At 39.1% G+C, this 135,169-nt stretch overlaps 2 protein-coding genes across 3 annotated transcripts in view; one reads left to right on the forward strand and one right to left on the reverse strand.

The window, feature by feature from the left end:
* Positions 1-14,998: 14,998 nt before the first annotated feature.
* LIN28B (lin-28 homolog B) lies at positions 14,999-85,686 on the reverse strand. 2 transcript variants are annotated; one of them, XM_070953738.1, is made up of 4 exons: positions 85,677-85,686; positions 84,187-84,398; positions 38,119-38,303; positions 14,999-15,377 (listed from the first exon to the last, which is right to left on the reverse strand). In XM_070953738.1, the coding sequence occupies exons 1-4, from the start codon at positions 85,684-85,686 to the stop codon at positions 14,999-15,001; spliced, it is 786 nt and encodes a 261-aa protein (XP_070809839.1). The 2 variants fall into 2 exon arrangements, with proteins under 2 accessions (XP_070809839.1, XP_070809832.1); XM_070953731.1 differs by lacking the exon at positions 85,677-85,686 and adding an exon at positions 84,940-84,970.
* Positions 85,687-130,348: 44,662 nt separating this feature from the next.
* The window catches only part of HACE1 (HECT domain and ankyrin repeat containing E3 ubiquitin protein ligase 1), a 41,822-nt gene continuing 37,001 nt past the window's right edge, over positions 130,349-135,169 (forward strand). Inside the window, exons 1-4 of the mRNA XM_070953749.1 lie at positions 130,349-130,416; positions 132,211-132,315; positions 134,456-134,531; positions 134,883-135,014. Of these exons, the coding sequence (XP_070809850.1) occupies positions 134,469-134,531; positions 134,883-135,014 (195 nt within the window). The 5' untranslated portion in view covers positions 130,349-130,416; positions 132,211-132,315; positions 134,456-134,468. The remainder of the gene's footprint in view (positions 130,417-132,210; positions 132,316-134,455; positions 134,532-134,882; positions 135,015-135,169) is intronic.

Raw genomic sequence — 135,169 nt, forward strand, 5'->3', positions numbered from 1 at the left:
AATTCTGGGAGTTGAAGTCCACAGGTTGTAAAAGGACCACAGTTGCTCACCCCTGCCCTATACCTATATAAATCGAGGCAGATTCTCCCAGCTTTATACTCTTCATTCATGGAGTATGAAGTTTCTCTTTCGTAAGCGGGTGCTGTGTAGTTTTGCATAACACTTATAACCACGGGTAAGGTTTTTAGTTTTCTTAATCCACACAGAATGCCCGATCACATGGGCTGGAATCACACAACACTGAATCACAAGTCAACCACATTCCCTTTAGCATAAATAGCACTTTACTATTTACATTTGATGGAAAGCATTTCAGTAAAAAAGTGAATTAAATTAATAAGCATTTTTTTTAAAAAAATCTTTTTTAAAAAAATTGTTTTTCTATTAAATACAGTTCTTAGTGCTTAATAAACATCTGGTTGTCTGGGTATTTAATTTGCTTAATAATACAAATTTACGTTCTTAATCTCCACCCTTTTTTTCTAACCATTTTCCATGTTTGATAATATTCTACGTCTTCTTTCTGTTTAATTTTCAATGTCAAATCTATCCATTTCTGCACACTATCTCTTCATCTTGTGGTATATCTTCATTTTTCCAGTATTATATTTGCACAATACTGGGAGGAGGGGGGAAATCCTTTTTTGTTGTTCCATTTATAACTAGAGCTCTGGAAGATGCCCCTAAGAAGGCGGCACATAGAGTCCTAGGACTCACGTTGTGTCTCTCTGAAATAGGGTCCAGCAGACAGGATGACAGCATGACTTCACAGATGTATAAGAGGCTTGTGATCGTGTTGAATTGAATGTCATCCGGTTGTAGTAATTGACTGCACTTCAGTTTCTAATGCTCCTCCTTCATTTCCCCCTTAGAGATTAATCATATCCTCAGGCCACATCTTGATTTCCTGTTCAAAGCACTCTTGTGATATGAATTCCCCTCCATCCTCTGTAGTAAAAGCGGATGCTGAATGGACATTTCAGCTACCTATTGACTTAAGAGAAACTACGATTAATCCAGCCACCTAGGGCACAAAAGAGCTATGTCAGGGCTGGCTGTCCATCCAGCTTTCCCTTTCAATCCGTTCAACAAAAATGTACAAGAAATACATGCATTTGCTTGTTTCAGAGCTGCAGAGATGCCCACTGAATGACCCTTTGGAGCAGACAAAATGTTTCTGGGCCACAGCTTCTTCATTCTGTTTGTAGGATCATGAACAGTATGTGCATATTTATAATGCACATATATCCAGAAAAATATCTTCTACATCTAATTGCTATCCAGATGGGCTGTTTTATAGAGTTTCAATCATCATTCAGAATTAAGTATTCCTCTTACTACTTTATCCTCAACACAACCATGTAAGTATGTAGTCTAAGAAATATTGAGTTCATTTATATATATCACTAAATCAAGATTTTCTAACCACCTTATTGATGAAGAAAAAATCTGAGTCATAATAGCTACGTTCACACATCATACTCAAACCAAAACACAGTACAGTTTAGAATTATTGTTAATTAACAATATTGTTAATTATTGTTAATCAGACCACTGAGATCTGAAATTGCCAGAGATTTTCAAGAAAACATTGGACAACCATTTGGGATTTTATAAGGACTTTGACGGGGTTGGAGTGGAAGATCTCCAAGGTTGCTTCCCAGTCCTATAAGTCTATGAAATCAGGATAATTGCTACAATTAATCTTACCTGGAACTCCATAGTGCTTGTATGATTAATAAGATTACAATATTTCTGCCTGGTTCATACATGCCATTAAGGTAGGCATATTAAACTAGATAAAAAGTTCTAATGCGTAGATAAAAACATACTATATCTTCACTGCAGATAAGACTACCATGTGGTAGCAGGAGAGGTTGGAGTTTTCTTGATCTCTTTGTTGCTATCAAATGGGTACCCAGAGTTTTGCAGGTGTGATAGGCTTAGCTTATTCATTTCTCTCTCAACCCTCCTTAAGACCATACCTAATCAATTCTAGCCCCATCTACTTTTAGAAAATGTCCTTTTTTTCTAAAGCCCTTGACTTATAATACAGAAAGAGAACTGTAGAGTTGTACAGGTAATCCTAAATGTGAATAAAATAAAAGATAATCCTCATTTAACAGCCCCAACTCAGTTGTTAAGTGAAGCAATCACTAAGTGAAATTACAACTGTTTATTATCTTATTTTAGGCATTACAGGCCTGCACGATTGTTCACAAATATGTGAACATTTTTATTAATTTTTAAAGATGAAATGCTTTTCTGCTTTAATATCTCAGTAAAAAAATAATAATTAAGAGTAACTATATCTGTATTATCAATCTTCAATCTTGAAGTAGAATGCTGCTGCAAAACTTGATCCCTTGTCTTCTTTCTGTTAAAGCACACCAAAATATCCTTTTTTATTCTTGCAAATCTACTATTTATTCTATATATTTTAATATTTTTTTTGCCTCTGTATCCATCTCGTTCCAATCCCAAAAAATGGCTAAAACCTCAATAATCTTTCTTCTAATATCTTCACCGGAATTCTCTGAGATCACTCTAAATCTCAAACAAAATTCCTTCTCTCTCAATTCAATAAACTCAGATCATCTAGTTTTCTTTTCAACTGCCTGTAATTTCTGCCTTACTCTCCAAAATTTCCACTTCATCATGAATTTTATTTATATAACCAGACGTAACTTTCACAGAGTTTTTCATCTTCTTAACTTCTTCTTTCATCTACTCTTTCATCTTTATATTTTTCATTCATTGTTTTTTTCAAAAATTGTCAATTTAGTATCAAGGGATACATTCACTCCCTGGCCAGTTGCTCCAACATTTTCTGATGCAAATCTGGCATAATTCTTCCCTCTGCAGGTTGCTGTGGCGATCCTTCCCTCCATTTTTGCTGGTTGCCATTATAATCCAAAAATGCAAGTATTTCAAACAAGACAAAAAGAAAGATAACACCCCCCCACACACACACCTTTTGTCTTCCTCCGCCCTTAATACTTTGCCTTAAGTGGCACTCATAACTACAGTCAACATCACAGTATGGCTCATATTTCTGTCATCTTTTGTTGCATAAAATCCACCAATTGCCTAGCCCTAGCCCTAAAGCAAATGGGATTGAACTGGGGTTTGGGCGAATTTTTTAAGGTATTTAATAATTGTTACCTCCTGCCCACCTAACAGATGAAAAACATGCAAATCCAAGTAGATAAATAGGCACCACTTCAGTGGGAAGGTAACAGCATTCCATGTGCCTTTGACATATATAGCTATGCTGGTCACATGACCATGGAAATTGTCTTTGGACAATGCTGGCTCCCTCAGCTAAGAAATGGAGATGAGCATCCTGTCCTAGAGTCGGACATGATTGGGAAGCTTTTATCTTTGTTACTGGAAAAGACTGGCATCCAATTGAGTCCAAGGCAAGGGCTATCTATGACAATCCACAGACTAGGTTGCCAGTCAGTGTTTCAACCTAAAGTTACTTTTTCACACCTTAGTGAGATTCCGTCAGGGAGTGGAACTGAGCAGCGATAAATCAAGTCATTTACTCCGAGTCAGCTCATAAAACCATAAATCAGTCTGTAGCTCTTCATCAAATGAAAGGGGCTAGGCAAACACAGCAGCCTGCCAATGGGAGTTTGGACTCAGAAAAAAATGATTTTAAGTCCATCTCTGAAGTTAAGAAGTCACATTATGGGGATCATGTATCATTTATCATTTAAAATTGTTCTCACAAAGGAGAACAACTTTCTATACACTGCCATTTATACCCCCACGCACAGCCCCTTGAGCCCACCCCTTACGCTTGTTTCTGAGATGTCTACCTTCACTGTGAAATCTGAAAAACTGGATTCTTGAGGACTGATGCTAGACAAGTGCAGAGTAGCATCTTTTCCCCCTGGAAAATTGCATTCCAGCAATATCTGGAAGGGGCAGATTTGCCAGTGGAAGGACAGAAGCAGCTTAGATAAAAGACTACCTTCTGTGTGAACTCAACAGCAAGCTGGTTTTCTTAATGAGCAGCATATTGCATCAAGTGAAAACGATTTTAGTTGCAGTTGCTCAATCTTACGGAAAATACAGATAGTTCTATCCATGAGTGCTAGAAGTTAAATAAAACCTGGGCTGTTTTACTGAGCCTTTTGGTGGATTGCAATATTTTTGCATGTTTGCTTCTTTTATTTTACAATTTTACAGCAATGCTAATCTTCTAAAGGAATTATAACCCACTCTGATAGCTTTCCTTGACAGAAAAGCAGTACAAAAATATAGTAGAGAGAGGTATACTAATAAATACTGTTACTGCATCTAAGAGACCAATATTCTTAAAGAAAAACCAACTAGACCCAGAGTTACTTATTTTATTAACAAAATTAATGAACTAATGGAGATAAAGATATCTGTTTCTCTACTGCTTTAGGAAGTCTAAGTTACATCTTAGTATATTTAAATCGAGATTTCAAGTGAACATAAGAAAAATATTTTGATAATGTAAAAGAGCTAAAATTATTTTAGTGAGAAACTGGGTCTCAAGAATTGTGTTCTAGAGAAAAGTGCAGTGCACCATCCTTTAGATGTGGACTTCATCTTGGGCAGCTGGCAGATTAGGGCACACCATGAAACATCCACATAACATCACTGTTCATGGATTATATAGTACAGCATTGATGGCTAACCTTTTTTTTCTCGGGTGCCGAAAGCGCACACGTGTGTGCGACAGTGCACGCATGCGGGCCCACACCCATAATGCAATGCCTCCTGCGTGCCCTGCCCCCTGCGCATACACACACGTGCCCCGTGTTTTCCCACCCCTTGCGCATGTACGCGTGACCTCCCCACTCCCCCATGGTCCCCCCCTCTACACATGCATGTGTGTCCCCAGCCCATTTTTGGTCCCAGGAGGCTTCACGGAGTCCTGCTAGGCCCAAAATGGGGCTGTGGGGAACACCTCATCCCCCCCGCGCCCCCCGGTGCATGCGTTCATGACCACCCCGGTTCCCTGCACATGTGTGCATGACCCCCCACCCAATCACCCCCCGCACATGCAAGTGTGTCTCTGCAGACCAGGCAGTTGGTCGGTGGAGGCTGTTGTGGCTCCGTTGCCTGAGCCTGGGCTATCGACAGATGCAGACTCTGAGAGTGAGGGGGAGGAGTTGGCAAGGCCTCCCTCTCTAGGACCCTCCTCTCTGGCAATGCCTCCGGAGGATACCGAAGGCCAAACGATAGGCTCAGAGCCAAGCACGTCCCTGCAGCCACAGGTGGACAGCAACGAGGAAAATAAGTGCTGGCTGGACCCTCGCCAGAGGTGCAGGAAGAAGCTAATCTCTGGCGAGGCACTTTGCACCTTCGGACACAACACCTATTTGCTGTGGATTTAATTACAAACTGGACTATTCAAACTGTGTGTATTTTTGTCTGTGTTATCGGAGTAAAAGTTTTTGGCAGGCAGCCACGGAGTTGCTGCCAAGTTCCTTATCGCTGACGTTGAGTGTTTGAAGAGTTTATTTAATCCTTGGCTTGCTGGTTGGGTGTGTGCGTGTTACGGGGACAGAACAGAGGTATTCGTGCATACTCAGTGGAGCTGACCTAGGGCGACGGCTCCGCGTGCCACCTGTGGCACCTGTGCCATAGGTTCGCCATCACAGTACTAGAGGTTTTCGGATTTTCACCTCAGTTTATTACCTATACATGCTCAGAGCCTGGGTACTTTGGGTATTGCCTCTCTCCAATGGTTTCCACCAGGGGTGGATTCTAAATTTTTTTACTACCGGTTCTGTGGGCATGGCTTATTTTGTGGGTGTGGCTTGATGGTCATGTGACAATTCTTTAGGATTTAGCAGAGGTACTGATCTACCAGGCTTTTAACTGCTTGCAGAGCTGTATCGGTCTACTCATTTGATTTTGGAGGCACCGGTCTACCATTTGTTTTGGGGGGCACCGGTCTACCATTTGTTTTTGGAGGCACCGGTGTACCCATTTGTTTTTCGAGCGCACTGGTCTACCACCACACTGCCTTTTAACACTCATCAGCTGTAGGGCGGCCATTTGAAGCCCCGCAGCAAGAGTTTAAACATTTTTTTCCTTCTAGCCAATCAGCTGGAACTCGGGAGGCAATAAATAGATTGGGAGCGGGGCCAAATAAAAGGTAAGAATAATGCGGGGGGGGGGGGGCGGAGGGCCCAGCTCCTGAACAAAGAGAACCTGTTCAGTGACGTCATATCATCACCGCTACTGGTTCGGCCGAACCGGGCCAAACTGGGAGGAACCCACCACTGGTTTCCACCCATCCTGCAAAATTTGGCAGGGTAAACATACACCAGGTCTTTTGGAGATCTGAGGTGAACAATCTACATGAAGTTGGATAGTGTTGAACCTCTTGGCTCTTTGGAACTCTAAAAATCTTGTTTTTTCCCTTAGTTTATAATAAGAATGTTAATGGAGCCCAGTGTTTCCTTTCCCTTGTTGAGCAAGATGTTTTATCTGGCATAGTTTTTTATCTGGCATAGTATTTTTTATATTGTTCCTATATAAATCTCTTTTTATAATTAACTGCCCAGATTTAGAATATGAATAAGAATTAGAATAGAATAAAATAAAATAAAATAAAATTAGAATAAAATAAAATTAGAATAGAATAGAACAGAACAGAACAAGCTGGTAGGGACCTTGGAGGTCTTGTAGTCCAGCTCAAGTAGGAGAACCCAGGCTCAAGCAAAAGAACCTATACCATTTCAGATAAGTGATTGTCTAGTCTTTTCTTAAAACCCTCCAGTGATGGAGCATTCACGATTTCTGAAGGCAAGCTGTTCTACTGGTTAATTGTTAATACTGGTCACTATTACAAAGTTTTTTCTTAATTTCAGGTTGCTTCTCTCTGATTAGTTTCCAATCATTCTTTCTTGTCCTGCCCTCTGGTGCTTTGCAGAATAATTTCACCCCCACCCCCTTCTTTGTGACATCCCCTCAAATACTGAACTACTACTAGCATGTCACCCCTAATTTTTCTTTTCTTTAGACTAGCCAAATCCAAATCCTGCAGCTGTTCGTGTTTTAGGCTCCAGGCCTTTGATCATGTTAGTTGCTCTTCTCGGAACTTTTTCCAAAGTCTCAACATCTTTCTTGTAGTATGGTGACAAAAACTGGTTGCAGTATTCCAGGTGCGGTCTTCTTACTAGGGTTTTATAAAGCAGTACTAATACTTCACGTGATTTTGATTCTATGCCTGTGTTTATACAACCCAGGATTGTATTAACTTTTTTGGCTGCTGCTGCACACTGCAGGTTTATATTCAAGCGCTCATCCACTAGGACTCCAAGGTTGCTCTCTCAGTTACTGTTTTTGAGCCATGTCTTGCCTAATCTGTACTTGTACCTTTGATTTTTCCTGCCTAAATGTAAAACTTTGCTTTCCTCCACATTAAAATTCATTTTGTTGGATAGGGCCCATTGTTCAAGTTTGTCAAGGTCTTTTTAGATCCTGAGCTTGTCTTCTGGGGTGTTGGCTATTCCTGCCAGTTTAGTGTCATCTGCAAATTTGATGAGTTCCCCTTCTATTCCCTCATCTAAGTCACTTATGAAAATATTGAAGAGTATTGGGCCTAAGATGGAACCTTGTGGTATCCCATTGCTTACTTCTCTCCATGTGGATGTAGTACCATTAAGGACTACTCGTTGAGTATGTTTTGTCAGTCAGATACAAATCCAACTGGTGAGGATTTACTGGATTAATTTGGATGCCATAAAAACAATCCATCCACCTTGTAATTTGTTGTATTCTAACAACAGAAGTTTTATCTAAGCAGTATGCACATATATAAAGCAATAAGGTTCTCTAGCCAATTTTCCTTGGGTCCATTCTTGGTGGAATTGGGACTCTGATCTCATTGGATTTTTCGTTTTGCTTAACAATGTTATTTGTGCAATGTATGAGAAAAATGATTACAATAAAAGTTGAATAAAATAGGATGATGACTATTGTACATGTATTGAAAATATTAAAAGGGTGAGCATTGTATTCAATTTCAAACATGAAAAATTCATGCCAATGAATGATTTGTAAACGGGACAGAAATCATTTAGGGCTGTGCCCAATGTTTTCCCACCCAGCATATATTTAAACACCCAGAAACTGGTGGTAAATGCCAATGTTTTATTTTTCATCACATAATCCTTTTAAACCTCAGTCACAAATGGATGATTGATAGAAATAAACATTCAGCAATAGACATTAAATGAAGGTATAAAATACAGGATATATAGAAAGACAATCAGTGCTTTGTTCCAACAAGACAGAGACAGTAAACAGGTGGAAACATGATCTTTCCCAACCCCCTCATCACTGTCTTCTCTTTTAAAAGACCCCAAAATTCAAGTGACTTGTTTTTATTATATGTAAACAACATAATGAATTAAAAATGGACCATGAGGTAATCTATATTCTATGGAGGACAGGTTTAAAAACGTTAGATAAAAAGTCAATATTCAAGACACACAGATATTGTGTTCACTTTGGTCTCTGATTATTTAATTCATTCATTCACTAGAGTAATATACAAATTCAAGTCAATCTGTTAATACTTGTCAGCCATACTGTTAAGAAGTAGGAAACTGAAAGAGGTAGTCGCTATTGTAATGGTTTTTCTTAGTTTGTCACGGTAAGTTAGCAATAGTTTAGAGCAAATGTCCTAACTTCTTATATTCAATTTCATTCTCATTTTCTTGTGACGGACGTTGCATTGGATCTTCATGTGAGCAAGCTGTGTGCTTGGGAAAGAAGCTTGATGCTTCCTTCCCGAGATACAAATATTTAGTCAGGAACTATTGATGCTGAAAATGGAACTTAGATTAACACACCCTTAAAACTCCGAATTTGCTCAACCACAGTACAGGGGTGGCAGAGTCAGGGGTCTGATCCATCTGCATCAGAGGACTGAATTTATATTCACAACATTGCTTATTTTCAACTTCTTTGGCCTGATGTAGGGCATTGTGAAAAATTGTTGAAGCCTTTGTCAGCATCTTGTCGCCAACCAATCATGATGGCAGAATAACACTACTAGCCTATCTTTAAAAGGCCAATGATATAAAACAGAACAAGATACATTTAACAAGTCTTTAAAGGCGACCATAGACAAAGTCATAAAATCTCATTAAAGACATCTAGCAAAATTAAATCCTGCGCATCCGCACACATTTTCCCAATGACATTCATTTCCATCATAACTAAAGGGGAGGAAAAACACACATATATTCTTTTTGATAAACATTTCTCACAGATAAATTAATTTAAATTAGTTTAAGACTTAATGCGATCTTTCCCCTTTATATTTTTTCATACAAAAGTCACCAGATCTATAACACTTTTATGGGTCTCTATCCACAAAATTACACAAAGGAAGTAACTTTGGGGTAGTACTAAGACAAATTAAGATCTTTTTAACTGAGTAGCCTGTATTTAGCAAAAGAATCACATCCTTACAGAGCTAATTGTACAATCAAATAACACCTAAGTAATTGTCCTCTTATCTTTTCCCTCTGAGATTTTTTTTTAAAGTTGCTAGTCAAGTGTGCACAGCTCCTACTGTTTTCACTATATGAGACCAGTTCTGGAGCATAAGGGCCTCAATTCTAGGGCAAGGAGACAAAGAAAACATTTGTGCAAGTGAAGTCCCATTGCAATTCATATGACAGACTTGCTGTTTCAAGTTTTGGCTTAGTCACATTAGAAAGTTCAAAAAAGGTTTCATAAAGCTCAGTGCCAACAAGAGTTCAGGATGCTGTTGAAAGCAACAGTGATTCCTAAATGAGGCAATTTAAGATAAAGTATTTTAATTTTGCAGTAAAATTGTAAATCTTAAAAGCTTTAAAGGTATTGGCATCTATCATTCAAGCATGAATTGTGCTCATGTATTTTTATTTTATTTTTTTCTTATCCACTTAGTAACCTTTCACAGAGTTAAGTGTTGGTCTACTTGGCTATTATGTTATTTATACTGGGGGTTAAAAAGTGCAAACTGGATTTGCACACATACCGTTAGCATTTGTTTAGTGATGCTCAAAGTGGGCGGGGCAAAATACTTAGGATTTTGCATTTGTGCTTTGAGTGTGGGCAAGTTAAAGAGCAAAGCAAATGCTTTAAAGCTTGCAGGTCCTTAAACCAAAGCTTGGTAAAACTGACCTTGTGCAGTTACATCTGAGGGGAGAAAGTAGGGTTGCGCTCCCAGCATCTTGGGGGTTTTGGCCTTTGGCTGTAACCATCACCACGACTCCGAGGGCAAAGAGGTGGGAAGAGAGGTTTCTCCAGGCACTCCCCTTGGGCTATCTCATTGCCCATCTGTCTCTACCTTGCTGGGAGACCTCTGTGCACAGATCATGCTTCCCTATTCACATTGCATTCAGGGTGGCCAGGAATGGTTGCAGCTGGAGCATCAGGCCATTCTTGCAGTCAATGGAACTGCGACTGTGATTTATTAAATCAGTCTCCTTATTCGGACATCATACCAGACTGCAGTCTAATTGCTGTTCACCAGTTGGAAATGGATCTCGTTTTACAAGCTAACCTGGTTCGGATGTCAATGGGAAGCATGATTTAACAAATCACACTCGCCTTCCCTTGTGTATGGGTCTGCAGACAGGGGCGAGGAGGAGAATGAGGGAGACGTGCTGAAACCCAAAGCTTTTTCTGCTCTGAGATTGCCTGATTTGAGCCATGGGATTATTTAGGCCAGACAAAAACCCAGGGCTGGGCAGCCAATTCTTGCTGGAGTCTGCCCATTATCAAAGCAATGAAACCCAGGAGTGTATTATTTTGGAACAATATGGTTGTTCTATGTTCCTTACAAACTGGCAAACATACTGAAATGGGATAAATATAGTATCGCTCTCACTAGCAGTCTGCTAGGTTGTTACATAACTGCTTATTATTTACTTTCATCAGATAATTATAACTTATAAACAGAGCAAGGAAAAAAACTAACAATTCTCTTGCCATCCAGGAATAATGACATAATTAGTTAATTCCCACATGTTGGTTCTTTCTTAAGAGGGGGGTGGGGAAATCCTCCTGGTACATCAACAGCATCTCTCTCTCTGTCAACCAGGTAGAAAAAGTTAAAATTTCAAGAGAGGCTCTCATATCATTTCAAACAAGATGCATCGTTTTCAAAACTAAATATCATTGTAATATGTGTATGTTGCACAAGCAATTTTTTTCTTTTAAAGTAGAGGTATGTACCATAGAATCAAAAGCCACATTTAAGGCCAGAGCAACACGCAGATATTGCTTCTGTGGTCAGTAATGAGGTAGTTGTTTGCTGTAAACAGAAATAATTATATTCTTCCCTATATTAACAATGTGGCTTAGAAATTCAGGAACGGGGAGACATTGCCCTGCCCACAACCCTGAAGGTCAGCCATGCTTGTACTGTGTTCACTTCAGTACATGGGAAATATAATGCAAAAAGTTGATATCTGAGTCATAAGAAACTCATTAGTAAACAGAGGTAGTTATTATCATTAGCACATAATATGTATATAATAGCACGGTACGTAGCAGTATCAAAGCGTTTTTGTTTGTTCTGAACAAGCAAGCAATCTGTAAAAGAAAAATAATAATTACATACCATTTTCCCTGAGCAAGGTTCTTTGTCCTGAGAAGGATATTTTGCAATAGTGACCATCCTCCAATATACAAAAATAAAATGTAAACTTTTCATAATAAGATAGGTCTGCTAGGCTCTCTTAGCAATTCAGTCTGTGGCTGCTGGAATTATTAATTTCATTCAAAAAAAAAAAAAGTAATTCTGGAATTTTAAAGTAGCTAAACAGAGAATGGCCAGTTTTCAAATCCACCATTTCCATATTACTCTCTAAAAAAAGGTCAATAAACTTTGGTTTATATTTTCAAAGTGACCTTACCCTTGCCATTGTTGCTGTTTTATAACCCAGTTATTATACCTACTAAAAGATTAGGCAATGCCACTTCGATTTGTCTACATAACTTAAATAAGTTTACAATCCTTGCATAAGGCAAGGAAGTAGTTCTCTATACATACATCACATTCAGTATCGTCAAAACAAAAACAAAACAAAAACCAAAACACCAAAACACCCCATTTTGCACTGAAATTCACTGAAAACTTCAGTATGAACAACCAAGTTTCTTCTTTCCCTCCAGCACTGCCATGGATTCCAAGGAAATTTCCATCGTCAGAGTTGGGCCCACCTTTAGGCCACTGAGTCATTTTCCTGAAGGAAAGTGGGATAGTGGTGACAGCAGTATGATCAACAATATTTAGAGAGGATTTTTTTCTGCGGGTAATAATAATCCTCTCAGATTGTGCAGAACCTACCAAAAACGAGCCCTGGGATTCTCAATGACTTAACCTAGGTGTGCACAATCCATGGCCCACGGGCCACATGCATCCCTGGAGAACAAGTAATGCGGCCCCACAAAATTGTAAACTTTTAACATTATTATGTGATTTATATACATTAAGCTATATAAGCTATCTATTTTATATGGGACCAAAGACAATTCCTCTTCACTCAATGCAGCCCAGGCAAGCCAAAATGGTGGACATCCATGACTTAATTGAAGAAAAATCTGAAGATATGGTTCAAACTAAACTATATTTTGAAACCAGATCGTCTTTACTCATATTTGCTTTTACATTAATTTGCCAAATAAATGGGGTAAAGTATTTCTTCAAGATTAATTTTAAAAGAAAGAAGCAATGGTCCATAGGACTTAATTAACATCTGGCTCATGGGTCTTTTGAAGGTATCAACAGCAGCAGCTGCTCCAAAATTGGTGAAATGGGTAAGAAATTGATTTTAGCTCATTCCTGGGAGAGTGGAAAAATTGTGACACTTGGCAGGCCTGAAGATCCAATGAAAAAGATGGCAGGGTTAGAACCCTGACAACAGTTTGATCCTGATCAAATAATATTGTAATGGATGGCGCAGAACCCACCTTGGATAACAAGGAAGATTCAGTTTCAGGAACGTCAGAGAGGGCCAGCCGGAGTACAAGGTGGACTATCATAGACTCTAGATGGCGTCAGAACTGGTTGCAGTACCTGATCAACTGGAAGGGGTATGGCCCTAAGGACATATCCTGGGAAGATGCTGAGGCCATGCATACCCCCCTATCTGGTCTGCTAGTTTCTCCTCCGGGACCCATGGAAACTGGTCCATGGAGATCATAGGGAGGAAGGCCATGCTGGTGGGGGATAGTATAATGGATGCCTTAGAAGCTAGTTCAACAAGGAAGAGCTTCACGAACTTCAGATTGGGGCTCTGAGGAAAGTCTGGAAGATTTAAGGGACTATGAGTCAGGAAGGGATTGGCAAGAGCAGGAGGAGAGGCCAAAAAAGTTGGAGAAGTGACCGGACAAGCAGCTGAGAATTGGACTCATTGGGTTTTGCGCTGATTCCTGTATGAGGTGAATCCTGGGGAATACTATTCAGGGATGACAAAGCCTCAGTAAAGATTTCAAACCCTTGTAGTGTATGTACGTATGAGTGGGACAGGACAAATGTATTGCCAGTTAACTGGCTTTCTAATCTCTTTTTATAAAATCAATCCCCCAAACTCCAAGCACCTGGACAACTCCGTAGGCTTTTAAATAATTCAGCATGTACACAGACTGAAATTACTGTTATGTAATATAGCAATTAAATAAATTTAAGACTGCAATCCTATATACTAATTTTTCTTGAGCTCGAGGCCAGTGAGATCTTACACAGGATTGCACTGTAAATATCAAATATTGATCTTTGGGAAGTTAAAAGGCCAAGACCCATTTCTTAGAAAGACCTATAGAAATCTGTCCAGTGACATGAACACTGAATTGGAAGATGCTACTGCTGCCATCACCATCGCTTTCATAATCCTCAAGATTTGCACAAGATGAGCCCAATCAAGTTTTGCAAAAGGGGAGTCCAAATGGCATTTCAATATCACTTTAAACCATTATTTTAACATCTACATTCTCCCATAGAATCACCTAACCTGTATATAAGTCATATTGAGTTGATACAGTATTTCAGATAACACATTCATTGTCTAAGGGGAGGGCAGGGAAAAGGGGGGATGCTGCCTTTAATTCTTTAAAACTTTGTGGCAATTCTGAGGCATCTTTAAACCAAGGCATTACCCTTTCAAGCTAAGGATTAAAAACTTCCATCCTCCATCTTTTCCACAGAGGGGAATTACAATTTCCCTGAATTCTACAAGGATGTATTGATCTATTCAGTACCGTGGGCATGATGACTCTATACTCAGGAAAGTATGGTTACAATTCTTTCCCTCCCCTTCTTCCTCTTTTATAATTAAAAAAGGCAACATTAAAGAAGAAAATCCATTCAAAACTCAAACTATTACTTTCCCATGAATTCAAGAAACATAGTATTTAAGGTATACATTCAGGCAATGGGCTAGTCTGTACATCAAAATGTCAGATGGTTTATTGTGACAGGAATGGGTTTCTGTGCACAGTGGGTATATGTTCTGCTTCCCAGGTCTTCGATGGCCGTGAAGAAAAAAAAAAAAAAACTCACTTCCATTTCTTATTAATTGCTGTTTAGAATTAATGAATACTATAACTATTTTCCCCCCAAACAAGACATGGGTTAAGATAAACCACAGAGAACTCAAGCAGCTAAAGAAGCATAATCTTCCATAATTCTATAGGGCTGCTCTGGAAAAGTGGGGAAGAAGCAAAGAATATATGCCCAACAATAATTTAGGCTAAGTTTAAAAATCATATGAGATCCTGATGCCCAAACTGTTTAGAAACCCATTAGCCATTAAACCCATCTGAAATTTACTTGGAGTGACTGGTTTGCTTTGGTTTTTTGTTTTCAAAAGACCTCTGGTCCACAACAGTAGTTAAAAGTTGAGGTTTGTTGCAGGATAATACATGAGATTAATTCTCCTTGTGCTTGAATGAGGTAGACGTCCAAAGAGGTAATGAAAGGCGGTGACAAAGCTTTTTAAGTCTTTTTTCTTTTTTGAACTGACGGTCCCTTCCGGCTTTGCTCTTCAGGTGACGGAGAAAACTTACTTGAAGCAGCTTCTTGAGGTGACTTTCCTGAAGGCGGTAAGCTATCTGGCCTTCCTTCCAGAGAATAGGATGGAGAAGTGAAGCCATAGGCTCCTCCTCCTCCTCCTCCTTCCCTCAAGAAGGCTGATGTGGAGGGCTGGGTATCAGCTTCGTATCTTCCCAGGTAACTCGTGGGCTGCTGTGGAACAGTTTTAAGCGGACAGTTTGCCACCATGTGCATGATGCTCTGACAGTAATGGCACTTCTTTGGCTGTGGAGGTAGAATACATTCCTTAGCATGATGATCAAAGCCACCACAATTGTAGCATCTGCAAAACACAAACAGGGAGATATATCCTTAATTGAACAGGCTCACAAGAGAAATGTTTGATCCTCAGCTTTAAAAAAAAAACAGCAAGGGGACAGTGCCGAGGAGACCAAGATCACCAAACTTAAAAGTCCTTGGTGCTGTCTGAGGTTGCTTGTTTGTTTGCAGAAGTTTCATTACCCAATTAGGTAACTTCATCAGTGCAAATTTGGAATTCTTATATTACCTGATGCTTTTTTGACACTATTTTGGAAAGCTGCTTTCTAATATTTCAGGGTATTTCAAAGGATAGGACAACACTAACTACTTTGGAATAGGAACCATGAAGCATGACATTTTTTTTTGAAGTATAAATGAAAGGAAAAGAAGCAGTACAAGGGAACTTCTTTGTTGTTTCTAAATGACCATCAAAAGCAATTTGTAAAGACTTACTACCTAAGAAACTGACTGCATCAGCCTGGCAAACACCCATCAATGTAGGCTTAGTCTATACTCGTGATGGCGAACCTATGGCACATGTGCTGGAAGTGGCATGCGGAGCCATCTCTCCGGGCACGCGAGCCATTGCTCGTTGCTCTTCTGGGTTCTGGCGCGCTGGCCAGCTTGTGTTCACGCGCATGGGAGCGCTGGAAACTGGAAGAGCAAACCGCCCGGCGCACTGCTCTTCTGGTTTTCAGCACGCACATCGGCCACCTGCTCTTTTGGTTACTGGTGCGCATGCACGCACTGGAAACTGGAAGATCATCTTCCCGTGGTGCGCATGCGTACCAGGTTGCTGCTCTTCTGGTTTCCAGTACGTGCATGCATGCATGCCAACCAGCTGATCTTCGCGCGCGCATGCGTGCCAGAAACTGGAAGACCAAGTGGCCGGTGCATATGCACACACTGGAAACTGGGAAGAGCAGCTGCCTGGCACACGCATGCACACCGGGCAGCTGCTCTTCTGGTGTCCAGCATGCTCCCGTTTCGGCACTCAGTGCCGAAAAAGTTCACCACAACTGGTCTGTACATTCTTATCAACTACAACAGTGCTATTATTGGGAGATTTGCACATTTGCTTCAGCCTCCTTTAGTCCACAAGTAACAAGATAACAGTCTAATACTGACTGAAAAAAATGACAGAATCTTTCTTAAAACATGAACAATAGTCAATTTATGCTGGATTCTACTCAGAAAACTCAATAAAGTTGTGAGATGTAAAATATGCAAAAAAAAAAAAAAAAAGTCCTGGCTAGGGTGCACAATAGTACTGATATTGAGAAACATTGGAAAGTTTATTGGAGACTATTATGAATGGTACTGCTTCTCAAAAGAGACTCATGAAGGATAACCATGTATCAATTTGTTGTCATTGCTGATTTCTGTTTCACATAATTTTTTAAAAAATCTTAAGAATAAGAACAACCTGTAAGCAAAAGTCAAGAAACTCAACAGTCTGAAGTTGCCATCTCTTGGATTTTGAGATAACCTGAAGTTTATTTATTTAAATTTATTTGTATCCCACCTTTATTATTTTTACAAATAACTCTCAAGGCCACACCATATCCAACACCCCTTTCTCCTCCTACGGTATTTCTCCACAACAATTCTGTGAGGTGGGTTGGGCTGAGAGTGCCTGGCCCAATGTCACCTAGCAGCTGGCTTTCATGGCTAAAGCAGGACTTGAACTCACAGCCTCCTGCTTTCTATCATGGTGCCTTAACCAGTAGACCAAACTGGTTCTCATTCTCATGCTTTTCATTCCTTCCCTCTTTGCTGGAACCACCAATACATCATTGTATCTTGTGGCGGGGATACTGAGATCTCACAGAAAAGTTTTTTGCAAAGGAAAGGGAGGAACACTTTTAAGAACCTCCAGCGAAATTAATTTGATATCTCAAATGCTTTCCAGCATTTGAGATATATTAAAGCAAAGTAAATTTTTGCAAATTAGTCACAGGAACAGTATTACTGTGAGAACATTATAGAGCTCAAGACAAATATGTGTGGGTTGTGGGTGTTTTGAAAATATCTAAACCAAGATAAAGGGAATGATTTTCTTGTGATCAAGAGGATGGCAATGCGAAGGACAGGTTGCTGTGATTCATTGAGCAATTATCTGTGCATTTACAGATATGGATTTGCATCTGTACAGAATCCCTCATCAGAGCTTATTAGAGCTAAGAATGTTGACAGGAAGACCCCTGCTCCTCTCTCTGCATTTCCAGAAAGGGTAAACCACCAACCATATGGCTGCAGGCCAATGAAAACAGCCATACTGGGAGGAGAACGTAGGTGGGTGTCGGCACATCAAATCTGGATTGTGGGGAGCTTTTTCCTTTAACTTTGAACAGACACTAAGTGACCGATTGTAAGTCGGGGACATTGTGTACTATGTCTCAACTATAAGGAATTCTGTGCTAGGTAAAACCCATATATGCAATGCAGAAAGAAAAAATCATGCAGGAAAAAAAGAAGATAAAAGAAACGTACTTTCAATAAATAATTATTTTGTGTGATTTTATTTTTATCTGTTTCAGAATAACCCACTAGAGGGCAGCAACCATCTGATCATTCCCCTCTTCCTTGAAGTGCTTTAAACTGTTATTTCAAAAATTATTGTCAGAGGAAAACCAGGTCATTTTAACAACAGTTTTAAAGATGAAAAAAGGTATGATAAGATAAAAAAATATCAGCCTCTAAAGAAGAATTATTTGTAGCTCAGGGTTGAAATGAGGGTTGAAACAAGCAATCAGCACTCAGATGAGCATAGATTAACTCAAAGATTAACATCCACTCAACAATCAAAAAGTAAACAATTCCCCAATCAAGGAACCAAAAAAGCCAACGGTAGTAAACAACCCAACCTAAGACTCTCCAAGACCAAGACCACGCCCACCAACACTGACACTAGGAATATAAATTGAAAACAAACCACAGTCCTTAGCAACACTAATGACATTACCTAGTTTGGGTAATAAAATATTTGCAAGAAAACCAAGCTCAGATAGCACCAGCCTCATATGTTCCTGTAAGAGCTGTAAATAGGGACGCGGTGGCTAAGACGCTGAGCTTGTCAATCGAAAGGTCGGCAGTTCAGCGGTTCGAATCCCTAGTGCCGCATAACGGGGTGAGCTCCCGTTACTTGTCCCAGCTTCTGCCAACCTAGCAGTTCGAAAGCACGTAAAAAATGCAAGTCGAAAAATAGGGACCACCTTTGGTGGGAAGGTAACAGCGTTCCGTGTGCCTCTGGCCTGCCACCATGACCACAGAGAAGTCTTCGGACAGTACTGGCTCTTTGGCTTTGAAACAGAGATGAGCACTGCCCCTTAGAGTCGGGAACGACTAGCACATATGTGTGAGGGAAACCTTTATCTTTACCCTTACCTAAGAGCTGTAAGTCTTCAAACATTGCTAAGCAAATGCTTTTGAAACAATAGGAGCTTTCCAAAAAGCAGCTTTCCCACCTCCCATTCATTTCAAGGGACTTTGCAGATTAGGCTTGTATTTTATAATAAAACAACATTACACCAAAAGTTACAAAACTAATGGGGGGAGGGGAGAAGAAACTACGTTGCAATTTAGCCATGACTAGGTAAATTTTTGTATGAACAAGAAATAGAAACAAGAGATTAAAATAATCTAATTTTTCACCCAAATGTGGCCTGGTAATAGTCGATTCACTTTTTTAGATTGACTATTAGATGAAGTTTTAGTTTAGTTGCTCTGATTCCTTTCATACCGTGTTTCCCCGAAAATAAGACCCTGTCTTATATTTTTGAATCCTGAAATAAGCGCTTGGCCTTATTTTCGAGGAGATCTTATTATTTTGGGGCATGTGGAGCAACACAGGACTCCTCTTGCCATCTTACCTGATTTCCAGCTCTGTCTCCCTACCCTAAAACCAGAGGAAATGGAGGGGACCAGGTGCACATGCGCTCAAAAGCCCGATTGGGCTTATTATCCGGGGAAGTCTTATTTTTGTGGAAACAGGGTAGGTTTGTTGAAACCTGAAGTTCCTCCTCAATCTTTTCTGGGGTGTGATTTTTCACCAAGGAATGTTTTGGGTTAAATCATTCAGTTTAGTTTATTTCTTTTTCACTCCCATTTTGGCAGAAGGATGTGAATGGATGAAAACATGCTTCTATTGGAAGTTCCCTCTAAGCCAGTGGTTCTCAACCTGTGGGTCAGGACCCCTTTGGGGGTCGAATGACCCTTTCACAGGGGTCGCCTAAGACCATAGGAAAACACATATTTTCAATGGTTTTAGGAATAATTTTATTGTTGGGGGTCACTACAACATGAGGAACTGTATTAAAGGGTCGCAGCATTAGGAAGGTTGAGAGCCACTGCTAAGCCCAGCTGGGAATTCACAGAGAATTCACACATTTACTCCCTATAAATGTAAGTTATGATGATGGATTTAGAATACAATGACACCTACTTGCAAGGACCCTAAAAGCTTGTGTCTAGTGGGCACCTCCCATCTAAGGTATCATGAGCAACTCTCCAAAAAGGTTTTTTTGGGCGGGGGGTCCTTTTAGACTTCCCTACCCAGTGAGGTACACCAAGTGCCATTTTCATTATGACTGATGAGTGTTGGGCAGTATATAAGTATGTAATATAAAGTTAATTACAGAAATAGGAAATATTTCTATAACACAGAAGCACCTATGAGTTTAAATGAAACTTGATGATCAGGTCCGGATCAGCAATTTTTTGTGATCCTTTTCAAAGGAAGCCTGACTATCAGCTGATTGTGAGCTAATTGTGAACACAGGCTTACCGCTATTCCAAAACAGTGCTAATCTGGAACTGTGCAACTCCACAGTTGTATAAACCTTTGCCCAAAAGGAGACTATGACCATGTTCATGAAAACCTTTGTGTCAAACAGAGCAAAAATTGATAGCCAAACAGCCAAGCTTGATGCTTGGTTCCATCCCACTTAAGGAAAATGACTTTTGGGTATTTTCCTTATAGGGGAGTGGGAAGAATAAAGTCAGGATATCTATCAACCCTCTATAGGGTACCTTCTATATAAAGGTCAGCATCAGACCTTTATTACTTTGGCTTCTACATCTCTGTTCACCTAAAGACATCCCTTCCATTCACCTGATTAGGTTGATTAAAATAAGATGAAGTATATTCAGTTAAGACAGGGGTCTGCAACATTAAACACTCAACCCAACATTGGACCCCTTTTCCACAGGGGAAAAAAAACACCGGGAGCCACAAAACCTGGGTGGGCATGGCCAACTCCATGTCACTCACTCCCACCCAGTCACATGACCCCTAGCCACACCTACCCAGCCGGTCATTAGAGTACAGAAGCGGTTGTTAAAAAACACACCGGGAACCACAAAACCTTTCTTTCTTTCTTTCTTTCTTTCTTTCTTTCTTTCTTTCTTTCTTTCTTTCTTTCTTTCTTTCTTTCTCTCTCTCTCTCCATCTCTGTATCTCTGTATCTTTCTCTCTTCCCTTCTCTCCCCCCCCCCTGTATCTCTCTCTCCCCTGTCCCTCCTGAGCTTTTTAAAACCGTGGCTGGGCACTGTGGGCCCATCTCCCTTTCCGCCATCCTCCCCTCCTCCCAGATCCCATTCCCATCCCGCCAGCCGTAGTGTTAGTGAGGCCGACATTGGTCATGGCTGGGTCGGGCCAGTGTCTTGGGGCGGAGAGCAGGTTGTGCGTCTCTTCAAGCATCCAAGGCACACCCAGCACCAACAAGCTCCAGGATGAGTTAGGCGCCAGAGAATCAGCCTCAGCTGCTTCTCCACCCCCCGCCGTTGCCCTTACCTTCTCAGGCCAGGCAAGGAGTGACTGGGAGGTGAGGGCGAGGATTGGGGCCAGCCAGTGAAGGGAGCTGCAGCAGAAGGCCCAAAGAGCCACATGCGACTCAGGAGCCGTGGGTTGCCGAAACCCGAGTTGAGACAATATAAGTAAAAAATTCTGTTTTGTTGGGCTTCTTGATGGAAGAAAATAAAAACCAGCTTGTGGTAATACCTTCTTTAAAAATGAATTCTATTCAGGAGGAGGAAGAAATATACAAGGTTCAACAAAACAAAGACTTAGCAATGAATTTAAAGGAGGCGAGCTCATTTTTGTTAGGCCTACATACAGACTTAAGCACACGTATTGCTCCACACATTTTTCTTTAAATGTGTTGAAGTAGGCTAAAGGGCTTCATCAGCAGATCAGTCAGCAGCCATAGATAAATCCATTTAATAAGTCACTAGGGTAGGCACTATGTTACTCAATTTAATTTTTTACCTTCCCAATTAATCAAAAGCCAACTAGCCCGGGGGCCTCCTCATTTTGTACATATAGACGGGTATATATGAGTTATCCATCATCTATTTAGGTACTGCTTGGAAAGGAACATACTTTCTAAATTCATTTGAGAGTTTAATTCTCCTTTTCACTTTTACCTAAAGAATATTATGATTAAGATTTGGAACCTATAGTTTATTACCAAGAAGCAAGCTTGTAGTGAGTGCATTCCATTACACCAGAGGTCTTCAAACTTGGCAGTTTTAAGACTTGTGGACTTCAACTCCCAGCTATGCTGGCTGGAGAATTCTGGGAGTTGAAGTCCACAAGTCTTAAAGCTGCCAAGTTTGAAGACCTCTGCATTACACTATGCATGTCCTTATCTGTATACATTTAAACTTCATGGATTTAGAATCGTAATTTGGTTCCCCTGAATTTTGTTTATAAAAGTCTTATCGATCATGCACTTCTTATCCAATCACACTCATTTCAAAACACTTTGCCTCTCCGTGAACCTAAGGATCTTAAAAAGCAGAGAGATAATTATAGGCACACATCACCACAAATATATTACAAATAACAAAGCACCATTCATGAAAGTGAATTCAAATTGGAAAATTAAAGCGTTTAAAACAGCAGAGTTCTCAGTGTGTTTAGCTGAGTTAGTTTATTTTACAAACAAAACCCTAAGTATGACTTTTGATATACTTTACAAAATATGTTTCAGACATGGCAAAGTTATTTCTGCTCTTAAAAAATCCTTAATGCTGTAGCAGAGCACTAAAATAGGTATTTTATGATTGATAAACAGGTGAAGACCTTTTGTGTTATTGCCTTCCCCCCAAAAATAATATAGAATACTGTAGATGGTAAGATACAAAGTTCCACCAAATATTCAGTACAGATAGTCCTTGACTTATGATCACAATTGAGCCCCAAATTTCTATTGTTAAGTGAGACAGTTAAGTGAATTTTGCTCCATTTTACGACCTTTCTTGACACAGTTATTAAGTGAATCACTGCAGTTGTTACCATAATTTAGTAACAGTTGTTAAGTGAATCTGGCTTTCTCATTGACTTTGCTTGTCAGAAGGTCACAAAAGGTGGATCACATGTCCTGGGATGTTGCAGCAGTCATAAATGTGAAAAATGTTTATAAGTCACTTTTTCAGCATTGTCGCAATTTTAAACGGTCACTAAATGAACCGTTGTAAGTCGAGGACCACCTATATTAATCTTTGTACATGGCAAGCCCTATTTGCAGTTTTGTGTTTCCAGAAAATCTTTGCGAAATCGCCTTCCTCTGACAAATATGTAGAAAGCTTTGAATTAGTTGTCTGTCTTCTCAGATATGTTTTTCTCTTCTTTTTAAAAGCAAACAGTTCCCTAATAGTATGAACAGTAGGAAAATAAACCAATGAAAACTTCCTCAGTTTCTGTGACTGGCAAATGGATTGTAAAAGCTCTGTGGAAGGAGATTTTAGGATTTTAGTGCCATGTCTGGAACATAAATAATTCAAATGTTCCAAAAAAAATTTGGGGAGGAACAATTTTTTTTCAAAAATGCCATGGTGCTATTTATCTATGTGCTAAGTAAGTATAAAAATGTAAATATATGTTTGTAAATATATATACCGTGTTTCCCCAAAACTAAGACCCTGTCTTATATTTTTTTGAACCCTGAAATAAGTGCTTGGCCTTATTGCCGTGAGCTCAAAAGCCCAATTGGGCTTATTATCAAGGGATGTCTTATTTTGGGGGAAATGGTATATTTATATTTATATAAATAATATATATTTTACATTGAACAACAAGTTTCCAAAAAAAGACTTTAGTAATTCATGTTTCATGGTTACTGACAGTCAAATTAACATTACAGAGATTTTACTGTCTGACCACATCTAATCTGATATTCCCCCCTGCCTTTAAAACTATTATAGTTTTTCTGTCACTCGAGGCTGGCTATTAACTCACACTGGCTATTAATTCACACTGGTCCTTCTTAAATCCAGGCATCTCAGATACTATCTCAAAATATGTTACTGAAATGCCTTCCTCTATTGAAAATCAATGTTCCATCTTAAAAACAGTAGTTGAAAAAGGGAGATGGAATACAGAACACAAACTGATGGGCATGCAGATTTTACCTGGTTTTTCATCTTGCCCCCTTTTTATAAAGTCATTTTAAATGTTTATGGAATAAAGGAAAGCTTTAAAAAAGATGGAGATAAATATATTTTATTAATAGACACTTTTTTTTAAAAAAAAGAATTTATAGGTTCAAAAGCAAGAAGCTGGCAACACACTGCCCTTTTGTAGCTACGGGGGATTAAAATAATAGTTGTACTTTTTAACTTTTTAAAGCAAACTTTACCTGTTTTAAGAATTATAGTGGTAAAAGTCAAATAACTATCACATTCTCTCCCCACCCATTTCCTGTAGTAAATACAATTTTCAGCATTTTAAACCTGTGACCTTTTTGTAGACTCTGTGTTTTAGATCTCTTCATCTCTGTATTACATGATAGATAAATCATTTTCATGATTCAGTCAGTCCCTGATCTTGCATATATTTTTAACCCTTTAATCCATTAAGGATTAATCTAGGTGTACTTTACAAAACAGAATCTTTTAACTTTTTGTTTTTCCTCTCTGTGGGATTAAATTCATTTTATGTTCTAATATATTCCTCTATGTACTTTCATTATATTGATAGTTCTATTATATATGTGTGTGTGTTCCAAAACATAACAGAACTATTAATATGTGCCTTACAAGAAATCTATTCCCTTCGATCTAGTTTATATAGAATTATTCTAATCTGACATATAGTGACCAAATCTGTCAAAAAGTGCAGGCAAATAGTTGTGTACAGTCTTATTTGCATTAAGACTTAAAGACTGTTGACTGATTTTTCTTCTTTTTTCGTGTGTGTGTGTGTGTGTGTGTGTGTGTGTGTGTGTGTGTATTTGTAAAAGGGGAGGAAGGATTTTTCTTTTCTTTCAGCACTCAGCAAGTGTGGATCCTAAATGTTAAATTTAATTTACCATTTTTTCTTCCTTTTTTTGTACACTATTTTTTGTCAGGCAGGAATACTTAAACATACATGCACACACAGGTCCATAGGTCATAATGAATGAAGGAGCAAATGAGTGAATACACACACACACACACACACTACACAGACAAATATACTTCTTGCCCTATGGATAGATACTATGGCATTATAGACAAAAGGATAGCTTAAACAATGGATGACTGTCTCGTCATTCTCCTTCAAACAAAAAGATTCTCTCTTTAGATATTTCCACCGGACTTCATAGAAACTTCTATGTGATCAAAAGCATGTTTCAGCAGATACAAGGAAACAAATATTTGCAAATTTGAAAGCTATCAAATGCTTAGTAGAAAGTGCTATACAAAATGAAAAATAGTTCTACCAAATTAGTGCTTCTTTTTTTACTTACTGCTATCAAAAGTAAACAACTTTTCTGGAAAATGTGGAAGAACAAAACTTTTAATAATGTTGTGCATTTCTTCAGTCCACAAGAAGAGTTTTCTGCTAGAAATACATCTGTATACAGTTATTTATTTATTAAATCTTTATCCTGCCCTTATTAGGAGGGGAAAAATCTATACCAGTCCATGGGCATTATTATCTTTTCCCAATTATAATTAATAGAAGGGGAATTTTAATTTAAAAAGGAAGAAAACCAAGATGAAAAGGGACCAGAAGTAATAAGCCATACATCCTACTTGTGTATACTGTTAGTCCTCCACTACAGGAAGTCCTTGACTTACAATCATTTGTTTAGTGACCGAAGTTACAACAACACTGAAAAAAGTGAATTATGGTTTTCACACTTATGACCATTGCAGCTTCTCCACAGTTGCATGATCAAAATTTTGGGCACTTGGAAACAGAGATGTATTTACAACAGTTGCAGTATACTGAAGTCACGCAATCACCATTTGTGACCATTTGTGATCTTGTCAGCAAGCTTCCAACAAGCTTAACACTCCCTTAACAACTGCAGTGATTCGCTTAACAACTGTAGCAAAAAGATCATAAAATGGGACACAACTCAACAATTGTCCCTATCTGTACTTATTTTCCACATTTTAGAATCCATGTGCTACTGCGGTAGCTAGTAGCAGGAACTGACTCTGTAATTGCTACATTCCATTTAAACATTTCATTTCACATTGTCTCTCTCCCCTCCCCACTTTTCAAAAAATTCATGTTAATTTTTTTAAAAAACTATCCACATCTGTGACAGACTGCCTTCTGCGTGTTTCTTTCAACTGGTTTGATGGTAGGTTACCCAACTGTACAACAACATCTGTTTCAGCTGACCCAGCAAGCAGTTACTCTTCAAACAGTACAAAATATATTTTGGGGGGTTTTTTTTGGAAGAGAGAAAAACAGTCCAACCATCTATAGGAAATATGCACTGATATTTTACTTTCAAAATTATTCTTGGTGTTTTTGCAGTAACCACTGACCTTGACAACTGCCAGACAACATTTTTAAACAATAGGTCATAAAAACATGACATTGAAAACCAGATTTCTTTTTCTTACATTTTTCATAAATAAGTAAATAAATACATCCAGACTCAAGTTATTAGGTCTGCCATCTATTATGTCAAAGAGATCCGTGAGCAGAAATTTCCTTCCTGATAAAGCAAACAGAGTTATTCTGTAAGGCAAAAAGGAGATGAGAATCTTCCAGCAAAAGAAGCAATGATTTCCTAATCAGAATCTGCACAGTAACTTTTAAGCTTTCTGTCCTTGGCCCAGCATACTGCAAGGACATTGCAGTACTTACTAACCGAAAAAGCATTGTGGAAATTGCATTGTTTCAAAATTCTGATCCCTCCAGTGAAGGGTGCTGGATGTAACAGGAAATTGGTGGCATTTTTACATGGCTGAATTCCTTCCCTTTTATTAACATTGAGTTCTACTGCTGTTCATCATGGACCTCCCATTCTGCAATCTTCTTTTAAAAAAAAAAAATGTTATTCTCCTGCATGGACATACCATCTGCTTGCATTTTTAATACCCTGAATGATCTGAATAAGGCACAATCTTGTCTCCTTATTTATTACTAATAACTCTGTTTTCCATGAAATATTATCCTTGTTTTCAATTTTGCCTTCAGAGATTAAGCTTGACTCAAAAAAGCTGCCAATTTTCCCCTCCCAGAGTGACTGTGACTTTGTTAAAAGCTTTAATGACAAATGTTCATTTAGCATATATTTTCCTACCTTCTTTTCTGTTTATTGGTAGGCCAGGCTGGTAGTCTCTTATTTGGAATACCTGCCTATAGTTGATAGCTGTGAATTTGTTTCTGCTTTAGACCAAAGGTTACTGATGTCTGTCCACCTTTTTTAGGTTTTTTTTCCTATTAAAAAAAAGACTTGCAGAAAAAATAGAATAAGTAATCAAATTTGCAAGTCAATGACTAGGTTTTTATGAAAAATGCTATTAAACCTTATTGATCTGAATATGGCAACTTAAGTAAATAGTTGTAGATGTTTCTTAAGGACATCAGAACTTAGCGACTTATTTATTTATTTACTTACTTACTTAAAAGACTTCTGTGACCTGTTGTCTTGGGAAACACAATTTGGGTGGCTCACAACAGTTTTATAAAACTGAGCATCATTTTTTAAAAAGGCAATTAAACCTGCAGTATAATCAGTATAACATTTCCTGCAAGCAACACCACTATCTTATAATCTTTAAATTTCAATACAGCACATACCATACACATGTCCTGCCCTTATTATTTTTATAAATAACTCAAAATGATGAACATGCCTAATACTCCTCTTATCTTCCCCACAACAACGATCCTGAGACCTGGGTTGGGCTAAGAGAGACTGTCCCAAAGTCACTAGGACTAAAACTCATAATCTCCCAGGTTCTAGCCTGGTGCCATAACCATTAGACTAGACCAAACTCTGCCTTTGACAAGGTTGGGAAAGTGGAGGCCTGTCAGATCTCAAGAGGAAGGATGTTCCATAGGGCAGGGGCTTCCATGGAAAAGACATACTTCCTAGAGTCTGCTGATTTTTAAAGGACGGGACCTGGAGCATGCCAAAACTATTTAATCTGATGTAATGAACAGATACAGATACCTTCAGAGAGTGACAATCCTGCAGATTTTTGTTTTTAATATACAATCAAAAGCTTAATAATACTTTTTTTTGATGTCTGAGTTTTAACTTTCCTCCAAGTCTAAAACGTGAATGAAAGACAGATAATAAGAACAAAGATAGGGTGAAAAACTGGAATGCTTTCCTTGTTTAATACCAGTTTTTAAAAATCTGTTTCTTCCCATTTCCTATAATTAAACTTTTCTTTGCACAAGACTTCTTCATCCCTCTTTTTTCCCTTCAGCCCTGCCCTGACCCAAACTCCCAGTGTGGCCAGTGAGAACAGAGGGATATTGAATCTGTTTGCCAACGGTGGCCCATTAGCAATTGCCTTCATCCTCTTAATTCTAAACTGAAACAATTTAGAAACTATGGGTTGTGATAAATAGCCTTGTTTTTTTTTTGTTTTTTTTTTTTGAGAAACATGTATCTCCCCTCCCAAAAGAAGCCAAAAATTTACATTATAGTATTTCCAGGCTACTGTACATATTTTGTCTGTGACCAGACATTCGTGTTGTAGCCACATTCAACCACAACAACAAAGTTCTTATCAGGCTCTGCTGCCTTTAAGCATCTCCTACAAATCTATAAGTTGCCTTATCTACATCTCCCCATGCTCCCCATGCTCAGGTCTTCAATCTTGCTGAGAAAATTGTTTCCTGATCTTAATTATCTTTTCTTTTCATAAATGACTTTCACAACCAACAAAACCTAGACAGCAAGTAATAGCAATAAATAAATACGCACATACTAAAAACCAAATTGAAACCCTTATATGCAACTTCTATTGTCTTTTTCTCTCTATCATATTTTGAAAGTCATGAATTTAGAATGCTTAAAAGTTTAAAGAATCTTTGTATTTAAAATGTAGCAAATACTAAATGTTCTGGGAAATTTTGTTTCCCAGCCTTCCATACTGAAACCAATCAGCATCTCAAATGATTTTATTTTAACAAAAGACTTCAAAGACTTACAACAGGCTTTTTTATTTATTTGTCTATTGATCAATGAATTATACACACACAAGATTGAAGAATATTAAAATTGGTTTAGTTGTGAAGATATCGAAAGACAAAACTCTGTATTTAATAATTTGAGAAGTCAATCCAAAAATGTTGATCTAGCATCACACTTACGCTGTTATGTGCTCATTATTTTGTGAAATATATGAAAATGGTAGTAGATTAACATTTAAGCAGTTTGTATGAAAGGGGGGGGAACCCAAAGGAGCTCCTGTTTTCCATTTATTTATTTATATTTACTTTTCACATAGTTTTATATTACCAGTTCTGCAACTCTAAATGTGGTTATTTCAGTAGGCTTTTTTTTACAGTTGCAGAGATGTCAAGGTGGAAAAATATATTTGTATGTAGAATGAACAGTGCAAATACACGATCTAGCATGCCATATATCACAGTATTTCCCTCCATATGCTTGTTTTATGCTTGCATGCAGCAGAAATACATTTTAGTTTCACTGATATTTATTATAGAAATAAAGTGGGGCATACCCAAAATGTTATTCTAATTTAACCTAATTCCATGCTAGCAGTCAACTAGAAATACTTTTTAAAAGCACATTTTGCATTTAATCACTAGTTTTCATTAATTCTCTGCTATGTCACCCACCCTTTTTGTAATTATTTCAGTTTCAAAAAATACTTTTCTATGCCAGCTTTAACCGGAGGTACTGTTGGGCACATGAGTAAAGAGAAAATTTCTTTAAACTCTTGATTCAGAATGGCTTATTAAGACTTTTTTCTATAGATCTTCACAATATGCTTCTGTTAGAAGTGAGAAGCACTCCATGCTTTCACAAACCTCAGCTATATTTAGCTTGGAAATGTATATTATTGTAAAAAAATCATTTTTAAAAAATGAACAAATCAGTAACAAATCATGCTTCCCTGTGTTTTTAAGTTATACTAGGAAAAGAGCTGTATCACCAAAATCAACCAAAAAAAAGTGCTGGTTCACCAAAATCAACCAAAATGGTTTTACTTGCCCTCTTTTTCTAAATTAAAATGCCCAAGTATGTGGCATAAGAAAGGCAAATTGACATTTTGGAAATAGTACACAGTTATAATGTGTTGGTGGGATCAAAAACTGAGATGTACAGTATATATTGTAAGAAAAGATATTTAAGGCATTTTTCTGCAATTTCATAAATACTCTTCAAATACCCATTTTTGTAATGCTTAGGTTTTAGTTTTAAGCCTATAAAGCTTATAAAGCTTCCTGAAACCATTTTCAAGAGTTTAACCTTTTATAAACCTCAATGGAAATATATCAACATTACACAAAATAGAAACAGTAAAATTTAGCTAATCTCTTACTCTCCATACATCTTTCATAAGAAAACCAAGTCACCACCCCCGATTGTTGAAAAAAATACTCAATTATTTGAAGAATGTATAACCTCATTTTGATAACTTGACTGAACCAGCTTCTTTAAAGACATCTTGAAAAAGAGGTTTAGGATAAACTAATGAGGACCATACAGTGGAAAGTTTGTTAGGAAAATCAGTACTTTAATTATTGTAATGATTTCTTTTAAAAAATACCTTGATTTAAAGTTAAATCCAAATGTAACACAAACATTTGGATTTACATTTAATTCTGCACTTCTTTTAAACTAAACCCATGACCTATTTATGAATAGCAACTTTTAAGAGACTTTTTCTTAAAAAAGGAGAAGAATTAAAAAGAAGGGATGTGTCTACTTTAAAATATAACCTAACTATACTGGAAATCACCCAGTGATTTATTATACCTACAAGTGATCACTGCAAACTTTTTTCTAGACTCCAGGAATGGCACATTGGCATTAGATTCTATGATATAAATCTGTATTTCTTCAGAATCCTCTGGTGCTTCTTTTTCATTCCTTTTAACAATGGAAGCTCTGCAGTTTATGTTTTTATCAGATTATGAATGCTTATGACCACTATCAAACCCACAAAGACACTTGTTGTTACAGCAACCAATTACTGTAATGTCTATTAGTTCAGGAAAGGTGCATATAAAAACTGAAGCTTGATTTAATTAGCAATTTTAAAAAGGTTGTTGTTTACAGTTATTTATAAAATGTATTTATTCCATGAGACCTGATTTATCCCATTCTACATGTAATTCAGCTCTATTTAATTGGCTTTTCACCACATGGTGGGACTAACACAAATATTTCTACTCACAGCAAAAGAGGAAATGTAAGGAACATTCCAAGAATTCAGACCACTTTATGTATCTTATAGCATTAATCCTTGTAATTCTCTTGAAAGGCTTTCAACTGTCTTCATCACACTATATTGCAAATCAGACGGAAACAGGAAGTCTGTAGGGAAACAGCAGCTTCCCAAAGGCTATTTAGCAAGATTATGACAGAGATATTTAATGTGCACAAGAGATCAGCTTTAATTTATGTAACTTAAAATCATTTACAAACATTTCAGCAGGCAAGCCACTGTACACTATAATGATGTCACTCAAATTCCGAGAGACAGGGGGAAAAAAAGATACATTTTTGCATATAATTTGCCTATTTAGTTATGCAAAACTGGAATATATTTTATTCACGTTTAAGATATGTAAAAAGGAGCTTGATTGTTACAACCTCTTCTGACATGGACATGTGTGCTGATGTGCATTCATACACACACAATTGCTGAAAATGTCTTAAACACAATTATGCTGTTGGGTGAACAATTATTTTTAACTTTTAAATTTCTACAGAAAAGCAGGCATTGTTTTTTCCCAACTTGTTCATGAAAAATGTTTCTTATAAACACCGGATTACACAGAAAGCATCTGTATGGCAGCAACTTAAAAAACCTTGAGTTTAATTATTAGACATTTAAACAATTACAGCCACGATCTTAAGAACCCTTGGAAATGTAGAGACTAGTGTTAATGCTACAGCTAATGACAGGGAAAATAATTAGGTAACAAGAAGTTGCAAGACCAGATTCCTAACTATATTGCCCATCGCTTTGCTTCACACACATACACACAAACACACACACACAGAGAAAATTCTCTTTATGATGCTGCTAATAAACTATCTAAAATGAAGCAAAATTACTTCCATCTATCTCATTTGATATAGAAATCTTTGAAAAATTCATCACAATTAGCTTATTAAGTCTGAAATTATTTATTAAAAATTTGGTCGGAGACTATTTCCAACCAAAATGTGCTATTTTTTTCCCCTCTGCAGCTATATTCCAGTCTTGAAACTATCTTAATCTCCTGCCCTAAGATGTTGACCTTTGTAGGAACAAAGGTCAGAGGTTAGAAGAGACAGGCTGCAGAATATCTGGACTACCAATTCATGCCTGAAAGATTTCTCTTCTACAATAGAAGCTACTAAACAGCAAATTCAAAAATCTGACCAAACAAGTCTTAAAATAGAACAAACCCATTATATTTACAGAAATGTGCTGAACCATTTATAGTTTTAAACGTGCTTAAAGTGACTTGCATAGTATTATAATTTGTTCATTACAAATTATCAAACAGCTCCTTTGGAGAGGAACAGAAGTAAGTTAGAGAAAATTTGAAACATTAGTATATATTATTATTTAAGTTACTTTTTAAGTTACCTTTAAATTTTTTAAAACAATACATTAGTTTCAATTCTCATTAGTTTTTCTGGCTGGATACCAGTATTAGAAGGATACAGTGGTCACATGTGTAAATGTATCTTTAAAACTATTTCCAGAGTATAATATATTAGTTTTCTTTCACCCATTAATGTTAAAGTATTCAGCTGTATATCAGATAACTTCCATGCTGTTATTTTCCAAACATTAGTTTCTTTTAAAGAAATGTGCAACGATCCAACAAGATTTATGTAGAAGCCCGATCTAACTTGCCAAGAATAGGAAAACCTTTTAATAATATTCACCCTCTTTCCTAAGGGTTATGGACATAAAAACAAGCATCTTTTCAAAACAGGCTAGCACAGTAAACACAATCCCAAAATGACTCAGAAAAAGTGATAAAAAGACTTGCAGATTGTTTTAATTTTTTTTAAAAGCCAATTTATTGATCCACAGACCATCTAAAAAATTAACTTAGTGACTTTAAAGTGCAGAAATAATGCATTTGCTCTTAAATTTGTCTCCTATGGAGCTGAAGGGAGTGTGGTGTGAGTGTAACATTTTGAAGTAAGTCAGCAGCCTGATAAATAGGGAACCGCCATCTAGGCCACCCACTGAGCTCTGTTGTTGAATTGGGGGTGGGGCTTGGCGATATCCAGGCAGCCCTTAATGATCTTTAAGTTAAAGACATGAGGAATGATTGATTATACAGAAATTGGGGATCTGCTTTCCAAAATTATGATTGTTTTAATCTACTATTCTTTTCTCCAAAGGAGGAAATACAGCTGAACATAGGACTTGCAGTCTTCCAAAGGCTCCTTGTACCCAATGAAAAATTCCCTTCTTGCCCCCTTGGATTCTAGAGCAAGGCCTGTTTTACCATACATGCAATCAGAAAAATAAAAATTCCAAATACAGAATTATCGATATTAATATGCATTTTGCAGCTGATAAGGAGAGATAAATGGTGGCCTATCTGATGCTCATGCTAATAAAATGCTTTTCCTTAAACTCTTAATACCAAGGGAAAAAGATAAATTCCTTCAGAATGAAATCAAGCGTTCAATGCACAAAGCAATTTAACCCTCTCATATCAATTAAGCAGCAATTCATCACACTAGAAGGCAAAGCAGCTTGGGCATTAATTGGCAGCAAGGAAATGAAAGCATAAGAGTTTTCCAAACTCTCTCAACTTGAATGAAATTAACTGGCTTTAAAAAGAGCCAAAGCTAAAGCCAGATCTAGTCGATTCTAAATTACATAAGTGATTCTCTTTTAAAAATAACTCAATTTAAATAACTTTTTCATAAGTGTAATATTTGAAAAAGGGTGCATTCACTGAGAACCAAACCAAATTTAAAAATACAAATTAATGGAGACCAAATATAAGGCATTGTTTAAATCACTGATAAAATTATTTTTAAAGGAAGATGTCACAATCAGTATTTTATTCTCAGAAGACTGGATTATGGCTTTTGTTGTTGTTTAAAAAAACTGCTCAATTTTACCTGTTCTTGAAGGTGCTTATTGTCTTTTTCTCAGGGATAATCTTTCTGAAATTGTAAATCAATGTGGTATTGTTGATTTCCTTTCTTTCCTTGTTTTCCTTTTTGCATCTTCCATCTCTCTCTCTCTCTCTCTCTCTCTCTCTCTCTCTCTCTCTCTCTCTCTCTCTCTCATCTAATTTTTAAACTGCCTATCTCCCTTGAAGAGGGATTGTTGGTGATGATTGTTGGTAGTGATAATCTTATCACTGTCAATTTTATTATTAATATTGTATACATTTGCATTATTAAATGTAATGTAAATGTAAAGTTTAATAATTAGACATACCAAGGTCCATGTTTATAAATATTACCTATAATATAAATATAAATATTACCTATAAGCCATAAAACATCCATCATTTGAGTGGCTATTTTAAGTGTCAAAATCACCTTTGCAGAACTATTAAAATTAAAATTAAATGTCTTGTTTACCAAGAATACTGATTTACAGTCAATAAGTACATGCATTAATATGTATAATTAGTATCTCTATAATGATACATAATAATTGCTCCTCAGTCTGCTTAACAGATGGCTTATTCAACGTCATATGCATACCAGAAACTGAGTCTATAAAAAGTAAGTTATAAACTAGAGATTTTTATTCTGGCATGTGAGGAGAAAATAAACTAGGATTACAAGTTTGCAAATAAGTTAAAACCAAAAAACCTCAACAATACAATATGGTGTGTGTAACTGCTCCTAATAGCAGAAGGTGCTAAATGGGAATAAACTGATAGGTTCAATTTACTCATTTCCCATATTTTGCATTGACAAAGTTGCCTTTTCTTTTTAGGGATCATGTAAGAGAAAATGCATAATTCCCACCAATAAACCAGGAATTATGCACTGGTCTTCTGCAAAGTACTTTGATTCACCTCAAAGATGACCAACAGAAACAGAGTGTGAAAAGAGGCTCTAGAGCAGGGGTGAAATCCAGCAGGTTCTGGAGAAACAGTAGCAGAAATTTTGAGTAGTTTGGACAATCGGCAAATACCATCTCTGGTTGGCCCCAGAGTATGGTGGGAATGGGGATTTTGCAATATCCTTTCCCCTGGAGTGGGAAGGGAATGGAGATTTTGCAATATCCTTCCCCTGCCATGCCCACCACACCATGCCCAAGCCACGCCCACAGAACTGGTAGTAAAAAAATTTGGATTTCACCACTGCTCCAGAGGTAAGATAGGAATAACGCTGAATGGAAAAAATACTCTTCTTCCTCCCAACCCACTTGTTCTTACATCCTTTCTCTCTACAATGAGCAGGCAAGCTTAACAAAGTTAGAAGCTTGTAAAAAAAATCTCACCTTCTCTGTAGTACAGCTGACTATTTTAACTTTCCTAAAAACTGTCCCAATTTGAGAAATCCTTTTACAAAACATCACATGCAAACCAAATATAGAAGGGGACGAAATATTTACAAAGTGGGGGGGGGGGAGAAACAGATCATCAAAACATAATTCCAGCAACCATGGATATATAAATAAAATTTTGGACACCATGTGTCTGAAACCTTCATCCACACCCAGTTTTATTCATGATTTTCCACTTCTATATTCTTTCACAAAGTTTAAAAACTATCTCCCCACTCCACTCTTAAACATAAAAAACAATTTTATAATTTATACACTTCCTTGGCTTAAATGAGTTTAAGATCCTTGATTTAAACTGCAATTTAAGGCAGGTATTTTAAATTCAAGCCTATATTCTGAAAAGAATGTTCTGACTCTTGTATTATAACGGCTTTACAGGTTAAGCTCTACATGCCCTCAGTTTGCCTGGGTTTTTGTGCCTCACACTGGCAAGATTGTATACAGTCACAATTTCAATGGATGGAGTGTTCCCAATCACTTTATCCAGGAAAGTTTTCCTCGTGTCAAATTAGATTCCTGGTGATTATAAGAATACATCCCTGCTGTGATTGTAGCAACAATATGGAACTAGATAACCCTGCTCTGTTAGGTCATTGTTTCAGAGATATTTCTTTACCTAAATAGAATAACTAATGGCAGGCAAAAAAGAAAGGGAAGCAGGAGCAACTTCTGATTTCCTACTGGCTTCCCCACTGTTTCCTTATGGGTATCTGGCAGGGAGCATCCTTCCCTTTCCAGCAGGGAAGTAAGTGGCTGCTGCTGGGTGGAGGAAGGAAGTGAGGATTGTGAGATGGGCTGAGAAACTGTCATGAAATGTTAAAATGGTGAAAGCAGGAACCCAGTAGTGCAGCAGCAGACCAGTAGCAGCGAAGCAACCACAATGTCCCAAATTTGGGAGTCAAGTCCCAGATTTTGGACACATTCTATAAATTAACCCATAATATACTTCGGTTCAAAAACTGTTGCTATATGATGCACCATTTTGCTGAGTTAAAAGTCATGACAATGAGCATTTTAGTAGTATATGGGTGGCATTGATGAATTCATATACATTAAGCATCTCTACTAGTTATAATGCTTTCCTAAAATTTCACATATCCCATCTGGGCAGAAATCTAATACAGTATTTGTAATCCCTTCTCATCTAAAGTTCAGGTGCTATTTTAATGGCCATTAATTCTGTTTTGTGATACATATTTTCAGTGATGCCAGGGAGCACAGCAAACAGTTCTGGACCACCAGGATAAAAAGAGAAGTGGATAGATGCATGGAAAAATGGGAAGCAAATATGCTCAGCAGCAAATGTATTTATTTTGCTAGTTAAATTTATATCCCACCTGGGGATCTTTTCAAAGTAGGACAGGCTGGTGAGATTCATTGGCTGAAAATTACCCAATGAGGTTCCATGGCTGATGGTGAACCTAAAAGTGAATCTCTTCTAACCTATTCCAACCAATCAATCACTGCGTCAATTGGCTTTGAGAAAAATGAAAGAAACTTTTGCATTTTTGAATATGCATTAGAAGTATTTGCTGGATTGGCCCAAATTCAGGGTAAAGCATAATAATTCAAAACAGATTTTCTTTTATTCAGTGGAGACAAGACTTAGGCTCTGGAGCTCAAGAACATATGTGTAAAAGTGTAACGATTGGAACTAAGTATTTAAATGTCCCTCTTTGAGAGAGATGGGCAGTTCATAAATGTGAAAAATAAATAAAAATTTTAAAAGTGTTTAAAAATTTAATTGCAGTCGTGTTTTTTATATGGTAGAAAGCTTGGAAATTATTCTTTCCTTAAACCAAAACGTTTTTTGGTTTTAGATTATAGGAACAGTTACTTATTGCAAGAGACCATATTGTTATTCTGTTGTAAAGGAAAGTGGTGTAGAAACTCGTAAAAGGGTTTAGCAAATTATCTACATGAGATCTCAAGCAAATAAGTCTAGTATCACTGCTGGTTCTTTTTATTTTAAAAGAATGTTTAATTTATAATGCCACTGTGTTTCTACATTTGCAATTCAGTCTGTCTTCAACATCTTCTAAATTTTAGCCTTCTCTATAAGCCTTCTTCATTCATGCAAGCCCAGGGCAGAAGAACTCTGTTCCTAACTTTCACTCACAAAATTTGTTATTACCCTGTTGTGTAACATTAAAAAACAATTTTAAATTGAAACAAGAAAGCAGAAAGATTAATGACATATGCAGGTTGTGATCTTCCAGTATCTATAGCACTGTGGCATCATGTAAATCCCTATGATATTACTAGAGAACCACAAATACAGAGTATAAATCATTACCAAATTTTAATTAAATGTTCAGATACACACACTATATATAAACATACATATTCTCTCTCTCTCTCTCTCTCTCTCTCTCTCTCTTTCTCTCTTCTGATCTCTTCTTTTTCTGCAAACATTTAAAGAAGCTATGAGACATATTATACATGTACACAGCCACCATGGGAAAACTGACTTTGAAGGGCAGCATCCAAATTTTATAAACACATACAGTACTCAAATACCATTTGCGCTGTAAGGACTTAACTCTGATACCGGACAAATCAGAATCATGGAGAGTATGCTTCTGAACATCTGAAAAACTCATTTTGCTCACCTAAAGCAAGTACAACTTGCATCACTGGGATGAATCAAAAACTCAGAAGTATGTAAATTCCAAAACAAAGAAATTCATATATCTAGATCAACATACTATCAACTGGTTCTGATACATACGTTTATTCACAAATAATTAAGAAATACAAATAAAAACGTTCAGAAAAGGTGCATATATAGAAAAAGTTAGTAACTCCATTACCTATCTCCCTTTGGCTTTCTTTTCTGTACTGTTTTTCCTTTGGGTCGTCTCTCACTTCCTAAACAGGGACTCCCACCTGGACCTGTTACCCGTATTGATTCAAGGCCTTTGGAAGATTTCTTAAAAGTAAATTCCACTGGTTCTCCTTCTTTTAGGCTTCTAAATCCTTCCATGTAAAGCTTGCTCTGTGAATAGGAAAAATATTCTTAGTTACCATAGACTTAGAAAAACAAAATACTAAAGGCTGTCAAAATCAAAACAGGATTATATTAGCAAACCTGTTATACTTTCCCCTGCCATGTACAATGAATGTGAGATTTCCTAAATAAAGCCCTGTTATACAATTGTTATTTAAATCTTGCATAGGCTGGCATTCTAAATCTCTGCAGCTATGCAACATCAAGTTTCTTTCTCCTCCTATGAAAGAGCCAAAGTGAGAAGAAACCCCCCAAATTCTCAGATTAGGGCCGTCTTCCACAATCTAAAGAGCCTGGATTATCACTTCCAAAACTGATGCCTGTGTCAGCTGAAAAACTCTGGGAGGAATAGTCTCAGGACATCTGGATGATGCCAGATATCGAATAACTGATTAGATACTAAAGTGAAAGCATCATTACTTATTTTTCCTATTATTTTCCTTTTTTTTCCAGGAAAAAAAGCATGAGGATGATTTCTTGCCATCATTCTGTCATCACTCTGCCCAATCTTTTGAACAACTGTGAAAAGGTTTGGTGGAGAGATACTTAACTGCCACTAAATCACCCAGGCTTTTACAATTTGGTCTTCCTGATTTTTACCCAACCCTTTAACCAGAGTATCACACTAGCTGTCATTGTTCTGACAGCTTTTTATAAATATATTCAGGTGCTTTTTTAGTTTCCTTCTTCATCTAAATGAGATACGTAAGCACATTTATTTAAGAGGATTTCAAAAATGAAAGAAATCTAGAAGAATCTTCTCTCTGAATTTCTCTCCTTCTTTGCCTCCACAGTTGGTGGCACCCCTCCCTCAGAAATTAAACAGGTTCAGCTATGGTATGGACTTGTATGGCAAAACACCCGGGCATTCCAGAAATCTGGGCCAGTCTGGAAATTTGGGGGAAAAATCATAAAAGAAGGTAACCAATATCTCCAGTACTGCCAAAAACCTTGCATAGACTGAATATCTATGTTTAAGGCAAAGGAAAAGTGATAATTTTAAAAAAAATATGAAGACAGAATATTACTGAAAATAAAATCATTTTATGTAACATTCTAGATCCCCCTCCCATTGGAGCTATACGGTTAATCCTCAATTTACGACCACAATTGAGCCCAAAATTTAAGTTGTTAAATGAGACATTTGTTAAGTGAGTTTTGTCCCATTTTACAACCTTTAATGCCACAGTGGTTAAGTGAATCATTGCAGTTGTTAAGTTAATAACCCGGTTGTTAAGTGAATCTGGCTTCCCCAATGACTTTGCTTGTGAGAAGGTAACAAAACCTGTTCACATGATCCCAGGAAACTACAACCGTCAATTTCCGAACATCTGAATTTTGATCATGTGACCATGAGGATGCTGAAATGGTCATAACTGAAAAAGTAATAAGTCACTTTTTTCAGTGCAACTTTGTAACTTTGAGCAGACACTAAATGTTGTAAGTCAAGGATTACTTTCACAGTGCATATTCTTGCTAGAATTATGACATACAAAGAGCATCAGCAATGAAATTCTAGTATTTACTTTCAATCTGAATTCACACATTTAAGAAACCTATAATATAGTTCCTTAGCTCCTTAGATTTGAAAAATCATACACTTCCCCTTTTGAAATTTGAACCCTAAAATATCAGGTAAAGAACCAGACACTCCCACAAACTGCCTTCCCTTATTATGAGGTGAACAATGGTCTTAGAAATAAGATAAAGTCACTTTGACAAATGAAATGTGAAAAAAATGAAGCAAAAATATTGAAATTGGCACATTAGGCAGAATATCTCTTTGGGAAGGTAAACTACTGAAATGAGGAAAGACAAAGTTATAAATAGGTGAACTGGAAAGAATTAAAATAGTCTGTGATGAAAACTAGCAGGTTACAGGTAAAGAATGGGACAATACAGTATGGAGAGAATGATGAGGAAACTCACTCACTTGCTTCCTATAAAAAAAAATCAATGTGTGTTTAAATTTCTTATTTCTCTGAATTTAAAATTTTAACAGAAATTCAGGGTCAGATGAATTTATTATCTGCACATGCTATCACAGTCAGAGGAAACTTTTTCTTCTGCAAAAGGGCTAAATTTACTTTACATTTATCTCCGTGGAAGTCAAAAATTGACTTGAGAGATTACACAATCATACATACAGTACATCATTATATGCAAGGATTATCAAACAAAAAAGCACTACTTGTATGTGTGATGTATGACTGTAGTTCCAAGAGGGGTTTTATATTTAGACAGACATAGGTAGATATTGCTATATTGTGTGTATATGTATTTTTAAAAAAATCAAAATTACTAAAAACATGTTCAAAATCAAAATTACTTTTCACCTTCAGAACAGAAATAAACTGATTTTCTGCCTTAGTACAGACAATAAAACTGCTAAAAGAATTGTAGAGGCAAGTTTAACTATAATGTGACTATAATGTGGCTATGTTTTCATGCAATGGTAAAGTAAATTTACCTAAGCAGGTATATACAAAAAGTATGAAGGCTATTGCTTAACGCATTGTAAGCCGCCCTGAGTCTCCGGAGAAGGGCGGCATCTAAATTGAACCAATTAATTAATTAATTAATTAATTAATGGCTTACTGTTACATCAATAAATGGACGTTGCTTACCTGAACGTCCCTTCTAGGCGCGCTGCTGGAGAATCCAAAAGCGAGGGTTATTCATCAGTTCAATAGTCAGCACTGAGTGTATATGTCTTTAAATTTCTGTAGACACGCCTCCTTTGTACGTCAGCGGCTCAGTTTTTGTTCACGAAGAAACAGCTTAAGGAGATGTGTGAGGTCCAGTTCCAGCAGCCTGACCGGGCGGGTTGGATTCTCCAGCAGCGTGCCTAGAAGGGATGTTCAGGTAAGCAACGTCCATTCTCCAGCGCGCTGCTTGGAGAATCCAAAAGAGAGGGACATGCCCAAGCAAGTTTTAATTAGGGTGGGGTGGAAGGCTGCACATGCGTGACCAGAGCAGAACACACAGATTGCAGAACCCGCCGGCCGACGAGGTGTCAGTCGAGGCGAATGAATCAACTTTATAGTGGCAGATGAACGTATTCAGCGACGTCCATGTTGCTGCTTTGCAGATGTCAGCAATGGTGGCCTGAGTCGCCCAAGCAGCCGTGGTGGATGTACTTCGTGTAGAATGAGGTAAAATCCTGCCAGGAACCGGATTGTTCTGAAGCATGTATGCCTTGGAGATACAGGCCTTCAGCCATCTCCCGATGGTGGACAAGGAGACCTTCCGTCCCATCGTCGCAGGCAGAAAAGAGATGAACAGCGCTTCTGACTTACAGAAATGATGAGTCCTCTGAATATACCTGTACAAGGCCCTGTGGACATCTAAGGTGTGCCATTGGGCCTCTTGCGGATGTCTCGGAGATCGTCGTCATCAGAAAACTCCATGTCCCTTGGGGCCTCCTCATCCTCCAGTGAAGAGTCCTCAGCTTGTGCAGATTCCAACTGAGACTAATAGTGGTCTACCGGGTCATAGGAATGAGAGACCTGAGGAGCCGGAGGAGGTGGCGGAGGTGGTGGCGGAGGTGGTGGAGGAGGAGGAACAGCCACAGAAACCTGCCTGTACAATATATGTTGGTGTGCGCTAGCTGCCAAAGTCTTGGATATAGTTTGAGAGATGATATTCTCGATGTCACAAGCTAGCATGACATGAGAAGTTCCCCCCCGGGCGGAGCCCCACAGCCGTGGGGGTGTAAGTAGCCTCCGGAGGAGGGCGCTGAGTAGGTGGTTGAGTCTGAGACAAATCCACTGGAATTGCAATGTCGTGCGAGATGGCAGTAGGAGGATGTACCACTGCAGGCATTGGAGAAGTTTCGATCACCGGAGAGTGATCCTGGTACACAGAAGGCATGATCCCTGAATGGGGAGCAGAATGCACTACAGTGCTGGTAGGTGGCATGATTGTAGGCGAGGCAGTTGACTGAGCCTGTCGTTGAGCCCGATCAAATTGTCGCTCGAGCGCCTTATGGCATCTGTTGGCATCCTTGGCGGCAGTTGCAGAAGATGTACGACTCCTCGTTGAGATGGCCGGAACGGTGGTATTCCCGGGCTTATCCCGCTTTTTTGTCTTTTTCCTTGCAGGACCTGGAGAAGCTGGAGCCTCAGAAGGCCCAAAACTGTGCTCCAAGTCGGAGGAAAGCTCGCAGTCAGACATGTTGACAATGCTGAAGACACGAGGAGAGCAAGGGTAAGTATGCATTTGTCACAATGATATATTAGACATGCCTCATTAATTGAAGCTTCCTTTATTATTTTATTTTATTTTATTTTATTTTATTTTATTTTATTATTTTATTTATTTTATTATTTTATTTGTAATATATATATCTATGATATAAATTTTTCACATTTACAGAAGGCTGTTTGGTGACAGCAACTCCCCCCTCCTTTTTTTTTTTTGTTTTTTTGTTAGCACAGACTGACTCAAAACCTGTGCCAGGAAAAAACATATACCAGCCAGGCATGCGTCAAGAGGGGGCTGCATTAATAATAGTGACATAGTATAAAATCCCCAAAGACAGTATCCTGCAACAGCCTTGCTATCAGCAGAGGGCGCCAGAGCAGTCACTTTATTATTGCTGATATAAAGGAAACTGGCTCTTAGCAAGTAACAGCATGTTACCTCTAGCCACGGCTTCCGTGCTGGCAGGTGCACTTATCAACCCCAGCTTGCCATAGTAGAGCTGTAAGGGGCACAGAAAAAGGCGCAGGGAAGCCCCTGCGGTGCTGTTGCTGGGCAGAAACTATCGTCAGGAAGCAGTCTGCGGCTGTGCAGCACCTTCCTGGGTAAAAATTGAGCTAAAGGCTTACCGCGCATGCGCAAGCCTGTTGCCGGGCAGAATTCAGCCAGAAGAGCTGAAAATGTGCTCCGCCATTATGGCGGCCTCATTCCACAAGCGTTAGAGAGAAAAACACAGGAATCGGCTTCAGCGACGATCCGCTCCTTCCCCCACAGCATAATAGGCGTGCAGCTACTCAAAAGCAGCCCTCGCGCCAGAAAACAAGTGATCAGGAAGAGTGTGCCACTGAGAGCAGGGCAAGGACTCTAAAGCAGCAATTTAGGCTTTAAAAATATTCGAGTTTGCCACTGAGAGCAGGGCAGGGACTCAATAGCCGCCCCAATAGACACAACTGGCAAATTAATCAAGAAGAAGGTACCCTGGCAAGGCAGAGCTTCTTATTAATGGGTAAATAGATATGGCCAGACAGGATAGAGGCCAGAAGACTTACCCAGCCATTGACAATGAGGAACAGAAGGAAGGAAAAAAAAATTCCTTATTAATCCCAAACAATTCAAAATATCCAAATCGAAATCCAAAATCAAGGTCAAGTCCAATCCAAGGTCAGAATATGAGAATCCAAAAGCGAAGAATTTATTCAAAAAGTCCAGACACCAGAGAGAAGCAAAAAATCAAATTAAAAAAAAAACCAAGTCTGATTAACTGACTGAGTGAATAAAAACTGAGCCTCTGACGTACAAAGGAGGCATGTCTACAGAAATTTAAAGACACATACACTCAGTGCTGACTACTGAACTGATGAATAACCCTCGCTTTTGGATTCTCCAAGCAGCGCGCTGGAGAATTTTCAATTTAACAACAGCTCTTTGAACTTTATCCGATTCAAAACAACAATGGCATGAACAAAAATTGTTGTAAAAGCAAACGAAATAAAGTCTAGATCATCATTTAAAGACTATAATCCTATGCATATTTGCTTGGAGGCAAGACCCTTAGTTCAACTTCCTTCTGAATAGACATGACTAATATTTCACTGTAAATGTAGGAATATCCCCCAAATAATTTGTTTACTTTAAATTAAATGTTTTCAAGTTCACAGTGTGGTGGTAATGCCCAGATTTGCCAGCCAGCCATGATTTAAAATGGGTGTCCCAAAGATGCTTTTTCCAAAAGGCAACTGGACTATCTTGGGTTTTTTCCTTTGAAAACATTTTGCGTCTCAACAACTTCCAAGTTTTTTCAGTTCTATCTGTCTCCGAATCTCCTTCTTTCCTGCAAATCCATCTAGCATCTTCTATCAAAAGGATCTTTTCCACCAACTCTGCCAAGTCACTTGAATGTTTGCTTAGGAGAACTTCTGTCAGGGGGTTCTTCAGAATCTGACAGAAATTCACAGAAACACCACATTTGTAGCCTATTCTCCTCTTGGTATTTGTGTTTCACTCCTATTAGCAGGTGCCCACGGAAGAGAGAAAAGGCTCCAATAATGAGGCTTAATTCGGACTTTCCTTTCTTTTGTGGGCTTACAGTCAAAACTTAAGCACCTGCTGGTTTAGCATGGAAACGAAAGTGGGGATTTTTCTTTGAAATGTCTTTGTATCCTATATGTCTCTCAGTTTCTTATTCCATTGACCTGAAGCTAAACCGTATTATTAAGTAAGCTTGCTTGGCAATTTCACAATATCGTTGATGCACATTTTGAAGCTCTTCAAAAGATGTATTCTGTTTTATGCTGTTCCATGATTTACATTTGAGGAGAACTTCTCTAACTCCACAAGCAATCCAGCATGTTCAGGATTCATGGCATCAGGAACTATGGACTTGTTAATAGTCTTAGTCTGCCAGGTTCCTGTTTACTAACTCCATACTTGGATGAAATAGAGATTATCATGGCCTGCCCATTGTCACACACATCCCCACCAAGGATTTAGTGTTTTCAAACAAGAAAGCAAATACTGTAGTTGCCAGCCGGGTGAGTGAACTTATGATTCCACAAAGCTTAGCTGTGGAAATGTTTCTCCAGCCAACATATGAGAACCCTCGTAATTCAAACATAATGAACCACCAAACCATTTGCATCACAAGGCATAGATTACATTTCTGAATCAAGCTTCTAAGAGTACAGCTCAATTTACCACACACAACTTAAGGAAGCATTCTGGGTCGTGTTTGAAAGCAACATGTCAGTCACTTTAATCGTGATACAGCCAAGACTTCAGATCTGAACTCTTATACGAAAAGAATTGTAAATGTTGTGTGGGATAGAGCCTGGAGCTGGGGTGGGAAGAAATGCCTCCGTCTCAAACTCTCCTTTGGTTTCTTCTGTAGTCCAAGTCTTTTCATGACCTTAACAAGAGAAAGCACTTCTGCATATGGCCACATCTGCGGGGTGCAATGCAGCAGCTGCCATTCGGCTTTAAAATCCTCTTGACGAGATTCTTGTCAATTAAAGCCCCCTTAGCCCAGATTTGCATAAAGCCAAAAAAAAAATTGTCGACAGGGTTACCAAATGATACTGTTGAATGAAATTCTCCTTGATTTTTTTTTTAAAAGTGTAAAGGTGATTGTTTACACTTCAGTTAGTACTGCTTTAAAGAGAGACTGAAGTTATTATAATAAATACTGGAATATAATACAGTGAATCAAATAAGCATCATTTGCACTGCATTCATTTAAGATGTCTGATTATTATCATTGTCTATCTTACATTTCGTTAATATTAAAGAAATGTACAAAGCTTGCAATTTAATGCTTAAGGACAGTATTGGCAAATAACAATAGTAGAACAAAAAAAAGTGCTACAGAGATTGGAGGGGAATGGAGGATCAGTTATTGATTGGTTAAGTTGATTTTTTTTATAATTAAAAAAAAAAGGATAACAAATTTGTTTATAGCTTGGATTGACTATGAAAAGGCATTCGATTCTGTTCCACATATTGGGAAATGATTCAAAATTTTTGGAATCAGCAGAAACATTTGGCAGTTTATGAATATTTAAATGACACTTTGGCAAACAAAGCTGATGGCGAATTCGGGACAATTAGAAGAAATCAAAATTAAACATGGGATTTTTCCAGTGTGACTCATCATCATCTTTATTCTGTATACCAGAGCAGGGGTGGGTTCTAAATTTTTTTACTACCGGTTCTGTGGGCGTGGCTTATTTTGTGGGTGTGGCTTGATGGTCATGTGACAATCCTTTAGGATTTAGCATAGGTACTGGTCTACCAGGCTTTTAACTGCTTGCAGAGCTGTACCGGTCTACCCATTTATTTTTGCAGGCACTGGTCTACTCATGTATTTTTGCAGGCTCTGGTCTGCCCATTTATTTTTGCAGGCACCGGTCTACTCATGTATTTTTGCAGGCACTGGTTACCCATTTATTTTTGCAGACACCAGTCTACTCATTTGTTTTTGGAGGCACCGGTCTACCACCAAACTGCCTTTTACCACTGATCAGCTGTAGCGTGGCCCTTTGAAGCCCCGCTGAAAGAGTTTAAACAGTTTTTCCTTATAGCCCATTAGCTGGGACTCAGTCAGGAGGCAGCAATAGATTGGGGGTGGGACCAAATAAAAGGTAAGAATAATGCAGGGTGGGGTGGACAGAACCGGTTCGGTGACATCATATCGTCACCGCTACTGGCTCGGCAGAACCGGGCCGAACCGGGAGGAACCCATCACTGTACCAGAGGTCCCCAATTCCCAGGACATGGACTGGTACTGGGCCATGGCCTGTTGGGAACCAGGCCGCACAAGCTGTGGGCAAGCATGCAAAGCTTCATTTGCGGGGTTAGGTTGCACATGCAAAACCATCCCCTCCCCCACCCCACCTTGCTTCTGCTGGTCTGGGAGCCAGAAAAGTTGAGGACTGCTACTTTATACTAGAATTTTGACAATAATTTTGAACAAGTCAAACATTAAATATAAGGTTAAAAAAAAGGAATAAAAATTTTGCATGTGCTCTCTATGAATGACTTAAAACTATTTGGAAAAATGAAGTCTGAGCTGGATTTTTTGCTTAAAAAGCACATGAAAATTCAACAAAGATACTGGAATGCAATCTGGGATCATCAGGTGTGCAACTACAGACATAATGGCAGGCAAAATTGTTGAAGATGATGGAATGCAGCTTGATAATAATGATTTTGACAACTCGATAAAGACAGTAGCATCAGAACATTATAAATATTTGGGAGTTTTAAAAGCTACCAATTTATTACAGAACAAAGTCAAAAGAAGTAAATATATATACATATACATATACATATACATATATATATATATATATTTCTTTTTCTTTCTTTTTCATAGGCTTTTATGTGCATATTCTTTCTAGCCAGGTTTTACCTACGTAAGCTATGATGTTATGCAGCCCTGGTTCTGTGAATGAGATTTCACAGAACCAGGGCTGCATAACATCATAACTTACGTAGGTAAAACCTGGCTAGAAAGAATATGCACATAAAAGCCTATGAAAAAGAAAGAAAGAAAAAGAAATTATATATATATATATATATAATATATTAAATGAATTCAAAAACTTTTGAAATCAAAACTAAAGGGTTGAAACATAATCAAAGCAATCAGTACCTAGATAGTCCCTATTATACAAATACACAGCAGAAATTGACTGGACCTAGATGAAATTTGAAAACTTGGATCAGAAAACAAGAAAACTAGTAATGATATACCAGTGATGGCTAACCTTTTTACCATCACGGCCATGCGCGCGCCGGCCGGGGGGGGGGCAGGAGAGGGTCGCGCGCGCACATGCCCACGTGCATGTGTGCGCAACCCCCACCCCCACCCCCTCCGCTCCTGGCACATGATGGCCTGGTAGGCCCGTTTTTCTTTCTTACCTGGTTCCAGATCCTCTCTGTGTATCTGGGAATGGCGAAAACAGCCTTTCCCACTCCCTTGGAGGCCCTACGGAGGCTGAAAAAGCCCATTTCCCAACTCCCGGTGGGACAGGAAGTGACATTTTTTTGCTGTCCCCAGCCTCCAGAACCTCTCTAGGAGTCTCTAGGAGCCTCTCTAGGAGTCTCTGGAGGCTGGGGACAGGAAAAAACGTCACTTCCTGTCCCACTGGGAGTGGGGAAATGGGCCCTTTGAGCCTCCATAGGGCCTCCAAGGAAGTGGGAAAGGCTGTTTTCGCCGTTCCCAGATACACAGAGAGGATCTGGAGCCAGGTAAGAAAAAAAAAATGGGCCTTCCCCACCCCTGCCAGGCCCTCCAGAGGCAGGAAACAGCCTGTTTCCCTACTTCTGGTGGGCCCAGAAGGCCCGAAAATCAGCTGGCCGGCGCGCGCATGCACCCCAGAGCTGAGCTGGCGTGCCCACTAATATGGCTCCGCGTGCCACCTGTGGCACGCGTGCCATAGGTTCGCCATCACGGTGATATACCATGCTCCGAATCCAAAAAGCAATATCAATCAGTTGTATTTGCTAAGAGCTGAAGGGGGCCAAGAACTACAGGTGAAACCAACTGGGAAGGAAGAAAAGCATGGCTTGAATTCTGTAGAGATTCTCAGTCATCCAAGTCATGGTTGTCCCAAAGATGCTTCCCCCACCTTTCTTTCAGGAGGCAACTGGACTTTCTTATTTTTTCTCTGAAGACGTTTCACTTCTCATCCAAGAAGCTTCTTCAGCTCTGACTGGATGGTGGGGAATGGAAGGATTTATGCTTCCATTCCCCACTCAAGAAAGTCCAGTTCCCTCCTGAAAGGAAAAAAAATAAATCACTTTTGGGACAACCATGACCTGGATGATTGAGAATCTCTACAGACTTTTAGCTAAACAATTTGGGATGAATACCCTTTGAATGGTGTGGGAGTAGGAATGGATTTCCAAAGGGGAAAAAATTGCAGAATACAGGAACCAGGAGCACTACTCGGGTGACCCTGAGGTCAAGATAAACCTCCAAGTGCTTAAACAACCCTCTAAAAGGATGCAAATGATCAGCTGTCTGCAAGGAGTATAAATCCTTCCATTCCCCACTATCCTGTCAGAGCTGAAGAAGCTTCTTGGGTGAGAAGCAAGATCTCTTCAAAGAAAAAACAAGAAAATCCAGTTGCCTCCTGGAAGGGGGGGGGGAAGCACTTTTGGGACATGGTTTGAATGACTGCATTAACAGAAGTAAAGAACCTTTATTAAAGGAAATCTATTAAGGAAAGCTTTTGAAAACAAAAGTAAAAGTACAGAAGTATAGAAATAAACCATTGAAAACCAATTTGTTAATTGGAAGAACAAGCCAATGCGTGAACAATACAGAAGGAAAGGCCAACAAAACCCCACATGGATCTGGTTAACATAAAGAGCATTAAAGAAAGAAGTACTGTGTTTCCCCAAAAATAAGATCCTGTCTTATATTTTTTTAACCTTGAAATAAGCGCTTGGCCTTATTTTCGGGGAGGTCTTATTATTTTGGGACTTGCAGAGCAAGATGGGGCTCCTCCTGCCGTCTTACCTGATTTCCAGCTCTGCGTTTAAATATTTTCGGGGAGGGCTTATTTTCAGGGCAGGCTTATTTTAGCGCATGCGCTCAAAAGCCTGATTGGGCTTATTATCAGGGGATGTCTTATTTTCGGGGAAACAGGGTAGGTTTTGCAGACTAATTGCATGAAAGTGAAAATTCATCATATTAATAAACAGTTAAATGTTGCCTTAGTTGTATCGAAAAGGATGAAATAATTGACCATTTGATCAGTGGGCAAAACAAAATTTTAGAAACTGATTACAAGCAGTGTCATGACAAAAATTGCCAAAATTATTCCTTTGAAAGTTTGCCAGAGGTAACAGGAATAATCTAATTTCTATTTTGGCTTCTTTAAAATGACATTGTTTAAACATATAACAGGTACCTGAATAAAGAAAATTCACAATAGTGATTACTGTAAGAGTAATTCTACATAACAGGACATGAATAGTTGAACTGGAATTAATATATAAATGTTATGAAAACTGTAACATAAGAAATCTGAGTAGCAGTGTGCATTTTTTTGTAATGACTCAGCCAGCTTTTTTAGTAGTTAGATTAAATTTGCCTGGTGAAGCTATTCACTTTTCATTAACTTACACAGGAAAGTGGCCTGCATTCATATATTAACATTTCATTCACCTTGCTTTTCTCCCGATGACTGTCATAAGTAACTTTCACAGAATATATCACAAAGCATCAGCCTAGTTCAATGTAATACATAGCAATGAGAAGAGGAAAGCATTAGCTAGGAGGCTGGCACCCATGCTCCTCCCTGGCTAGCTGGAGGAAATGTTTAGCAGCCAGAGTTAAAAATTTATTTATTTATTTATTTATTTATTTATTTATTTATTTATTTATTTATTTATCCAATTTATATGCCACCCTTCTCTGTAGACTCAGGGCGGCTTACAATGCATTATAAATAATAAATAATAATTATAGCAATAGCCTGCATACTTTTATGTATATACCTGCTTATTAGGGCTTTCAGCCCCCCTAAGCTGTTGTTGTATACAAAGCTGGCTTATTGTCCCCACAATCCGGGTCCTCAATTTACCTACCTCGAAAGGATGGAAGGCTGAGTCAACCTTGAGCCTGGTCAGATTTGAACTCGCACTAATTGCAGGCAGCTGGCAACTAAGTGCTAGCACTTAACAGCACTTAGTCCACTGCACCACCGAGGCTAAGAATGTTCCGTAAGCAAAATCAGTATTTTGCATGGAAGTCCCCTTAAATACTTTTCCCTAAAGTATCTGGTCTGAAGCATGAGCAAACCTAAACCATGACTAAAAGTCTCATATTTGTTGCAGCATGGCAAAATAAGTGTGTTTAATGGCAAGGAGGGTGTGGAGCTAGTTGGAAGGGTCAGTTCAGGCAGCACAAACCATTGGCAAGAAATTAAAGAGGGAAGAAAGGCTATAGGGCACAATGTTGGATGGTACAGCTTGTAACAGCATTTCTAGGAAATGCTGGAGAAGTGACTGTTTTCTTTCCCATGCCAAAAGACCACACAGTACAAGGGAGAGACGTATGGGCAGAATTATAGTTCTTCCCTTCCAGCTTTAGTAATATCCTGTTATATAGAGAGAGTTATGAAAATGTTCCAAGATGGACCTTCATACTTTTTGGGAGGGGAGGGGGGCAGTTGCAGGTCCACAGAGAACTATTTCCATTGAGACATCATCTGACTCATTTCAATTAAGACTGCTTTCATTGTTGGGAATTACCGTGCTTTGCTCTTTCTCATTTTGTAAGGCATTTATTTGGTTTCACAAAACTATCCTCTACCAAATTTCCCATTTGCTTCTTGCTATTTTTTTTTTGTGTGTGTGCATAATGCATACATTTTTATGGTGAAATGTCTCCTACACATAGATCAATCTGGATCCTCGCCATTATAAAATCTCTGGCATCCAGTGGGATTTACTCCTCCAGCAAGACTGTGAAAGAGCCTCATGTGATAGGAATGAAGCATGAGCCCACGTGGCATGAACCGAGCAACTCCATTCATCACCAACCCTTTGAGATACACGCAGGAGAAGGATGCTAAATTCAAACAGAAGGAGCCAGGCTCATCTGGAATGGGCTGATGGTGGATGATGTTCCACGGGGTGGGAACATACCCATGTTTCCCTGAAAATAAGACCCTATCTTATTTTTTTTTGTACCCTGAAATAAGCGCTTGGCCTTATTTTTGAAGTGGTCTTATTATTTTGGGGTACGTGGAGCAAGATGGGGCTCCCCTTGCCATCTTACCTAATTTCCAGCTCTGACTGGTCGCGTGTGCATTTTCGGGGACGGCTTTTTTTCGGGGGTGGGGGCTTATTTTTTGGGTGGGGGCTTATTTTAGCGCATGCATTCAAAAGCTCGATTGGGCTTATTATCCAGGGAGATCTTATTTTCAGGGAAACAGGGTATATCTAGACAGGTTCCCAACAGAAACATCTGTAAGGGGGAATTGGCATCCGCAACATAGACAGTGCAGCACTGCAATTCAAACCCTGCCTCTTTTGTGTATCAATGTTGCTCACGTGTAATGAAGAATTAGTTTTGATACTGAGCCTGCCATATAGCAGATTTTAACCCCACAAGTCCTTGGATGCTTCAGTTCATGGCCTCCATCTCACCATCCCTCCAAGTCTATGTTAGACAGCCAGGAGTCTTCTTTGGCACTGGTATGAAAATCTCAACACAATGCCATGTGGAAAATCTAGGGTTATTCAGTAACAGTGGTAGTGAAAGTCAGGGGATTAAATCTTCCCTGCTCTGATGGCTCTTAAGATTCTCTCTGTTCATATTGTCTTTCCTCCATGATCATTACAGCATAATTTACAAGAGAGATTGGATATCTAGTCTTTTTCTTTACAGGGCTAAGTTTTGAAATCTTTGCTCCCCTCCCCCTTTTATCTTTCCTCTTTTGATTTATTAATCTGGGTTTAATTATTAACTTTTTCACAGAGGCAATTCCATCGTTTCCCTAATAACTTCTATTTTTATGACATATCTTTCAGCAGTATCATTTCACATTTCCTTTAATTACACTTATCCACCATTAAAAGCCTTTGCCTGTCCTTTTGATATCTAATTAATTAACTAATCAATTTTACTTAATTTATGGTTTTGTTCACATATATACTTTAATCTCATTCTAGTTGTGTTTGCATTTGATGAAAAAAGTTTCAAAGATCAGCTGAGCGACGCATGATCGTCGGAACTTTTTTTTTTACTTTTTTTAAAGTATTTTTAAAAAAATAAAAAAAATGCTTTTAAAAAGTAAAAAAAAAAGTTCTGACGATCGTGCGTCTTTCAACTGATCTTTGAAACTTTTTTTTTTTACTTTTAAAGCATTTTTTTTACTACCAGTTTGAGTGAACCGGCCCGAACCAGTAGCATTTCGCCCCTGTGCAGCAGGCAATGGAATGCGAGAGCAGCAGCTTTTTCGGTGATGTCTGGTAGTTTTTGGCAGCCTGCCACCAGCCGCCACCTCTTTGCCAGCCGCTTCCCGGCAGGCCTGCGGGCGGGTGGGGCAACCGGGAGGCTTCTTCTTTTTCGATGCAACTGCGAAAAGCCTTCCAGTTGCCATCTCTTTGCCAGCCGCTTCCCGGCAGTCGTGCGAGTGGGTCAAGCGAGCGGCGACTGGGTTACCAGTTTGGCATGGTCAGCCAGCGGTCGCTACCAGTTCGGTGACCCAGGCCAAATTACCACTACCAGTTCACCCGGACTGGTGCAAACCGGTAGAAACCCACCAGTGGCCTGGGGTTTGGTTGCATTTCCAACACTTGGCAGACATATTCTTAAACATTCTAGCTAATCTTGCTGAAGGGAAGTGTCATCTATAAAACATTTTCTATAGGTTTTCTTTATATGCAGTGGATATTGACAATTTATAGTTTCTATCCCACAATGTTTGCCATTTATCCAATTCTATAGAATACCCAAAGTTTTTAGCCCATGCTACATGGTTTCTTTTACTTGCTCCTCTTTCATTCTAATAGTCAATAGATAATTATAGAATTTTTAAATTAGGTTTTCCTGTGGTCCCATTAAGATTTGATCCAATTCTGTTGGTTCTTTATAAAAACCATATGTTTTAGCATTTTTATAATATCTAGATTATATCTGTACATGTGGCCACCAAGAACACTATTATTATTAAGCGATGTTATATTACTATTCCTGATCAATACTCAAATGTTTTTGGATGACAATCGTTAGTGTATTTAACCAAGTAAACTGAATGCAATAAAGCAAAAAGATAAATACAATCAGAAAAAAATAGAATGTATAGACATTGAAAATGAGATGTATTGAAAACCTTTTGCTGAGTATATACACAGTTTATTTGTGGGTTTTTTAGAAATAATTTCACTGACAGTATAAAATTCTGATTATTTTTACTGTTCAGTTGGAATATTGCAGGTGAGATAGAATGAGGGAGGCTGGGATTGTGCAAACATATTGGTATACATTTCCTAAAATGTTTTAGGAAATAATATCTGGATTTTAACTGCATATGGAGGAACTGATTTCAGACACTTCCCTGATTTTTGTGTAGGAGTTTCAACCCTCACATTCATAATTGTACATCTAACACACTACTGACAAGTCAACATATTTTACAACTCACTGAGTGTGTGAAAATCAAAGATTACATATTTCAGTTGCACATGCATACACGCAATCAATATGCATTTAAAAAAAACTATTACAGCCGAACTTTGAAAAATCCAGGGTTTTTTTTCCACAGGCAAAGTTGAAAGAATGAAAAACACATGTATACTTAACATTTCCTGACATAAACCAGATTTGAACCACTGACCTTCAAACCTCTTTCGCAAAGACTAGAAGGAGCAACGGTTGGTTACTTTCTAAGCTACTCACTAGCAAAGGACCCCATAAATTGCTGATTGAATTAAGCAGACATTTGTTGCTTTGCTGTACCAGAGAAACAACATGGTAGCAAACGAAGACCCGAGGTTGCCATTTTAAAACTGGGTTTAATGTTATTATGCTTTCCTCTCATGCAGATATTAGCACTAGAGTTTTACACATCGGGGAAACTTTTCATATCTTAGGTTTGCAAATACTCATACAAAAAAGAAAGCAGGAAAAAAAGTTATTCTGTTTAAAAAAAACACAGGTTCAGAAACCCCCCTTTTTTGTTAAGCTTTTCACACTGTGCAAAAACAAAACAAAACAAAACAAAACAAAACAAAACAAAACAAAACAAAACAAAACAAAACAAAGTCTTCTTTTCCATATGGTTTTTAAATAGTTTATCAACACAGTAAATACAGCAAGTTGTTCAACCTGATTTGAAATTGTTTATATCTCCTAATCTCAAAACGATGCTCTAAAATTTCTATCTCAATGAAAACCTTGTCATTGTCCATAAATGGGAGAAAAATGATCTGAAACAAAACTTTTACTAAGTCAGAAAGATAAATAAAAAGGCTATTCTAAATTTTTTTAAAAGAAATGCAGCAATTCATGGGTTTCTGATCTTCAGGACTGTTGTTTACATTTGTCAACTCACATACCACTGAGACCTAAAACTTTAATTACTTTTCTAAAACTAATATTTACCATTTGTCATGACAGAGAACAATAAGCAGGATGCAAAATTCATTAACAGCATTGTTAATATCAGTGCACCATTAAACAGTATCCTCAGTGTGTTTCAGTACACTGTATATCTTTTAAAAATTTCTTTATAAATAATTTATATGGCCACTCATCTCAATGGAGTGAGATCCTGGGTGGCACACAACTCAACAATTAAAAACAATAGCCAATGATACTGGGGGTAAATGATAAATTCCAAAATTAAAAACAGACAATAAACCAGTATGTTGGTTTGCAAGGGAGTCTCAGGGATTTGAGATTGCAGCTAGTATAGAACAGAGTGAGTTCGGAGTAAAATTGGATCTGGCTGCACTAGTAGTTTACTGCCAAGAAAGTAGCAAAATTGATGACTATTGTTCTATTAGCAGAGTTTTACAATGATTCTCTTCCTTCCTCTGTGGATAAATTCAGTTGATGGGGAGAAGCCTGCAGCCCTTATTTATAGCCCTTATATTACCTATAAAGCCCTTCATGGCATTTGGGAGATTGACTAAATCTGATAGTTCTGTCCATCAAATAAGATTGGGTTGAGTGGGTATTTATTTAGCTATCAAATTTAGAAACCGGCTGTTTCCCTCACAGAGGTACTCTGGTGATGTACAAATAAAATATTAAAAATATAAAAACTGACTATAAAAAATTAAATAAAAAATTAAATATTGCTTAACGCATTGTAAGCCGCCCTGAGTCTCCGGAGAAGGGCGGCATATAAATCAAATTAAAAAAAAAAAAAAAGAGGCAAGAATAGTTAAAATTCAGCATTATAAGCAGTGGTTAGAATGCATAGTATAGTATAGTTTATTGAATAGCCCGAAGGCCTTTTCAAACAAAACAGAAAAGAAAAAGGGAAAAAGATAAAACAGTTACAAAAATAGCAATCTAAAAATATATGATAGATGACATTAAAATTTTACCATATCAAATTTCAATAGCTAAGTTGCCAAGACTAGAAGACTAGATATTATAAGCAGTGGTTAGAATGCAGTATTGCACGTTACTTTTGCTGACTGCCAGCTGTTCGATTCTGACTGGCTCAGGGTTGACTCAGTCTTCCATCCTTTTGAGATCGGCAAAATGAGGACCCAGATTGTTGGGGGCAATATGCTGACTCTGTAAATTGCTTAGGAGAGGGCTGTAAAGTACTGTGAAGCAGTATATACCATAATTCTGAGTGCCATTTCTATTAAAATTTAATTAAAAGGGTGGGAAGAATCTTCAGAATGCTAACTAGTCCTATGGCTGTGTTCTCCTCTGTGAGCCCCAAGCAAGATGGCAGAGTTTTTAGACATTTCTGAAAAGCCAGAAGAATGGAGCCCCACTGTGCTTTTGGGGTGGGTAGGTGGGGTTTGTTCCATAGGGCCAAGGCAATGACAGAAATGGCTCTCTTCCTAGACCTCACCAGAGGAAATTCTTTGATAGGATTGAATAGGCTGATGTAATGGGGCAACCTGGCCCCGTGCCATGTAGGTCTTTAAAAGTCATAACCAACATCATGAATTGGATTTAGAAGCAAACTGGTACACAGTGCAGCTCGCACAGCAGAGATCTTATACACACAATTCTTTGGGTGCCCAAGGTTGATCAGCCCTCATCTGCAGAAACCATCCTCTTCAGCTTTTTATATACAGTGGGGCAAAAAAGTATTTAGTCAGCCACCAATTGTGCAAGTTCTCCCACTTAAAAAGATGAGAGAGGCCTGTAATTGTCATCAACTATGAGAGACAAAATGAGAAAACAAATCCAGACAATCACATTGTCTGATTTGGAAAGAGTTTATTTGCAAATTATGGTGGAAAATAAGTATTTGGTCACCTACAAACAAGCAAAATTTCTGACTCTCACAGACCTGTAACAACTTCTTTAAGAGGCTCCTCTGTCCTCCACTCATTACCTGTATTAATGGCACCTGTTTGAACTTGTTATCAGTAGATAACACCTGTCCACAACCTCAAACAGTCACACTCCAAACTCCACTATGGTGAAGACCAAAGAGCTGTCGAAGGACACCAGAAACAAAATTGTAGACCTGCACCAGGCTGGGAAGACTTAATCTGCAATAGGCAAGCAGCTTGGTGTGAAGAAATCAACTGTGGGAGCAATAATTAGAAAATGGAAGACATACAAGACTACCGATAATCTCCCTCGATCTGGGGCTCCACGCAAGATCTCACCCCGTGGGGTCAAAATGATCACAAGAACGGTGAGCAAAAATCCCAGAACCACACGGGGGGACCTAGTGAATGACCTGCAGAGAGCTGGGACCAACCTAACAAAGGCTACCTTCAGTGACACACTACGCCGCCAGGGACTCAGATCCTGCAGTGCCAGACGTGTCCCCCTGCTTAAGCCAGTACATGTCCGGGCTCGTCTGAAGTTTGCTAGAGAGCATTTGGATGATCCAGAAGAGGATTGGGAGAATGTCATATGGTCAGATGAAACCAAAGTAGAACTGTTTGGTAGAAACACAATTCGTCGTGTTTGGAGGAGAGAGAATGCTGAGTTGCATCCAAAGAACACCATACCTACTGTGAAGCATGGGGGTGGCAACATCATGCTTTAGCGCTGTTTCTCTGCAAACGGACCAGGATGACTGATCGGTGTACAGGAAAGAATGAATGGGGCCATGTATCGTGAGATTTTGAGTGCAAACCTCCTTCCATCAGCAAGGACATTGAAGATGAAACGTGGCTGGGTCTTTGTTGTGGCCCCGCCCTCTGAGCCTATCTCATCGGAGGAAGAAAGCTCCGAACATGAGGGAGAGGAGTCAGCCAGGCCTCCCTCTCCAGGCCCCTCCCCTCTGGCACTGTCTCAGGTGCCGGCCGAGGGAGAGGAGATTAGCTAGGAGCCAGGTGTCTCGGATGAGAGCGAAGGAGAGCCGTCATTCCTGGATGCACACCAACGAAGGCGTGATAAACGGTTGCAGCAGTTAAGGAGGCGTGCTAGGGATTAGAACTGAGTCACTGGACCACACCCCAGAGACTATATAAGAGAGGGTGGTGGCTGGTAAAACTCCGTGACGAACAAAAACTAACTTTGGCTAGTCACTTGAACAACGTCTGAAGCTGCCGAAAGGGATATTGTTTTGCTGGACTATTTGCAATGCGTATGTAATTTTATGTTATCTGTTGCAGTAAAAGCTCTTGGCAGACGGTGATTATATTGCTGCCAAGTTTGAGATAACGACCTGTGTGCGTGCCAAGTACTTTCTTAACCCTCGGCTGGCTGTGTTTGTGTGTATGTGTAGACGGGGACAGATCAGTCTTTCAGCATGACAATGATCCCAAACACATCGCCCGGGCAATGAAGGAGTGGCTTCGTAAGAAGCATTTCAAGGTCCTGGAGTGGCCTAACCAGTCTCCAGATCGCAACCCCATAGAAAACCTTTGGAGGGAGTTGAAAGTCTGTATTGCCCAGCGACAGCCTCAAAACATCACTGCTCTAGAGGAGATCTGCATGGAGGAATGGGCCAACATACCAGCAACAGTGTGTGCCAACCTTGTGAAGACTTACAGAAAACGTTTGACCTCTGTCATTGCCAACAAAGGATATATAACGAAGTATTGAGATGAACTTTTGATATTGACCAAATACTTATTTTCCACCATAATTTGCAAATAAATTCTTTCCAAATCAGACAATGTGATTGTCTGGATTTGTTTTCTCATCTTGTCTCTCATAGTTGAGGTCTACCTACGATGCCAATTACAGGCCTCTCTCATCTTTTTAAGTGGGAGAACTTGCACAATTGGTGGCTGACTAAATACTTTTTTGCCCCATTGTATAATCTGCCTTTATTATAATTTTACAAACAGCTCTAGGCTGTAAACATACCTAATATACCTTCTTCCTTCTACTTTCCCTACAACAATCCTACAAAATGGGCTGGCCTGCTTGAGACTACACTGCTACTAGTTTCACAGGTTCAAAGGCAAATATGATGAAAGAACCAGCAAAATTTCAAAATTTGCAAAGTACCAATTAGAAACAGATGGCCCAGAAAATAGAGAATAGAACCAAATCAAGTGTTAAGAAAAAAAAAAGATGCAATATATCTGTGCTTTCCAGCCCTCTCTAAGCAGTTTACAGAGTCGGCATATTGCCCCCAACAATCTGGGTCCTCATTTTACCAACCTCAGAAGGATGGAAGGCTCCTTGAGCCTGGTGAGACTCAAACTGCCAAACTGCAGTCAGCCGGCCGTCAGCAGAAGTAGCCTACAGTATTGCATCTAACCACTGCGCCACCACAGCTAATTTCTGCCATACTGCCATAGCTCATACTGGCCATTTCCACCCCACAAATTGATCTCAAACATCAATGAAAAGGTTTCATCGAAGTTTCATGAAACACCAGTGCAGACCAATCCAGGCAGAGTTGAAAAGACATTCTGCTTAATTCATTAGGGCTTCTACCCTGATTAAAAAAAACTCATACTAGATTGCTCCTAAAACAAAAATATTCAGAATTATTTGAAAATATTACTAAGCAGTAGCTAGTTGTAAATGCTTTTAAAATCCCATTAATCTCCTCTGCAGCTTGGAATCTACATATATAAAAGTGAAATACCACTCACGCATCATCATGAAATTTCCAGAACCGTAAAGCCTACAAACTTGAAATTTGGCACGTATGTTCCTCTTCGCTTCTAGGTGCTCGCTAACAAAGAATTTTTCGAAATGACTATCAGATCATTAGTATTTCTTATACCGTGTTTTCCCGAAAATAAGACCCTGCCTTATATTTTTTTGAACTGTGAATTAAATGCTTGGCCTTATTGCCATGCGCTCAAAAGCTTATCAGGGGATGTCTTATTTTGGGGGAAACAGGGGATTATTATTAACACGCTCTGATGCTAAGGAGTTAGACGTTCTACTCCCCCTCCCCACCTGAAAAGAACTCTGTTCCAACTGCCACTTGGGTGTGGGTGTGGGCAGCATGTGACTCATCTGGCCTGCGGGCTGGGAGTTTAGCCATTCTACTCCCCACCTGAAAGGGAGGGAAGAGGATAAGATAGGAGAGGCCTCTGTGGGGCAAGCCTGAAAGAGAGAAGGGAATAGGAGAGGAGAGGCTTCTGTGGGGCAAGCCTGAGGGAGAGAAGGGGAGAGGAGAGGCCGATTGTAACTCTCCATTAATTTTCAAGCTGTATGTGTCGATTTACCAAGCTTGATCACATAGTTTCGTAGCGGAGCACGGGTATCCAGCTAATAAAAAATATAAAGTAAGAATGACTTTGCAAACCTTAGACCATACCTTTGTTCTTTTTTAAAATCAAGAAAAAAGTTTAATATTCCTCAGCTTTTCCACCTCAACAAATCTTAATTAAAAACAAAAAAAACCCCAAAACCTCTTCTACTGATATCACTCAAACTCTGTGAAGTTTGTCAGTGTATTAGATTCAAATGTTCCCTCTGCATAAGCAGCTTAAGGCAGCTATGATTTACAATTTTTTTCAGCACAGTAGAATGCAAAGTAAAATTACCTCAACTTTTTACTTTTACATATAAATACTAACCATTTCTGTAACAATAAACTGATCTAATCAACAAATCCAAAAGTATTTCTTTTTTATGTCTCAAGCAAAGCCAAGAAGTTGTTTCAAAGTAGAAACAAAACTAGATATATTCTTTTCTCTGATTAAAACAGAGAACTTCTCCATCTCCTTTCTGTTCCTTTCCCATTTCCCTAGTATCTTTATTTTCATTTGTATTTTATATTATGATAAACTTAAAAAAATGTTTTAAAGAGATCAAGGAAGCCCGCACAGTTCTGTCTTCTGTTTTTTCCTCCCATAACAAAACTCTACAAGGAAAGTAAGCAGAGAGAGAAAAAAACTTAAAAGTCACCTAGTTTATAAAAAGAAGGGCACACTATCTCAACCTTTCTAAGCCTAGTGACTTTGTTTGTGTTGAACTACAACTTCATCCATTCCTGGCCACCAGCCATGCTGACTGGAGATGTTGGGACTGCAGTTCAATAGATTTTTTTTTTTAAGTAATCAGACTGCTGCAAGGATAAAGATAAAAAAATAAATTGCACTAGGCATTAAAATAAATCAAAAGTCTTATTGGGCCAGCTAAGACCTTCCAAAAATATGTAGAATTCTAGGCACTAGCAAAAGAATGTTATTTACCACTGAAATTTGAAATGTATTTTTGGAGGTGCCTTCATCTAATAAATTAAACAATTTGTTTTGATTTTGCCTGTTTTTAAAATACAGTACTTCTACATTCCATCATCATGCTTAAGTATATAAGTAAGATAACTGGTAAAGTTATGTTTTTTTCTAATCTGATGAGATTTGATGTTCTTCAATCTAGCCGTTTTGTGAATTTACATTTGGCCTAAAAAAAGATACTACTGTAAATTTTTTAAAACTACACTGCAACATTTTTCAAACCAGAATTATAAGAAATACACCACATTTTAAAAGAAAATTACTTGATTACTGACCCAAAAACTGATTGTATCACTTTGTATTTGTTTGGTCAAGTTTCCCTTTATTGTAGATTCTTCTAATGTTATCTGATTTATATGATATATGAAATAAACAAATAAATTAGCCTGATTTATAAACTATTTTATAAATATTTTATCTCCCTAAAAAACAGCTTCAATTCTAGAAAGTGTAGGCGTGAATCATTTACTATTATATAAAAACAAATGCTCCTATATATTATAATTATAGTTATTATAAAATGTAGGAACCATTATTGTAAACCTAAAGCTTCTAATCTTCCATGTAGATAGGCTAGCACAAACACCAAAGCCAAATATGATGACAGTGCTTTTGCATGGTTACCAAAATAATTAAATATTGTCCTTAAGATTCTCAGCGCTCATCCCAAATTCAGGATAAAATGGAGCCCTTTCATTCTAAATTGTTTTGACCTAATATTCCACGATTGGTATGTTTTCCTTGAAAATCCTTGCGATTCTCTAATCACACATTAGCTAATTAAAAAAAAAAGAAAAAAAAGAAGCAAAGGTCTAATTCCTGGCTAGAGCTAGTTGGGGTAAGACGGAAATTACAGAGGAGTCAGTTAAGCACATGTTCCGAGATTAAGAACAAGAAAGATTCCTGCCTGACTAGTAAGAAAGTTTACCGATTTAATTTTTTTGTTGTTTTTATCAAGGTGGGAGGGAGTTAATAGTTCATGGATTATAAGTAACCGTGTTCTGGTGGGTCCAATGTGAGCTGTGCTTTAGGATTGCAAATACAGAAACTATGTTGCATTGTGGAGTTCTGCCAATTCAAATGTACATTAGGAATACTGGTGTGCCATTATAGTGTAAGATTGCAAATTTTAAAAAGATGTTGCTTTGCTTGCTCTGCAAAATACATTTCTGCCAGAGAAATGTATTTTTGTTGCTGTTATATTGTCCATGGGTTTGGAATGTGTTCATTCATTGTGGTTGTTTGTTTCATTGTCAGGCTTGTTTCTTTTGCTGTTTATTCAGGCAAACCAGGGTACAAAAAAAACATGCAGAATGGCTTCTACCATTGTTTACTGAGGCTAGTTTAAACATGGTTTAATCCTTTAAAAAAAAAACCCATCTTCTTCACCACTTTGTCTGTATGCTGAGAGGAAGATAGTATTTTGTACAGGTTGCTACCCCACATTCTTTTGTGGTGATGATGAAAAATTAGTGACGATCTTTCAAGTTCCCATTGTCCACAATGACAAAATAATTGAAGCATTTTATTCTTTAAAAAAGAAGAAGAAAAGAATGTACAAGTTGCTTTGTGTTTTCTCTCATCAGAATGTTGAACAGCTGGCAGAACATTCCAAATGGGGTTAGTTTGTTCCAAAACGAAACTTTTAGTTTTTATTTATTTATTAAACTTATATGGCTGACCACCTCATAGGAGGTGGCTTTGGGTGGTGTACAATAAAACAAACAAAAGCATATTGTAAAACCACTTAAATAAATAACCATAAATAAAAAACAACTATTATTTGGAACTAATTACAAAGACCACAATTCTCTTATTGTAGCTTAGGTAAGTTGCTTTGTTTCATACATGCGTCTCCTGAATGCAGAATCCACAGTCAGAAGGCAGCACGCAAATATCTTTATTCTCAGCAGCTAGCAAAGTAACACTAGATCTATAGGTAACTGCTACTGATGGTCTTTGGCTCTATCCCATCTCAAATATGAACTGATATCACCAACTACTTGTATGCTGTGATGCACTTGTGTGCTGTGATGCACACAAAAGCCAGAGATGAAACATGTGTTATATGTATAATTAATCTTTCCTAGATAACCTATAACAGACTTTCATCTAAATTTATTCTATGCCACAACCCTAAATCAGAGTGAATTAAGTGAATGAAACATTTAAATAATCATGCTGCCAAATCATTTAGCAACCTAATTAACTTTACTATCTATAATCTTCAGAAAACAAACATCAACAGAAAGGACAAACAAAAGTAACAGGACATTGTTAAGATCCTTCTGAGTGAAATATGACCCAAATCACTGAAGGCAAGACTAGCTAACTAGGATTGCAAATGGTTACAAAGCATCTTTTTAAAAAAATATAATGTAATTATGCAGGCAAATAACTTGGTCTGAGCATTGATCTTTTTTTTTTTTTAAAAAAAATATACACCCAATGTTTGCATTTTTGTGTTTCTTAAAAAAGCAAATGACGGGACCCAAAAGGCTATTGTTGAAATGTGTTTACCTGTATGATCAGATTTCGGTCTGATAGAAAAAGCATTGCCAATTTTCCCCACAAAAGCTACATGTGGGTGGGAATGTCAATGCCCCTTCCCCCCTTCTCCATACACGCACAGAGTCAGGCACATTCTGAACAAAATTCACTAATCACAAAGGTACCAGAGCAGGAAACATTTCTCCATCTGCCTCCCTCCACCATCCCCCACCCTAAACGCACATACTTGAAAGAAGGGCAGTGATTTGGCTGGGGTTTCACTCTCCCCCTTCCCTTCCCCCTCCTTTGAACTATCTTATTGAGTTCTGCAGCTTAAGCCTTGGCTGAAAAAGAAGGCAAGATATTCTTTTCTCCTCTCGGAGAGAATGTGCTAGGATTTCAAGATAAACATCCATTAAGGTAGGCGAGTGTCTTGCATCCTGTGTTATGAATTCAATTACTAGCCATTTCAGACAGATTTGTTCGGAATGTCAAAATAGGATTTCTGATCCCTGAATCAGCCTCTGATTCAACCCCTCGCCATGACTTGGGGGAAAAAAGGGGAAGTCATGTGATCCAAGGCCCTAAAAGGAAAAGAGCAGGTTTTCTTTCCTACTTTTTTTTTGGGGGGGGGGAATGGGGGAGAAAAGGGAGAGGGTATTTCATAAACTTCTGGCCAGAAAAAGAAACAAAGGCCTGGTATTAGCACAGCTCTGGGCTATTTGTGACTTGGGCTGGTATAATGGGGCCGCAAGTTAATCTGACCAAGAGGCCCACTTCAAGCTTTCAAATGCCTCCATCTTTTAAACATATGAAACTGCGTCTTCTCCAGGCCATAGCCATAGTAATTATTCAGGCATTTTATCTAACCCCAGCACTACAATCAAAGACTTCAGTTGGGACATCAATTCATCATTTCCGAACAAAACAGCCTCTTTGCTTTTGAATCACCTCAACTTGTGCTGCCATTAAAAAAAAAAAAAGAAGAACACATACACACAGAGGCATCTACACCACAACCACCTCTCTTCCCCCTCCCAGCCCATGTACGCTTCAAAGGCTTCTTGAATAAATAGTAGTATCTGATAGCTCAGATAACCAGAAAGACATGTGACCCAAAAGATTTTTCTCCAAGGCTGTGTGTTCGGGATGCAGAGATAAGCATTTGTTTTCATCAGCGGTTTGGTTAAAACTGTTTTGTGGCTTTTGCAGAGCATGTTTTATTTGAACTTATGTGACAATAAATATTAAGAAGAAAGGAGAGAGAAGGCATTAATGTTCACCAACATAGTCTTCCTGTCAAAATTATATTTTGATTTTAAGACAATCAAATAAATTTCTCCTGAGACTAAAAAGGATTTCAAAAGATAATTTAACTTTGCTGTATTATGCCGGTACTGATAATGTTCCCTATATAAAGGTCGATCCTAAATTTCTGTGATTACTTACACTTCATACAATACTAAGTTGAATTTAGATCTAAACAAACATAGAGCAGACTCGTGATTAACGTAAATCCGGCTAATTCCAGTGGATTTGTTCTAAGCATGACAGTATCGGATTCAACCTTTTAATTTGCAAAATGTTTTACAGTAGTTGGCAGAAATAGCTAACAATAGCTCTGTGCTTCACCATCCCAGTGTTATATAAACTTCCGGCCATCCTATACAGTTACTTGATAGACAATTATTCCCACATTATTCACAGTAAACCAAGTCCCAGGCAAAATACATTCACTGCAAAGATAGTGCCTGACAAGATATCTTGAAATTATTTTTTTCAAGTCCTGACTGAAAAGGATGTTTCAAATACTATTCGTTATGAACCAATGAAAAACTGTAAATTTCTCACAATTACCTGCAAAAGACACAGGGCTTAAGATGAACTATTGTTTTTAAAAAATGTACTACTTATTTTAGAAGCATTTGCTATCCCATTAATCACATGATAAATTAGGGCTTCATAAAAATAACTTAATAAATTGTGGCTTCATAAAAAAAAAATAATCACATTAACTGACAAACAGTAATTACCGGCACAGTTTTAATATGTAGGAAAACAGTGAGTTATAAAATATCACTTCCCTGGTTTGATCAAGAAAATTTGCAGTTGGAGCCCAAAACTTGAATGAGTGAGAAAAAAATGATTAAATGGACAGCATGACAATGTTCGTTTTAGTGTTTGCATCCCTTATGTATAGATGTTTGATTGGGGTTTTTTCAGATTTGAAGTTTTTACAGTAAATCAATTAAAATAAATGAAAAATTACAGAAGAACAAGTTTTATACTGGAGCCTCTTTACTGTTTTATAAATGTATGCTACCATTGGACACATGGTAGCTGCAGTTCAGCATCTATCTCCCCTCTGTGCAACTGACGAGGAGAGACTCTTAGAAGCAGTGCACAGAACTGCAATTCTTGCAGTCCGGAGAAAAAAGATATTAGCTGAAGGAAAACCTCGGGATGTGTTCACAAAAGGACTCTACTTTTTTTCAGCAGCAGCTTCTCATCTGTAGGACAGATAGTTTGGCAGATGAGCTAATTTATGTCTGACTCAGCTGAGGTGTAACTGAAATTGCCAGTTCCTCCCCCAGCTCACTCCCCCCACCCTTTTTTTTGTAGTGAAGCTAGCAGAGGTGAGGAATTGCTCATTTCCTCACCGAACACATTTTTTGCCTCAGCCCTCTTCCTGGTTCCCAAGTTTCAATTGCCTTGGCAAACGTTGGTGGGTCTTAAGTGTGAAATTGAGAGGTGTGTTGCCTGCTTCCTCCTTCTCCTTGTCAGGCAGAGGACAAATAAGCAGACAAACTGCTAGGCAGCCTGGCTTTATTTCATGTCTTGCTCTTTTGTATGCAAGTGAAGATTTGGGCGGGTGTGTGTGTGTGTGTGTGTGTGTGTGTGTGTGGAGAAGCATGATTACTTTAGTAGAGTATTGGTGGAAATAGCGTGGAACTGCTTCTTGTGCAAAAAAGCAGAGGTATGGCTGGTGGTCATGACACATTGTTGTTTTGTTTCAAATTTTTTGTCTAGGATGGAGATGAGGGAATTTTTATTGCCACAGAATCTTGCAATAAATACTACTCTCTTGTAGTAGCTTGCAATTGCTTGGGTAGGGCATGGGTTGAGCTGCATTTTTTGCAGCCTCTGGTTGGTCAGTTAAAGGTTGCTTAGAATGTGGAAAATACAATAAGCCAATCAGCAGGTTCATTTCAAATTGTTTTGAAGGGGAGGGAAGTGAAAATAGAACTATGAGGAAGTGCCTTTGGCACTAAAGGTTTATGTAAATGGGGAAACCACTTCAAACAGCCTAAAAAAAAGGGAAAATTGAAAGTTCCGTAATGGAAAAGTAGTAAACATGGCAAGGAGCCTTACTGGATGTTTGTAACCTGAATAATGCTGCATGAAAACAACAAAAAGAGGGCAAGTTAAACTAACCATCATTATCTGAACATAAATGTCATGTAAACCCTGCTTAATATGGTTTATTCAATAGATTCCATGGCATAGCACAAGGTCTGACCTGGATCAAAAGTGCAGGTCCAAACAAACTTGGAAAAGAATTTTACATAAACCATGTTCCCAAACAACTTTCTTTAGTCTATAGTCAAATAAACACTTTATCCTCAAATTCAATCTGGATCAGTTGGATTGCAGACAAAACAAATTATGGCAATAACCAAAGACATAACATGAAGTATACCACTTTTAACCCTAAATAATTTTATACAATTTCCACCAATTATAATGTATTTCAAAGATTGATCAAATCACTCAATCTACAAGACAGTCTCATAAAAATTAATGAAATTATTAATAAAAATTAATAATCAGTTGTAGATTATTTTGGTTAGGAGGCCACTCATTTATTTCAATTGCTCAAAATACTGCAGGACAAAACAAAGGGATCTAAATTATATGGTACTTAAGAATATTCATGACCATAGTTAAAAAGATCATAATCAGAAAAAAAAAAGGGTGATCTGTAAATATGACAAAAACAAACAAATCGTGAGTTGAATAAAAGTGATCAATAAAATCATTATTGAATGGCCTTTAAATGCTTCATTGACTTCAATGAATTTCCTAGTAAATTTGCAATCCATAAAGCATGTTATCTGCAGCTGTCGTGCCAGGTAAAATTTAAAACCCAAGTCCTACTTCAAGAAAAAAGTTGGCCAAAAGTAACAAGACATACAAAAAGAAATATTCAAAAAGCAGTGAATGTGGATTGGGAGAAATCTGGAGGGTATCAGTTTGCATATGGCCATTTCCTTTTCTGACAAACTTGGGTTGGGATGCAACCTGGATGGCTGCACCAAAGAAGCCTTCTTGGGACTGGCTTCCTGAATGCTGTAGGCTACAATGCAGGCACAATTAAAATAACTCTCAATGCGTTCATTAATGTCAAAGTGAATATTGAAGAGCTAATTTCCTGATTGCTTATTTGTACCCTATGACTATCATTAAGTGTTGTACCTTATGATTCTTGACGAATGTATCTTTTGTTTTTATGGTCACTGAGAGCATATGCACCAAAGACAAATTCTTTGTGTGTCCAGTCACACTTGGCCAATAAAGAATTTTATTTTATTCAATTATATTCTAATTTCAACTACCTCTACAATATTAATTTAATCTCAACTAAGCGGGAGCGATGGCTTAGCGGTTAAAGATGCTGAACTTGTCAATTGGAAAGCTGACAGTCTGAGTTTGACACCCAAGCTCTGTGCAATGGGGTGAGCTCCCATTACTGCTCCTGCCCACCTAGCAGTTCAAAAGCATTCAAATGCAAGTAGATAAATAGGTACCACTTTGGTAGGAAGGTAACAGTGTTCCATGCACCTTTAGTTATGTGCATGTTAGCCACAGAAAATGAATTCAGACAATGCTGGTTCCCTTGGCCAAGAAACCAAGATGAGCACCGTGCCCTAGAGTCAGCCATGGCTGGACAGGGAAACCTTTACCTTTTTAATCTCAACTAAGCCTTACAGACACAGAATGGAAGCAGAATAAGAGATTCTGAACAGTAAATTTGTCCTCCTGAGGTTGCTTTTATAATCAGGTGTGAAATAATACAGTATTTTTGAAAATACGATAGTTAGCAGAACTCCAAAGTATAATTGATCTTATATTTTGGGATAGAAAAAAAACCCTATTTTGATGGGGCTCTAGGAATTTATGGGAGTATTGTAAGTATTATCTATCTTGGCCAAAAGTAACCATAGGATTTGGAATAATGGTCAAGGGTACAGAAACATGCATTAAAATGTTTTCTAGATGTATGTGAATTGTGTATATCTATAAGTAAAATATATAACTAAGTATCCACCTTCAAACTATTCAATTTTGATCTAGTTAAATCACTAAAAAACCTAGAGAAAAAGGCACTCCAGTCTAATCACTAGTGACTGAGTGAAAAGACTGGACATGCGCAGTAGGAGAAGGCGGGACTAAGCTGTAGAGGAGATTTTGAATGGCACCCAGTCGATCAAATGAGGGTGAAGGAAAACCCAATTAGTAGAGTGTAGGAGCATCGAGGAGGAAAAGGAAAAAAAATCACTCAATGGGATTGAGTGATCCGTTTGCTCCATCAATAGGAAACAAACACTGATTTCAACATATGTTATATTGCATTGAAATAGAAGAGAGAATATGACTGCCGGGTTTGTTTTATTTTCCAACTTTTTGGGGTTTGGGCTCTTCAGCTCAGTCTTGAAACATTTTTGGACAGAAAGATAACTGTACTTCAGTTTGCCAAAAGAGGATGTAGCTATCTATTCTTCTGTTGACTTCTCCCAGAACCTCTACAGCAGGGGTGTCAAACTGGCGGCCCATGGGCTGGATCCGTCATACACAGGCCACCCCCACCCCAGCTCCGCAAAGGGAAAAAACATTGTGATAGATCACATGATGGCAACATGACAACGCGGGTTTCCTCTACAGCAAGGCTGGAATATATTTAGTTTCATCACAGCTCCTGCAGCCTTTTGCGTGTACTTCTCAATAGATACTGAAGCCAGTTATAAATCCTGAAAGTGGCCACTGCTTAATGGCAGACCCCCATGATCAATCCTTCATGACCCTAGATGCAGCTCAAGAAGAAAAAAACAGTACTGACAATTCTGAACTATACATGGGTCAGCAGTTTGACTTTTTCCATGAAGAAGATTCTCATATTCCTAATTATTTAGCACACCCAAAATGCCAAGCTTTGGGAGATGACCCTGAAGCAAACACGTATTAACTTCCTGATCAACTTTGATTAAACTGAGTTACTTACAAAAATTCCCACCATTTAATCGAATTGATGTTTTAAGAAAGAATTGGCTAAACTGACAATACTTTGAAGTCTGGATACTTTAAAGAGTTCTGAAGCCCCACTAGTCTGGTTTCAGATCAATAAACTTGAAAGTGTCCTTATTGGGTTTTACTTCTACACCTTTCCCTGAGAGGAATCCTTTTCCTGTGCAACTTAATTTACTAACCTAATTAGCAAGCAGGTGATCAGATGTTAGGATATTGACTAAGGCCCTAGCTGGAACTGGGAAGCAGTCCATAGATAATTTAGACCAAAATAGAGACAACAGCTTGGATTTCTCCTTTACAGTATTTTTCTACAATGAAACAGTTTGCATTTTTGCCAATTTGATTCTGAATACCAGTTTCTAGGGATTGGGCTACTCCTCTAAGTTTCAGAAGATGGTAGTAGCATTGCAAGACCTCATCCAATATATGAATGAAGACAACTAAGCCTGAACCTAAAATATTTTCATACATATTAATTTCAAACCAAACACCTATTTTTTCCATTTAAATAAAAAAAAAATCTAGGCATATGTACCTGGCCTTTTTTTTTTCTAGTACCAAATATTTCCTCAGATAGCATCATCATTAATGCATTAAACAACATTGGACTGGATCACAGATTTATTCGTGGAAAAAATTCTGGTGCTGGTCTTTGAGCTACTATGTAAGATCTCAGAGAATCCTATATGTGAATTTTGCAAGACCTTGATGCAGGGGTGAAATCCAGCAGGTTCTGGAGAACCAGTAGCGGAAATTTTGAGTAGTTTGGAGAACCAGCAAACACCACCTCTGGCTGGCCCCAGAGTGGGGTGGAAATAGAGATTTTGCAGTATCCTTCCCCTGCCATAACCAACAAGCCACACCACGCCCACCGAGCCACGCCCATAGAACCGGTAATAAAAGAAAATTGGATTTCAACACTGCCTTGATGGTTCTTTTTTGCACACACATTTTGAATGTTAAAGCAAAAAAGAGAACCTTTTCTTATGCAGGAAATTGGCCACATTAAATAAAAATGAGACATAATAAACAATAGTCTCTTGTGCCAAATGCACAGACTGGTTGCATAAGATGGACGACCTTAACTTTTTTCTCAGAAAGCTTGGAAAGAATGTAAAGCAGATTAAATTCTTATTCTACCCATAATGGATGAAGCAGCCATTATTTTAACTTTTCACCCATTATACCTGAGGTAATTTTGGCCAATTAACAGAAATACTTTTAATGACTGTAACTGACTGTAAGAAGGTCAGTTTGGTGTAGTAATGTAGAAACCAGGAGACTGTGAGTTCTAGTCCCCACCTTAAACATGAAGCCAGCTGGGTGACCTTAGATGAGCCACTCTCTCTCAGCCCTAAGAAAGAGACAATGGCAAACCACTTCTGCAAAATCTTGCCAATCAAACTGCAAGGATTCATCCATACAACCACTAGGAGTCAACATTGATACCAAGGCAGTAAAACCCAAAGCAATATATAAAAGAAGACAAACAAAACATAATAAAACAAACGAATTCCAGAAGCATAAGACAAGGATTGCTTTCCATATTTGTTTTTTCAATAATTGGGAGAACGTATGAGCAGACCCACTGTTAAGCATAAATGAACCTGTAGATAAATTTATATCTATGGCCCCTTTCCAAAATATGTTGGGAAGAGAGGACTAAAAATGAAAGGGGTGGGGAGCTAAAGAGGGAGAAGTTTGGTCTAGTGGTTAAGGCACTTGAAAGCAGGGACTGTGAGTTCAAGTCCTGCCATAACCGTGAAAGCCACTTTGAGGAAGTCACTCCCTCTCATCCCCAACCCACCTCGCCTCTAACTGATGATGGGGTTCGGATCCATTAGTGGGAGAGATTTATTCAAAGGTAATCTAGTCTGGTGAGATCCAGACTTGAAATAGTCATGAAACAGCCAAAGATGGGAAAGGTTCCTCTATCAACATATCACTGATTACCAATTTATATTCAGAGGTTTACACTTGCAATGCTGGAATAATTATTTTGAAAATTAGGACTTCATTCAAGCAGCCTATTACCGTGTTTCCCCGAAAATAAGATATGTTCTGAAAATAAGGCCAATCGGGCTTTTCAGGACATGTGATAACATAAGCCATCCCCGCAAAATAAGCTCCCCCACCAACTATGCGCCCCACTCCCCCCGCCGGGCATGACAGGGCTCCTGCCCCTCCCTTAGCCAGCCGCCCCCACCCGCCCCCTTTAGGGTGCAATTTGGGGGTGGCAGGTGGGGTGGGCAAGAAGCGGGATAGGCGTCTTACTTTTCCAGCACTGTCACATTCCTCGCCATTCTGTCCAGGGAGACATGTAGAAAAAACTTTCTCACGAGTTCAGCCAAACACCTTGAACTCGCAAGAAAGTTTTTTCTACAACGTGTCTCCCTGGACAGAATGACGAGGAATGTGATGGTACTGGAAAGGTAAGATGCGCCTCACCCCAATGGCAGCCCAACACGTCCCACCCAATGGCAGCAGCAGCCTGGCTGCTTCCCTTCCCCATCATCTCTTTATTGAGAGGGGTGGCAGGTGGGGTGGGGGAGAAGCGGGACGCGCGGCTTACCTTTCCAGCACCGTCGCGTTCCTCGTCATTCTGTCCAGGGAGAAACATTGTAGAAAAAACTTTCCTGCAAGTTCAGCCAAACTCCTTGAACTCGCGAGAAAGTTTTTTCTACAACGTGTCTCCCTGGACAGAAAGGTGAGGAACGTGATGGTACTGGAAAGGTAAGACGTGCGTCTCGCAGCCCAACACGTCCCACCCCAATGGCAGCAGCAGCCTGGCTGCTTCCCTTCCTCACCATCTCTTTATTGAGAGGAATGGCAGGTGGGGCGGGGGAGAAGCAAGATGCTTCTCGCCTGACCCATCTGCCACCCCCAAATAGCACCTTAAAAGGGGCGGGTGGGGGCGGGTGGCTAAGCGAGGGGCAGGAGTCCTGTCATGCCTGGTGTGGGGGAGAAGAGATGGCAAAGGGAGCCATGTCTCACTCCATGCATCTCGCTTCTCCCCCGCCCCACCTGCCAGAAACGAGTCTTTGTGAGACTCATTGCACCGCCGCCGCCTCGTAGAGCAGGACTCTGCAAGGCTTGTGCCGTTGCATGCGGGAACTGCAGCACAGCCGCGAGGTTTGACATACTGGCACAGCTGCGAGCGGCAGGACGCCACTATGCCGGTATGATGAAGCTCATGGCAGTGCTGTAGTTCGTGCATGCAACGGCACAAGCCTTGCAGAGTCCTGCTATACGAGGAAGCAATGGCGGTGGGACACACCAGGGCAGCGGCCAACGCGAATAATGGGGAGGGGAGGCGACGGCAGCAACGGGACATCCAGTCCCACACTCACCGCCTCCTGCACCGACAAAATAATAAGACCCCCCCCCCCCGATAATAAGGCCAAGCCCTTATTTGGGAGGTCAAAAGAAAATAAGACCCTGTCTTATTTTGGGGGAAACACAGTACAAAGCAATAAAATGTAAACCTTCATGAATTTATATAGCTGTAGTTAGACTTATTAATTTGTAGCATGGTAAATATTTCAGTATATGAGCCACATGACTACTGATAAGACAGTAAAACTGCAACAGACCTTAGAGTTCATAATCTGCAAAATCACACAATTAAAAACGTGAGACTTATTTTATATGTACATACCATTCATGACAGCTTGATTTTGATTGCTTTGGGATCGAAACTACATAGTCCTCAGTAAATTATCTTATTTAAATATGAAGTTAAATATCCCACAACAATCTGGCTACACATTTTATGTATGTATGTATGTATGTATGTATGTATGTATGTATGTATGTATGTATTAAATTTATACGGTTGTTCATTTCACATAAAGTGATTCTGGATAGCATATAATAAACAATTAAAACATATTATAAAACCACTTAAATAACATAGCTAAAAACAATAATTATTTGTAAATAATTAAGACCACCACAATTCTCTTCTTGTGGTAAGACAAGTTGTTGCAATGAAACCTCATTGCCCTTCCTATATATACCATTGATGATGTAATACATATCAATATGCACTTCCTTTTTACAAAACAAATAATTTAAACAAGACTTTTTTTTTTTTATTTGATTTATATGCTGTCCTTCTCCGGAGACTCAGGGCAGCTTACAGTGCATTAAGCAATAGCCTTCATACTTTTGTATATTTTATACAAAGTCAGCTTATTGCCCCCATAAACTGGGTCCTCAATTTACCTACCTTAGAAAGGATGGAAGGCTGAGTCAACCTTGAGCCTGGCAAGATTCGAACTTACTTTAATTGCAGACAGCTGGTGTTAAATTGCAGTGCCTTGTCTGCAGAGCTATCCAGGCTCCTTTTGTTCTATCCCTTACCTAACACACGTTTCCTAAATTTTGAACATCAAAATCTATAACCAATCATTCAATATGTAGCCAAAATACCACTGTTACTATTTGAAACTGCATTAAAAGGTAGAAAAACATTAATACAGTGAAATAGAGCAAAACAAACGAGTCTGATTTAGAATTTTCTCCAATATTACTTTATGCTTTGATGAACAAAAGTCACTCTTAACTTTTCAGAATGCAGATCATGATGCTAAAGAAAGGGCCACATCATAAATGTTAGCAAGGCTGCTTATTGTTGGAAATTTGACAGGTTTTATTTTAGGAAAAAAAAAAATCCTCCCTAGAAACTTACAGTATAGTTTTTATCTGCTTCCCATCTCAGATAAGCAGGAATCTCTGGTCTGTTCTTAGAAATCATGATTGTAGGTGGCTTGTAGGTCACAAAAAGAAAATGTGGGGGCTGCAAATGGCCCACTCCATCATTAGATTCAGGATGGCCAACTGTATACAAACGCTTGTTTTAAGAATGCCACAGCAGATTATTAGAGGGAATTTGTTTCTCTAGAGAGACTTCTGTTATTTGATCATCTAATTAACAGGTAAGCAAATTGCTTTTATTTCAACGTACAAGAGTGAAGTTTAGAATTTCAGTCTGAGGAAATTTTGTGTTTTGATCAGATTAATATTTCTAACCTTGGCTTAATTAGGAACATGGCCTAAAACATAACTTTGGGGGATATAAAGAGCATGCAATGAATATTGTACTAGCAAACTGGAAAGAGTTGCAACAAAAGGAAACTATAAAAAGAGATGACCTGCTCAACCTTATTAGAAAGTTGTCCCTGTGTTTTGTTTGATTCCAGGTGGTTACTGAATTAACTGCTGTTTTATACACTCATTTAATAAAGAGTCATAGCAAAACTGCAGATGGAAAGCATGGAGCTATGAAAAGACAATTGTTATGGGATGAATTTCTGGGAAATGGAAATTTATAACTTTGCAAAACAAACCACATCTTGACATAGCAATTTGTTAATACATTACATAACCCATAATTTACTGAACTAAACTGAAAAACAATAGCTGAGACCCCCCCCCCCACAGGCCCAGAAAGTAAAAGAAAAGAGAGAATGCTGCAATTGAGTCTAAACTGTATGTTGTTATAGGTTTGTGTAAAGTGGATTTTGAATATTGAATGTGTTTATGTTAATTTATATGACCACCCATCTCACAATGACAATTCTGGGCAGCTAACATAAAATTAAAATCAAATAGAAAAACAACACACAAACACATTGTATATATATATTTATATATATATACACACTGTATATATGTACATGCGTGTGTGTGTGTGTGTGTGTGTGTGTGTGTGTGTGTGTGTGTGTAGAATAGAATAGAATAGAATTCTTTATTGGCCAAGTGTGATTGGACACACAAGGAATTTGTCTTTGGTGCATACGCTGTCAGTGTACATTTAAAAAAGTACATTCATCAAGAATTGTACGATACAACACTTAGTCATAGGATACTAAATAAGCAATGAATTCATACTAGGAAACTAAATAAAACAATATAAATCATAAAAGTACAAGGAACAAGGTTATAGTCTTAAGTGGGAAGAGATGTATACACACACACAAAATGAGGGAGGAGGGGGGTGGGCAGCCAGCCAATTGTAGGAGTCTGGGATAGTCTCCTAATATCAAGAGGAAATAAATTAGAATTTTGATCATTAATTTTGAGACTGAATTTATGTGTGAAATTATCTTGGGAGCATTTACCTATTACAAACAGTTGGGAAAGAAGAAGCTCAGGTAAACTGTCTTGTCTTCATCTCTTGCCTCACACCCAGTATATTAGTGTATTTAAAAAGACAATTGAAAAAAATCACCACAAACGGTAGATGTAAGTTCCTTCCCCAAGTTCCTCTTCATGTGTTACTTGCCTTTTCTGTTTTTCACCATCTATTTGGAATAACTGAAATGATTCTAAAGCTTGGTTCCAGGAATGTTATATGAATTGTTACTTTTAACTGGAATTGAATTTTGTATTGCTTTTGTTTCCTATATTGGTATTTTATTGTTATTGTAGCACTGGATGTTGCTTTCCTATGCTACTTAAGTATCACCTTCACTGAGGCAGTTTATACATTCATAAATAACCCCCCCCCCCCGAAAATAAGTAGTACTCAATTTGATTTCTACTTAAACCATCTGGAATGGGCAGCTTTCAGCCTTTGACCTTTTTACTTTTTAGTCCTTGTCAACTATGTGCTCAGTTGACTAAAGATTAAAATAGTCTCAACATTTACAATGTGAAAAAAATAATAGAAAATCCAAGATCCGTATATATGATTCCAGAAACCCTGAACCCAAATTCCTAAGATTAGCTGACCAATAGTACCTCTGTCTTATCTGGCTTTAACTGCCGTTTGTTCACTCTACAAATGAACTTGGGAAGGAATCAAAAGGTGTCAACTGTTTTCTGGAGCTGGAAGACAATAACATAAGCTGTCTGTCACCAGCACATCAGTGGCATACCAGCACATCATGTGCTGTCACCAGCACATCAGTGGCAGAGGTGGACTGCTGCCGATTCAGACCGGTTCGCCTGAACCGGTTGTTTCTATTCTGTACAATTCAGAGAACTGGCAAATCGAACCACTGGCTGGCTCCGCTCCCACCCACTTTTCGGGCAGTTATCAGGTCGTTTTTCCAGGCCAAAATCGGCCAAAAAAAAAAAAAAAAAAGGTCTGAAAATGACCTGTTTTGGGGTGTTTTGGGGGCCGGTTCCAAAATCGGCCCAAAAAACAGCCTGAAAACGGCTCAAAAACCTGGCTGTGAGAGGAAGAGAAACCAGGTGAGCTGGACCCAGACATGTCCTGGGTCTCCTTATCCCAGAAGCAGCAACCTCGCACTCTTCCCCTCTCTGCTAGCCCCCTTCTTCACATGGGATTGCCCAGCAATGGAGAGGGAGAGGGAGAAGGGGGCGGCGTTTCTGTGTCGTCCCGTTTCTGTGTGGCACTTTCCCCTCAATGCTAGCAGCTGCTGCTGCCCCTTCTCCCTCTCCGCTGCTGGGTGATCCCATGCGAAGAAGGGGGCTAGCAGAGAGGGGAGAGTGCGAGGTTGCTGCTTCTGGGATGAGGTGACCTGGGAAGTGCCTGGGTCTAGCTTACACAGCTTCTCTTCCTCTCACAGCCAGCTTTCCCAGTCTAGTTTGATGCAGTCTCTCTCTCACACACACACAAACAGGTTGGATCTTTCTTTTCTCCCCCCCCCCGCCCCACTGGAGACCCCTGGACTCCATCCCCAACCCTGCCTGTCCCATACAGGTACCACCCACACAAATGATGTAGAGTTGGCCACACCCACCCAGCCACGCCCACCCAGCCAGTCATTAGGGCAGAGAATCGGTTGTTAAAAAATGTGGAGCCCACCACTGCATACACTGTATTTCCATAGTTATACAGTTATACATACAGATGTCTGGCAACTAAGAAGACAAGGCATAATTCCATGAGACACCACAGATCAACATCAAATCAACATCAGATCAATATTATATGTAAACAGTAGTTCCCAGCAGAACCTCCTGAATATATCCAACAAAAAGGACTAGAACAGGGGTCCTCAAACTACAGCATGTGGGTCAGATATAGCCCGCCAAAGCCATTAATCCATAAGGCTGCCCCACCCACATAGCCCCGACCCACCCGCTGGCCCCCACCCTTTGCTGAACGCAGGACTTACCTTTGTGAGCCCTGCGGGCTGGAACTGGAAGGTAAGGCCAACATATTTGGCTGGCGGAGTGCTACTGGAGGTGAGGGAGGCCAAAAAACAGGGTACACGGAAGCCCCGGGAGGGTGTATTGTTTAATAGTCTGCTAAATTGACCATGCCTACCAAGTCACATGACCATCTAGCCACAGCTCCCCAGCCGGCCCGGGCCCCCCCAACAGTCTGGGGGACCATGAATTGGCCCCGTTTAAAAAGCTTGAGGATCCCTGGACTAGAATCATTGCAAACAGTAAATGATTACCAGTAAATCATATGCAGTGCTAATGAAATCCACTATAATGTTTATGTCAATTAATACCCATTTCTTTCCATCCATTTTCAGGCAGAAATCATTTACTAAGATGACCCAAACCCAGCCAGAAACTTACTGAAATAAATCCATATCTTCTAGATACCTTCTGTGCTTTGAGATCATCGTCTTCTTGGTAGATGGGAGGTCAATCATTTCCCAATTCCCAAATCAAGAGATGGGTTTTTTAAAATAACAGATTTCTAACCACCTCATTTTAAATAGGAAAGGGGCATTTACTTTCCACAAGAAAGCCTCCATTCTCTTCCTCCTTCCTTAGGCAAGCACATCCTGTCCAGTTTATAATGAGGCAGGGGAGGAGGAAAGAGGGGGAAGCATCTTGCCAGATAATTAGTCTACAACTTCGAGATCCCCAAATAGAAAACAGCTAAAATAATTGATTGGATCATATTTATCACACCCCATCCCAATTCTCAAATCCAAATTGAGGCTGTTTTGATTTAACTGTGGATTAACAAGGGAACAGATATTAATGGGGATATATCTACACAGGCAGTCCTCAATTTACGACCACAATTGAGCCCAAAGTTTATGTTGCTAAGTGACAAATTTAAGTGAGTTTTGCCCCCTTTTATGACTTTTCTTTTCTTGAGCCGTGGTGGCGCAGTGGTCAGAATGCAGTATTGCAGGCTGCTTCTGCTGACTGCCGATTGCCTGCAGTTCTGCAGTTCAGTTCTCACCAGGTCAAGATTGACTCAGCCTTCCACCCTTCCAAGATCAGTAAAATGAGGACCCAGATTGTTGGGGACAATATGCTGACTCTGTAAACTGCTTAAAGAGGTCTGTAAAAGCACTGTGAAGCGGTATATAAGTTTAAGTGCTATTGCTATTTGTTAAGTGAATCACTGTAGTTGTTAAATTAGTAACATGGTTGTTAAGTGAATCTAGTTTCCCCACTGACTTTATTTGTCAAAAGGCTGCAAAAGGTGATCACATGACTATGGGGTACTGCAACTATCATAAATGTGAATCAGTTGGATTGGCATCCAAATGTAAATCACATGATCACAGGGATGCTGCAATGGTCATAAGTGTGAAAAACAGTCATACGTCACTTTTTTCAGTGCCGTTGTAACTTTGAAAGGTCACTAAACAAACTGTTGTAAATCAAGGATTACCTAGGTGGGCAAGAATTTCTGACTGATATCTCCTGACTGGTCAGTATTCTGGACAATTAAATCGTCCAACCAGGAAACCTAGGACAACCTTTCAGAACTGTGTAAATCTTTCAAAACAGATGTTTCAGAACACATGGCAGATATATGAAACATATTTTTAAATTATTAAAATGTTTCCAAACTGCTGCTTCTGGCTATCTTCACATGCCTGTGTACGCATAGCCATTTCATTCCGTGCAAGCCCAAAGAGAGACACAGCTGCTTTAATAAGTCAAACATAGGGGTGTTTCATGCCCTCTTGCATATTTCATAGCACCACTTTCAAAGGATTATACAAACTGCAATACAATGTCATCTCTAACATTGCCAAATTAGTTCTAAGTATGAATGAAGCAGGGTAGCCGATACAATAACAGTTATCAGCCGAACACTGTCCCAACAGCGATAGGAACTCAGAATTGGAAGAATGAGACAACTTCTTGTTAGCAAACTTGGAATTCTTACAAACCAACGATTTGCTCCCAAACCCAGATTCCCAATCTTGCCGTCCAAATCTAGCTTGCTACATTACAGGGAACTGTGGAGAACTGTGTAAGATGAAGTGCCCTCTCTACCTTCAATTTATTTATTATGATTAAACTCCAATGCCCCCCTTCTGGCAGAGGTGATTCTACATGGAGTTAAGTCTCCATTATACATACCAGGTTGAAGTTACCATTCAGCATTAAATGGCGATTGGTAAATATTTTACCAGCAATTGGGCTTGGCATTCAAAAGAAAGATCTATAACCTAGATGTTCAACTTTCAAAAGAATGTGACTTCCTTGGTTAGATTTTTAGGAAAGAAGGCCAACCAGCAGCCTGCCTTTATTTTCCTGCAATGGCCAGGTTGAAACGTCTCCCATAGGCCCAAATTTGTCCTTTCCACTAATACTTGCTTCTGAGCCATTTTCTGTCCTGCTCAACTCAGACACATTCCTCAACAGTGGCTCCAGTAAAATCAGCCACACAAGCGGTTTGTTAGTAAAAAGGCAGCCTTTCCCTGCACAATATACAGACTGCAGTGTGGCACCCTTAACTCTTGAGGTTTCCTCTTTGATGACATGCAGCACTGAATGCAGTTTGCAGGCACAAGGACAATCAGAACTCCACACCAGTAATACACAGATGGAAAAACAGGGAGTCGGCAGAGATGCCAAAAAAAGTTTGCAACAAAGATACCTGTTAGACTGTTTCAGGAAAAGGGGCTTCAAATAGTGACCTAGGTAGACAAGGAGCAAGTTTACTTACTCATAGAATTTCAGTCTCTCTCTAGTCTTCCTTTACTTCCAGAGATGCCTACAAGCTGCTCATGGCCTCTTCATTTCCTTGTGCTTTTCTCTCCCCTCCCCCCACACCTTAGGGCCTCTTTTTCCACTATCATTTGTAACCCATTTGTGCAGTAATGCAGGGGTCCCCAACCCCGGGTCCAAGGACCAGCACTGGTCCGCAGCATGCCAGCAACCAGTCCACACCAACAAGCAAAGCCCAATCCATTGGATGTAGGCAGCCTCTGGTCCACAGAAAAACCTCTTTCCACAGAACCAGTCCCTGACGCCCAAAAGGTTGGGGGCCACTGCAGTAATGGAAGTGAAATCAGCCTGTATTGCCAAAAACAATAATATTACTCAATACTGCCCTTTCATTTTAGATGAATTTCTGCAGCGCAGTTAAACTGTGAGATAGCTAGAACTGAGTACAACATAATGAACACTCTTTCCAGAAATCAAGATTTAATCAATGTTACTGGAAATGCTGGAGGAAAACTTTTGCCCCATGGGGCAAAAAAGCTTAAGCAAATCTCTAACTCACCCAGATTACTGCAAAATCATGAATCCTTCAAGTTATTTATAACCCAATAATGAAAAAAGCTCCATATTTTATCATAAAACCCCCTTTTTGCTCATTTTGCCAGAAAAAAATTGTTATGCTTATTTGCAAATGCATATTTAGTTTTCCTAAAATGCTTTTTTTCAAATTATGTAAATACAGTATTTTAGTAACGCCTATACACATTACAATTTTCTTCTGTCTAGATTATTTTTTTGCTTACTGAATTCTACAAACATGTGTCAAACTCATTAATTTTGTTTCTTACAGAATTATTAGCTTTCTTTACTCTAGCTACAACAAGTTTAGTAAACAGAACATTAAAATTCAATCTGACATAAGGAGGTTCAACAAATGCATTTCTTTTTTCCAAGGAATTGTTAGAAATTGTACCATATGAATGGTTCAGCTATGAACAATATTTGAGAATCTAGGATTGTTATGCAGCATTCTGGTGTGTGTGTGTAATCCAAATTACCTTCTCTGAAGAACAGCTACACTTCTACAGTCCAAATCTGTGAAATGGGATTGATTGTGACTTGTACACTATTTATGTTTTGTATACTGTATGCTTGACTTGTGTACTATTTAGATTAAAACATGGTAGTTGCTCAGAGACTTGTAGATGAAAGGGGAATATAGAAATCAAGCTTTAAAAAAAAATTCCAAGTCTATATCATTACGTAGCTTCATTTAATTATTACATCCTATCAATAACTACACTGATCAATACAAGTGTGCATGGAACAGACTAAGGTTTGTTTTCCAGATTTTACTACTGCAATTCACCCCTCCCCCAATATTTTGGTTTTACTTTTTAAAAAATCTGTGGATATATAAACACAGAAGCCAAAAGCCTAGCAAGATACACAGCACCTTACAACATAACAATGTTTGAGTAATCAAACTACAGGTGTCTATTACATAAATGATATTTTAACAGATGTTGGGGGGTTTGATTTTCAGGTATAATATGACTCCACATATACATTCAGTTCCTTTATATATACAAATAAATGTATATGGAGGACTTAAAATTTGGAAGGGCCAGGTGCCATTAGAAATCAGCATTGAAAACTCTATGAAATTGTAGATTAAATCAAACAAACAAATTCATGCAAATAAAAAATCAGATATTTCATTTCACAGTTATTCTCCATATTTATAGTTAAATTAATATTCATTTTGTTTCAAGATGCCGTATTTACAATCTATTAAAGTGATATTAATTTTGTAACAAGATGGAAAAAGCAAAGTAAAAATTCTGAGAAGCAGCAACAGCAATTCTTTCACCAGTTATTCCAGAACATTTCCACTGAATTCAGTGAAAATATTACCTCAGAAGATATTTTTAAACCTGAAATTACTGGTTTTATTATCTTGTTTATTGCAAATGAATTCCATCCCCAAATAATAATAATTATTAAAAATAACTCCACACAACAGATCATCTTAAAATTTTGCTCAAACCAGAAAAATAAAAAGCAAACTTGACACAGAAAAATATTATCTGTTTGCTAGGAGATCCACAGGTAAATAACAGATGTATTCACATGAAACATTACTGAAGTTTTGCAGATATAACCAATCAAAAACCCAGGTCTTACTACACTCAATGGATTTAAAAAAAATTTTTTAAAAAAGGAATATAACAATGCACAGGAATTTCAGGAATTTGTATGTGTTTCATTCCCCTCCTAAGCTAATTATGCGATAGTACAATTCAAAATTTAATTCCTGATTTTTAGAATTTAGATAATCAAAGGACAGAAGAGAAAGTGAAAGGCACACGTGTCAAACATAGTTAACTGAATTAAGAGTTTTATGCTGTTATTTGTTTTTACAGTCATAATGGACTTTTACATGCTAAAGGAATCATGCCTTTTTGTACATAAATATGTATAATATCACCTTTCACATTTACATTTCTAAACTTTGAGGCCTTAAAGACTGAGCAGTCTTGTTGCACTATAAAAGATATTTTCCTCTCATGGTTTATCACATACCTGAACATAAATTAGGCTTTAATATGTCATATTCTACAATATGAGCTCCATTTGTTTCCAAATAGCAGACCAATACACGTACTATTTATACTTCACTTTATTATCACAAAAAGTAACACTGTTTAATATTTTCTTTCAAAGTAAGATCTATTTTTGGGGGGTGAGGATTCTCTAAGTTCAAATCAACATGTACAAAATTGTAGAGTTTACACCTGATTTTCTCTTGCTCCAATTTTAGTAAAGAGTAATCTATCAGAGGACTAATAAGATTACAAAATTCCTCCAGAATGACACAGGAAGCACAAAAAAACTCCACCAAGGCTTCCTACTACACTTTTGTATTGAGAAGGTACTTTATTAGCTTTTATTAACTAATAAGGTATTTTCTCAATACACTGATTTCAATGGGACTGCTGCTGTTGCCATCTGAAATTAGTTCCTAACAGAACAGGCACAATATATATATATATATATATATTTATGCAAACACTGTTTGGGTCCTATGAAACAGAAGCAATCTTAAACGGAACTAAGGATCGGTTAATTTTAGCAAAAGGGAGCGAGATGAGAATGTAAGTTAACAAAAAGTCCTTACTTGGTGTACAAAGACATCAACCGGAGATTCCAAAGGGCTTCCCTCGCGGTTGAGCATGGAAATAAATCCGAATCCCATTCTCACATTAAACCACTTGCAATGGCCTGTTCCGTGCAAAACCTGGGATTCCTCCTCCTCCTCCGCCTCTTCTTCTTCTTCCTCTTCTTGTTCCGGCAATTTCCCGGGTTCATCTCCACTTTTACGCGCCCCCGCTGATTTGGAGAGGGATGGCGGAAAAAAAAAACACACACAAGAAAACTACGTAAATATACACGCGCGCGGGCACACACACACACAAGCAGAGAATTGAATTCTAATTAACACCTCCTTGGCGGCTGCACAAGAGCGATTGCTACAGAAAAGGACGGAAAGCACACATATACACGCACGCTCAACGTTACGAAATCGAGCTATTTTTCCTTCCCTTCCGACCCACACTTTTTTTTTTTTTTAAAGCGCACCAACATTTCAAAGCACACCCACGCCCGGATCTCGTAGGAGGAAATAAAAACTGCGTTTGGAAAGAAAAATAATAATGCAACGCTGAAGGGCATCTCCGAGGGAAAGGCAGCATCTGCGGTGACTCAGGCTCTATTTTTCATACACTCCCCGCCACTCGCACACACAGCCTCGCACTAGCAGCAGCAGTAGCAGCAGTCCAGCCCATCCCACGTTGTTCTGTACATACGTGCGATCCTGCCCTTTAACTCCATCTTTCAGCCACATAAACCACCCCAGAAAACGATACTTTACTTGGATACTGCTGGTTGAGCACCGATCCCATCCCTCCCCAGAGGAATTCGCAGGCGAATGAGTCTCGGCTGGCGAGGGAGGGAGGGAGGAGGGAGGGAGGGAGGGAGCGAGCGAGGAGGGGCGGGGAGGGAGGGGGGCGACCGAGCCGAGGGAGAAGGCGATTGCACAACCGCTTGGAACAGCCCATCCAGCGGCCGCGAGCTCCGGGTGTTAGTTTCCAACTAGGCTCATTTCTGTCTCGCGCGCTTCCTCCGGCAACCCCCCCTCCCCTTTCTTGTACGCTCTCACTAGAGCCGAATGGAGCGGCGGTGTGAGTGAGTGAGTGAGTGTGAAGGGGGGGGCAGGTGTATAAAACTTTCCCCTTCCCTTTCTGTCTTCAGCAATTGCTTGCTCAATCACACAGGAACAATGGTCCCTCCGAAGGCTTTTCAACTCGGGTGAATCGGCGGTGGGCGGCGCAGAGCAACACAGGAGATCTCGGCCACAATAGGATTCTTCCTTCCCCCCCACCCCATATCTCCGATTTCGTGACCGTTGTTTGTCGTGCTTTTCCTTTAAAAAAAAAAAAACTAATTGTCCTTTAAATGGTCCTTTCCTTTAAAACGAAAGTTAAAGGGCTCTCCTTAAAAAGAAAGGAGAGGGGAAAAAAAAAAAGGACGGGAGAGAGAAGGAAAGCGAGGCGATGTTTCAAAGGAAAGGGGGGGGGAAAGCAACCCAGGCAAAGAAGTGGGGATAACCTTCGGCCATGTTGCTTTACAGGCCTTCTGTTCCGAAGTAGCGAGGCGGAAAAGTATCCCCCCCTTTCCTGGTCAGGAGAAGCGGTCTCTGGAATTAGCTTAACATCTTGATTTTGAGCGATTTCTCCCTCTTTGGCTGTCTAGGTCCCTGCTCTCTTGTGTGTTTTTTTTGGGGGGGGGCTTGTGGCTGTCCCGCCCCCACCGCCCAGGCCAAGCGCCGTCCATGCTCTGGCTGGCTGGGATTCTGGGCCCCCGTTGCACGTGACTCACTCAATTACATGCCTTCTTACTACTAATTTCATCTCGGGTCTTCCGAGTTGAAGGGATTCGGAGGGGGGGGGAGTTGCGAGGGGAAAAAAAAAGAATAGCCAATCGGCGCTTCCAACGGCCCTGACAGGCCAGAATAATTTATGAAGCCAACAACGAAATTTGAAAATCCGCTCCCCGTGCCACGAGTTGGCACGTTTCTCTACGTAGATCCGTCTGACGCTCGTTAAGGGTGGGGAATTCTTTGTCGGAACGCAAGGCCGCCGGCCTGCCTCGCGCGAGCCGAGCGTAGCGCGCTTCTCCGGAGCGAAAGCTTTTTTTTTGTTTTGTTTGTTTGCTTGCTTTTTTTTTTTTTTTTTTGAGGACACGCGTGCAAAGAAATCGCCCTTCGCTCCGCGCACTTTAGTAACTGGCGGCGGAACCCGGGAGGTGGGAAGCGCCGCCGAAGCTGATCCACAAATTGGGCGAGAAGAGCTTCTTCTTTCTTTTCCCTAAATGGCAATCGGTGGTTTTGTTTTAATTTAACTTGGGGATCGTTTCTGCATTTATATTGATTGGCTTGGGAGGTGGGCTTTGGATCTTTGTGTGAGCGTCGCTGGTCGTGTCCCGTTGGAATCGGTGACAGGAAGAAATAGGGGGCGCAGTCTGGCTTCTTCCTGTGCACACATTTACCTGGAAGTAAGCCGCCTTCCTTTCCACTGACCGCGCGCAGAATTTGGGCTGCGGAGGCCTGCGCTCACCCCCTAAGTAAATCTATCTGAACTTCATGGATCTTACTGCCATGTAAGTGTATATACCGTATGACTGTAATCTTAAACAGAATTGGTAATGAATCCATCACTAAGATCAAGTCCTCTCCCTTCTTCGGTGCAGGAATTCAAATTAAATCATCTCAGACGAAGGGTTGGCGAGGCTTGTTGGCGATACATCCCGTGAATAAGAACCCTGTTTAATTATTAGGATCCCTCCCTCCCATTTTAATTCGGAATTTGCTTTCTCTGAAACGTAGATCAATTATTTGGGGTCCCACTCTCTTTAATAGCCATCTTCCGTGTGAATCACGTTGCAGTGTTTCCATTTTATTCCCTTCTCAGTCGTATGTCTTGTTGGAAGGGAAAGAAAAAAATGTTAGGTCTCTCTGGAATATCAGAGAATAAATCTTAGCACTGAAGCCTCTTTTGATAACAGGGTTTACATGACTGAAACACACCGACTGTTCGAACGATAAACGAGCATTAAAACACGCGCAGCACACTTTGCAGAAGTAATATTCTGAAGCTGCTTATTATGGCCCTGTCTCGTAGGTTCGGTCAATCAAATCGGAACCAAAGTCGCCTTGCCGGGTCTGTACCTCGTCCATTAGGGAAGCCCCACCGGAAACGCGGTGTCATCTCAATTCGGTTCAGGATGCGAGGCAGCCAAGCGTTTCAAAGCATTTAGGGAAGCGGTACGCGAGGAGTTGGTGGTGGAGGGAGCGGGATGGCGCTTCGCAGGTTCCATCCCCGTCTCGATTCAGGGGAGGGGATGTGATTGATGACTTCCTAAATAAGAGGTCAGTTTGCAAGCTCAAGCGTCCAACGAACCTCCCTCGGCAAACCGATCGTTCTCCAGGAGGCGGGAGAATGGTGGGAGAGAGACTGGAAAGGCGAAACACCGGAGCGGCCGGCAGGAGGAGAGGCAGAAAACAAAAGACAGGAGAGATGAAGCTGGGTCACAAATTGCTGTTGAAACGGACCCCTTCTAGACAGCCGACGGTCGTTCGGAGTGTTGTCCAGTCCTGGCTTTATCTGCGAGTCTCGTACAGCGGAACTGACATTTTAATAGACCCCGTACACGAATTACATGGGGAGAAAACGTTTTATCTCCCTGAAGAGTTCCAAATTCATCCCCGGAATCCTCAGGGTAACACACGGGCGAAGAAAGGGTGGAGGGATCGGGATGAGGGGCAATAATGACAAGTGTTCGCCTCTGACGGTCGGACGTTCCCGGGAATGCTAGCAGCCCAAACTTGGGCGTGTTCACGTCGAAGGCAGCCCAGCGAGTCTTAACTTTTCTACGCGTGTTTCCTCCGTTCTTTGCCTCTGCACTGAAAATGGCCTCCGATCCTTTTAAGACCCAACAATGAACCTCCTTTGAGGACCGCTTCCTTAGCTGATTAGCATTGTGCTTGGGTTCGCTCGCCTTCTACCGCACAGATGCCTATGCACTTATAAAAGCACATGTACGGTATTCCATTGGAATGGATACGAACAGGATTAATCCCGAAATATCAGTTTCAGCCTTCCTTGAAAATGCCTACTGCCCGTTTCTCAAGCCAGATCAACATTTGCAAGGTCCAGATAGATTCTGCCACCCGCCCCTCCCGCCGTGCTTTAATTTGCCCTGCATGTTCGGACTTTTTTTTTTCTCTTCCCACTAATGAAATCACAAGTTGTCAGTTGTTGGTTTAAACCTGGCGACAGGCAGTCTGAACAAACAGTGACTAACCAAAGGGGCCTATTTACTCCCGGGTTACTGCGTAAGAGTTTGTTGCAGGGAGAGAAAAAGTGCAAACTTCTTTTCCTAACGCCCGTTTTAAGTGGACAGGGTACCTTCCTGCCATGAGAACAGCTCCACGCGTTAATTCGTAGCAATGCCAGGGTTGTTCTCGTTTTCGTGTGGAAGGAGGGCTGAAGTTCTTTACGGCAGCATTCCTCTGGCAAATTCAGCCATCAGCTCCCCATCGGTGAGCTTGGTGCTGGAGGTCGCCTTGCTCAGCTCTCGCCCCTCCTCCTCCTCCTCCCCCTCCCGCCCTCCTCGTTCCTCTCCGGCACAGCTTTTCAAACAACCAAATAGCGCGCAGGAAAGCGTTAACGGGGGAGACCTAAATGGCGCAGAATCCCCGGCGCCGCCTCCTGAGGATCGGGATCGGGTACGCCTAACTTCGGAAACGATTGCGTAGAAATAAATGCTCTCGGAATTCAGCGGGACTTCCATCCAAATCAGCTCGAAAAGAAGAGAATTTTCATTCCAAGGAAGAAAGAGTGCAGCTTTTCCAAGACTTTAAAGGTTTATTGAGGCTGGAGGGCAGCAAGAGATTTTGCTAAAAAAGATGAGGCGGAGAGAGCAAAAACCTAAAACGCTTTTACTTACCAGAAATAGAGGACCGAGGTGGCTAACTAAATGTCTTCCTATTACCAGGGGCTGGATGGTGAAACTAGATAAGAAGAACGTCTGCACCTTTCTTTGCCAATGAGAATAAAGAGCCTTCAGAGGATTTGGGAGAACTAAAAAAATTAACCGGCTGATGGAACATAGTTTGGGGGATGTAATCCGCCCAAATGTTTCTTGCTGCAGGTCGGGCAGTTTTCGGTTTAAGGAACCATGGCTGCCTGAACCTTGTGCAACGAAGAAAGTATTTGGCTTCCATCTTTTCAGAACGAAGAAACATTTTGCTTTAAAGCCCTCACCCCATGTAAAGTTTGATTCCTCACATTGCGGGAGGCTGCATGCCTGGATCCCTCTTTGAGATTTTGCCTTATCCATTCACCTAGTAGGGGTAATCAGTTCCGCGCGCGACTTTGTGCAGATTTTCCCTCGACCTCTAAAAAGCCGAGACAAACGTGAGAAAAGCATCCTTATCATAACACAAAGTACAGTATTCCTTAGCAACTGAAGTTTATACAATGTCAAGTTGCATTCTGTACTGTAGTCTTTCTGTTACAAGTCTAAAAGAACACTCACTATGGAGAAAAAGCTGGCCAAAAATCGGAAGCGTGTGTGCATAATACACCTGTCCATAAGAATTTATACGGAGGGAGGACGTTAGAAACGCAATGCCTCCGTCGACGGGGTAGGTAGGTGAATGTCTTAAAGCAGAAAGAACCCGCTAGCTCCCTCCGGTTCAAAAGGTATGTGACGTTTGGTTCAGAGCATATTATTGCGTTTTGCAGAGGCTTGACTTAAATGATTTTTTTTTGAAGTGGAGGAATGCCATAAAGCAATTACAGTATTGAAGGCGTTGTCATATATGAAAGTCGCTAGGGAAGAACAGGCTGCAGGCGGTTGTACAGTATTTAAAAAACGCGGGTTTTCAAATGACTGCCCACCAGCCTTGAAATTTGAAAGCCTCTAGTATTAGCAGAATTAAGGTCGGGGCCAACGGTCTAACGAAGAGCGTCAGATGTTTTTCGGCGCATCTATTCATTTCCTGCAAAACAGCGCGGTCCCTCTCCCCGCCCCAAATTCAGAACGTGCGTGCAGGAAAGGGGCGACAAAGTCAATACCTCAAAAGCGCTGCCCTGACTTGCGGATCTGAACGATGCGAGGAAGGCAGTTCTCTCTTCCTTCAAAAAGTCGGCGATCCAGGCGTGAAGGTTTAGTTATACCGACGACCCCCACCCCCTTGCGTTCTGCTTCCCAGGCAAAGCGCACATTTCAAGCGAAAGTTTCGCAATCCGGGCGAAAGTTCGATTTGCGAAACAACGGTTCGCCGGGTTTTGGTGTGACCGCAAGGGCGCGAAAGTTGGGCAGGGAAAGGTTGGGGAGGGGAGAAGGGTCCGTACTCCAAAAGCCACCCCAGATTCAAGATTTCTGCTGCACTCTTGCCGCTCGGGTTATTGTAACATTTTTTTTTCCGACGGCGACAGCCGCACCTGCTGTTCCGAAGAAGTCCCAAAGGGGGGGGGGGGAGAGGAGACTTTTTTTTGGGAAGTAGGAATAAATGGATCGGTAGATGGAAGGATATTTAAAGAGTCGCGAAGAAATACAGAAAGCTTGTAACTATTGGCTGCCATCTAGCGGTCGCCTGGGGTTTTACGGTCCTCATGTGGACGGGCCGGCAGCAGGAAAGATCGCGGAGGGGAAGAAGCACTTGGCTCTGCCCTTCAAGTTCCAGGGGCTTCTGACAAGAAGGGGTCTGGGGTCGTCACAGAATCTTAGACTTTCAGAGAAACCTTACATACCTGCTCCGGGTCTGCATTTTTTTTCATCTGGATTTTCTTCTGGATTAATGACCCTTTTCACTATTTGTTAATAGACGAAGTCTTAACTAAGAAGAGCATCTTCTCTACCCCCCTTCCCCCTCCCCACTGTCATTGTAATCTGCAGCTTCCGTGTCGAATCTTTATTTTGGGCACCAATCAAATAGCGGCGGCTTCCAATATTTCTGCCGTCCGTCCGTATCTATCTATCTATCTATCTATCTATCTATCTATCTATCTATCTATCTATCTATCTATCTATCTATCTATCTCATCCATCCATCCATCCACCCATCCTCTTTGTCTTCACTAATCCACAAACTAATATATGTAACACCGAAAAAAGGCTTGTTGAAGTGATCTATAATGTTTTCATAGCCTGTTTGCTGATAAAGAGGAGTTTTTACGGGCGGGGCGTGTGGATGTATTTGTGTCTTTTGTTGCTGACTTTGGAAAGCTTCTTTTCGGAAACGGAGCGTAGCGGCAGCGGTTCTAATCCAGAAAAAGCAAACAGCTCACTTTTCTAGGACGGTGGCCAGAGAAGACGCCTTAAACACCGAGAGAGGACCATTTTTTTCGGCTGTTTCGCAAATGGCCAAGGCACATTTCAAAAGGAAAATGCGGGCGTGACGAGAAAGTGCGACTTTATTAACGCTAGTCCTAATCTTCGATTTAAAAGCAGGCGTTTCATATAGTAGCGGTTGATATACGTTATTCAGTCCCGGGACAGTTTTTGCTGAATTATGTCCACAGTTTCATTGTTTTTTAATGATGGGGAAGGAGGGAGTTTCGGGCTCTTAGTAAGACACATTTTAAGACAAAATGATAATCTTCCTCATCCGACGTTCGCCTGCAGCTTGGACTACCGATTGCTTGGAAACCCCACCGAAGTGAATGCGAGGCTTAGGAGAACACGTGATCCTCTAGGAATAGGTAGATCACTCGCAATGCTCCTTTGGTTTTTTTTAAAAAACTAAAGCATTATGTAACTCTTCCATGGTTTTGAACATTTCCTTATAGTACGACATAAACCAACCCGTTATTGGATCGGGTGTGACAGATATGAAGACATTTCTTCTCTCCAACCATTTCCCCTTTTCTCCCGCTTCAGTATAAATACCGAGGAACTACGCTGAAATTCCGGATGCGACTGTTCCCCTTCATACGACTGAAGAGAGGGGAGCGTCTTTGCCTACTTGCTAAAAGGGGAGCAGCATCCCCGAATTTGGTGCGATTAGATAGTAAGTAAAGACCTCCAGAGCCAGTCTTCTAAAGATTCCTAACATGTTCCCCGCAACTCCTATTTCTGTTAATTTAAACCGCGAGACGTTTCAGCAAAAGTTGGAAGTTACACGCGTGGGCTCTTGTTCTTTTCCTTGGCTATTACTGGTGTTAAAATCTCATTTCGAAAAAGTGTGATATCCTTGTTGTGATTAGGGGGGGAGGGGAGGGGGAGAGGAAGGCAGACGAAATAAGAAGCCGTAATCGGGTTGCTGCGTGGAAACTGAATGGCAGGCCAAAAGTTTTTGGTATACGAGAGAACCCACCAAAATGAATGTAAGTGGGCGCGCCCAGCGTTGTGGAAACTCAGGGCTCCAATTACCGCCATCCTTTGAGCCTGGGAACCTTCATGGCCAAGACGAATTTCAGGATCGCGAGGAGGCGGCGGCGAAGGAACAGGAAAGGGCGGCAGAGAAACTTTGTAAATCAGCTGATGCTTTTTTCTCCGCCCACTTACGTTTCTCGTTAAAGAAAGGTGCAAAACTATGGGAAAGTCTGCCTCCTGCCTAAATGTATGGATCTAGGTAAAAAAGCAGGATTCATTTACGATTCATATTTACTCATCGGACTATTTTTTTAAAAAAACTACGGTCATCGTGCAAATTTTAAATGAAAACCATTATTTCATTCATTCTCTAGGACAGGATCTGGAAGAAACGCTTCGTTTTAGAAGCCTTGAAACCTTCAAGGAAGAAGAAAATCAATGGATTCTGCAAACAGAAATCTTAATCCTAGTCCGGCACAACTAGTCCTAACTCACCCCGAATTCCCTGCAACTTGTTGCCCAGCAAATATATTCAGTTAAGAGGAGAAAGCGAATAAAAATCGTGCCAACCAACCCTATAATTAATGTAAACATTTTTTTTTAATTTAAAAAAATCGTAAAACCTTCCCTTGCCAGAAAACTCGCCCAGTTCGACGAGTGTTTTGCAAAGGGGCAACCACAGCCGTCGGCTTCCCAAAGGCTGCGGGGGAAGAAAAAGAAAAAAAAAAAACCTCCTGGGCGTTTGGACCCTGGGGAAGCTAGAGGGAAGCCGATCAGAAGGGGCTCCGTGTCCTGCGGCCACTTCCTACCGGTGGCTTTTGCGACAAAGAGGGCAGAAGCTCCTTCGGGAGCGAGACACGCGGGGCGGCTGGCAAGCAGGCTGCAGTCCCGGACCGATTTCGTGGGGCGCTTGGCTCAGCGAAATGACGGAGACTCATTTCACAGTCCCGCCGAGGAGAAGAAGGGAGGGATGGGGGAAACCTGGAAACACCTCCGAAAATCTTAAATTTCTCCCCAGGCACCGTCTCCTCCTTGGCAGCCCCGGCGTGGAGGTTCTCAGCTATTAGTAGCCAATCAGTGGCGAACAGAGAGGTGTGCGAGACCAAGTCGAATTCTGCGAACCGGTATGCAGGAGGCGGCAATAAAAGGACCGAGGGAGGTCAGCGACAGGGCGGTCTGGACAGTTACGGGCGCCTCCCCATAGAGGCAGGCGGAGTTGTCCCGGGTAAGGAGTCGAGGCTTACTCCTCTTAATTCTTGCTCCGGGCTTTGTGCTCAGGGGTGTCTCCCCCACCCCACCCCCCGCATTGCTCCGGTTCCTTTCCCTGCGAAGAGAAGTGTAGGTCCACGTGGAAAGGAAAAGCAGCAAAAGAATCGGAAACGCATTGCCTGGAAAAGGAGCCAGATGATGGAAAGGGAGGGGGCTATCTTTACAGTGTTTAAATTTTGCCATATAAAGTGACGCGCTACTTTATTTTAACGCGTTTCATCAATTGTGTCGGGGAGGGGGGGCTCATTCTTCTCTTATAACATCTTGGGGGGGGGAAACACACCTTCAGACGTTCAGGGCGCATGCGCCACTGAAACTTCGCCGCCCTCCTCCCACGTCCGGGAGAGGGCATCTTGCAGGGAGCAGGAAAGTTCATCTTCAGCAACCAAGGGGCAGCCTTGAAGCCCGAAGCTCAGTCAGCTGAGCCAGAAATGCATCTCTTGGAATGGAGAAGAGAGAAGAATAGAACGAATTCAAACTCTAAGATGGGTTCTTTTTCAGCCAAGACCATCAACAGAGTTGATAGCTCAACTTTGATCAAAATGCTCAGATCATGGGGGAAGGGGGGGAGAGAGAGAAGACCAATAAGGGAGATAGTCTGCTGGATGTAAACATCCTTCTGAGTAAATATGGGAACTTGTACTGCTTGGATGGCTTCTCCAAATACATTTACATAGTTTAAAAGAATAGGGCACACTATCTAGATAAAAAAACCTGTTTCATTTAGGTGTTTAAATAGTTCAACAAAACCCTGGAGGTTTCATTTAATGTTGCATTACATATATCAAATGTCCTACAGGAGAATCAAAGTTTCTTTCTCAAAATAGAAAAAAATAAGTGCTCCTAACATTTGACTTGTAGGAAAATCAACTGCTATAATGTTCTAGCAGGATTGCTAATGCCCTAGAACAGAATTAACGTGCATGGGGAAAGTGAAATTTGCAGAAATGGGAATCATCTCAAACAGGAACAATGATTAGGTTCCAGATTATTATTCCAGGCTACATAATTTACAGCCTTCACTTACACAGGAAGGATCTTCAGCTTCATATGTCTTCAAAATTCAAGGAGGATACAATCAAATCTTAAGGCATCGTATTTTTGTTTTCTTTCTTCCTTAGGGAAGCTATGGTTCATCTACTGTTATCTATTTGAACTTCATAACAAACAGTTAAGACAAGCACACAGTCAGAATGGATAAAGGGTGGGGTGAAATAAGAACTAACCTGGATCGGAAGAAACTTTCCAGAAGGATTTCATAGTCTTCTGAAGGACCTAGGAATCAGAGAGCTGCAGTCACTACCATGTTAATTCCAGCAGAGCACTCTCTTTAATTCCCCCTTTTCTAGTTTAACAACTCATTAGAAAGGCTGTAAAATGCCAGCTCTTTTACTCTATGAAGTGACCTATAAACTTTTTAACAGGTTGAGGCTTACCTAACTCATTACAACCAACACATTTAATAATAGGTGAGGCTCTCATCAAAGCAACATCAGAGAATGTGTTCACCTTTTAATGAAAATAACTGAAAAACTGCAGAAGTACCTGAAAATCTTTTTGGATTATTGAATTTATCATTTACTAATCATACCATGCTACAAATATTTTAATCAGATCAACAAATAAACATGAAATGGGTGGCATTCACTTTGGTCAAATATGAGCAAAATGCAATAGGAGCATACTTTTTAGACAGGTGACATAGGTAATAAATAAATCCATGTATTTCTATTCAAACTGTCTTTTGAGATTTATAAGAAGCAATAATATTTGGGTGAAGTTAATGTGTTAATTCTATTACTCCATTACCTAATGGGGATTATTTGCCTATTGTGCCCTGAATATTTAAGAAATGTCAATATATCAATAATTGAGCAAATAAATTTTGACATTCACAAACCACTGGGTAGAGACACTGGTAAGTGTCTCCCAGTTACCTGCTTCCATTTCGGTTACTCTGCAAATGGAAGATGGTGTGAAACTAAGTTTAATTATTTTGTAAATCTTTCCACTAGGCTTTATATTCTATAAATTATAGATTGAATTTATAAATCAACAATTCTATCTTGAATTAAACAATGGTAACATACAGAAATTTTCCATCCAAACTTAACAAAACTGAACTTGAATAGTACAAACAAAAGAGAAAAACTACAGATAATCATTAGGAAGGTAGACAATGATACTGGGATATGTTTCAAGTGTGTAATAGTTATAAAGAAACAGATTTTCTTTATTTCAATAAGGAAAATGTTACAAAATGAATTTCTTCAAGGCATCAGTATTTTCTTTTTTAGAAAGAACATACAAAGAAAAATATAATTAAATTGCAGTTGAAAGGGTCAGCATCTCTTCCCTTATATAATTGACAAAGCAAATATGCAGTACTCAGATTCTGTTCTGAATAATTCAAAACTAGGTCCTATTTCTCACAAAACAGCTCAGTTTCATTTGGCAGGTTAAAGTTTACCTTTTGATACCTAAAAGGAAGCCAAACATCAAGAGACAAAAATTGCCCAAATAGTAGCAGATATTTATAAAATTTGGCCTAGAGCAGATACTACCAAGGTTACTAGAAAAAAGATAAAAATAACATTTGGAATATTCTAGCACTTTGTTTTATTTGGTGTTTGTGTGGTATTACACTAGCCTGCCTTGATACCATTGCTAGCAAAATAAGGTGAGGGGAAGAAGAAAAAGGCGAGCAGGCAGGACTCTTGTGAGAACAAGAACTGCAGCACAATCCACTGACCCTTTCCCACAGGCACGATCAGACTAGGAAGAATAATGAAGTCGAAATCCTGACTGCATTATTGGGCAATGCAAACAATGCAGCATGTTCTGCCTACATATTAATCATTTTGCTGAACTATGGCAGAATGTATATAAATAGTGAAGGAAGTAAAATAAGAAAATATTCAGAAGGCATTTATTAAATATTCTTCGCATTTTGTCTCTTTTTCTCTATGTACTTCATTGCTATGTGCATGTCTGTCTATCTGCTCCACAAAATAAAGCAGTTGTCATATAGTGCTGTATATGACTTGCTTTATTCCACTATTAAGTGTACACTGTCTTTAGCACAGTATTATTCAACTGGTTATTTCATCAAAGAATAATATTGAACAGTCAAGCATAACCTCAAATAAGGTTATGTTTAAAGACTTTGCTAATTCAAATTGCACTGGCTGGCATGGTAATGTAAATAAAATATTCTTGATTATAAAATTCTTCCAATACTCAACAGGCAGTTGTAAAATTAGAAGATTCTTGAGTCGTTCTGGAGGTGTTTGGAGGGTCCAGTCCTAACATTTCATTCAGCAATATAAAATATATGATATTTTAAATACCAGTACATTTCCAATTATAATTCCTTAATCTGTCTTAATTATGCTTAAATTTGTTAGCTACCTGAAATATCAATTACAAATGGAAAATTGCTGTTAAAATTCAATTAAAATAAAAATGTACTGAAATTACATGGTGAAATCAACACATACCATACACAGATTATAAACTAAAATGATACATAAATAACAGAATTGTGGAAAAATATAAGATGTTTAAGTTCACTAATATTTGAAAACTTTGTATAAATAAAATAATGTAGCAATATTCTGTTTGTCTAGTTTCCCCCCACTTCTGTGTAAAATGGTCAAGCCACCTACTTAAAAATATATTTCATTATAGCAATTACTATCTTTTTTATTGTCATAATTAACATAATTATGGCTTGAGTCAAATTTTAAATTAATTTTAAATTGGAACAGTTTTAATTATGGCCAAGATATTTAATTATTTTAATCAGTTTTTTAGATTTTGTATGTTTTGTATGTATGTCTTGTTTTTACTTTGGCTGTTCACCGCCCTGAGTCCTATATTGGAGAAGGGCGGTATAGAAATTTAAACAAATAAAATAAATAAATAAAATAATTCTTATAAGATTCAGTGAAATATTAAGACTGGTTGAAATATATTTCCCAAGCAAGTAAATTCAGTCTAATATTTTCTATATTTTTTAAACAAAAAACTAAACTAAATGAACTAATCTAGAATTGTTCTCAATTGCCAGATATTGATACTAAAATTTTAATTTGTTTTTAGCATTTGTTTTAAAAAATAAAATAATATTTTAGCTTTTTCCATTTCAAGGCAGTTGAGTTATCTAAATGAAAGATTTAATACACCATGGTGCCAAATTTAACTTGATTTGCATAGCAGGATGGAATATTAAGAATTATGTACATTCTTAACATTTTTCATGAAATAGATTTTATAACATACTTCTGCTTAACCAGATTGCAAGCTTTAGTGTTACTTGTTCAGATAAATATAGTATGCTTTAGCATGTGTTAGAACTGAGTATGATTACTTCTTTTTATGTTGTTAAGTATCAAAGTCATTAAAGCAGATTAATCTAAATGAAGTTATATTTTGAATTTAAGATAGATAAAAATATCAATTCACCATAACCATTAATTTCAATAAATGTCCAATAATTTTTCATAGTAATGGCCAAACAGTTGTTTCTATTGTAGTGATGATTGTCACTCAAATTCATGTCACTTCTGCCAGGAGAATGTTTTCTAAAAACAATGCTTCTCTTCATATTTGTTATTCTATGTATAGTTCTCTGTTTTCAGTTAATGCAAGCATTGAATATTCCTTTAACAAAGTATTACTTGCTCAGTTGAGAGGTTTTATTTCCAGAGTCAAAAATGCAGTTTATGCTTTTAACCTGAACATAATAATCAAATATACTGCTCAAAAAAATAAAGGGAACACAAGCAGAAGACATCGGAGATCTGAATGAATGAAATAGCCTTATTAAATACTTTGTTCTTTACATACAGTAGTTTATACACTGCTCAAACAACTAAAGGGAACACAAAACTACTGTATGTAACGAACAAAGTATTTAATAAGGCTATTTCATTCATTCAGATCTCCGATGTCTTCTGCTTGTGTTCCCTTTATTTTTTTGAGCAGTGTACTTTATTTCCAATTTTTCCACTATTTAAACTGGAAAAATTTAATTCCACTATCTACAATTTCTCATAAGTTATGTAATGTAATGTAATGTAATGTAACACACACACACACACACACACAGAGAGAGAGAAGTATACACATTCACGATTGTTTAGAATATTTAATAACATATTCTATTAATTGAATTTAAGTTTTTATCTCGTTTCCAAAAGAAATGTAACTACATTTTTCTTCTAATTCAGAGAAAAAAAATGACCAAGTTTAAGAAGATTAGATTTTAATATTAGTATATTTTTATACTAACATCGATTGGTAAATCATTGTTGTGTCTTTCATTATCTATGTCTAAAATACTAAATGTCTTTGAGACAGTATCAAGTTACATCATTTCTACCAAAATGTATTATGTACAAACATTAAAAAATGTTTAAGTGCAGGTAGACTTTTCAGTTTGCTTCCTAAAAGAACCTAAAGCAATGCTGAAATATTTATAGTAAGTTCAGAGGCATTTATCTGAATGAATGTACAAATCAATGCAGAATCGAAAAGGTTAATTACATGATGTAATAATTAAAATAATTATATTTTATCAGAAAGGGTATATTTCATTTTTGATAGGAATTATATTTTTAAGTAAATGATTTATTCCAACTTCTGTTATACCATTTCTTACTAAGGACCTGTCTGAGGGAGATGGGTGGTTAAGAAATATGAAATATAAATAAAGCAAATAAAAATATAAAATAAGGAGTTTAAACACAAACTCAAGTTAAATTATATGAAATTTATTTATCCTACATTTTCAGTTACAAAAACAATCCCATAGAATATTTGTATTCATCTAATGTTTCAAGCATTAATATTTTATTGAAGAGAAAATTAATCCAAATTCATAATCAGTAGTAATATTTTAGTTATAGTGATAACACTTATGTAAAGATATACTGTATAAATGCAGGATTCTTGGCTTTAATTCTATCTACTCTCATATAAAATGAAAGATTAAAATTAGGTCCACAATGTTAAGTTATTCATTTTCTGCAAGCAAGTAAAAATTTGCTTTTAGGAAGCTAAAATTTATGAATTTTACTCTATGCACGCTCCAAAATGTTAGTTTAAAAGATACCTCATATAGTGATTTTTTTTCCTGAGTTAATGAAGCAGTTGCAGAATTAAAATATTTTCACACAAATCTATAAAGAAATTGTTGGTAAAAATTTCATCTCTGGAAATTAAATGTTAGCACTTTTTCAGATGTAATTAATTTAAAAACTTAATATATGGCACAGAATGACAGATTGAAAACCATTAATGTTTGCTACATTTTTTGGGGGGGAGCTGAAGGAAAATACCAGCTTTCAGAGGCATGCACGTTTTGATCTATAGCAAAACAATACTTAAAAATTTACAGATTTATTTTGGAACTTACATTTGTGTGGGAATTGAATTTCCACCTTTGATTTTATAAATTGGGAGATTCTATGCTAATCATATAAAAAAATTTGTAACAATAGCCAACAATGTATGTATGTATGTATGTATGTATGTATGTATGTATGTATGTATGTATGTATTCTGTTCTTTTTTCGTAGGTCTATATGTGCATTATTGTTTCAGCCAGGGTTTTTCTTGATTTACATAGGAAAAGCCCTGGCTGAAACAATAATGCGTATGTATGTATGTATGTATGTATGTATGTATGTATGTATTCTTTCCTTTAAATGATAGGAAAGAATACTTATATATGAATTAATATATGATATAAATGAATTTTATATCACATATTAATACTTATTAGAAAATATATATATACATTTACTGGGCTCCTTTATAAATTATATAACATATTTCTTCATTAAAATTTATAGATTACTGTTTTGCAAATTAGTTTTGGCAAAAATAAAATTACTTTATGATAAACTGTATGATTTTATCCCAGTTTGTCACATTTTGCTTTTAATCTGAAAATCCAAAAATTCAAGGATCAATTTATTCTATTTTTAGAAACAAGATGTCAAGCAATCCTGTGTTCAAAACCAAAGTAGGAAATTAAAGTGAACTAGTACAGAGTTGCTTTCAAAGAATATTTTTGTTAAAACTGTTAAAATTTAATTAGCACCATTAAACAAAATTACTCGTCCATATTTTAAGTTCTTCAACATTATTTTGTATGTGATTTGCCTGAAACTTTAATATAGGTCTTATGCAAACTCTTTACCCTTGGTTAGAAGTCTCAGCATCAACTTTCATGATGCCTTTCAAAACCTCAGAATCCAAAAAGTTATTGTTCATGCCTGAAGTCTCTTTTCACAGGAGGATTTAGGTTGGATGTATCAAAATAAATTAAATCTTTCCATTTCTACAAGTTAATTTAAAATCAGAAGAGATTTTAGCACTTTGTTCAGCATCAAGGTACAAGATACGATGTGGCATGCAACTAAATCTGCCTTTTACAAAAATGAAACAATGTTGAAAATGTAAAAATAAAAAAGGGGATTAACTGGAAAATATCATTTCTGAAGTTTAGAATGTTTTCAATTGGACATAATAATGATCAAGATGGCTGTCTTGTTTCAGCACTTTGGCCAGCGACTTTGTAGATACATCCTGTCATAGGAGGAGCTATTATGCAAATACATATGCTTCTATATCTCTGCAATTATGAATAAAGGAAAGCTAAACTGTAACACTGAATTTATTTGAAAAGTTTTAATATAGCTGTCACTTCTTCCATCAAGTGTTTGTGACAGTGAGCTTTGAAATGAGTATTATAAATCACTTCAGAAGCTGTATTATAACCTTAAATAAATGATGTAAGCAACAAGTTCCTCTGGTATACATCCAAGCCATCAAAATAATTTCTTTTAAGGCAATTTAAAAAGTAAGGAATATAACATGATTTAGAATAAAATAACTGAAAAATATTGCTGTTAATATTTACAATTCATTTTTCTGTTCAAGAGATTTTTCTAATTGGGAGGCAGCATTGAAATTTTTATCAGCATCTAAAGAATGAAGTGTAGATTTTGACAAGGATTATTGTTCTTCCCTATTCCTTCAGTTTATACTTAGACATATTTCAAAATATCATTTTTTAAAAAAGGATTTTGAACATTGCGTTTTGAGATCCAGTTTATGACCAGATAGTTTTTGTATGTAGCCTTGGTTGAATTATGATAATTTTTATTTATTATATTTATTCATTTATTTATTAAATTTTGAAGGGAAAAAAACTTCCTTTTCATTTAATAAATCCTGCTCTATACTAAAGCCATAATTTGGTATTCCAGAGGAAAGAATTTTTTAAAAAAGCATTTAGGATGATTAAACAATGGAACTTATTTTCATGTATGTGTAGTTTTTCTAATAGTATTTATAGTAAATAATACGTTTGGCAAAAATGATATTTGATAGTTATCAGAGTGCCAATATTTGTTTTATTAAGCATTTTTGCCTTTAAGCTATAGTTAAAATAGTTGGAAGGCAGCATGTGCCCTTATGTGCCATTATTTTAACTGAATATATTGATCCTTAGAATATATCTCTATACTGGATATTCGTCTCACACATCATTAGCCAAACTAAGATAATTCACTTCTGGCTTCATTCTGTTTTCTGAGGTTATATAATACAGTTGTTGCCTATAATAATTTATTGGCCAGAAATAAAAATAGTAATCTTTTGGGAAGTTCACAACTGAGAAAGACACAAAGTCAACTACTTAATGCACTACAATGTGTTCCAGGATAAATTTGAATTTATCTATACAGTAAACTAGGGGGAAAAAATTATCTGTTTAAAAGAAATCATACACAGAATCCCACCATACTCTTATTTTTAGAACCTTATAGTGATACTGTCAAATTAATCTAACTAGATTTCTGCCATTATTACAAAAGAGACGACAGAGTTTACAGTATATGCTTAAGGTACTTTATTTTTCCCTTTCATTCCAAAACATTTGATACATTGGTTCGCAAAGAATTAACTTCTCGCTACATAGTATTATTGCAAAATAACCTGCCTGAAACAAACCACGGCATGCATAGCAACTTTGGGAGCAAATAAAAAAAAAATGTTTGTGTTGGACAGGGGAAGAGCAAAAAAATTTAAAAAGCAGCAAGCAAGATCTCGGGAGTTCATTTTCTTAATACATGAAATAGTCCAAGATGGCGTCCCATTACTTACGTTTTAAAATCCCATTCAGAGGACCCCGATTTATATCATAAACAATGATAGGCTTCCCCTTCCCATTCTTCCCCCCTAGAAGCCCCAAAGGAGGTGCCTTTTTTTTTTTAAAAATAAAAGTCTCTTTAACGAAAGACTGACTCCATCCTTTGCATTCTCCATCAGTGCAACCCTCGCGCCTTCGCATAGCAAATAATGTAAACTATGCGTCCCTTCACTTCTCGCCTCGGGCTTCTCACGTACGTGGCCCTTTAAGCTCCAGTTTCCTCGCGCTTTCTCTCCTCCAAGCTTTGCGTGGCCTTTCCTTGAACACCCTTCCCTCCTTCATGCACACCCCTCCTCCCATCACCGTAGCCTTATCCCTTCGCCGGCTTTTCCCACGTTAAAGCAGAAACTGCACACGCGGATCAAGGCGAAGGAACAAGAACGACGGACACGGCGCCCCCTGGCGGCCGCACTGCGGAAGGAAGGACCGATCAGGTTCCAACCTTGGCGCAACACGCCTTTGAAAAGCCTAAAAAGCTCGGCTTAAAAAAAAAAAAAAAAAGGCTGAAGAAAGGAAAACTTCCCCTGCCGTGAAAGGCGACCAAAAGGAGAGATTCGACCGTCTGTTTCCAGCCTGGCAAGGAGGGAGGGAAATAAAGGTGCACACCCGGAAGTAGACCACCGGCAATTTTTTCTCTCTCTCTCTCCCCTCCCACCCCCCTTTTGCCAGGAAAATAGCACACGCCTTTCGGCCCCTTTGCCCGGGTCTTCTGGCTGCAGTGCAGCACGCTTTGAGCGCCCCCCCCCCCAGCCCTCGCTCCTCCCTTGGGCCGCGCGGGAAAGGCTATTTACTCTACTTACCTCGCGCGCGCCATGGTCACTCCAAGGCCGAGCAGGCTCAGGGCTTGCCAGAAAGGGAGCAAAAAATAAAATAAAATAAAATAAAATACTGTAGAGAAGAGAAGGGGGCGGCGGCGGCGATGGGCGGAAGGATGAGCAGATAAGAGGGTGGGAAGAAAGCTCGGCTGGCCTTGACAGACCGACGGGGAAGCTTCAGCAGAGCCGCGGCAGTGGGGAGGGGGGGGCGCTTGCAGCAGCCGAGCCACCCCGCTTCAGCAACACCTGCTTAATAAGGTCTCTCGGCCGCGCGCCACACTGGCCCCGGCTGGGGATGAGGCCTCCTCCGATGCCGGCTGCTTGGCCGGGATTCTCCGCGCATCTTCTCGGCTTCTTCTTCTTTTTTTTTTTTCTTTTCTTTCCTTTTCTTTTCCCAGACCACGCCTCCTCGAAGGCTGCTTTTTTAACCCCTGTTCGCCCCGCGTACCGAAGCGTGAAGCCTCAAGAGTGCGGGGCGCAAAAAACAAACAAACAAAAAACAACCGTCAGTGTGTCAGGGCGAGAATCCAGAAGGTTGGAGACGATTGAACAAACTCCAGTGAATTTGGATATTTTCACACCCACCCACCCATTCCTTGCCGGGAAAAAAAAACCCGCACGCCCTCGCTCCTCTCTCCGGTCTTCTGGCTTGCAGCACGGTTTGAACCCGCCCCACAACAGTTACCGGCAATTGTTGTGGTTGGACCCGCAACTCGCGCAGCCTTGCATCTGCTGAACCAGAATTTGTCTTGAGACTAGGGATCGCTATGGTTAAATGTGACGATTTCTGTGCAGACAGCCACACCTCGACTGAAATCTCCAGCGTCTAACTATGCTTCACGGAGTAAATTGTTACAGCCATCAACCCAGGGGTGAAATCCAGCAGGTTCGGGAGAACCGGTAGTGGAAATTTTGAGTAGTTCGGAGAACCAGCAAATACCACCTCTGGCTGGCCCCGGGATGGGAATGGAGATTTTGCAATATCCTTCCCCCAGAAATGGGGAGGGAATGGGGATTTTGCAGTATCCTTCCCCTGGAGTGGGGTGGAAATGGAGATTTTGCAGCATCCTTCTCCAAGCATCCGCCCACCAAGCCACACCCACAGAACCGGTAGTAAAAAAAAAAATTGGATTTCACCACTGCATCAACCAATGGAACAGCTTGCCTTCAGAAGTTATGGAAGCTTCATCACTGGAAGCTTTCAAGAAGAGACTGGACTGCCATCTGTCAGAAATGGTGTAGGGTCTCCTGCTTGGGCAGGGGATTGGATTAGAAGACCTACAAGATTATTATAATTTTATTTCTATACCGCCCTTCTCCCGGAGGACTCAGGGCGGTGTACAGCCTATTAAAAGCACAAAGACAAACATCAATTAAAAATAATTAAAATTATTTAAATAGTTTCGGCTCAAATTTAAAACCCCCCAAATTTAAAACACCTAATTTAAAATCATTACATTGATAGTCCAGCCTGGCGGAACAGCAGAGTCTTGAGGGCACAACGAAATACACGGCGGTCGGAGATCTTACGCATTTCCGGGGACAGTTAATTCCACAGGGCAGGGGCTCACACAGAGAAGGCCCTCCCCCTGGGTGTCACCAGCCGACATAACTTGGCTGATGGCACCCTGAGGAGACCCTCTGTCTGGGAGCGGACTGGCCGGTGGGAGGCTATTGGTGGCAGAAGTCGGTCTCGAAGGTACCCAGGTCCTATGCCATGGAGCGCCTTCCAACTCTGTTAATCTGTTAAAATATGCATGCAATATGCCATAATGTCAGTTGGTTGGTTCTTATTGTGCCGTTTAAGGATAGGCCTCATCTACTTCCCCTGTGAATGTGTTTCCTCCCATCATACAAGTTTGTGTTGGTTTCATGCCAGCAACTAATCCCACTGATATTGACAAGGCAGGTGAGAACAAAGAATAGCCAACATCAACCTTTTCCCATTGTATGCTACCAATGGCTTTCAGGACCTAAAACTTTAGTTACTCTACCTGAATGGAGTGAATGTGGCTCTCCTGAACATATTAGGGCTTTCAGCAGCATGAGATGCCATTGAGGCTAATATTTATTTATTCATTTAATATTTATTTATTTATTTATTTATTTGTATAGCCGCCCAAATGAACTCCAAGTGACTTGGAGGCTTAGAATTCTAAATTTATATAAAAAAATTAAAACAGTAAAATAATAAAAACATCCACAAAATAAATATCGGTAAGTACAAAGAGCCATGATGATTAATCAGCTAAACTGGGGCCTTTTAACACATTCCGAGCCCCAGACCTGGGTACATAGACAATTTTTTAAAGCTTTGCAAAAGGCCAACTGGGTTGGGGCCATTCTAATTCTCTAAGGGGAGAATATTCCGTAAGGCAGGAGCTATAGCAGAAAAAGCCCATCTTAGTACCACCTCATCCAGAACTAGAAATGGAATAACAGAAGATCCCAAATACCCACAGCCACTCTAGCTTGCTAGGATTGAGTTGGAGTCTGTTTTGCCCCATTCAGAACCGAATAACCTCCAGACACTGGGATAGAAACATCTACAACAAAGGGCCTGAAGTAGAGATACAATGCTGGGTGTCATCCGCATATTGATGATATCTCACCCAGGTCCAACAGAACACCTCACCCAATGTAGATGCTAAATAGGAGAGGAGAGAGAACTGCCCTGAGGCATTCCACAAAGTAGGGACCACAATCTGGATCACCCCCTCCCTATCAACACCAACTGAAAATGAGCTCTGAAGAAGCAGGAAAACCAGCACAACATGGTGCCATCCATCCCCACATCCCAACTCTTGGAGCAGGCCCAGAAAAATACTATGAACAATGGTATCAAATGCCATTGAGAGATCAAGAAAAGCCAGGATGGATACACTACTGCCATCCCACTTCTGCCAGAGGTCACCCATAACTCTGATCTATGCCATCTGAGTCCCAAACCCTGGCCTGAAACCCGATTGAAAGAGGTCTAGATAATCACCTTCATCCAAGGTCCTCTGCAGCTCCCTAACCCTATCCTAAGCCTAACCTTATCCACTTTCTCCACAATCTTCTCTAAGAAAGGAAATTTGGAAACTGGGTGAAAACTGCCAAGTTTGGTTGGGTTGAGCAATATTCCTTTGAAGAATAATCACCATCTCTTTAAGAGCTGGTGAAACTACGTCCTTTTTCACTAAGTTAACTACTGCCCAGATCCAATTCCATGTCTTCCAAGCACAACTTTAATAAGCCAGGAAGAGCATGGATCTTATATATAAATAGCTGAATTAGCAACTGAGGGAGCCTTGTTCACTTAGTTGGCAATAGATTTCTGAGTAGAACCGAAAATATTGTATAGGTAGTCCCTGACTTACAACCATTTGTTTAGTGACTGTTTGAAGTTTCAATGGCACTGGAAAAAGTGACTTACCACCATTTTTCACATTCACAACTGTTGCAGCACCCCCATGGTCACATGATCACAATTCAGACAATTGGAAAGTGATTCATATTTATGACAGTTACAGTGTCCCGGGCAATGGTGAAATCTAAAAATTTTCACCACCGGTTCTGTGGGTGTGGCTTGGTGGGCATGGCCTGGCAGTCATGTGACCAGGTGGGCGTGACCAACATGACATCATGTCACTCTTCTCTCTGTCTCTCCCTTCCTCTTTCTTTCTTCCCCCAGCAGAGCAGCAGTCTTGGCTCCAGCGGCAGTGGTGGGAGAAGGAAGAAAATGAAGAGCCCCTCTTAGCGCTGGCAGCGCTGGCCTTCTTATCCCCACTGCAATGGTTGCATCTCCCGCAAGGGCCCCCGGGCCAGCGGGAAGAAACTCTCTCCCACGCAAAGGCTGGATTCCTGCCACGAGCGGCAAGAAAATCTAATTGGTCCTCGGGTGGGATGGAGAGGGTTTCTCTTCCTTCCTTGTGAATTAAAAACCCATGTTAGAGCTGCGGAGGAGGAGGAGGAAGAGGGGGGCTTGCTGCACAAAAGCCCCCAAGGCCATGCAAAGTTGCAAACCTCGGGTGAGCTTGCAAAACGAACTCAATGAACTCTGCAAGGAGGAAGAGGAGAAAGTCAGTCGCCTTGCCTTCCCTCTTGCCGCTCCAAGCCCTACCCAGCCTCGAAACTGATGGAGGAGAAGAGGAGGAAGAGGGCTGCTTGGTGTTGATGCCTATATTCTCCCCCTTTGCATGGGCAGCATTTTGGCCTTACAGCTGCTGTGGTCTGCCCCACACAAGCCGCAGGCATTGCATTGGGGCACTGGAGGCGAGTGAAGCGTGGAGCAGTTTTGCAGAAGAGGTAGAATAGCGTGGTGGCAGCTGTCCACACCCTGTTTCTTGCCAGCCAGCCAGGAGAAAGGTGGGGGGAGGGAGGGATGGGGCGGATGGGTCTTCCTGGCCTTTGCTAGGTGCTCTCCCCCATCCTCCCCCCAATTGCTTCCGAAAGATGCAAGAGGCATTTCAGGCAAAGGTAGCAGCCGCTGTGTCTCCCCCAAGGGTGTGGGGGTTAGGGTTAACTGGACACCAACCTCGGAAGGCAAGCGGGCATGGGGGATTGCCGGGAAGGCAGTGTGGAAGGCAGGGAAGCATGGCAGGACTGCGGGTCGCGGACCGGTTTGGGGGTGTGGTCAGCCAGCGGTTGCTACCAGTTCGGCGAACCAGCCCCAATCTCTGCTACCGGTGTGCCCGAACTGGTCCGAACCGGTAGCATTTCACCCCTGGTCCTGGGGTTGTGTGGTCATCTTTTGAGATCTTCTGACAAGCAAAGTCAATGAGGAAGCCAGATCAGTTAATTCACTTAAAAATGAGGAAAACAGATTCACTTACTAACTTAACAGCAGCAGTATTTCACTTAACATCTGTGGCAAGAAAAGTCATAAAATGGGGCAAGACACATTAAACAACTGTTTTGTTTAGCAACATAAATTTTGGCCTCAATTGTGGTCGTAATTGGAGGATATCTATACTAGCTTTGACCTTTACAGTACAGTTGTGGCAGAAAATAGAAATATATCATTTTAAGGAGCCAAAGGACGGAATGAACCTTTCAGTCAAAATTTGCTTTTTCCTTCAGATTTGTGGAAGATTTGTGATGATTTGTGGAAGAATTCCTGCCAGCAAGAAATCCACCAAGCACTGCCCCTTGGTTTGTCTTGCAATAAACTGCTAGGGCAGCACCATTCACTGCCCTCATTAATGTGGCAGAGTACAGTAGAGACTGGCTATGCAGACAGAGTAAATAATGCTGACATACTTTTGGATCACCTCCCAGACAGGAAGAAAGCAGATTAAACTGGTTCTCAGGATGTGTCCAAAACATTCCCTTTAAACAGCAGTCAACACTTTTGTGGACTGTACAGTTTTAATCCAGCCCACCAACTGATGCATCTATGTTGTCTTTCCTTAATATGAAGCACTAAAGCTATTCATGCACAAATGCTTCTGTTGCTAATACACTGGGATATTCATGCTAAGCTTCTAACAGAATGTATAGGTGCAGTCAGATAAGGAGAAAAATCTACGAAAGTACTTATTATCTATAGTCAGAAACAGTTTGTCCTTATTCAGGTCATAAACCTGTATAGAGTCTATACCATTTCACTGCATAATTGAATAATTATTACTTGCTCCTTTGTACAGAAACTTCACTGCACATGATAAATATGCTCAGGAGTGCAGTCATAAAACACTTTCTCCTTCTGTAAAGAGAAATTAAAATCAGTAACTATATTTGCATGCAGAATTTTTTTCTTACTGCTGACCAATTCGTATATTGCTTCTGTGAAATACCAGTAATTGCTCTCTTCCACTTCCCCTGCAAAAAAGAAAGAAAAAAAAATGGAGAAAGAAAAGGAGACACTTAAGAACCAAATAGCTAGCAAAGGAACACAGTTGCATACCCTATGATAGCACTGCCCCATTCACTGATGTTTTACACTATCTGTGATCTGTATTAACAGCAAAGCCCTATCTTTCTTAGCCTCATTCCCTCTAATGCAGTGTTTCTCACCCTTGGAAGCTTTCAGATGGATGGACTTCAACTCCCAGAATTCCCCAGTCAGCTGGCTGGGGAATTCTGGATGCTGAAATCCACCCATCTGAAAACTGCCAAGAGTTGAGAAACTCTGCTCTAATGTGTTGAAATATAATCCAGCAATTTTCACCCATCCTGTTGTAATAGTTGCTATTCTATCTGGAAGTGATCCAATATATCTTGGTGGCAGAGGTGGGTTCTACTTACCTTTCCTACCGGTTTGCAATGGGTCCGCACGCACAGAAGCTTCCTGATGACATTCGGGTCAGTGGGCGGAGCCTCCTGCCGGTTTTACTACCGGTTCTTGTGAACCGATCTGAACCGGGGGCACCCCACCATTGCTTGGTGGGAGAGGGTAGGATAACTAATACTGAGGCATAAAGCATAAATTCTTTTTCAAGTTAATGAGGAGTAGCAGTTCATGGTTTGATTGTTTTACACCACCCAGAGTAATTTTTTATGAGGTGGCTGGCCACATAAATGTGAGAAGTTAATAAAATGGGGTTGGACTAGAACCCGTAGAGATCCAGGTTTAAGCCCATATTTAGCCATGAAAGTTCATCAGGTCACTTTGAGCAAGCCTACCCTCCAGGACTGTTGTAGGGAAAATTGGAGAGGATAATGTTATATGTGCCAACTCAGGAGTAACTGCTTGAAGTCAATCTAATATCATTTGATTCCTGGTGATGTGCAGCCTTTGTTAGCAACATGAAAACAGTTTGCCAGTGCCTTCTTTTGAGATGTTTCATTTTTACCAGTTTAAATGTTCCCTTTTTACTAGTTTTTACTAGTCTAGTTTGTAGCAGCATTCTAGGTCTCATTCTAGCAATTAAGAAATTATCTATAAGAAGGTCTCATCTATAAGAAGGTCTCATCCTCCTCCATTTCTGAGCCCAGAAAAATTGGATGAGGCGCATAGAGATACTCAGTAAACACAGCATTTAATTCTACAACTATTTGCTTTCTATATTCCAGTTAGGCAGTACATTTTTTTTGGGTGGAAATCTTATCAGAAGATCCAATTTCCAGCATTAACAAAATTCTGGGTCATCAGGAAAAGCAGAATTGACAGAATTCCGGTAGCAATACACATCTAAACTTAGAAAGTATACACGTCTAAACAATAAATTATGGAATCCACAAGAAGAAATGTACATGTATTTACCCAGATATAGTTAGTCCTCAATTTATGACCATAATTGAGCCCATTATTTCTGTGGTTAAGTGAGACAATTGTTAAGTGAATTTTGACCCATTTTACAACTTTTCTTGCCACAGTTGTTAAGTGAATTATTGCAGTTGTTAAGTTAGTAACACTATTGTAAAGTGAACTGACTGTTCTGACCCAGCCTTAGCAGAACCAAGAAACAGAATCCTTGTCCTGAAAAACAAGGATTTTCTTTATTTAGCTACTGTGAATCATGGCATTCACACATAGAAAAGTCCAGGCAATAATCCTTCCAAGGGTTACAGTATCTGTTACTGTTACTGTAACCCTTGGAAGGATTATTGCCTGGACTTTTCTGTGTGTGAATCCTTGGATAATTGCCAGGCTAAGAGCTTCCAGTCTCAAAGCTGTAAATTAATTCCTGGCAAGCAGTCTCTGAGGCACGAACCACCATAAGCAAATCTTCCAAAAGAAATACAAACTGTTGTCTCCTGCAACCACCACTACTCTTTTGCTTCTACTTATTCCCCAGCCAGGGAGGGGCCATTCAGCGTCCATGTGTGCCTTTCTTCCCGAGTTGACTCCTGTTCCTCAGTTCTTCTCCTCTCCTGACAGCTCTCCACATACGCGCATCTGGAACAGACCCCAGCTGTTCTTTCCCACTTATCTCTGACTCCAAAGGCAGCTGGGAAATGTCGGACGGCCCTGGCTCTATCTCTCCTTCCGACGCAGAACATCCATCAGAGCCTTCCCCAGACTCCAGGACTGGCCCAAGTTCCTCCCCAACCTCCTCATCGTCCAAGTCTGCCATCAGCTCCGCTGGCAGCTGGTGGGCCACAACACTGACTTCCCCATTGACTTTGCTTGTCAGAAGGTAATAAAAGGTGATTACATGATCCTAGGTTACTTCAATTGTTATAAATATGAGTCACTTGCCAAGTGTCTGAATTTTGATCACGTGACCATGGGGATGCTGCAATGGTTATAAGTGTGAAAAACAGTTGTAAGTCACTTTTTTCAGTGCTGTTATGTAACTTTAAATGGTCACTAAATGAACTGTTGTAAGTCGAGGACTACTTGTATAACTTAATTGAATCTGGTTCTCCTGCTTACTTATTATTCATTTCAAACTGAAGTTAAAAAAAAATACTCTTTTGGCATCATCATCATCATCATCCAACACTTCTAATCTATAATACTAATACAAAACAAGGAACCTAATTTCTAAAATTATTGTGTATAGATTTTTTTTTATTTTTTTTTTGGAAATGGAAGCCATAGCACGACTGACCTCTTGTGGTAAGTGGGTGGAAAAAGCCTCAGTGATATTGCCTCTTCTCTGTGAAATCTGAAATTAATATCTAGCATAAAGACTACACCTTCATTTTAGCAATCAGGAGAATGCTTGTGTTCATGGAGTCTGAAGTATTTGCTTTATTTGTCTTTAGGGAAGAAAATTTAATTATGAACAAAATGCAAATTTTGTACTTGCTAGGAACTAATGTAATCAGGAAGCTTATACGGAAAGCACTTTATGACACTCATTTTAAATCAGTACAAAATAAGTGTAGCTTAACTGAGTTTTCCAGCAGAAAATGAAAATGATGGCTTCAAACAACAAAGGAACAATCAAGCAATCCTGATAGATATGCCCTTTTGTGACCATGGCAACACTACTGACAAATAATAGTCTCAAAGCATTATGTCCACAATCTCCACTTCATCTACTCTCCGGACATGGAAGAATATATATTCATAGTAATATTGAACACATACACAAGAACACCTGATGTAACCATCACAACACAGATTTCATAAACAGGACAGCCTTTAGGCTTGGCTGGAAAATTGGGGAAAAAAACCCCTAAAAAAGGTAGCGGTTTAGTCACAATGTGTTTGTATCTAAAACTCCATCATGTCATAGTGACTCATCTTGCACAACACATTAACACATCAACAATGACATCCTATTTGAGCTTAGCCCAACACATGAACTAAAACAAGCAAAAAGCACAATAGTTGTATTTTTGGAAAAGGACCTTCTTCCTAAGACTCCTTTTTTTCCAGGAAAAAAACTCCTTTTTTTAAAAAAAACTTTTTTCCACATACTTTTTTCTCTCTTTCTCTCATTTCTATGAAATTGGACCTAACAAAGAAAACAGGCTCTACTGATACTAAGGGAAGCATTCCCCTATAAGGGACATTGTTCTATAAAGAAGGAGGACACAGCTGAGGAGGGAAAGTCTAATCTTTCTCTCTTCATATAATCTGAGTCCTTTATTTTTTTCCCCTCTTTTTCAATTTTAGGCAATATTCCTTTATAAAACATCTTCCCAATGTGGCAATGAAGAATAGAAAAATTTAAAATATATTTTCCTATAAAATATAGAATATAAATACAAATACATATAGAATTTATATACAAATACATTTTGTATATAAATACAAAATACATCCTAAAAAAATAATAAATATTTTTTTTCTTTCTTTTTAAATTTTTAGTCAATGCAAGAATTTCTATTGGAGGGTGATGGAGGTAATTGGGGAAAGAAGGGATACTCTGAACATTTGCCCCCCCCCTTCAGTGTGACAATTAAGTTTAGCCATCGTATAAAATTTCTGCTGGAACACCTGATTTTTATTTTCCAGCTATGGGGATTTTGAGAAATATTGCAGCATAGTGCGGAAGGCGACAGTAATCCTTTCTTTCTTCTTAATCATTGTTATTGCCTAGTTCATAATTTATATGCCTTAACACAAATGATATACATGTAAACATTTACAAGAGGTATGAAAGATGGTCATGCCTGAACTTATATGAATTTGTAGTGAGAGAAATCATAACTGAGCATGGAATGCCTGGAGACAATCCACTTGCTAACAGAACCTTGGATAGTATTGATGAAACTGTTCTATAGTGGATCATGGGGCTTTTAAGAGGAATTTGAGAAAAATGGTTGACCTTTAAGATATGCTTAAATTATACATATTCCATAAATAAATTACACCAGTGCACTGCAGTTTAGCATAACAATTAATATAATTAGTCTTCTAATGTTTATCTAAATAAATAATTTTAGCCTGAGGCTGGGGTGAAATGCTACCGGTTCACACCGGTTCAGGCAAACCGGTTGTAAAAAAATGCTACTGGTTTGTCCAAACTGGTATTTCCGACAATCAGCTGTGCCACGTGATTTATATTAGCTAGAAAGCAGGAAATCCTGCTTTCTAGTGAATCTAAACCGTGCGGCACAGCTGTTCCACGCACCACACATACATGCACAGCGAAACAGTGTCAGACCTCGGAGGATTTCACCACTGGTCTGAGGACTTTTCATGGACTTTCAGAGTTTTTGGCTCTCATACAAATTTTCTTTTCATTCAAAGTCCCATGACTGGAGACTTCCAGTGCAGCAGAATTGTAATTACCAGTATTCACCAATGTGAATAGAGTCCAGCTGAATAGTTAATTGCATACAAAGATCCCACTGACATCATTGTGAAATTGTATTGATTGTATTTCAAGTCAATTGATTTTTTTAACAAAAATTCAGTAGACTAAGCAAAAGAAAGAGAAAGACCCAAACTTGCATTTTTCAGATTGGCTGCAATATTATAGGCCATTTTAAAAAATAAATGAAAACTAAAAGTTGGAAGAACAAATAAATCCATGCTAGGCCACTTTATAGAATATGGGAACATTAAAAGCAAAACAACAACATCCAAAATCTTTGGAGTCGATAATTGTGTTATGCCAGCCGACGTTATACAAAATCACTGCAAGGTTTTGAAACTTTCTTTGGGCAAGTTGCTAAAAAGAAAGAAAGAAGGAGAAAATAAAATATGATTGATCTCGAGTCCATGTATATACAAGCAAAATTGGATGGGAAGATAAAGAGTCTTCAGATATGCACATTGGGGCCAAGGTGATACGGAACAGCGTTAGACTGTGGTAACATTAATTTAAAAGATTAAGAAGCTCTTGAGTAGACTTCAAAACCTGGTAACTTCGCAGGCACATCTATGCAATTGTCTCACCACTGTCTCCTTTATGGAAGACTTTTTTTTTTACTCCTCAGTGTAGCTTACAACTCTGGAAATTCCTCATGGTCTATTCAAGTACAAACCAGTTACAGATCAACCCAGATTAACCATGGTCTCTTTACTCAGCTATAATGTACTTGAAACTATATTAATATAAACATAAATGCAACCATTAAAACATCATAAAAAGAACTCTGAATGCCGCAATAAAAGCTAGTAGCTGCAACTGCAATAACGTAAAAGGCTTATTAGAAGGAAGAGTTAACAAGTTCAAGCTGCTTAATGTAAGTGAAGTTAATCTAAATCAGATTTTCCTAATTTGAAGGCTGGCCTCTTGGTCTGATATCTTGCACTTTGGTATTGGCCAGGAATTCAGCTTGGGTAAGATTCAGGGACTGGCACATAGAATTTAAAATGTTGAGTCCATTTGGCTGCTGGAATCTGAGTGACAGCAATATCACTCAACATATGCTGTTTATCAACTTTAGTTCTGTATGGGGTAGCACCAGTGGTGGGATTCAGCCGGTTCTCTCTGGATCGTGTGAACCAGTAGCGGCGACTGTGGGTGGCTCCGCCCACCTGCCTGGACATAATGCGTGACTACTGCGCATGCGCAGAAGGCCATGCACATGAGCAGAGGTGGCGTGTGCACTCACATTTGCAAACCAGTAGGGAAGGTAAGTGAATCCCACCTCTGGGTAGCACTATCCCAGACAGACCCAATACCTAATAGTCACGACTCCTGCTCGAAGAACAGGTAGCAGTTGTGGCTTTGCATAACTTCATGTGGTGTCCCATATAACACCGTTATGTGAACTGCACTGGCTGCCGATCTGCTTCTGGGTGCAATTCAAGGTGCTGGATTGGCTTTGCCCCACTTGTGCTGGTAGAAGGGGCCTACTGTGGACTTTATCAGTCAAGGAATTTTGGCTGGTGGGATACAGAAGATCTTTCCCTGCCATGGCTTTGAAACATCTTAGCTCAGGAAGTGAGATCCATCCCCTTCCTTTAGTTTAAATCTTCAGGAAAACTCTTAAAACCTGGTTGTGCTGGCTGGCATGGCATCCTGAAGGGGAAGCTACTGGCTGGACATGGTTGGTACACTAAAAGAAAAAGTACCCCACCTCTCTACCCAAAGCCTTGTTTTTAATTTGATTTTTACATGTAACAGATGGAAGTCACTCAGAGTTGCCTGAAGTGCGAGATGGGCAGATAGCTAGCTAGCTAGCTAGATATGAGAGAGAGGGAGGGAGGGAGAGAGAGAGAGAGAGAAAGAGAGAGGGATACAGATTTGGGAATCTGACATCTGGAAAAATTTAAAAGAGTTACTAGAAATATGTTGAAGCAAACTTCATAAACTGTAGGGCACTCATAGACCCTACGAAGAAGTAAGAAAATTGATACTATGCCTTTACAGGGAGGAGATGGGTGTGGCCTACTGATGAAAGCTAACAAGCTAGAAATGGATCTATTTAGGTCTCCTACCTAGCAGTGAGAGCTTGCTAGGTGTTAGAAAAGAAAAAAGCCCAGAACCAAGTAGATGAGATTCTACTGAGCTGGAGCTACAAAAAAAAAAAAAACCTTGGCTACGTAGGGAAAACCTGGCTAGAAGAAAAACACACATAGACCCTACGAAGAAGTAAGAAAATTGATACTATGCCTTTACAGGGAGGAGATGGGTGTGGCCTACTGATGAAAGCTAACGAGCTAGAAATGGATCTATTTAGGTCTCCCACCTAGCAGTGAGAGCTTGCTAGGTGTTAGAAAAGAAAAAAGCCCAGAACCGAGTAGATGAGATTCTACTGAGCTGGAGCTACAAAAAAAAACCTTGGCTACGTAGGGAAAACCTGGCTAGAAGAAAAACACACATAGACCCTACGAAGAAGTAAGAAAATTGATACTATGCCTTTACAGGGAGGAGATGGGTGTGGCCTACTGATGAAAGCTAACGAGCTAGAAATGGATCTATTTAGGTCTCCCACCTAGCAGTGAGAGCTTGCTAGGTGTTAGAAAAGAAAAAAGCCCAGAACCGAGTAGATGAGATTCTACTGAGCTGGAGCTACAAAAAAAACCTTGGCTACGTAGGGAAAACCTGGCTAGAAGAAAAACACACATAGGCCCTACGAAGAAGTAAGAAAATTGATACTATGCCTTTACAGGGAGGAGATGGGTGTGGCCTACTGATGAAAGCTAACGAGCTAGAAATGGATCTATTTAGGTCTCCCACCTAGCAGTGAGAGCTTGCTAGGTGTTAGAAAAGAAAAAAGCCCAGAACCGAGTAGATGAGATTCTACTGAGTTGGAGCTACAAAAAAAAAAAACCTTAGCTACGTAGGGAAAACCTGGCTAGAAGAAAAACACACATAGACCCTACGAAGAAGTAAGAAAATTGATACTATGCCTTTACAGGGAGGAGATGGGTGTGGCCTACTGATGAAAGCTAACGAGCTAGAAATGGATCTATTTAGGTCTCCCACCTAGCAGTGAGAGCTTGCTAGGTGTTAGAAAAGAAAAAAGCCCAGAACCGAGTAGATGAGATTCTACTGAGCTGGAGCTACAAAAAAAACCTTGGCTACGTAGGGAAAACCTGGCTAGAAGAAAAACACACATAGACCCTACGAAGAAGTAAGAAAATTGATACTATGCCTTTACAGGGAGGAGATGGGTGTGGCCTACTGATGAAAGCTAACGAGCTAGAAATGGATCTATTTAGGTCTCCCACCTAGCAGTGAGAGCTTGCTAGGTGTTAGAAAAGAAAAAAGCCCAGAACCGAGTAGATGAGATTCTACTGAGCTGGAGCTACAAAAAAAAAAAAAAAAAAACCTTGGCTATGTAGGGAAAACCTGGCTAGAAGAAAAACACACATAGACCCTACGAAGAAGTAAGAAAATTGATACTATGCCTTTACAGGGAGGAGATGGGTGTGGCCTACTGATGAAAGCTAACGAGCTAGAAATGGATCTATTTAGGTCTCCCACCTAGCAGTGAGAGCTTGCTAGGTGTTAGAAAAGAAAAAAGCCCAGAACCGAGTAGATGAGATTCTACTGAGCTGGAGCTACAAAAAAAAAAAAACCTTAGCTACGTAGGGAAAACCTGGCTAGAAGAAAAACACACATAGACCCTACGAAGAAGTAAGAAAATTGATACTATGCCTTTACAGGGAGGAGATGGGTGTGGCCTACTGATGAAAGCTAACGAGCTAGAAATGGATCTATTTAGGTCTCCCACCTAGCAGTGAGAGCTTGCTAGGTGTTAGAAAAGAAAAAAGCCCAGAACCGAGTAGATGAGATTCTACTGAGCTGGAGCTACAAAAAAAAAAAAACCTTGGCTACGTAGGGAAAACCTGGCTAGAAGAAAAACACACATAGACCCTACGAAGAAGTAAGAAAATTGATACTATGCCTTTACAGGGAGGAGATGGGTGTGGCCTACTGATGAAAGCTAACGAGCTAGAAATGGATCTATTTAGGTCTCCCACCTAGCAGTGAGAGCTTGCTAGGTGTTAGAAAAGAAAAAAGCCCAGAACCGAGTAGATGAGATTCTACTGAGCTGGAGCTACAAAAAAAAAAAAAAAAACCTTGGCTACGTAGGGAAAACCTGGCTAGAAGAAAAACACACATAGACCCTACGAAGAAGTAAGAAAATTGATACTATGCCTTTACAGGGAGGAGATGGGTGTGGCCTACTGATGAAAGCTAACGAGCTAGAAATGGATCTATTTAGGTCTCCCACCTAGCAGTGAGAGCTTGCTAGGTGTTAGAAAAGAAAAAAGCCCAGAACCGAGTAGATGAGATTCTACTGAGCTGGAGCTACAAAAAAAAAACCTTGGCTTCGTAGGGAAAACCTGGCTAGAAGAAAAACACACATAGACCCTACGAAGAAGTAAGAAAATTGATACTATGCCTTTACAGGGAGGAGATGGGTGTGGCCTACTGATGAAAGCTAACGAGCTAGAAATGGATCTATTTAGGTCTCCCACCTAGCAGTGAGAGCTTGCTAGGTGTTAGAAAAGAAAAAAGCCCAGAACCGAGTAGATGAGATTCTACTGAGCTGGAGCTACAAAAAAAAAAAACCTTGGCTACGTAGGGAAAACCTGGCTAGAAGAAAAACACACATAGACCCTACGAAGAAGTAAGAAAATTGATACTATGCCTTTACAGGGAGGAGATGGGTGTGGCCTACTGATGAAAGCTAACGAGCTAGAAATGGATCTATTTAGGTCTCCCACCTAGCAGTGAGAGCTTGCTAGGTGTTAGAAAAGAAAAAAGCCCAGAACCGAGTAGATGAGATTCTACTGAGCTGGAGCTACAAAAAAAAAAAAAAACCTTAGCTACGTAGGGAAAACCTGGCTAGAAGAAAAACACACATAGACCCTACGAAGAAGTAAGAAAATTGATACTATGCCTTTACAGGGAGGAGATGGGTGTGGCCTACTGATGAAAGCTAACGAGCTAGAAATGGATCTATTTAGGTCTCCCACCTAGCAGTGAGAGCTTGCTAGGTGTTAGAAAAGAAAAAAGCCCAGAACCGAGTAGATGAGATTCTACTGAGCTGGAGCTACAAAAAAAAAAAACCTTGGCTACGTAGGGAAAACCTGGCTAGAAGAAAAACACACATAGACCCTACGAAGAAGTAAGAAAATTGATACTATGCCTTTACAGGGAGGAGATGGGTGTGGCCTACTGATGAAAGCTAACGAGCTAGAAATGGATCTATTTAGGTCTCCCACCTAGCAGTGAGAGCTTGCTAGGTGTTAGAAAAGAAAAAAGCCCAGAACCGAGTAGATGAGATTCTACTGAGCTGGAGCTACAAAAAAAAAAAAACCTTGGCTACGTAGGGAAAACCTGGCTAGAAGAAAAACACACATAGACCCTACGAAGAAGTAAGAAAATTGATATATATATATATATATATATACACGAATTACTAATACAATTTTAAAGTGTTCTGATATGTCTTCAGTAGTTCAAGTACTCTCAAATGGTTCCTTTGATGTCTTCTGCTCACATTTTAAAATCGTCTTAGTCCTTTAAACATGTTTTGTTTCTTCTTAGCTCATGTAGTTCTCAAGCTCTTTACCCCATACCAATATGTTCTTTATTTCAAACTGATATGCATTTCTAATGCATTTTAATACCCCTTTAATACTTCTGCTCAACAAAATGAGGTTTTTTGCTTGCATACTTTTCTGATTTTTTAAAAAGGTCAAGTGCTTTATAAAAAAAAAAGGAGAGAAATCTCACTTAAGTATTGGTAAATTGTTCTTCTGAAAACTGAATAATAACATGGTTTTCAATTAATAAAGTGTGGATTCCAAACAGGCTTATAGAAAAGATACTTATTCATTGCATTTGAAACATTGATTTTTAAAATTAAATTGCAATGAGCTGAAAGTAGAAATATTTAATTTTTATTAACTAGGACAAATCTTAAAGTCTGCTATAAAGTGGATTCATTGTTCCCTTGAGTGCTTGGAAATAAGTCTCTACTGTACCTAGAAAAATTATCTGCTATTAAACACACAGTGTGTAGAGAACTGCAATCCTACATTCCAATTTGTCATTATACCTGTATAATACATGTACCAGATTTCCTTTCATGATGTGCTTTGTTATAAAATCAAGAGGTTTATTTATTTATTTATTTGTTAAGCATATATAAGATAACAGGTAAAAGTATAAACATAATTTGAATACATGAAAAGAGTAAGAGTAAAAAGGAATATTAGGACAGAGATAGTAGGCACGCTGGTGCACTTATGCATGCCCCTTACAGATCAATGGTGGGTTTCAAAATTTTTTACTACCGTTTCTGTGGGGGTGGCTTGGTGAGTGTGACATGTCTTGGTGGGCACCGCAGGAGAAGGATATTGTAAAATCTCCATTCCCACCCCACTCCATTCTCACCCCACTCCAGGGGAAAGATACTGCAAAATCTTCATTTCTTCCCAATCAGCTGGGACTTGGGAGGCAGAGAATAGATGGGGGCGGGGCCAGTCAGAATTTTTACTACCGGTTCTCCAGAGCTGGTCAGAACCTGTTGAAACCCACCTCTGTTACAGACCTCTTAGGAATGGGGTGAGGTCAACAGTAGACAGTTTAAGGTTAAAGTTTTGGGGGTTTGGGAAAGAAACCACAGAGTCAGGTAGTGCATTCCAGGCATTGACCACTCTGTTACTGAAGTCATATTTTCTGCAATCGAGTTTGGAGTGGTTTACCTTGAGTTTGTATCTATTATTTGCTCGTGTATTGTTGTGGTTGAAGCTGAAGTAGTCATTGACAGGTAGGACATTGTGGCAGATAATTTTATGTACTACACTTAGGTCAGACCAAAGTTGGTGTAGTTCTAAGTTGTCTAAGCCCAAAATTTGATGTCTGGTGGCATAAGGTATTTTATTCCGGGTAGGGGAATGTAGGATTCATAGATAGATAGATAGATAGATAGATAGATAGATAGATAGATAGATAGATAGATAGATATTTAGATAGATATTGATATAGATATCTCATCTATCTCCTAGATGAGATAGGCCTAAACAACAAAAAGAAACAATATTTTAGAATTAATTTGCAAGTAATATTGATATTGTATAGCATGAAAATGTGCCAAAATGTTAACATAAATAGAGAACAGCTTCTTTTTGATAAAAAATATGTTGTATTTGGGGATTATATAAAAAGGGAATAAGGGGACATATTTACAGTGTAGATACTGAAATGATGGATAGCTTCTACTTCTACTACTACGGCATCAACAGTAAATGAACCAGGAGGCAAGAAATGTGCCACTTGGTAGGAAAGCAACAAAGACCTTGGAAAATATGATATCCTGTGATATGTCTACAGATAAAAGATCAGATTGTGCAAGCAATGACTTTCTCTATGGGAGTGAAATTTGGACTTTGAAGAAGCAGGATAGAAAGAGAATTGCCAGTTGAATTTTGGTGTTGGAGAATACAATGAATAGTCAAAAATAAAATAAAATAAAATAATAAAATAAAATAAAATAAAATAAAATAAAATAAAATAAAATAAAATAAAATAAAATAATAATAAAATAAAATAATAAAATAATAAAATAAAATAAAATAAAATAATAAAATAAAATAATAAAATAAAATAAAATAAAATAAAATAAAATAAAATAAATAAATGGATCATCAAATAAACCCACCAAGCCATGGTTCTCAACTCACAGTATTTTACTTCAGACAGATTTTGTGACGATCTAGCTCTTTGAAGAAGCCTCTAATGCTGGAAAGTTGGAATGAAAAAACAACAACAACGGACGACCAGCAGCAAAATGGATGAGCTCAATTACAGTGAGAAGGCACTGCTGAAAGACCTTGTTAGGGTCAGACGGTCATTGAAAAAGTAAATGTATGTTATTGTTAAGAATCAGCACCAACTTGATGATACATAATAAAGCATTTTCTCCCACAATATTAGAATCAGTGATAATCCAACCTTACCATTCTGTCTGAGCTTAACCATGGTTTAGCACCAGTGGTGAAATCCTCCAAGGTTTGCCACTGGTTCGCTGCACACGCATGCACACTGTGCGCCAAACGCTCGCTGTGCATGTGCATACACAGTGTGTGCCAAACGCATGCTGCATGTGCATGTGCAGTGCATGCCAAACGCACGCTGCACGTGTGCACATACACAGTGCACACCAAACGCGCGCTTCACACGGAAAAAGGAGACTTAAGAAGGTAAGGAGAACAGTGGGCGGGGGGGGGGATCAGCTGTGCTGCATGATTTAGATTCACTAGAAAGCAGGATTTCCTGCTTTCTAGCGAATATAAATCGCGCGGCACAGCTGATCATCGGAAATACCGGTTCAGACAAACCGGTAGCATTTTTTTTACTACCGGTTTGCCCGAACTGGTGCGAGCTGGTATCATTTAACCCCTGCTTAGCACCATGTGTGAACCTGATCAACATCAAGTACTGGGAAACCTGAAGAAAAGAGTGTCTTTATATCCTCATTTTGCTCCTGGTGAGCTTCTAATAGCCATCTGTGGCCACTTTGGGGACAAAATGGACTAGAGCTGCTTTTGATCTGATCTAGCAGAATTCTTATTTTCTTATCTGTAAAACAAGTTCAAGCATTACTTCTTTCTTGACGTTATTTTCCTCATCATTTTGAGCAAACAGTAGAGTAGGATCGCTTGTTGAATTCAGTCAGTCACTGATGCTTTTTTTAAAAGGCTATTTAATGACCTGCATTGTACATATACATATGAGAACCCACACACCTATACAAATACTATCCTTTTATTTCTAAACATTCAATAAATATAACTGAAGGCAAATTAATTAGAGGGTGTATATATAATACTTAAAAAATCAGTACATTATTTTAAAAAAGCCTTAGACAATGTGAAATGCCATGCTGTTTAATTCTTAGGATAACACAGTAAATATAGAAGCATGAACATATGGTACATGAAAGGAGAAGTAGCAATTTTCTGCAGTAACACTTCTCGGCTGACGCTTCATGCAAAAAGGGCAGTTAGCCTATTCCTTATAATGAATTATTTCAAAAAGAAAAACTGAAATGTCTACCTTGGAAATAAGAACTCCAACATTCTCTTTTGCAAGCGAAACTGTTGAAACAAAAAAACAAACAAACAGTGATCGAATGCTAGACATCTCCCTTGTTCTAGTGATGCTGCAGAATCCTCTAGGATCTTGCCTAAGGCCAAGTGCTCGGATAATGTGACTGGCATTATGCCTGTAGTATTGCCTTTCATACATATTTTTAATCCAGTTGAAAAAGTAGCTTGTTTTTTAGTGCCCTAAATGACTTGTACAGTATTGCCTAAATTCTTCATGCTATGACTTTATGTTTATTTATTTATTTATGTTTGTTTATTTATTTATTTATTTATTTATTTATTTATTTATTTATTTTGTCAAGCATACATAAGATTACAGATTAAAGTGTAAACATGATTGTGAATACATGAAATATATAAACATGATTATGAATACATGAGTTGGTTACGAATTAAAGGGGACATTAGGACAGGGACGGTAGGCACGTTGGTGCGCTTATGCACGCACCAACTATGTGATTTTCATCGCTTTGGCTTAGGTGTCTCAAATTTACTGATGTATTTAATCTATTTGTAAATCACCTCACATCATCATAAGAACTTGAAGTAGACAATTGTGGGATTCGTTGTCTAGGTTTTGAAATGATTACCAGCCAAAACGTATAAAAGAAAACAATGGTAATTTTTATTTCACTACTTTGCAAAGAGGGTGTATCATGTACATGCAAGTCCAGTGGACACACCTTAAGCCATCAGTATACTTTCTTTATATTCCCTATCACCGTTGCAGATTTGCCTCCCACCCTTTCCTCATTGGCTGAGTACTCAGGCCATCACAATCTATCCGAGACACCTAAAATGAATACATTTTCCCCTGCCCTTTATTTACAATTTATCACTAATAACTATTAGTTTCTAGGATTTGTCTCTAGCTCGCACCACTTCGGGAGAACCGGTTAACTTTCTGAGCAGTTTGGCAAACAATTTGGCAGTTTGGTTGTTGGAAGAAATCATTAGGGCAGAGAACCGGTTGCTAAATTACTTGAATCCCACCACTGCAAGGGCCTCTCATCCCTTTGTTCCTACCTGCAGCTTTAAGCTCAAGCAGCATTTATGAGATAAGTACACAGTGTATTCTTTTTGAAGGGTAGTATATCCTGCTACAATTTCTGTAAAAACAATAAACTCCTTTCTCACACAATGAATTTGGCTGCAAAAATCTGGACCACCACTAGATGACAACAAAACCATACGGAAACTCCTAACTCTTTGCTGCCATCTACTTGTTCTCTACGGGTCTGATAACTCTAGCGGAGAATCTTGCATAAAGCCAACACTCTGAAGAATTTTGAGGGTCAAAGTCCACATAAAGTTGCCAAGTTTGAAAAATACCGGTTTAGTACACTCTGCAATTATGATGATTCCTTTGATAAACGAAGCTTTCCGTAGCATCACTTGGATCACTCTGCCTAGACACGTCATGATGTAACACGCCCCGCCCAAGAATTTATAGAGGCGGGGACGAACTGAGGGCGGAAGCTTTCCTCATGCCATGATCTTATCTGAGCATGCGCCTCTCCGGAGCGGTCCCGTTTATTTTGACTTCGCTCTATGGCGTTCCTGCTGTAGGCGTTCGGCGCATGCGTATTGCGAGAGGAGCTCGAGTTCCAGGAACCGGCGGCGGGCGAGCGTGGTTGTGTTTAACCTTAGCGGAGCCGCTGGCCATGGGCTGAACTTGACGGGCTCCGGGATTTCGGCGTGACAGGGCCGGGCATAAGGCGGCCGCAGTTGAGGGCGTTGGAGGAGGCCTGGCTCCGAGGATGGAGAGAGCCATGGAGCAGCTGAACCGTCTCACCAGGTCCCTGCGCCGTGCCCGCACTATCGAGCTGCCGGAGGGTAAGAGCGCGCGCTACGGGGACAGTGGATGCGAGATGGGGCTGCTCGTCCGAAGAGGCTTGCAGGTCGAGGATCGCAGGAAGGAGGAAGGAGTGAAAAGGAAAATCTTAAGCGGGAGGAGGGGGGGGGCGAGATCTAGGCGGAAAAGTACTTCCTCCTAAAACTAGAGATGCCTTCATGTACTCAAGTGTTGCAGAAAGGTTTTTTTTTTTTTGATAGTGGTTGACTTGAAGCTTTTTCCTTTCTTTTTCTTCCGCTTACTAATCAAATACACCAGGAATTCCTTCTCAGCTAGGCACAATCAGAACCAAGTGTGCTGAAGTTCGGAAACTTGTCCCAAAGGTACTTTTTCAAGAGGGTTTTCTGGCTTTTCTTTAAAGATGTCTCGCTTCTCATCCAAGAAGCTTCTTCAGTTCTTCCCCCACCATCCAGTCAGAGCTGAAAAAGCTTCTTGGATGAAGAAGCGAAACGTTTTCAAAGAAAAACCAGAAAGTCCAGTTGCCTCTTGAAAAAGCACCTTTGGGTCAACCGTGACTTGGATGACTGAGAATCTTCATAGACATTAAGTTTGGAACTTGTGTCAAAGAATGGATGAATTGCAAAGGATCTTCTATCTAGGTTATGTAGTCTTAATGCTGTCGTCAGAATATTCCAATAAAAAAACTCCAAGAGGAAACCACAAGCAATAAATCTTACTTTAAGATCAGAGGTTTATTTTCATGAGCAATTTGAACATGAGGAAGCAATCATACAGAATACAACTTACATTAAAAGCCCATTGCAATGAGGTCCACTGTCATAGCTGGTCCAGTTAAGACAGCTATAGGCCAGTGGCCATGAACTAGACCTCATCTCCTTCTTTTCTTGCGTTGGTTAGCAAGTTCTGGGCCCAATTGAAAGTGCTGGTCATTATTTTTAATGGAGCAAGACTGAGATACAGCAGATAACACTATATCAGAATTATATTTATTTGTTGATTTTTATTCCAAGCAATTCTCAGTGTTCAAAATGAACATACACAGCAGATAATCACAAATGGGCACTAAATATAAAAACAATAGTACCATAACCAGTATGGGGATTGCAGCATTTCCCAAATGCCTTTGGGATAAATCAATATTAAATTATTTCTGAAGGTCAGCAGCAAGCATGCCAGTTGCCTTTAAAATCGTGCAGGGGACATGACTGAAAATTCTTTCTCCCAGGCCCAGAGAGCAATAAACAGGTTTATGTGTGGTCTGGATAGTTCAGTTTATTATTTTTTTTCTGTATTCACTAGTCATTTTAACTTGCAATATACATAGCAATAGCACTTAGACTTGTATACAACTTGTTCATTTTACCAACCTCGGAAGGATGGAAGGCTTAGTCAACTTACATCCTCTTTCTGTGTAATTTTCATTTTAAATTTATTTAAAAAAAAACATTTATTCCTTACCAGGGAATAATTTTAATGTTACTGCACTGTTTGTGCTCCGATTATTTGTGTTGATAAATAGCTGAAGCACATTTGCTTCTAATTTTTATTAATATTATCATTTTATCCACTGTTTCTTCAGAAATACAGTATTTTGAGATGAGGATGTTGTTTAGTTGTTGTGTGAAGTAGCTTCAAATGTATTAATACTATTTAAAGAATTCCCTGGGTACCTAATGAGAAAGAAGCTCCACTTGTTTGACAAATACTATGTAATGAAGTATGTGCAAATATCCTGTATATACTACATGATACTATACTGTACTGATTAACATATATATGTTTACTGACTGTAACAGGAAAATGTCAGTACTGGCAAAACTTTGTTGATGCTTCTGCAATATTGTCAAAGCAGTAAGGTCATTTTATGCTTCAAAATGTATTACAGCTATAATTTTTTTTCTACACAGATAGTGAAACTGCTGTTTACACGTTAATGCCGATGGTTATGGCTGATCAACACAGGTGAGTCTTCACAAGCAACTCTTTAAAAAAAATTCTTTAGGCTTTGCATATTGGATCACAGGAAGAACTGTTTTTTAATATAATGGAGGTGCAATATTTGTGTCTAATGCTGTTTTTCATTTGATGTCATTTGAAGCTTATTTTTTATTTTTAAAATTATGAAATGTTTCCATCCTAATCATGATAGAGTTGACAAAAGTTATAGTTTTCTTGTAAATGTTTCTTGCTTGCGATCCAGGAAAGTATTATTTATTTATTTATTTATTTATTTATTAAATTTTTATACCGCCCCCTCTCCCGAAGGACTCGGGGCGGTGAACAGCCAAAATTAAAAACAACAAAATTAACAAGAAACTTTAGCCAAATCTGAAGAAAATGTCAGTGTTGAATAAATTATATTTTCTCATTTCACTTTTTGTTAAAAAAATGAAGCAATTTTTCACAGCTAGTTATTTGAAGGTGATAACCTAATAAAGTTGCTGGCAAGCAAGCTAGAACCACATTGCTCTTATTTTCTCAATGTATACATAAATTTTAAACTCAGTAGATTTTACTAAAAAAAATATACTACTGTTTTGGATGTAGCAATCTTTCCCATCAATAAATTCAAACTAAAACTTTTTATAAAGATGTTTCCTATATAAAGTAGAAAAATTTGTAGAACTGTTTTAAACCCTATTAGTGAAACAGAGAGAGGAAAACGAATGAAAAATATTTTGTAACTATGCCATTGAGTTGGATTCATTTCCTAATGACTGCATGAATAAATGCTTGCTCTATCAGCCTATCTCCAGTGGCGTACATATTGTAGGTTTTTTCAAGGATATTCCCATAATCCCTTTGAATCTTATCTATTTTCTTTCCCTTCTACTTCCTCAGCCTTGCCAAGTACAATCACTTTTTTCTCGTTCATCATTTGTTAACATCACACACATGTTCATTTGGCATTTTTCTTTCCATGTTTGGCTTTATTCGTCTTTTTAAATATCTTAAACAAAACCTTATTTGTTTAATGAGTTCAATAATCTATACATTCTCTTGCATTTGTTTTTCCAGTACAGGTATATTGGCTGGTCTTTTAAATTTTCTGGCCACAGTGTCTTGTTCTGTATTTATTAACATAGGATGTTAGTCAGTGGTTGGTTTCAAAATTTTTTACTACTGGTTCTGTGGGCGTGGCTTGGGCGTGGTGTGGCTTGGTGAGTGTGGTTTGGTGGGAGTGGCAGGGGAAGGATACTGTAAAATCTCAATTCCCTCCCGATGAGCTGGAACTCAGGAAGCAGAGAATAGATGGGGGCAGGGCCAGTCAGAATTTTTACAATCGGTTCTCCGAACTACTCAAAATTTCCGCTACCAGTTCTCCAGAACTGGTCAGAACCTGCTGAAACCGACTTCTGATGTTAGTACATTAGGTGCCACTTCAGAAGTCCAGTTCAATAGGTATTTTAACGGTGTCTGTGCTTTTCTCTTGCTAGCAGTTCTTTTTTCTGTACAATTAAATCACTTCTCAAATATATTCTTTATTGACACATCATTCTCCTTTTTAAAAGGATTTTAATAAAAGTGCTTTATCTTCCTTTAAATTTGCAATTGCCTGTGCTCTTCTGTGATTATTCTCGAGTATTCATTCAAAACCCATGGTTCTTCTGATCTTAAAAGTTCTCTATTTTTATTACGTTCTTTTGTTGATTAAGAGATCTGTTTTGTCCTTTCTTCACTGCTATTGAAAATCTATATTCCATTGTGCTTTCTTTTTTTCTTTTTCTTTTCATTCTGGCTGTTATGATAGTTTATTCTGAAAATGATCTCAATCTTACTTGAAATTTGGGGAGTTTTTTCTCCTTGGGTTTTCATGATATCCCTTATCTCCTCTCATTATTTCTCATATTCATAGTCACTTACCATATTTTTCGGAGTATAAAATGTACTTTTTTCCCTCCTAAAAGAGGATGAAAATTTGGGTGTGTCTTATACTCCGAATGTGGCTTTTTTGAAGCTTTTTTCAAGCCCTAATGAGGCACTAGCGAGTGAAGCGATCTCCACTTCCCTGCTTTGCCTGCTCCCTCCGACTCTCAGCTGTGAAGCTTTTTTTCAGCCCTAAGGAGGTACTAGCAGTGAAGTGCTTTGCCTGCTTCCTGTGAAGCTTTTTTTCAGCCCTAAGGAAGTACTAGCAGTGAAGCGCTTTGCCTGCTCCCTCCGACTCTCAGCTGTGAAGCTTTTTTTCAGCCCTAACGAGGCGCTAGTGAGTGAAGCGATCTCCGTGGTTTGCCTGCTTTTCTCATTGCTTCTCTCTCCAAAGGTCAGTTGTGCTTTAGAAGCTGTTTTTTATCCCCAAGCAGGGGATAAAAACCAGCAAACTAATGCCCTGAAGCTGACCAGACTAAGGACACTAGCCAGATGAATAACTGGTAGGCAGATTTCCCCCCCCCCCATTTTCCTCCCCAAAAACTAACCTGCGTCTTATACTCCGGTGCATCTTATAGTCCGAAAAATACGGTAAGTATACTGAGGCTGTTCCTTACATTGAACTTATGCTGTGATTATTCATCAGGTTATGCCTTGTTGGAACACCTGTTCTAATTATATATTTAATACCTTTACCTAATGGTGTGTGCCACAATTTCGGAAAGTGTTGAGGTTGTCTGGATTACAGGGTGGGAGAGAGTAATTATGTAAGTGGGTATATTTCATGGTAATCAACACCTCTGAAAATTTGCTGTGGAACAATTAAAGGAACACTTGCATGTCTTGCTTTTAAATATTCCACTGATGCAATTAATATTCAGCTGGATATTCATTTTTAAACTGAGCAGTAAGGTGGGGTTCTTGTTTTCTTTGACTTACAGTGAAGTGTCACACACAACAGCCATCTGGTCTCTATTAAAAGTAGTTGAAAATACAGCTGTCTCACTAACTAAAATATGTCTTAGATCTGTTTCAGAGTTGCTGTCAAATTCAAAATTTGATGTCAATTATGCATTTGGACGTGTGAAGAGGAGCTTGCTTCATATTGCAGCTAAGTAAGACAGTCCTCAGAATGTTGTGAAATGTGTTAATAATGTTTTAGTTTTTGCTTCAATTCTTTGAATGCTATTTTTATTTTTAGTATATATTAATTATTTTTAATTAATAAATTAATTTAAAAAATCATTTTTAAAATAAAGCAATCATTAATCTTAAAGGAGAAACAAAATGTAAAAAATAAAAATGCAAGCTGAAAATAGGAATCTCTTTTGTACCGTGTTTCCCTGAAAATAAGACCCCGTCTTATATATTTTTTAATCCCAAAATAAACACTTGGCCTTATTTTCGGGAAGGTTTTATTATTTTGGGGCGCGTGGAGCAAGATGGAGCTTCTCTTCCCATCTTGCCTGATTTCCAGCTCTGCGTTTAAATATTTTCGGGGGAGGCTTATTTTAGTGCATGAGCTCAAAAGCACGATTGGGCTTATTATCATGGGATGTCTTATTTTCAGGGAAATAGGGTATCGTCAAGTGAGTGCCTTCCAGTTGGCCCTTGGCAATTGCCTTCAGTTTGATTGGCAAAATTTCAGAGTAGTTTGATATTGATTCCTTTCTAGGTCAGAGAGAGAGTGACTGGTCCAAAATTATTCAGCTAGTTTTGTATCTAAGTAAGGACTAGAACTCACCACCTCCAGCCTGGTGTCTTTCAACAAACTCGCTCTCTGAGAGAGAGAGAGAGAGAGGGCAGGGGGAGGGAGGAAGAGGGAGAGAGAATCTTTTGATTAGTAGAGAATATTGTCTTTTCCAAAACAGATAAATCATAAATTTTCAACAACTGTTCCTTGACCAATTAAATAATATCCATTTTCCAATTTGTTAATATAATTCTTCCCTTGAGTGTGTTGTTTCCTCTGTACAACCACCATTCTTGATAAACAGTGAAATTCCAAAACTTTACTATGTAATTCAATATCACATCGACATGTTTCACATTTAAAGATTTCCCTATAAATCTACTAGTAAACATTAATACATATACATGCACGTATGCTAAATGATCACTTGCCCATATCATATGGGTCAGTGAGTCCTCAAACATTTTTGCACCTCTAGCATAGGAAAGTTGATGTTCGCTCTTTCAAGTACATTCTTTGAATGTATTCTTTTCAATACACTGCAAATTTAATTTTTTGATTAATTTCAAATATAATTTAAACTTCTTAAGGAGTATTCAGTGAAGCCATAAATGTGGCTTTATGGAAATTCTAGTTTGTTATTTACATGTTTGAAATATCCCAGAAATGACAATTTTGAAAATGTTCTTGGGCTTTTGATAGAGATGCATTACAGGTTTTATTTCTGTCATGTATTTCATTAAGTATCAAAGTAATTCAGGTGCTTTTGAAGCATAGATTGTATTAATAGTATGTTGAGAAGTCTGTAAGATTTGCCCATCCTTGGAAACAATTTCTGTTTTTGAGCAACTTGTTTTTGCTCTTTAAAAAAAAAAAGAACTACTTAAAAGTTCTTTTACAGGAGGACAAATCTTTGTGTCATATTCCATACAATAGATTAGTAATTTTTAAAAACATCAAAGCACCCCTAATTTAAGTACTTATTTAACGTGTTCAGCTTTGCTTTCAGTTTCAGTATTTTAGTTACTCAGTAGTAAGCAACTTTTTTTATCCTGGCTGATCATCTTAATTTTCAGCTCAATTTTTTTAAAAAAAACGATAAGTTGAAATGAAAGTCATTTTAATGTGATTTCATCATGTTGCTTCTTTTTTTGTGAAAATTATCCTTTTCTACTTTTTATTTTTTGTTAAGATGTTTCTAAACTTTCTCCCATAGCTGTGGATCAGTTGAATGTCTAATTCTGTTGCTAAAAAAAGGTGCAAACCCTAATTACCAGGATATTTCTGGGTGCACTCCACTTCATTTAGCTGCTCGGAATGGGTAAGTTCTAGTAATCACCGTTAGCTATTTGAATAGTAGCTGTAACAAAAATAGCTAAGCAATGTACGGTCTTTGATCTTTTAGTGAGCCTTTTTAAGAGGGCTAATAGAATCTTTGCTGAAATATAGTCAGGGGTGGGTTCTATTTACCTTTACTACCGGTTCGCAATGGGGCCACGCTCATGCGCTCGCTTCACTCACATGCGTGCAAAAGCATTTTGATGACGTCGGGGTCGGAGGGCGGAGCCTCCCGCTGGTTTTACTATCGGTTCTATAGAACCGGTGCGAACCGGGGGCAACCCACCACTAAATATAGTGATACTATACATTAGTCAGATTTGAGGATTGTTCAGGCTGCAGAGTAATACTTAAGAACTATAAGAAGCTATATTTTTGTTCAACTTCTGGATGTGATCGATGCAAATATTGCCAAATTATGTTCCATATTTTGAGATTTAAAGGTATGCATGCAAAATGATACTCTGTTTAAATCCAAGGAAACTGACAACCTGCATTAAAAATTTTCAAGTTAATATAGAGATGTTTCTTAGCTTTATTTTTAATTACATCTAATTTCATTCTTTCCCCCCGAAATTAGGAATAGGGTGTAGAGTATGTTTAAATATAATCAAGTTTATAATAACATGTTTAGCTCAGTATTTCATTTTCATGGTTACAGTGTTATCAAGTAATTTTAAATATATTTATATAGTTAGTTTCTATTAACCTGCTAGTCCATTTTAAAGATTTGACTTGCAACTCCCTAAGAAACAATGATCTTTGGACTCTGCGCTTTCAACTAAACGGAACTTAGTGTGATTTTATCCATAATTTAAACCCAGGGAAAGAGTTGTAACCTGCTCCCCTCATTGGGGAATTGCAGCAATGTCATGATTGAGTGCTAAAATCAAAGGAAGAAAGGTGGAACAGAGGTTTTACACAGCCTGCTGTTCTTTCTTTTCCTAAGTTTGGTGAAGCATTGCTGTTGCCCTCAAGAATATTCCAAAAATCCCAAATTTTATTTATTTTAAAAAATGCACGGACACAAACTGGGCATAATTTTGTCTATGTAATTTCAGGGGGCTGTACGTTGCCCACTCTGATTTAAGTTTTAGGCTTATCTTGTCTTTAAGAAGAAGAAAGAGAAATACATTTTTGTCCTTGAAAGTACACATCAGAATATGTGCAGCAAGTGGTCAATACAAAATGCAATGTATAGATCTAATGACTTTATTAATTTTCTATTTAAAAAATGTGACTCAGGTTCTACAGGCAACATAAATGTTGGTGTGACATCTTCCTAATTTAATCATACCATGCTTTGCAGTCCACTTATTATCTGGCCAGTTGTTCCATCCTTATTTCAGAAAAGCCAATATTTACTATCCAAACAGGTCCTTTGTATTTTTGCCTTGATGTCACTTGTGTGCTGTGGTTGCTCCTGGTTAGCAAATTGCATTTCATCTCTTCCCTTTTTGAATGTATTGTTCATAAGCCACTGCTATGTTCTGATGTCGCTTGGTTTCCCTTCAGTAGTTTTCAAAATATCCATGGAATACTTTGGTTTCCCATTTTTTAAATCTGATTTCAAGATTGTTTTGTAGAGTCATAGATCAAAAGTCTGTAGAGATTCTCAGTCCTCCAGGTCATGGTTGTCTCAAAGGTGCTTTTTCAGGAGGCAACTGGACTTTCTTGTTTTTTCTTTGAAGACGTTTCACTTCTTATCCAAGAAGCTTCTTCAGCTCTGACAGAATATCCTTCCATTCCCCACTATCCTATCAGAGCTGAAGAAGCTTCTTGGATGAGAAGTGAAACGTCTTCAAAGAAAGAACAAGAAAGTCCAGTTACCTCCTGAAAAAGCACCTTTGGGACAGTCATAGATCAATTTTATTTTCACAAATAGCCCTTATTTTAGAGATTCTTTCAATAAAGTTTCTTTTCTTGCTTAGATGTAATCATTAAGCTCCTGTTGTTTCCTCTTCTTTACTGAATACTAATAACTAATAGTTACTGCATTTTGTTAGATAAGTTATAAACCTCCTAATGTCCAGTTGGATTGAGGGGTATATACATTCATAAATGAATAAAACTAAAAAGAATATTGGACATATGATTGATATTTAATTTATTTTTCTATGCAGCCAGAAAAAGTGTATGAGCAAACTACTGGAGTACAGTGCTGATGTCAACATTTGTAACAATGAAGGTCTGACAGCAGTAAGTGCTATAATTTTATTCCTGTCCTCCACCTGATGCTGCAACGGGTGATAAATGTGAACTGGTTTCCAAGTGCTCAAAAGATCACATGATTGGGGTGCTGGTGTGGCAGTTGTAACTTTGAGAATGGGTTGTAACTAACTTTTTTTTTAGACTGTTGTAACTTCGAACATTTGTTAAGCGACTGGTCATAGGTCAAGGATTAGATACTTTTCTAAAATTTCTAAGTTAATGGAGAGATCTTAAGTATTCTGTTTCCATGAACATTAGACCATTGTTTGGCAATGAAATGCATTTGAGCAAGCTGTAAATTTCCTTGCTGAATGCGTGCTCTGTTATCTTTTGACCCAGATCCATTGGCTTGCTGTTAATGGGCGAACAGAACTGCTTCATGATCTTGTTCAGCACGTTTCCAACGTAGACGTTGAAGATGCAATGGGGCAGACAGCCCTTCACGTCGCTTGTCAAAATGGCCATAAGACAGTAAGTTGAGGAAGATCGCTTGAACCTGAATGTTCTGGCTTTAGACTGTAAACATTTTATATGCAAGGACCCCGATCCTAGGAAATACCAAGATTATTTATTGACTCTCAGCAGGTAATATTGTTAAGCAATAACTGCTGAATTTGAAAATGATG

The sequence above is a fragment of the Pituophis catenifer genome, unplaced genomic scaffold (genome assembly GCF_029215685.1).
Source record: "Pituophis catenifer annectens isolate HBS135680 unplaced genomic scaffold, rPitCat1.0.hap2 SCAF_1, whole genome shotgun sequence".
NCBI classification, from domain to species: Eukaryota; Metazoa; Chordata; class Lepidosauria; order Squamata; family Colubridae; genus Pituophis; species Pituophis catenifer.

What these genes read in the sequence shown, in the direction of transcription:
- LIN28B (XM_070953731.1), bottom strand. Translation starts at nt 84,970, where the DNA reads ATGGGATCGGTGCTCAACCAGCAGTATCCAA. An exon ending in TTGATGTCTTTGTACACCAA is followed by an intron (nt 38,304 to 84,186) that starts GTAAGGACTTTT and finishes TCCTATTCACAG; the next exon opens with AGCAAGCTTTACATGGAAGG. An exon ending in AGAAAGCCAAAGGGAGATAG is followed by an intron (nt 15,378 to 38,118) that starts GTAATGGAGTTA and finishes TGTGTTTTGCAG; the next exon opens with ATGCTACAATTGTGGTGGCT.